Source organism: Salvia splendens, chromosome 17 (genome assembly GCF_004379255.2).
Source record: "Salvia splendens isolate huo1 chromosome 17, SspV2, whole genome shotgun sequence".
Taxonomy (NCBI): Eukaryota; Viridiplantae; Streptophyta; class Magnoliopsida; order Lamiales; family Lamiaceae; genus Salvia; species Salvia splendens.
The window spans coordinates 4,101,435-4,213,007 of NC_056048.1; the positions used below are offsets into that span (position 1 = coordinate 4,101,435).

The window sequence follows — 111,573 nt, forward strand, 5'->3', positions numbered from 1 at the left end:
AGGAATCCACGACATGATAATGTACATTTCCGTTTTCATGTCATTCATATTTGGCTTGTAGCATGAGAATCATTAACTTGAGTTTAAGAGGTTTTGCAGTTTGTTTTCAAAAAGACGGTTTGCTTGCACTCGACCACCAAGAATCAATACTTATTCTCAATCCATTTTAAGCGTTACTCCATTCATCTTATTTCAAATGAAACATTTCATATTCAGCACAAGATTTTATGCAATTTTATTTTGTGAGTTGAATAAAAAAATAAAATAGAATAAATAAAAATAAAAATAATTTTTTTATTTTTGAAATTGTGTTGATCTAAGTTTGACATCCAAAAATAAAAAAATGTGTTGATTGGTATTTATTGATCAAACATATTGTTATCTCGAGTACAATTTGTTAATGATATCATCAATATCCACAACTTACATCAAAATAGATTCCTTAATTACGGAAAAGAATTGAGTTCGCGCGATATATTTATAAGATGGCGTATATATATGTTCTATTTATGAAAATAGAAGATGAATTAATTACTACTAGTAATTAATTAATATTAGGAATATTATGTTAAAAAAAAAGTCGGTGCACAATTTTAATGAGTGGCAGTGACTTGGTAGGTGGCCTTTTGCTTTCTTAAGCTAATCTCATAAATAATCATAATTTTGTCTTAATGCATGGCAACCCAATCATGGTACGTTACACAAAGTCACTTCTTATAAGATTGCTTACGTCAATATTTATCAATCATTGTCTCCAATTTTTAAATTAAACCTAGCTAGAATCTGTATTTTAAGATTAGCAATTAATGATGAAGGGGGTAGGTTGCCCATACTAATTAATACTAATACTAGGAACAAACGATAGGTACTAGTATATAACTAGCTAGTAGTAGTAGTTAAACTTATTAGTATTTGAATAGTATATGATAGATTCGGATAAAATTTATACCGATATGATTAATTTGTCCCATTGAATTTTAATACTAATAGATAAATAATTCGGAAATAGGCTCGTGTCTATTTTATTTTAAGAAAGTAGTTTTGTAATTTACATGGGAACTTTACGAAACTACTGAAATACAAACACAAGTATTCGTATTTTAGTTAGATGGAGTATTATTTAATTTTGAGAAATGGACGGAGTTTGCAACACATCATTTTCTATTTTGGTTAATATCTATTGATTTGATAAATGATTTAAATAAAATATTTTTTTAGAGATGATCTAAACAGAGTTTGTTTAGGCTCGATATGCATACAAAGAATTGAATGGAAGTGAGAACGCAATTGGAAATAGCATAAGCAATCACACAAATTATTTGAAAAATATATTCCTGATATATAAAATTATATACTAAATGATGCAATGATGCAATAGCATAAAATGTTTTATATACTACGTTTCCAAAATGGACAAGAGAGAGAACAGCAGATAGAGACACATTGCTTTCTATAGTCAACAAAATTAAGCTAGTACAAAACAAATGTTTGACAGTTTTACCCTTATTTAATCAAGTATAGTTAGTTGGTCAATCTGTTAATTGTGAATCAAGATCGAACAAGAACTAAACTAAGGCTTTTGAGTTTGAAAAATGTACACTAGAATTATCGAAGGTAAAGAGAGAAATCTTATTGATGATCAAGAGTATTGTTACAAATCTGAACTGATTACAAAGCTACTCAAGCTAACTATATACCAAGCTAAGATAAGTGAATGGTGATTCACCTCATCGGTTGTAACCGAAAGAGAAACTGCCACAAACGGCTAGTTTCCTAACTAACATTCAAACTCTCTCTTATCCACTGCATGCATCTTCACCATACGCTTGCATGTGCTCCACGCTCGTTGCTATGCTCAGCCATGTATCCTTAAGAGCATCAGCAATGGCGTCCGTCCCGGCGGAATTTCGGCCGACTTGCCGGAATTCCGCTGCGGACTTCCCCCATTGTGCATGGTATGCACGAATATGGAATTCCACCGAGGACACCGCAGTTCCGCGGCATTACACGGAATTCCGTCGCGAGGGGCGTACAGACGTCCGTCATTGCGTTGACTCCCGCGGACGTCCGCGCGGAATTCCCGTTTATTGCATTAATTTTTTTTAATTTCTATATATACGGCTCGCTGAACTGCATTTCATTCGCACCACTTGTTTTAACAAGTTTCTCTCTCTACATTTCTTTTATATATTCGGAATGGCTGGTAGTGGTAGTGGTAGTGGTAGTGGTGGGCATTATGAACACATGATGCGTCTGATTCATGCACGTGTGCGGGAATCAGCGGAGAGGGAGGAAAGAGCGGCCTTGGCGCCGGCGGTACCTCGACCCATCCATCGTCGAACTATAATACCCCGGGACCACCTCGCTGCCCACGCTCGGTTGTATGAGGATTACTTTACGCCGGAGCCACGGTTTGGGGAGAACCTGTTCCGCAGATGGTTTAGGATGCACCGTCCGCTCTTTTTGCGTATCGTGGGCGCTTTGGAGAGTCGATACGGGTATTTCAGGTTGCGAGAGGATGCGGCTGGTAAACCCGGCCGCACGCCGATTCAGAAGTGCACTGTCGCAATCAGGCAGCTGGCATATGGAGGCGCGGCCGACATGTTCGACGAGTACTTCCACATCGGCGAGACGACTGCCCGCTATTGCCTGAAGTATTTTTGTCAGGGTGTTAGGGAGATATTCGGGGATAGGTATCTTCGGAGGCCTACCCCCGAAGATTGTCAGGCTCTGCTGGATATGCACGGGAATCAGCATGGGTTTCCGGGGATGTTAGGCAACATAGATTTTATGCACTGGAAATGGAAGAACTGCCCCGCTACCTGGAAAGGGATGTACACTACTAGTTTCAAGGCTAAGAATCCCACTATGATCCTTGAAGCGGTAGCTGACTACCGGCTGTGGATTTGGCAGGCCTATTTTGGAGTAGCCGGGTCTAACAACGACATCAACGTCCTCCAGTCGTCTCCCCTTTTCAACGACTAGTGCATGGGCGTTGGTTCGGCCGTCAACTTCATCGCCAACGGCAACCAGCACAATATGGGCTATTATTTGGCGGATGGGATATACCTTATGTGGCCCGTCTTTGTGAAGACGATCAGATGCCCAGCAGATGAAAAGAAGATATATTTTGCGGGTCGCCATGAGGCAGCGTGCCAAGATGTGAAGTGGGCATTTGGTGTGCTCCAGGCTCGATGGGCGGCAGTGAAGGGTCCAACACGGCTGTGGTATGTTGACAGCATCGCCGACATCATGTACGCATGTATTATCATGCACAACATGATTGTCGAAGATGAAGATCCAGCACTGACTGATTGGACCAATGATGATGTTGGTGCTGCGGGTCCAAGCCACGGCGTGGCCACTAGCAATGTACGCATGGAGATGCCCCATGACGATGTTGATCGAGTCCGTGCATTTGTCGACATACGCCAAAGACAAGCCCATGTTCGGCTCCAGAACGATATTATTGAAGAAGTATGGCAGCGGAGGGGTCGTCGTTGATGTAGTTTTTAATTATTGAAATGTTTTTTTAAATTTGGTGAAATGTACTTTTCTTTTTTTATTTAATGGAATTTTTTCCCTTATTTGTGTCGAAATTTTAATTCCGTAAATTGTTTAATTCCAGAAATTGTTTAATTTGTGAATTTGTGGATTTTTTAATTGTGGGAAGTCCTTCGGGAAGTCCTTGGGGATGTCCGCCACTGTGCAGTGGGAAGTCCTTATGACGTGGTAGTGCAGTTGGAAGTCCGTATGACGTGGCATGAGGTGTTTTTGAGAATTCCGCCGGGAATTCCGCGCCACTGCTGACGCTCTAACAATCTGCACCTTGTTTGATATAGCAAAGACTAGAAATCTATCACACGCAAACCCACAAGTCTGCAGCAGTACTCAAACTTTTCTTTGCTCAATGGTTTAGTGAGCATGTCAGCCGAGTTGTGTGCAGTGTCAATCTTCACTACCTTAACCCTGTCACTCTCCACCTCGTCTCTTATAAAATGTAGCCTGACATCTATGTGTTTGCTGCGTTCGTGAAACATTTGATGTCTAGCCAAACACAATGCTCCATTGTTATCATAATGGACTGTTACTGCACTTTACTCGATTCCAAACTTTGAGATCAAATCCATCAGCCACTTGCTTTCCTTCACAGCCGATGTTAGAGCAAGGTACTCTGCTTCTGTTGTTGAAAGTGCTACCTCATCATACAAATTTGACTTCCAACACACAGCTGAACCAAATAAAGTGAACGCATATCCAGTTTGAGACCTTCTTGTATCTAGATTGGCCACATAATTTGAGTCACAGAAACCAATCAGTGGTTCTTGCTTGTCTCCACCTTCATCAATGAATAAAATAGCCAGTTTATCAGCCCCTTTCAGATACCTCATGGTCCATTCCAGTGCATTGCAGTGTTGCCTTCCAAAATCTGACATATACCTACTTATTGTACTTATAGCATGAGCTATATCTGGCCTAGTACATATGATGAGGTACATTATACTCCCAACTATGTTAGAATAAGGGATTAGCTCCATCTCATTTCTTTCTGTCTCATTTTCTGCCTTCTGCTCCTTTGACAACTTAAAATGCACTGCCAATGGTGTTGATGTACTCCTCATGTTTTCAACCTTGAATTTCTTCAAAATCTTCTGAATGTAGTCAGTTTGAAATAACCACATTTTTTTCTGGCTTATGTCTCTAACTATATCCATCCCAAGTATCCTCTTTGCAACTCCAAGATTCTTCGTTTCAAAAGTTGCCATTAACTGAGCCTTCACTTTGCTGATATCAGTGGCATCTGATCCTGATATTAGCATATCATCCACATAAAGCAGTAGATATACAGGAGCTTTGTTCCCTTGCATCTTTATGAATACACAACTGTCATAAAGTGATCTGCAGAATCCCAACTTAGCTAGACTTTCACCAAATTTCAAATATCATTGCCTACTACTTTGTTTGAGGTCATAGATACTCTTCTTGAGCATACAAACTTTCTGCTCTGAACCAGGGACTTCAAAGCCTTGAGGCTGAGCCATATATATAGTTTCTTCCAAATCTCCATTCAAAAAAGCTGTCTTTACATCCAGCTACTCCAACTCCCAATCTTTCTTTGCAACCACTGCCAACAAGACTCTAATGGAATTGTGCTTCATTACTGGAGAGAAAACGTTGTTGAAATCTATTCCCTCTTCTTGGTTAAAACATTTTGCCACAAGCCTTGCTTTGAATATGATATTTTGAGCCTAAGTGGATTCAATTTTCTTCTTGAAAACCCATTTACAACCAATAATTTTTCTGGACTCATCCTTCTCCACCAGAATCCATGTTTTATTGCTAATCAGTGACTCCAATTCTTCTTTCATTGCTTGAATCCACTGTTCCCTCTTTGGACTCCTCATAGCTTCCTCACAAGACATAGGTTCAGAGAATTCCAGCTACTCAGCTATGTGCAGAGCATAAGAGAGCATGTGATAATTAGAAAACTAGGGGTGATAAATCGTGCGTGTCGGGTCGTTATCGTGTCGACACGATAACGACACAAACACGATAACAACAAATACGAACACGACCCGTTAAGGAAACCTCAAACACGAATACGAACACGACCCGCTACCCTCAGACACGAACATGACACAAACTCATTAACGACACGAACCACTTCGGGTCAACACGACACGATAACAACACGTACATGAGATGACACGATAACGACTCGATAACAACACGACCTGATAACGGTTAAACCTATTAAAAATATTAATAATATTAAAATATTATTTGTTAACGGATAACACGAACCCGACACGAACACAACACGAAATTTTCATGTCCTTAATGGGTCAACCCGATAAGTACACGAACCCAATAAGCTCTGACCCAAACCAATTAATTTCGTGCCGGTTCGTGTCGTGTCAAAAACTGGTAGCCCTACAGAAAACCTTGCTGGAGGCTGCAAATTCTGTCTCCTTGGTCTGTCTCTTGCCAACCGATAGCTTTCAGGTGTGATTGCCCTTGCTCAATGTTAATCTCTGGCTGCTGACTCTCCTAAACTCCAATAGGATCACCATCATTTTCCACCTCAAACTGAGCTTCAACGGCTCTATCTGCAGAACTGCTCCCAGCTTCAACCTCTTTATGAAGAAGAGGTATTTAATCCTCCATAAAGACTACATCTCTGCTCAGAATAATCTTTCCATTATTAGGCTCTATACACCAAGGCCTGTAACCTTTAACACCTCTGGGTAACCAAGCATTATGCACTTTACAGCTCTTGCACTGAGTTTTACCTGCTTCTCGTGTGCATATGCTTTGCACCCAAAAGGCTTCAAATTCATATACTCTGACTTCCCTCCGTACCACCTCTCATCTGGAATATCACCACCTATTCCTGAGACCGGGCATTTGTTTATCAAGTAAGCTGCAGTAGTTACAGCCTCAGCCCAGAAATGCTTCTCCACCCCAAATGAAGACAACATGCACCTAACCCTCTCCATAAGTGTCCTATTCGTTCTCTCTGCCACTCCATTCTGTTGTGGATTGGCAGGGACTGTCTTGTGCCTCTTGATTCCCTTCTCATGACAGAAATTATCAAAATCCCTTGACAAATATTCAAGGCCATTATCAGTTCTCAAAATCTTTTGAGAAATCCCTTTCTCAGTTTCCATTTCTTTGCACCAAATCTTGAAAGTATTAAATGCATCATACTTTTCTTTCAGCACAAAGACCCATACTTTTCTAGAATAGTCATCTATAATTGACATATAATACTTCCCTCCTCCCATACTCATCACTGGTGTAGGCCCCAAAGATCTGAGTATATATAATCAAGAGGTGATTTGAGGTATGTTTACCTGTAGGAAATGAGAGCTTCTTGGCTTTCCCTAGCAAGCAATCATCACATGGCTGGAGTCTTTCATCTGAACTTGCATCAATGGCCCCCTCTTTATGAGTTCCTTCAATGTTCCCTCGGCTGCATGGCCTAACCTTAGATGCCAGCTTCTGAGATCAGAGCTAACTGCAACATTTGACTCTCCAGTTATCACAGTTGCTTGAAGATAGTAGAGGCTTCCCATTCTATGAGCAAGCATCTTCACCTCTTAGCCATTACAAACTTTCATTTCCCCATTCTCTGAAGTGAACAAATAACCCTTCCTCTCAAGAGTTCCAAGTGAGATTAAATTCCTTTTCACATCTGGAATAAATCTGATCTCTGATAAAATCCTCACAGAACCATCAAACATTCTCATCTTGATGCTACCGATTCCTTTAATGTTACAAGAGATATTATTGCCAAGAAGAACCGATCCTTCGCAGCTCCTCAGATCCTGAAATCAATCTGCATTCGGGCACATATGAAAAGAGTAACCAGAATCCATAATCTAAGAAACTCCTTCCCTTTTATCCATAACATTCATCACCTCAGAGGGTTCATCACCATCACTGCTAATGACGTTGCTGCTTGGTTGACTTTCTACAGCCTGCTTTCGCTTCCACGCGAATCAATCCCTCTTCAAGTGTCCTGGCTTTTTACACCAGTGACATGAGCGTGTTTCCTTGGCTCCATTTGCATCAGGCTTCGGCTCATCAAACTTTTTCTTGAATTTTTTCTTGTTGAACTTCTTTATGCTGAGAGATTCAGCTTGTGAATCTGGGCCCCTAACAGCTCTATTCTGCAGCTCCTTAGCCATTAGAGCGGCATGAACTTCAGCCAGCGTGATGGATTTGTTTCGACCATAGAGGATTGCATCCCTCATTTGATCGTACGAACTCGGCAGAGCATTAAGAACAAGAATTGCCTTATCTTCGTCGCTGATCTTGACATCAATCGCCTCAAGATCATCAATGGATTTGCTAAAATCCTCCATCTGCTCAACAATAGACTTATCTTCGGCAAAGCAATAGGAATAAAACCTCCTTTTCATGTAGAGACGATTGACTAAAGATTTAGCCATATAAACTTCATCAAGTTTATTCAAGATCGCAGCCACAGTCTTCTCACCCTCCACTTCACGTAGCACCTTATCTCCAAGGCACAGAATCACAGCGCTGTGAGCTTTCAGTTGCATCTCCTCGAGCTTTGCCTGCGCCTTCTCATCAAGCGCAAACCCCTTCCCCTTTTCCTCTGCTTTTGTCGTAGATAGAACCGCAGCCAAACCTTGTTGCACTAGCACCGCTCCCATCTTCATCTTCCACAAGCCGTAATCATTCTTCCCCGTGAACTTCTCTGCCTCTAGACGTGCCGCCATCGCAGTAATGAGCGATCAAACACTTGATTCCCACCGGACGACGTCAATTGTTGATTGTGAATCAAGATCGAACAAGAACTAAACTAAGACTTTTGAGTTTAAAGAATGTACACTAGAATTACCAAAGGTAAGAGAGAGATATTATTGATGATCAAGAGTATTGTTACAAATCTGAATTGATTACAAAGTTACTCAAGCTAACTACATACCAAGCTAAGATGAGTGAATGATGATTCACCTCATCGATTGTAACCGAAAGAGAAACTGCCACAAACGGCTAATTTCCTAACAAACATTCAAACTCTCTCTTATCCACTGCATGCATCCTCACCATACGCTTGCATGTGCTCCACGCTCGTTGCTATGCTCAGCCATGTATCCTTAACACAATCCTACTGTTAAACATTGTTTTAATTTGAAATGAACTTTCAGTTCAAGTCTCTCAGTAGTGGGAGTATGATTTTTCCTTTTACTAAATTAACCAACCAGAATACAGCATATATTGACAACTAAACTTAGCTTAGTTGATAAAGATGTTTTTTCTCATATTACTATTTCGGGAATTTGAATTATCTTGAATAGTGATACTACTCTTACAAAAAAATAAGAACACCAACTACATTTTAGTCCATTTTAAATTATTTTATATGTAAGGGAATCATTATCCTAACCATATAGTAGTATCAGTAAAAGCTTAAAAGCCATGCCAGTCTAATTTTCGAAAGAAAAAAAAAATCAAGTTAGCAAATTACTAGTAAAATATTTTTGTGAGATAATATCATTAAGTATGCTATCATACTACCCAATTGCATGAAACACAATTCAGGGTATTTATTGTTTCTCAATTTCTTTTGAAACTGGGGTGTTTTTTTTCTACTTAATATATTGAGTCCAATGGGTATCGGTTGAGCCCATTTAACATATTTTAGCCTATAGATATTCTTACCGATTAATTGTGAATTTATTTTTTAAACATTTATGAGCCCAAACAAATCCACTTACCCACCTTGGCATTCATTTTAAATTTCAACTAGAAATTGTTTATTTGCGATTTTAAAAAGAATTAATATAAGTCCAAATTTGAGATATAATTGGTGATTAATGGGCTTAATTGAGGCCACGCATGAAGAGCACTATGGCCCAAATTTACAAATTTTCCATTTATATATCTATAAAACATAATCAAATTCACTAACCCAGAGAATTTATTTTATAAAATGTACTAATGTTTTAGTAATACATTTCACATGAGTTAAGAATTTTTTTTCCAAATCAAACCAAGTCATAGTAATGGCGACCTAACATTTGAATTTCGTTCAACTGTTGACACATTAACTTATTCAACTACTTACTAATTTTAAATTAATTAAACAATATGTTTGGATAGAGTTGTGATCAATGTCGATCACTTCTTAAAGACCGAACTAGAGACCAAATTTAGGCCATCTATTTTTCTTAATCTTGCTGTTAGGATTAATTTACAATTAATTAAATATTTTATTTAATAAATACTTTTTAATTTTAATTTTTTTAAAAAAAATTATAATTTTTTTATAATTTTTTTATTCAATAAAAACTTGCCGGAGTAAATAGTGAACTATATTCAATAAATAATGAACTAAATCAACGTTAGTAATGAAGTAAATATGATATTTTATTGAAATACAATGTTAACTGTGTTAAACATCAAGCAGTAGTAATGAACTTATTACTTCATCCAGTCATATTATTATTTCATTTAATTAGTTTATTACTTCATTTCGTTAGTTTATTACTTCATTCAGTCATGCTATTAATTCATTCCATTAGTTTATTACTTCATTTCATTAGATTAGTACTTTATAACGTGTTATGACATAATTATCTTTCAGTTGTAATAAATTCGGTATGTAATGAATGCGAAAAATTACTTCATAACATATGTTCATTTAGTTCATTATGTAGTGAATATAGTTCATTATTTACTCCATCAAGTTTTTATTGAATAAAAATTTTTAAAAAAAATTAAAAAAATAAAAATAAAAAGTTTTTATTGAATAAAATATTAAATTAATTGTAATTTAATCCTAACCACGAGATTAAGAAAAATGGATGACCCAAATTTGATCTCTAGTTCGATCTTTTAGTTCGATCTTTAAGATTGGATTTGTGGATAATGAGATTCTGTTTGGATATCCTTAAATAAAGCTATAAACATTGATAACAAATCTATTAGTCAATCACAGTTAACTTTCATCTAACGATAGTGCTTCTTAATTGATTTCGGATGTATTAGATCGATTTTTTTGGATATGTTATTAATTTTTTTTAAGATCGTGCTAATTTTCTTCTATCGCTGTTAATTGTAACTCACAATATTTCTCTGGAGTATATCATCATAATTCATACACAAAATTAAATGTGAAAATTATAAAAAAAAAATTGTTATATAATGTTTGACTACTTTTTATATCACAATGGTAAGGACATGATATTCTATTTTATTCCAAAAGGGAGCTGATATTCTCTCCGTATATTTATTTAGTTTATTTATGCTTTAGTATTATTTAGTTGTTATGATTTTATTTACTTTCCATAGTGGTTAGGATTTGATTTGCTTTTGATTTGTTTTCCTAGTTTATAGGAGATCTTTTTGTACACATATTATAAATATGTGTGGAGTCTTTTATTATTATCAAGCAGAATGGAGAATTAAATTATTAATCTCGTTCTCTCCTTCGGTTCTCCCTCTTAGAGAAACCGTTCGGTTCTTCCTCTTGGAGAAACCGCCAATCTATGCTATTTTTCTCCATTTGTGCTCTCTTTTCATATAATATATTCAATAGGAATTAATATCATATTAATTCCTATCACACAAATTATTGATTTCAGAAATGTAACTCTCCCAAGCTCAAAATTTATTACACTATGAAAAGTAAAAAAAGCAAATTAAAGTCTCATTATTGATCACTAATTATCCTAGTGAGGCCTAACCAAACTCCTAACTAATTAGGCATCACAACTTTCTACTAATATGCCAACAAAATCCAATAACATGACTTAAGTCCTAAGTTACACAGTGCTAAATTTGACCAATTCTAGCCTTGTTATCCTCAAACTTGTCACTGTTTCAGTGTTTTTTTAGAAAACAAGTGAATAATTGATAAATGTGGAAATTTAAGAAAAGAATGAGTCAAATAAGCACTGGTTGTTATCATCAAACTTGTCACTGTCTGATCCACTGAAACCGCCAAAAATGTTAGCTGCATTTCATGTTATTGGTTCAATTTTTGACTTATGTAATGAAGCTAAAGTCAAACTCCATGCTAATATATACTCCCTCCGTCCCACGTTACTTGAGGCGTTTATTTTCGGCACGTGATTTAAGAAAGTTGTGTTTAGTGAATTAAATAAAGTAGAGGAGTGAATAAAGTAAGAGAAAGAAGAGAGAGTAAAGTAAAAGAAAGAATAAAGTAAGTGTGATTAGATGTTGTGTTTTTAGCCAAAAAGAGAAATGACTCAAGTAACTTGGGACAACCCAAAAAGGAATACGACTCAAGTAACTTGGGACGGAGGGAGTATGCAGTTGAATCATTCAACACTTAATGAATATGACAATGATACCTATCGCATGACACGTGAGATCCCAGTTTTAATTTATCTATCAATTATATGATCGACTCAATAGGCTAGAATAACAGTTTTAATTTATCTATCAATTCTATGATGACTCAATAGGCTAGAATAAAATGCATTGTTTGATGAACTAATAGAAAACGGCCAAAAGCTGATAATAAAACAACTAACAGGTATACGAAATACCTAATATATCATGAAGCAGCTAACCACTAAAACTCAGCACTTGCGTCTCCAGGACAAGAACTCCTCTATGCACATGATGAATCGCTAATGAATCAAAATTGCTACTAAAACTAAATCAAAATTTCCTTCTCTATGCACATGATGAAATCGCCACCAAATCAAAATCCTGGAGTAACCCACGAACCTATGCACTATGGAACGACAATGTATTGACACTTCATACTTTCTCATAATAGTACAGACTCCGACAATACTATTACTCTCTACCTCTAACTTTCGATAGCCCAATTAATGATCTTTAGTTCAATGTCAAGTAATTGAGTATCATTATTTTTTAGAGAAACAAGTAAAAGTGATGCAATTTGATAGCTCTAGTGATACTTATCCATTTAAACTAGCATAGTCTGGTTTTGTGAGATTGGGCTTACACTTCGTGAATATGAATTAGGAGCAAAAATCTAGTATGTTTTATCATTCACAATTACAGAAAAAGAAAATATTTTTGCTATTTAGACATATCACATAGCAATATGTCCGTTATTGAATTTTTATTCATGAATTAGTGTATAAAATATTGTTTGGAAGTTAAATTTGAAGTAAAAGTATGTGTGTGCCTCAATATATAAAATATGTTAATAAAAATATGTGTAAAAGTATATACCGACGGATATTCGAATATTCAGGGGTGTTTGACGAGTTTCTCTAAATTCTCTCGACATATAAAATCCAAAAGGAAATGCATCGAGAATTATATATTAATTAAACATTTCATCTAGGTTTATAAGGTCAAGTTCCTCCCATCATGTAAATAGTTAATTATTTTACACTCCTACAAGAGATAAATATTCCACCATTTTCAAATGTATGCTTCCCGCAATTCATAAGTATTTATTTTATTCGATTTTGCTAAGTTTGTATATGATTTAAATTGCCAGCAATGTACATGCCTTTTGCAAATTGCAACCAAATATATATACGTGTGACATGTCATTAAATCAACATGATATATTCAATAATAAAATAAAATGAATTAGTACAAAAGGTCCATATTTTTTAATCCAATTTTCATTTCCAGTCAACCTTTTGCTTAGAATTTTTTACTACACATAGTCTTTTAAACTTTTTAGTCTTGTTGCTTTATTTTTCACGATAGTTACTTTCTGACCAAGATATACAAAATTTGAAGTTTGACTGAATGTCCACACTTTTTTTTTGTTCCCTTTTTGTTTAAGTTTCTAATCAGCAATGTAAGTCCATAATTGTTACATATAATCAAATGCGAACTCTAAATATTGTACAAATTCAAAACTATGATCTGAATTGTTAGAAAATGTCAACAGATGACAAAATTATATCAACAGAAAATGTCAACACAATGTCAAGTTGTCAACGGTTGATGTTATGTTGAAACTGTGTTAACATTTTATGTTGATATATTTTAATTATCTGTTGACATTTTTTAACGATCTAGATCATAGTTTAGAGTTTGTATGATATATAGGTTTGCAAAATTTCATCAACTTATCAAGCATTTTTACACAAATGTTTGTGAAGTCTTGAGGATCATATCATAAGTTTTTGTAATGTGCATGTCAATAGTCAAGCATTTGGAAATTTATCAATCGATTCCAAATCACTAATTTTACTAGACATACTTGATATTATGAAGTGGGGACCTACTAAAAGAAGTGCAATGCATTAATTCAGATATTGCATATTTCAATCATTTAATGTATCCCTCAAATGAAAATCATTTAATGCAATGTGGCATAATAACTCTATATCCCTAGCTCCATTTTGATCAATTCAATTCACTTAGAAATAGTACTACTATATATTTTATTATAGTATTTTTTAAAAAATTCATGTCATGACGAACGTAATTTGACTCGACAAGCACAAATCGAATTTGGACGGTGTAATTCTTTAGGTAAACAATCGAAGTATTACTTTGAAATGTCGAAATAAATATCATTTTTTAAGGATTGGTTGCGCATTGCGTAAACTTTCTTCTTGTTTATAATGGGAATAATAAGTCTTAGGCCACCCGCAACGATGTTAGGAATTCTTGTATTCATCTAATGAGCGCAGCGGAAATTGCAGACAAGAATAACAGATCTAGATTCACAATCATATTGCAAGTTGAGCACGTAATACACAACGAAACTAAATCTTACTTGTTATTGTGTTTTCTTGTACAATTGTGTTATGCAAGTTGAATCCACTACTATCGAGGTCCACGTGTATTCGGATCCGATGCAGGAACAATTCCTCGGTACAATCGCTCCGTAGAAGAAAGCTAGAAATTCTCTCTACAAAGCTTTACGTATTTTCTCTCTAATGTTATGCTATCTCTCATCTCCCACAATGGAGAATAAATAACCATTATATAGACAAAGAGTCATTAGGGTTTCATGATTGTTGGGCTTATGGACTAATTATAATTGTAGTCCAACTATAATTATTTAATCCATATTAATCTAATCTAGCCCATATCCTTTCAATCTCCCACTTGGACTAGCATTAGATATAATACGCAGTTCCAACTTTGTACCCTTGAGCGGATCAAAATACACTTATAGTGTGACCCTTTAGGCCCTCATTATCGACGACGATCTAATCGAAGTCTGCACAAAACTCCTAGACTGCGTTGGCAGCGTAGCTCGATATATGAAGGACGTTTACGTGAATTCGGTAAACAAGCCTTTACACAAAGTTTATAGTAATATCATTTCATTCACGAACCACCCGATTGAGCCTAAGATTTGTCATGTGTCATCCAAATAGCTCAATCACTTTATCTCATCTTTATTAAATGACCCATTCGATCATATTCAATTACTTTAATTGAATATAGAGAATTTGAGTGTTCTCTCGAAATTCTAATCGAGGAATGAATCTCATTCTTGGCTCAACTACCATTTCCATTTATCTTATGATGTACCCAACACAAGTTCGTGTCTAAATCCACCGAGGGGAGGCAAAGCGTTGTACAAGGTCAAAGCACACCACTCAACAAACAAAATGTGTAATGACCTCAGATCCAAGGACTATTACATACTTCATGTACTAATAAACTGTAGACACTCAACAAAACAGTTTAATAGTAGGGTATACCAATACTCTCCAAAGTATACCATGTGTCCATCACGAGTATCTAATATCTCATAGTTGTGAGAACAACTACATTCTCGAAGAATGTGATGCAAACCCATGCTAACCTATAACATATCATCAATATCCCATTCTTGATGATCATTGGTTAGGGCTATTTTAGAATTATACTATATCATTAATGTCTCACACCATCAACGACAGTCATAATTCAAGGGAACAAATATTTAGAATAAATGCAAACATTTTAAACAATTATTCCAATAAGTGCACAAAACCCATAGAAAATAAAATTTTCATATAATGTGATCAAGTAATATTGTCTCAACACAAAAAGTTTCTAAAACATATAAAACTGTAACTCCCACTGATTCAAAGCCATCCACCAACATGCTTAACACCTAAGCTCTTAAAGTGCTTGTTGTGTTTTGCTATACATAACGGTTTGGTGAAAGGATCAGCCAAGTTATCATCAGTGGGTACTCTTTCTAATTTTATGTCGCCTCTTTCAATTATTTTTCTGATCAGATGATATCTTCTGGGAACATGCTTGTTCCTGTTCGTAGCGCTGGGTTCTTTTGCTTGCGCAACAGCACCAGTGTTGTCACAATACAAAGGTATTGCACTATTGGCACTCGGAATGACACCCAGTTCTTTAACGAACTCTAACAAAGCAACAGCTTCTTTGGCAGCTTCAGATGCAGCAATATACTCGGCTTCGATGGTGGAATCGGCAGTTGTACCTTGTTTGGAACTATTCCAACTCACTGCTCCACCATTGAGGACAAAAACATATCCAGACCGAGACTTATAGTCGTCATGGTCTGTTTGGAAACTAGCATCAGTGTACCCAGTAACTGATAACTCTGGTTGTCCACCATAGACTAAGAAGTATTCTTTAGTCCTTCTAAGGTACTTAAGAATAGTCTTAACAGTTTTCCAATGTTCCTCACCGGGATTTTGCTGTAATCTGCCTGTCATGCTAAGCGCACAGGCCACATCTGGCCTAGTAGAAATCATGGCATACATAATGGATCCTATAGCCAAAGCATACGGGATCCTTTTCATGTTGTCTCTTTCTTTGTCATTAGAAGGACAATCCTTCTTTGACAATACAATGCCATGTCCCATAGGAAGAAAACCTTTCTTAGAATTCTCCATTGAGAAGCGCCTTAGCAACTTGTCTATGCAAGTGGATTGTGATAATCCTAACATCCTATTTGGTCTATCTCGATAGATCTTAATTCCAAGGATGTATGAAGCATCACCTAGATCCTTCATCATAAAGGAACTAGACAACCACTCTTTCACGGATTGCATCATGCAACGATCGCTTCCCATAATCAAGATGTCATCAAACTATATGATAAGGAAGACAACGTTACCATTCTCGCGTTTACTATAAACACATGGGTCCTCTTTGCTTCTGACAAAACCAAACGATTTGATTGTTCTGTCAAAACAAATATTCCAACTCCTCGAAGCTTGCTTAAGTCCATAGATGGACTTCTTTAGCTTACACACTGCATTCGGCCTTTCTTTCGATACAAAACCTTCTGGCTGTGTCATATAGACATCGCCTTCTAATTCTCCATTGAGAAATGCGGTTTTGACATCCATTTGCCAAATGTCGAAATCGTAGTATGCAGCAATTGCAAGTAATATCCTAATGGACTTGATCTTAGCAACTGGCGAAAAGGTTTCATCATAGTCAATGCCTTCGCGCTGACTATAACCCTTTGCCACTAACCTAGCCTTGTAGGTTTGTACTTTGCCATCTGCATCTCTCTTCTTTTTGAAGATCCATTTGCAACCTATGGGGTAAACCCCATCTGGCAAGTCAACTAGTTCCCATACTAAGTTGAAGTACATCGAGTCCATTTCAGATATCAAGGCTTCAAGCCACTTCTCTCGATCGGTGTCCGACACCGCCTCGGTATAGGTCTTAGGCTCATCATCATCTAAATCAACTTCATCATCTTGGTTCTCAACCATTAGATTCAGTCTCTCAGGTGCACGACGAATCCTTCTAGGCCTATTGAGTTGGTTTCCTTCTGGCTCGGGTTGTTCATTCTGATTGTGAGTAGGCCCAGGAATATCACTATGATCTTCTTGAGGTAGAGGTGATGCAACTATTGTATCATCTTGTATTTGATGCATCTCATTGTCTTGAGGAGGTTCTTCGAGAGTCCCTCTAAGGTCTCCTCTAATAGTATTTTCCCCTCCCAACAGATCATCAAAAACTCCCACTGAGTTATTGTTCAAACCATTTGACAATACATCATCCTCATTGTTAACTTGTGGTTCTTGAATTTCTTCAAGATCTACTGTATTTTGACCTTGTTCCTTGCAGACATAACTGTCTTCAAGGAACGTCACATTCCTTGATGTTATCACCTTGTGATTTTCAGGACAGTAGAAATCGTATCCCCTAGTTTGTTTAGGATATCGCACAAAGTAACACTTCTCACTTTTAGATTCCAACTTATCAGTCATTTGTTTCTTAAGAAAAGCTGGACAACCCCAGGTCCGTATATAGTTAAGACAAGGCTTCTTGCCATACCATAACTCATATGGTGTTTTCTCAACTGATTTAGATGGAACTCTATTCAGAATGTAATTAGCAGTCAATAAAGCATGACCCCAGAGAAATAAAGGAAGACTAGATAAACTCATCATGGATCGAACCATATCTAATAATGTTCGGTTTCTCCTTTCAGATACTCCATTCATTTGTGGTGTACCAGGAGGTGTCCAGTCTGACTGAATTCCATGCGATTTCAAGTAATCAAGAAATTCTCGGCTCAAGTATTCCCCTCCTCGATCAGATCGAAGAGTTTTTATACTCTTCCCAAGTTGTTTCTCAACTTCACACTTAACTCTATAAATTTCTCAAAGGCCTCAGATTTGTGTTTCATAAGATACACATATCCATACCTTGTCAAATCATCAGTGAAAGTAATGAAGTACGAATAACCACCTTTTGCTTGAGTTGGAAACGGTCCGCACACATCTGTGTGGATCAACTCTAGCACATCATTAGCACGCACCCCTTTCCCAGAAAGTGGTTTACTTGTCATCTTTCCTTTGAGACAGAATTCACAAGCACCATATGATTCAAAATCAAATGAAGTGAGATAGTCCAACTTTCTCAATCTTGCTATTCTTTTCTCATTAATATGACCAAGTCTGCAATGCCAAAGATAAGTTGCATTATTCGTATTACTTAGTTTAAGTCTTTTATTTTGCACATTGAGAATGTCCCGTTTGCATTCAAGCATATACAATCCATTCTCTAAAGAGGCATTTCCATAAAACAATCCATTATTAGAAAACGAGCATCTGCTGTTTGCAAAATGGAAGGAAAAACCTTCGATGTCAAACATCGGAATGGAAATAATATTCTTTGAAATAACTGGAACAAAATAACAATTATGTAAATCTAGTCTATGTCCTGAGGGAAGATCTAATCTATAAGTTCCTACGCGTTCGGCAGCAACCCTTGCTCCATTTCCAACACGTAGGTCTACTTCCCCAGGTCTCACTTTCCTGCTGTCAATTAAACCTTGCACATTATTACAAATGTGTGAACCACAAGCGGTATCCAATACCCAGGATTGTGAGTTATTCATAGACATATTTATCTCAATGACAAACATAGCTGAACTCCCACTCATTGCACCTTGTGCCTTGAGTTTTGGGCAGTCTCTCTGCCACTCCGTGAAATTTGACCTAGTCAATTTGTTTGTTTCCATCATACACTCATAAGATAAGTTTGACATATTATCTGAACAGAAAATAAAACGAAAAGCAAATTAGAAAAGCATACAAAGATCACATTCGCATCACTAATCAAACAAGGGTTTATTGTATTGATTAGCTCCCACTAATTTTAACATATATTATGTCCCCCAAACATAAAATACGAATTTATATCAAATATAAATTTTAGTGGTCCAAGATCCAAGTCTATATTATTGGAGCCCCTGCTTTGGCTGATCACTACAATAATATCACAAGGTGGGCCTCCAAGCCAATTGCAACAACTATTTTGCAATTCTTGGTTTATTAATCCAATTAATATGCATCCATAAACTATTTAGGTCGCTTTGGCGTCACTAAACAATTTAAGCAAGTCAACCCCATCACACGATGCCAACCATGCATCTATGAATGAGCCTAGGCCTTGTAGATTTAGAGAAAACACTTTGGCGTAAAACTCGTGGTCGAAAAGGCTAGGAACATCAAACAATTATGATGGACGATGCGTTTGTTTCAAAACAAGACTTATATTTTATGGGGAAAAGTGTGATACTTGATTTTATGTTTATTTATTTTAACTATAGTAGTTAGAGACCGTTTTATTGTCTGGGTAGGCGGCGCTCAGTATGTGTAGTCCGTATTATACTATGTCTGGGTAGGCGGCGCCCAGTATTTGTAGTCCGTGTTATACTATGTCTGGGTAGGCGGCGCCCAGTAATTGTTTGAAATTTAATATTAGATATTATATTCACTAAACTAGTATCACTAAATTTAATATCTAATATTAAATTTCAAACAATTACTGGGCGCCGCCTACCCAGGCATAGTATAACACGGACTACAAATACTGGGCGCCGCCTACCCAGACATAGTATAATACGGACTACACATACTGAGCGCCGCCTACCCAGACAATAAAACGGTCTCTAACTACTATAGTTAAAATAAATAAACATAAAATCAAATAGCATGCTTTTCACATAAGATATCAAATAATGCTCAACAAATAAAATCAAATTTTATTCTCTAACTAAATGTGGATTTAATTATTTATATTAATTCTAAATTAATATAAAATTATAAAATATTAATCCAATTAATATTTCATTACAAATTAAACGTTGACTAACTATTCATATTAATTCTAAATTAATATATTAAATATTCAATGATTTAGTCAACCATTCATATTAATTCTAAATTAATATATTAAATATTCAATGATTTCCTTCAAGATTCCCACGTATATTGAATATAGTTCCGCCTTATATTGTCGTTGATTCTGCCATGGCTGAGGCCGCCGTATTTGCATATCCTAATCAACGGAATCATCATCTCCATCGCCACCGCGTCGCGATTCTACCGGAGCCATCCGCCGGCGACTCGATCGCAGCACCTGATTTCTGTCAAAACTCATCAGCCGGCTTATTATGCGGATTACTCACCTCCACCGGAGGTCAGGGACGTGGCGGTGGTTCCGGAGGCGTACGAGAGAGAAGATGCGGTTATGTACTTGAAACCGGTGATGGTGAATGGTTTGGAAGTCGGCGCCGATGCGGAAGAAGATGAAGGCGAGGACAACGCATAGGACGGCAGTGAAAGAATTTTGAAATCCAATTTCAGAATTTTGATTTCCAAAATCATCCACAAATTAATTAGGAAACAAAATTAATTATGAATCAAGCCCCGGGCTCTGATACCACTGTTAGGAATTCTTGTATTCATCTAATGAGCGCAGCGAAAATTGCAGACAAGAATAACAGATCTAGATTCATAATCATATTGCAAGTTGAGCACGTAATATACAACAGAACTAAATCTTACTTGTTGTGTTGTTTTCTTCTTCGATTGTGTCCTGCAAGTTGAATCCACTACTATCGAGGTCCACGTGTATTCTGATCCGATGCAGGAACAATTCCTCGGTACAATCACTCCGTAGAAGAAAGCTAGGAATTACAAAGCTTCACGTATTTTCTCTCTAATGTTATGCTATTTCTCATCTCCCCACAATGGAGAATAAATAACCATATATATAGACAAAGAATCATTAGGGTTTCATGATTGTTGGGCTTATGGACTAATTATAATTGTAGTCCAACTATAATTATTTAATCCATATTAATCTAATCTAGCCCATATCCTTTCAAACGAGTCTCGCGAGTGACTCGTATCTCGTCCCGCCGAGACGAGACAGCGGCGAGACGCGTTGCAGCGCCCCGTCTCGTCCCGGTCTCGCCGAGACGCCCGTCCCACCGAGACACCTCACTGGCTGTCTCGCCACGCGCTTGCGCGACGTGGCGCGCTCCGGCGCCATGCGTGACGCCCACTCGCCGGCCCGCGAGTGCGCTTCGTCACGTTGACGCAATAAATTATTTTTTAATTCGAATTTAATTAAAAAATAAATAAATAAAAAATTGAAAACGGTAATATTACTGTTTTCCTTTTTATTTATTTATTTTTATTTTTTACTCTATAAATACTCTTATTTCATCCTCATTTTACAAACAAATACACATCAAATCCTTCAAATCATCTCCATTCCCTCTCCAATTTTCATCTAACCTCTCATCAAAAAATGTCCGGCGACGGAAACTCTGGCGGTGGCGGCTCCGGCGGGTTTAACATCAATGCGTTTGGCGACTGGGGGCATGTACAACGTGTTGGGTGGTTCCGGTTCCGGTTCGTCTACGCTGGGCACCCAGGGCTCGTCGACGCCGAGGGGGTATCAACCACCCCATTTTGATGTGGATGCATACGCTCGTCCCTCCGCACCGAGGTATTCGCAGGGATTATCCCAAATTCGAGGGGATTATCCGGATGAACCCCATCCGGAAGGAGGACGAGGTGGTGGAAGCTCCAGGGCATTCGGCGCCGTGGAGGAAGAGGCGGAGGCGGCCGAGGAGGATGAGGATGTAGGCCGGCATCCATACAACCGCAAGGACACGATGGTGGTGTACAACGCCTGGATCAGCGTCTCGTACGATCCCATTGTCGGGAATCAACAATCCCGGAAGTGCTTCTGAGAAAAGGTCACCGAGGCCTACAACGAGATCAAGCCAAGAGGGTCCCGCCGCCGCACATTGAAGATGACCCGCGCTTACTTTGACCGAGTCGACAGGAAGGTCAAAAAATTCTGTGGCATCTACAAGAACGAAGCGGCTCATTACCAAAGCGGAGCCACGGGAGCCGACATTCTGAGATCGGCTTTGCGAGTCTACTTCGACGACACCGACAAAGAATTCAGACATGTCGATGTTTGGGAGGCCGTCAAAGAAGAGGAAAGGTGGGCCGGCAGTATCCGGTCCAGCTCGGGCTCGACCTCGAAGCGCACGAAGCACACGGCGGGTGGCCAATACTCGTCTAGTGGGGGCGGTTTGGGCAGCGCCGCACAAGAGGCTGCCTCGCAGGAGGTTGATGGCACGACAGACGATGTCGGGGGTCCTCCCATGGGCACCGTCGGCCGCAAGGGACCAAGGAGGCGAAGGCGGCTAGAGGGAGGAAGGGCCGAGGCGAATCAAGCCAGGCGGGCTCGGACACGGTCTCGGGCTCGAACACCCTATTGTCCATGTACTTGACCGCCACGATGACGAACACTTCCCGCATGACGCCTCCACAATACCAAGCTCATTTTGCCGGAATTGAGTATATGTCAAGACAAATTGGTATTCCGTCTCCAGGTAGCTTGAGTGCACCGCCACCGCCTTCGGGAGGCGATTCGCCGGCGGAGTAATTTTTTTAATTTCTATAAAATTGTATTTTAAATTATGTTTTTTTATTTATTTTGCCACGAATTTAATTATGTATTTTTTTAAAGGATTTTAAGTTGTATTTTTATTTTATTTAATGAAGTGTGTTTTTTATTAATTGAATTTGTTGGAAAAAAATTAAAAAATGAAATTTAATGAATAGTAAGTTAAGAGATGATTAAGAGACGGATAAGATATGGAGGGTTGCAGTCTGTCTCTTAGTTAAGAGATGAAGTTAAAAGTACAGTGGGGCCCATGAATAGTTAAGGGATGAGACGGTTTAAGAGACGGATAAGAAATAGCGTTGCGGATGGCCTTATGGAGTTATATTTAGAAATAGAATATTAAATTATCAAATGTTAACATTTTTTAAATGTCTCATTCTAAATTTTAATAGCGATGATAAATTGATAATCTACAAATCACATAAAATAACTAAATCATAGAAAAATAATACTAATATATGTTGACCCACAGAGATATTGTATATTACAAGTTCAAACTTATATTATTATTTTATATATCTTCATCCCAAAAAACAATCTTAGTTGTGATTTTTAATGCAAAAAATTAATAAAATAAGAGAAATAAAGTGCGAGAAAATAATTGAAATATTGTAATTGGGAATGAGACTCGTAAAGAACAAACATACCATAGATAAATAAAATAAAGGTTAATTTTAATAGATAGTGCAAATGGAAAAGCATAACTAGTAGTAGTAGTACTTCTTTTTATGGAAGAAGATATTATGATTGAAAAACATTCTAATATTCTATTATAAAAAAGGAACACATTATTTCGAATCAGATTCATATTTGAGATATACTTGCACCTCTTCAGATTTACTTACTCTCTCCGCCCCAATTTAATTGTCACTCTTGAAATAAGCACTGAATTTTAAAAAAGTAAAGAAAAGTTAGTAGAATGTGGGATCAACTATTTTATACTGATTTTATAATAAAATGTGTATGAAGTGATTTAGTGAAACGTGAGACCTACTTACCATTTATAGTAAAAACAAAGTGTGACAATTAAGTTGAAACAGACCGAAATAGAAAATAGTGACAATTAAATTTGGACGGAGGGAGTATTAGATAACGATCAAATTGAAAGCTTCTTTTTAATTTTGAAAACTTAACATTAAAAAAATTGACACTAGGCAATGCACGTAGGCAACTTCAATTGAATTGTTCGAACGTGAGACTAGTTATACTGGATATTAACAGAGATTGTAGTATGGACATATACTCCCTCCGTTCCACAAGAATATGCACTTTAGTCCGTCTCATAAGAATATGCATTTTCTAATTTAGGAAAATCTTTTTTCTCTAATGAGATGGGACTTATTCTCCACTAATAATATTTTAATTACTTATTCTATCTACATCTCTATTACTTTATCAATTTTACATTAAAACTCGTGCCGAACCCAAAGTGCATATTCATTGGGGACGGGGGAGTATTATGTTTCATTTCTTTATGAAAAACAAAACAATGAAAAGATTATAAAGAATCAACTGCTTAACTTTCTAATCAAGAAAATAATAATTAGATTAGATCTAGTCAAATAACCATAATCTTTTGGAGAGGAGAGTATATTAACATTTTAGTAGTACCATCTCAATTAGTAAGCATAACAAAATAAAAATAAAAATTACTCCATATAGTAGTAATGCACTACAAAATATAGTAGTTCCAAAAGCATTTATATAGAGCTGCAAAATTTGATGCATGAAATTAAAAATAATCTATATAGTAGTAATGCACTAAAGAATATTATGCCTTCAATAGGATTTATGTAGTATTACTACATAATTTGATAGGTTTCACTTACTTTTTGGTCTTAATTTCTAAACAATATACTTAATATCTGTGATAGAAATAAATGCCAGAGGTGGATTAGAGGGAGTATTTTAATGTAAAGGGAACATTTTTAGAGTCGGTAAACTTTGTCAAGGTTTCAATTTTGGTTCGTAACATTTGAAAATACCTTCTGAGATCCATTAATTTCGATGTAATATCGCTTGGGCTACTTTTTACACAGTTTTAAAAATTTTATGAACGAAAATACTCTCAAGCCCGTGAAGGGATTTCAGGCATCCTAGAAGGCCGTTTTAAATTAGTTACATATTCATTTACTTCTACTTCAGATAAAGAGGGAAGGAGGAAATATAAGAAGAGAGAATGAAAAAATGGAAAAGAAGAGAGAAAAACTAAGGATGAAAGGGGAAACAAGAATTAGAGATATAAATCAAATATTTTAACGAAGAAGAGAGTAAATAAACTGAAATGTCCTTCATGCTTGAGGATATTTTCACTCATAAAAAATTTAAAATAATAAAAAAATAGCTCAAACAATATTATATCGAAATTAACAAATCTCGAAAAATATTTTCAAATATTACATATCAAAATTGATAACTTGATTGAAGAAAAGTTCCATCTTTAATGTAAGAGTAAAGGCCAAAATTGGTCATGAACATATGCCAATTTTATCATTTTGGTCCTAAACATTATCTTTTGAATTTTTTGGTCCTGGACATTTCAAATCGGATCACAATTGGTCATTCGTTAACAATTCCGTTAATATTTAACGGTCAACGATTTTAATCACAATTTTGACCAACTTAAACAATTTTTAATTATTTAATCATAAAAAATATTTTTTAAATAAAATCATAAATAATTTGATTATTTAAAAATTGTTTAAGTTGTAATAAATAATTTATGATTTTTTTATGATAAACACAATTTTGACCAACTTAAACAAATTTTAAGTATTTAATCATCAAAATTATTATTTTTAAATAAAATCATAAATAATTTAATTATTTAAAAATTGTTTAAGTTGTAATAAATAATTTATGATTTTTTTATGATAAACACAATTTTGACTAACTTAAATAATTTTTAATTATTTAATCATCAAAATTATTTTTTTAAATAAAATCATATATAATTTTGTTATTTAAAAATTGTTTAAGTTGGAATAAATAATTTAATTATTTAAAAAATATTTAATTATTTCTAATAAATAATTTATGATTTTATTTAAAAAATAATTTTGATGATTAAATAATTAAAATTGTTTAAGTTGGTCAAAATTGTGATTAAAATCGTTGACTGTTAAATATTAACGGAATTGTTGACGGATGACCAATTGTGATCCGATTTGAAATGTCCAGGACCAAAAAATTCAAAAAATTAAGTTTATGACCAAAATAATAAAATGGGCATATATTCGGGACTAATTTTGACCTTTAATCTTAATGTAATCTCAAGTATTATCTAAATAATCTTATATATTAGTAGGAACACTAAAGAAAAGACAACCTTTTGCTTTACTGCGTAGCCCTAGCAATAGGCTGAAAGCATGACAACCTTTTGCTTTACTGCGTAGCCCTAGATGTCTTGTCGTTGCTTTCATCGAAACAAACAAAGCAAAATATACCATTTCCCACCACCAAATTCACCCTCCGTTCATCCCATAAAAAATGACTCCATTTCCTTTTTGATTTGTTCCAAATGAGATATCCATTACTTAAAATTAAAAATACTTTTATCTATATTTTATTCTCTCCTACCTTCCTCTCTTCACTTAACATATAAAATAAAAATGCATAAAATCTCATACCGCTTAAGAAATGGGTCGTCTTCCTTGAAATTTCATAATCCTGTACAAAGTACAATGGTACAAAGTGGAAAATTTCTAGTTTTTCCCCTCTGATTTTGAATCAATTACTCTTGTAAAGTTATGCACATTTTTGGCAGCATTTTCCATTTTTGCAACCCTGCCACAAAACAAGGATCCCTTTTCCCCAAATTCAGCTATAATATGATTAACGTAATTAAGTGCTTGTTCCCAAGTTCCCAATATACTTGAGTTGTAGTAGTATTTCTCTTCAGATTGTCCATTATTTCATTTTTTTTTTCAAAAACTCAATCAGCAGAAGCAATATTTTTTTGGCTATTTTGGAGAATAAAAAGATTAGAGAAAGAAACGAAGAAAGGGATATTCAGAGGTGACTGAAAAGGAACAAATAATGGAGGGGAGAAAACAAAGATGATAGCAAGAAACAAACTAGAAATGCCACTCAACTTGATAATAAGTCCAACCCTTTTTTATCAACCCCCCAAAAATATACAGACCACCATAATTCCAACCCAACCAATCACACCTCAGCAATGAATAGCATAAAATTCATTTCCTTAATCTGAACATTGATTAAAGAGGCATAATTTGCAGTATTTAAGATAAAGCTGATTGATCATATAGTAAATTACTGGATATAATTTACATTGCAGATTAAAACAGAATTGATTGCTACAAAAATTAAATTACTTTTTTGGAATTGAAATTTTCAACCCCAAACGCCCCATGCCCAACTCACAAACCTCCTCACCGAGGAGCCCTTGTCAAATTCCTCCGCCGTGGCAACAACCTCCTCCTCCTCGCCGCGGCCATCCGCCGCCGCGTTTGACTCAAATTCAACGGCGGTCAAACTCGGCTCGGAAATTTTCGGCTCAATTGAAACACCGGATTTGACCGTTTTGCCCTTCCGCCGTTCCTTTTTGCTCTTCTCTTTTTTGCTCTCTTTTTCTTCGAAGGCGTCGATAACCTCGTGTATGAGCTGGCGGTTGGGCGACGCATCCCACTTTGCCCAATAGCTCGTGTAGCAGCGGAAGCAGCTGCAGTTGAAGCACGGATTGTGGCAATCGCCGCCGCCGCCTTTCGCCGGAGCGGCGGTGGCCCTGCCCTGGCTGCCGGAGGAGCAGGAGATGAGGTAGGCGAGGACTTCCTTGTCCGCCGGAGATAGAGCGGCGGTGAGAGCTAAAATCGCCGCCGGTAGAAATGAGAGGAGGTGCTCTGACACAGCCGACGGCGTCGGATGCACCGTGCTCTTTTTGTAGAGCTTCTTCATCGAGAGAGAGAGAGTGATTATGGTAAGCAGTGTTGGTTTGGGTTTTTACAGAGAGGGGGGTATTTGATGGAGTTGTTGTTTGAGCTTAGAAATTGGTGACGTATTATTAGGGGTGGGGAGGGATCGGGTGCGACGCGAGAGTTTATGAGGGTGTGAAGGGTGAGGTTTATTGGTTTAGAGTGGCGTCGTAGGGAAAATGTTATAGGGGGTCCCGCAGCGAATCTGTTGGTCACGTCTACTTTATTCAGAGATTATCAATCTATGTCTGTTTCAGCGCAACATTTGTGCTAATTTCTAGGTGTCCTCGGATTTTGGGCCTCATTGGGCCCAACCCAAACCAATATCGGGCTTTGTTTAAGTCTGTTTAATGCTTATAATAGGCTTAGTAGAAACTAAATAGAGCTACTAAGGCCACCAACAACGCGTTACGCAGGTGGCCCGTGTCCCGTTACGCCGTGACAGCACCGGGGCGGGATGCGTTGCAGCGTCTCGTCCCGTCCCTAGCCCGCCGGATCGCCCGTCCCGCCGTGACCAATCGCGTGACGTCTCCCCACGCGCCGAGGCGACGTGGCGAGCTCCCAGGCGATGCGTGAAGCTCACTCGCCGGGCCGCGAGTGAGATTCGTCACACTGACGCAATAATACTTTTTTTAAAAAAAATCGAAATAAAAAAAATTAATTGTGAAACGGTAATGTTACCGTTTTTTATAGCTGTTTCCAATTTTTTTTTACTCTATAAATACTCATAATTCATCCTTATTTCACACACAACTACACATCTATTCTTCCCAAATCATCTCCATTTCCTCTCCAATTTTCATCTCAAATCACCTCTCTTTTATTTTTCCCCAAATTTAATCGATCTCATGGATCCGTATGAGCAAATGCGTTGAATAATGGAAGAATCACTTGAAGAAGATCGATGCCGGAAGACGGAGGAAGTCGCGCCGCCCCAAAGACGCTCCCGGACTTACATCCATCGTAACCGGGAGGAAGCCGCCGCAAGGTTAGTCCGCGACTACTTCTGCGATAACCCGGTGTGGGGAGATACCTACTTCCGTCGCCGTTTCCGCATGCGGCGACCGCTATTTCTCCACATCGCAAATACATTGGCAGCCCGGGAAGAGTTCTTCCAAGAAAGGTTTCCACGCCGTCGGCCGTCCCAGCCACACGACGCTGCAGAAATGTACTACAGCAATCCGCCAGCTTGCGACTGGACAAACGGCGGATGTGTTCGACGAATACCTCCACATTGGAGACAGCACTGGGAGAATGTGCTTGCTCCAATTCTGCAAAGGCATCCGGGCATCCTTCACCGACGAATTTCTCCGTAATCCAAGCACGGCAGATTGCTAGTTCCTACTCCGCCTTCACGAACAAGTGGAGGAAATTAAATTTTGTATTTTTAATTTTTTTAGGATTTTTTATTATGTTTTTTTAAATTTTTTACTAATTTTATATTGTAATGTTATTTTATTTTTAATGAAGTGTGTTTTTATTAATTGAATTTGATGGAAAAAATTTAAAAAAAATAAAATTGAATGAATAGTAATTTAAGGGACGGTTAAGGGACAGAGGGTTGCAGGTTCCGTCCCTTAGTTAAGGTATGTAGTAAAAAGGTACAGTGGGGCCGCAAATAGTGTTTTAAGGGACGGTATAGTGACAGCGTTGTAGATACCGTAATATTTATCAAATATGTGAAAATATCAAGCGTAACCATTTTAACTAACGTATAGTATTAATGAATCACTAATTTAGCACAAGAAGTTTATTTGATGTTTTTACATAATACATTGACATGAGTGATGAGCCTTTTAAGGTTTCCAAATGTTGTAGTAGTCTTACATCTATAATTAATTGTCATGAATTGATTCGCTTAGATTTTAAGAAATATAGTGAAAAATGGATTAAAAAAATCTATAGCATATGAGTCATTTTATTTAGTTTTATAATAAAAATGTGAGCGGGATGAGTTAATGGAAGATAGAATTCATTAACTAAGTATTCTAATTAATCGTGGAAGAACAAAAAATGAAAGTTATGTCAGTTAATCGTGGACGAAGAGAGAGTACTTTGTTAAGATTGTATTAGGAGTATAAATCAAGGGCAATGTGATGAAATTATACAATGATTAACTCATGTGAGATTTCCTTCAAATAAGGTCAAGCAATCATGGGTTATAATTGATCATCATCCCCTGATGAAGCTTTATCTTTTGCGCCATGATAACAACTACTAGTAGTAAAATTAATGTTAGTTAATTCCAAATATGATTCTTGAAAACTATGATTTCATTGACGCAATTTTGCAATCATAATCCACTTTGGTATAGTTTTTAAGAGCCCACTCTATGTTCAAGGGTACATTACGAAATGTCAATAAATGTACCAATTTTTTATTCACAAGGCTGGTGTTTCCTTTCATTCATTGCTTTTCAATATGATTCAATCTTGTTTCTTCGTAAACACATAAATTCACCTGCAATATCGAAGTATGCATGCGCAAACCAGTGGAACGAGGCGTGTGACGGATCTTTTAGATGGCAAAAGTAGTGACTTCATGACGAACTGTGGACACGAGATTTGATCCAAGATTCAAGATTACGGAACTCCTCGTTGTTTAAGGAGTGGCCGAGACCGGGGTAGGCCTGAAGCAAACACCAATTAGGCACGCAAGCGTTTGTGATAGTACATAGTACTATCCAATTAATGGGAGTGATGATTGAGAGAGCAAGGACAGAATGCAAAAACAAGAAGAATCATGATTATGCAACTGGTAGCATACTATATATGGAATGGAGAATGGCAATACCTTGAATTCACAGCTTACGCCAGCTTTTTCGAGAAATGGAGGACCAGCTTGTCCAGCTTCGAAGAGTACAGTTCTATCAGCTATGCCATGGGACCACAGGATAGGTGTCTGTTTGCATTTTCACATTATTTAAGATGATGATTCTTTATATCAAAATTACTTCAATCTAGGTAAGGGGCTTCTATAGTCTATGTTTGAAATGAATGGAAAAAAACATTATACCAGGTATAAATGAAATGGCAGGTAACAAGACACTCTGTGTGTGTGATCACGTAATTCAGCATGATATAATCGATCTAGGCATGATGCCGAGTTACAACTTCGTAACGTTTAGTAGAGTTAATGTTAGTCTAAAATTTTCTAGTGTTTTAAGCCTTCTGAAAATCAAATACAGCCTTCACAATCCATATAACATAGTATCAAAAGTTACGTTTAGACACCAAAAATAACAACTTTTAGATCGTCTAAAGTCCAACCTTTTGGCATCTCTTCAATGGTTCAGATTAAAAAGGCAATTCAAGGTTTTCGATGATTATAAAACATGAATTAGCAAAAGCATTAGCATTCAGATCAGAGAGGTTCAACAAATGAGAAAAGAAATGCTAGTAAGGAGAGGTGGACACACCTTTTTTGCATCTTCTGAAACCCTTTGTAAAATTGAAGAGTTAAATGGAACCCAACCACTAAACACAGCACCTCCACCCAGAGTTTTTGGGTAAAGCAGAACGCTTGCCAACGTTAAAGCACCTAGAAGATTGTATTTGTTTAATTACCCAAGCTTTAAACACAAATTAGATGCACAACTTTAAGAGAGAGGACAGACACACCTCCTTGACTGAACCCGCATATAAAGATATTGTTAGGATTGGTGCCTGCTGCTATCTCCGTGTCTATCATTGCATGGACATTTTGAACTGCTTTGAGCACGCCGGCTTCATCTTGTGGAGAATCCTGTTGGGCGATCTTAACTCATATCAGATCAAGTAAAATATAGAATAGTGGTAACTGATCACCTAGTTATAAACAAGTACTGTGTAAATCTTGTTTCAGAGCAATGACCGAGTTCACTAAATGGCGACCATTAGTATACAAAAGAAGAAACAATGACTCCCATGTTGAGATAAGAACAAGGTTCTCACAGATCAATGGAAATACTGTAATGTTTCATGTAGACAGTTCTACACATTTAACTGCATAGAAACGGAAGTATATTGTTGCATTGTTGTGTGTAAAGAACATCTCGTTAATCTCAGTTACAATACACATCGAATATACAGTGAGAAGAAAAATATGTAAACTTGAAATTAATCAGAATAAGTTGAGGCAGGCAGAACTCACAGCTGTCATCGGTAATTCGTGAATGTCAAACCATGAAGGCATCACTGAACCATCTACAAGAAAAAGGTTAAGTTAACACAAGGTAAAATATGCATCAAAGGAACTAATTCAATTGTATCTGGATTCTGGAAATATAAGACAACAGAAATCAAGCGATCTGCACTTGAACAATGTTCGCTTCCACAAAATGCTTCTCAATCAACTTCACCATCCAAAATTAGTATAGTAGAAATCTAAAAGAGTTAGAGAATCGAATTAGAACGTAAAGATCCTAAGTGGATAATACCTCCGGCAACTTGAAGACCACAAAATTAAGAAAAATGCTCAAATGTATGCCAGAAGGTATGAAATTTACTAGCTATCCAAATTAACTTGAAGACCCATTCCAGAGTCGCAAAAAAATGATGTTTTCACTCCCGAACTAAATGTAACGAAAGAGCTAATTCTTTTCCAGTTGCCTATTTACTCACAATCAACCAGGCGAAGACCCATAATTTTGAAAGATCAACTAGATATATAATAGCAAGAAGCATATAATTCAAATCACATACATTGAGCTGCCCAGTTTCCCAATGAACATTGAAAAATTAAACCTTTGCAATTATTCAGCAAATAACTGAAAAATATTTTCCCGAAAGCTACTCCTATGTTAGCAATCTTAAGGAAGCAATTGCGTGAGTTGGAAAAGAAAATTCAGTAAAGATAACCACAAGACTAATCGATTATGAAGATAATACATATGAAAGCCAATTCATTATATACACTCTAACCAAAATACAGCAAAAACCCTAATTTTCGGAAACCCCAAAATTAAGAATCAAATAGGTAACACTAACACCACATCACTCCCGTATCCAACCAATCGCCACGCATTTGAACAAATTCACAATATCGGAGCAAAATCCGGATTCACGGATCAGCAAAGCGATGCAAAATAAGATAAGACTTACAATTACAGGTGACGGGATTGTTTGGGGCGGAAGGGAAGGACCACTTGGTGTTGGCGAAGACGGGAGAAGTGAAGAGGTTCTTGATAGGTTCGTTGGCGGGGCCCGAATCGCCGAGCCCATGCAGCCACAATATGAAGGTACGGGCCATGGGGTCGGGCTTGGTCGGAAGCGGGCTTTGGTGATTGAGAAGAACGAAGGAAAGGGTGATTCCGAAAGTGAGTGTGAAGAGCGCAAATGACTTGGCCAGTGTTAGCTTCATTTCTGCTCGCTCATGCCTGCGCCGTCTACTACGTTCCGTTTTCTGCGGTCAGGTAAAAACGTTGCAGCTAATCTACGTTTTCTCTTACCAGAAAAAGAAAATGAACAAAAAAGGTTTACGACTGAAAATTCGTCCTTTATTTTTCTGCTTTAAGGAAGAATTACATTATTATTAAAAATAGATAATGGAAATATTTGAACGAAAAATATAGTACTTCATACTCCGTATATGATTTATACTAGGTCAATTTGCCAAATAAATCATGATAAATGGTCAAATAGTCAACACTCACCACATAAACAAATATCACCTTTAAAAAGTGAGTTAAAATAGTCATAAGTCATAACACTTCCACATGTTTAAAACTGACCAACCACCACATCATTGCTATTTCACTAGAAATGAAGCGATGTGTAAATTGCGAATTTTTTTATCTTCCGTGATTTATTTTTTAGATTGTGATAAAATGGGACGAATCCTATTTATTTAGCAATATGTCATTTGGATATATGAAAATGTATAAATAGTGATTGAAACGGAATTAGCAAACAACACTACATGCTCTAATTTCGTTACATCGTCGCTTGTTGGATTCCCTTAGTCCCAAAAATTCATTTGCTTTTATAATAAATAATTATACATTATGTCCCAAAATTTCATTTGTTTTTATAATAAATCATCATACATGATCAACGTGATTAAGGGGTCATATCAACGAAATTAAGGCCCTTTTAGTATATAAATATTTGCATATACATAGCCAAATATTTTTCGGAGCCCTCGTTTTTCTTTTGATAATTGGTGGTTAATTGTTTGTCAGTATTTTTAGTTAAAGTACAATTTTTCAATGCACTCTGTAAATTCTACTACGCTTGATAGATTTTACAGTATATACTGTAAGATTATCGTTTACAACTAAAGACTGCATAGTTTGTGGAATGAACACTTTTAAGATATCAAAAGAAAAGAGAAGATAGACAGAAAAAAGAGAAAATATGGGCTTAAACTAGAATCAAATAATTTAAAGTATCTGTGTTTAAACTAGAAAAACGTATCCACGAATTAATTTAAAGCAACACGATTTTCATTTCATTCTTCACCAACTATAATCAACAATCAGCCCATTTCCCTACTACAAAAGCATGAAAGACTTCCTTTTAACTCTGAACTAATCCTTCTAAGGTGAATAAGAGAGACACTTCAAAGGTGAATAGAATTATAGGACAGACAAAAACCAGAAAAAAAAATCCTCAGCATAATACTGGAAACTACAAAAGGCATCACAAAGAAAGAGAGCAACAGCAAACATAAAGACCTAAGGTGAATTTACATAGTAGTATTGATTGCATCCCTCATTTTACACAGCAGGCTGAGTCACCGACCCACCAACGGAATTGAATCATAATCATATCTCCGATTCTCCATAAATGCAACTGAGATTGAAAGAGTGGAAGATGGTGAGACAGTTTTGAGAATATCAAATTTAAGAGCACTAATCCCCTAATATAATCAGAAACAATTCTGGATACATTTTCCTTGGGCAATGCATTCAAGCTCTATATTGTAAGCTTAAAGCCTCTCAAAAATGATAAAATCATAAAACTAACAGTTTTAGAAATCAATGCAGCCAACTCTATACAACAATCACCATCTTGAAAGTCAGTTAAAAAATCCTCAGCAGAGTTGAAAACTACAAAAGACATCACAAAGAAAGAGAACAACCAAGGTGAATTTACATTGATAGCATCCCTCATTTTACACAGCACGCCGACCTAATAAGAGGAATTGAATCATGTGTATCTCCACTAATGCAAATGAGATTCAAAGGGTGAAAGAGGACGAGATAAAATCAAATTTAAGAGCAACTTATCATCCAATACAATTAGAAGCAATTCTTGACACATTTCCAAAGCAGGTTAAAAAATTACCAGGTTCTGCATTCTCAAGCTTCATTAAATTCATCAATTGTTCGCCTCATCTCATCTACCTGTGCAATCAGATATTCCAATTTCTTGCAACAGATCTCGTTCGATATTCTTGGAACATAATCACACTTCTCAAAAGGCCGATACTCACACGCGCTCTTGATTTCCTCTCGGAGCGTCATCTGAATATCCTACCAACCCAATCAAACACAAACCCCAACAACAATCCTTCTTAGCCCCTCCAAAAACTAAAAATTCCTAAAAAGTAGACACTATCGCTTCAAATCAAACCAAATTAGGGCAATACCTTGACTGATTGCATGAATTCGCTGCAATGGCTGTTCACGAGCTCCTTCCTAGGACCACTAGGGTTTGCCATTTCGTCCATTACTCCACCTGCTAGCTCTAGCACCCTGACTATTCTCTGCACACAAAAAAAATCGATTTATCCAAATCAAGTGTTTGCATTTATTATCACTAAGATTGGAAGAATATACCTTTTCGACGTTTTGTAGTCGCTGCAGTGAAGTAGTCTGGCTCTGTGGATCCATGGTGGCAAAGATTAGGGCTCGCGATTTGGGGGAGGAGTTGCAGTGGTTACTTATGTAATGGTATCAAATACGCGACTCAATCTTGCTATCACAACAAGATCGATTCCGGAACAAGAAGAACAAACACTCGATATGAAAATGAATAAAGCTAAGAACAACTCTCGGAGAATTAATGGAAATCTTGTATTCAATTTCTTGTGGAAGATTACAAACTGATGGATGAAAAATCTTTTTCTCTCACTCCGCTTGCACAGCTCGGTTATTCACTCTATATAACACTAATCTAACAACCAAAACAAATCCAACGGCTGTCATTTAAGCTAACTAACTAATCGCATCCGACGGCTCACGTTTGTCTATGCATCAGTTAATAACAACGGCCAACACCGAACTCGACTAAGTTCGGCTAATACCGAGCACCAGCAAGCTCGGCTAATCACCGAGCACGATTAAGCTCGGCTAACACCGAGCTTGACTGATTGTGCAGTTTTGCCCCAATCCTCATAACAAATCTCCACCTTGGGACACAACTGGACAATCCACAGAGCATATCCATCTTCCACAATCACTCCAGCTGAATCAGATTCACCAAATCCATGCAATACTTCAACTTAAGTCCGGGTAACACCTTTGTTAGCATATCAGCAGCATTGTGCTCAGTAGCTACTTTCTCAATCTTTACTAGCCCTTTTCAACTTCATCCCTCACAAAATGAAGCTTAACATCCACATGCCTGCTCCTCTCATGGAATGTCTGATGTTTTGATAGACATATGGCACTATTTGAATCACATAATACAGTCACAGCTTCTTGATCGACTCCAAAATCCGAGCAGATTCCTTTCAGCCACATGCTCTCCTTTACAGCCTCAGCCATGGAAATATATTCTGCCTCAGTTGTTGAGAGTGCCACCACAGATTGCAAACTCGATCTCCAACTTACAGCAGCTCCATACATGCAGAAAACATAGCCGGATTGGGACTTCCTTGTGTCAATGTTAGTTGCAAAATCAGAATCACAATATCCCAATAGAGGCTGTGTATCAAAATTCTTACTTCCATCAAACAGTATGCCATAATCCCGAGTGCCATTGAGATACCTTAATATCCATTTTAAAGCTTGCCAATGCTGTATACCCGGATCAGCCATGTACCTGCTCACAACACTTATTGCCTGGCTGATATCTGGCCTTGTACACACCATGGTGTACATGATACTCCCCACTATGTTTGCATATGGGACCTTATCCATTTCTCTTCTCTGTTCATCATCTTTAGGGCTTTGATTGCTGCTGAGCTTGAACTGTGAACTCAGGGGCATGCTCACTGGTTTGCTATGATCCATCTGGAATTTCTTGATCACACTACTGATATAATCCCTTTGAGTCAGCCATATCTGCTTGTGATCTCTATCTCTGATAATTTCCATCCCAAGAATCTTCTTGGCATCACCAAGATCTTTCATATCGAATTCAGATTTCAGATCAGCCTTCACTAACTCCACCTCTTCCTTATGCTCTGCAGAGATCAGCATATCATCTACATATAACAGTAGATATGCTACAGCAACTCCACCTCTTCTCTTGATGAACACACAGTGATCATACAAAGATTTTTCAAACCCAATCTTCTGCATGAACACATTGAACCTCATGTACCACTGCCTTGAGCTTTGTTTGAGACCATAGAGACTTCTTTTTAGCAAACACACTTTCTTTTCATCTCCTGGCTTCACAAAACCAGGTGGTTGCTCCATGTATATTTTTTCTTCAAGTTCACCATGGAGAAAAACAGTTTTAACATCAAGTTGTTGCAATTCCCAATCTCTTTGAGCAACTATAGCAAGTAATAGCCTGATGGAGCTGTGTTTGACAACAGGTGAAAAAATTTCATTGTAATCCACACCCTCTTTCTGTGTGAACCCCTTAGCCACCAACCTTGCTTTGAACCTGATATGGTTGTTGTTGAAGGCCTCAACCTTCTTTTTGTAAATCCATTTGCACCCTACTGTTTTCTGATCAGTAGGCCTCAGTACCAAGATCCATGTGTGGTTTTTATACAAGCTATCAATCTCCTCTTGCATAGCTAACAACCACTGATCCTTTTCAGGGCTTCTGATTGCTTCTTTATAAGATGAAGGTTCATGGTAATCCATCTGTTCAGCCACTGCCAGTGCATAGTGCATCATGTCATAATCATTAAATCTAGAAGGGAGCTTAATATTCCTCTTTGCTCTGTTTCTAGCAATCACTCTCTCTGGTGTTCTGATTTCAGCTTGCATTCCAGAAGCTCCACCACCACTGACATCAGATGTAGCATTTAGATCAGTCTGAGTTACATCTGTAGTTACTCTCTGGTTCTCCACCTCAAAATGAACTTTCTGATTATCCTTGTTGAGGAAAGGCATTTCAGATTCTTTGAAGATCACATCTCTGCTAACCACCACTTTCTTGTTTCCTTCCTCACAGCACCACAGCCTGTACCCACTGACTCCCATCTGATACCCAATCATTACACACCTGAGAGCTCTAGGTTCCAATTTACCTTGCTTTATGTGAGCATAAGCTCTACACCCAAATGGCCTCAGTTTTGAATAATCCCCATAAGATCCATACCATTTGCTGTCTGGGGTCTGATTTTCAATGGCAGCTGAAGGACATTTATTGATCAAAACAACAGCAGTAGAGGCTGCTTCACCCCAAAATGGTTTAGACATTCCAGACGCTATTAACATGCACCTCACCCTTTCAAGAATGGTTCTATTGATCCTCTCAGCAACCCCATTTTGTTGTGGGTTGTGAGGGACTGTTCTGTGCCTCTTTATCCCCTTATCTTTACAGAATCCATCAAATTCATGGGACAAGAACTCAAGCCCGTTGTCAGTCCTAAGACACCTCAATGGCTTTCCTTTCTCCAACTCAACACCTACACACCATTCTTGAAACCTCTGGAATGTTTCTGACTTGTCTTTCATTATTACTATCCAAACCTTCCTTGAAAAATCATCAACAAAGGATAAGAAATACCTGCCTCCTCCAAGGCTATTCACTGGTGCAGGTCCCCATATGTCACTGTGAACATATTGGAGAGGCTCTTTCGATGTGTGCTTGCCCACTCCATATGGCAGTTTTTTGCTCTTACCAAGTATGCACTCCTCACAAGATCCAATGTGTCTTTGTACATCAGACTCAGACATCTGAATTATGCCTTGTTTCACCAACTGCATCATCCCAGCAACTCCTACATGCCCGAGCCTTGTATGCCAATTGATGGTTTGTTGAGTTGAATTTGCAGAACCATCAATAGGCTCAGCTTGTAGATAATAGAGTACATTACTTCTGATAGCTCTCATAATCATCTGGCCATCCTTTGTAACAAGCATTTCTCCACCATAAAGGGTCAATCTATAACCTATCTTCTCAAGAAGTCCCAATGAGATCAAATTTCTCTTGATGGATGGGATGTACCTTACATCAGTAAGCTTTCGCAGTGATCCATCTTCCATCCTCAAGCATATGTTCCCAACACCCCTTACATCACACACATGATCATCTCCTAGCAACACCGAGCCTTCAGATTCCTTTAAATCTTGGAACCAGTCAAGGTTGGAGGACATATGGAAACTGCAACCTGAATCCATGATCCACAGCCTTGATAATGGACTATCCTCCACCACATTGAGAGCTCTTGCCTCTTCAATTTCCTCAGTGATAGCTGCTGTACCATCTTCTTTGTGATTTTCAGCTTGTCTTTTCTTCCAAGCAAAGCAATTTTGCTTGATGTGTCCTGGTTTCTTACACCAAAAACAACTTCTTGACTCCTTCTGATCACCTTCCTTCGCACCCCGTGGTCTCCATTTATCAGATGAGGGTTTCTTGAATTTGAATTGTTTCTTTGATGCAGTCTTCACATTAAGGCTTTCAGCAGCTTGATCGATTTGCTTGCTGACAGATTTCTGCATTCCCTTCAGCTTTAATGCAGAATATACCTCCTCTAAAGTCACCTTCGAATCCCTTCCAAGAAGTATTGAGTCTTTGAATTGCTCAAAACTCTGAGGCAGAGCATTCAATAACATCAAAGCTTTATCCTCATCTTTCATGGCATCATCCACACTCTCAAGATCATCTATGCACTTGCGAAAATCTTCTAATTGATCTGCTAAGTTCTTGGAGTCAGAAAACTTGAAATTGAATAACCTTTGTTTGAGATGCAATCTATTTGAGATCGACTTCTCCATATAGATTTTCTCTAACTTCTCCCAAACTCCTGCGGCATCATCTTCCTTTTGAACCTCCCTCAAGACTCTATCGCTGAGGCACAAGACAATCGAGCTATACGCCTTGTATTCCAGTTCTTGAGATTTCGCCGCATCCATTCCTTGAATCTCCTCCTCATCCGCCTTGGATTTGACATAATCCCAGACTCCTTGCTGCATAAGAACAGCTTTCATTTTCAATCTCCACAGGCCGAAATCATTTTCGCCGGTGAACCGCTCAACGTCGAACTTCGTGGTAGACATTGTTGAATGCGTCGTCCTTCTTCGTTTTCCCACAGACGGCGCCAATTTGTAATGGTATCAAATACGCGACTCAATCTTGCTATCACAACAAGATCGATTCCGAAACAAGAAGAACAAACACTCGATATGAAAATGAATAAAGCTAAGAACAACTCTCGGAGAATTAATGGAAATCTTGTATTCAATTTCTTGTGGAAGATTACAAACTGATGGATGAAAAATCTTTTTCTCTCACTCCGCTTGCACAGCTCGGTTATTCACTCTATTTGACTAACACTAATCTAACAACCAAAACAAATCCAACGGCTGTCATTTAAGCTAACTAACTAATCGCATCCGACGGCTCACGTTTGTCTATGCATCAGTTAATAACAACGGCCAACACCGAACTCGACTAAGTTCGGCTAATACCGAGCACCAGCAAGCTCGGCTAATCACCGAGCACGATTAAGCTCGGCTAACACCGAGCTTGACTGATTGTGCAGTTTTGCCCCAATCCTCATAACAACTTATTCGTTGATTTTATTAAAATAATAATTTGAATAAAAAAAGGGGAAGCGAAGAATAATATCGAAATGGTGGGCCAATAAAGTGATTATATACCCACCCTAAATAGAAACATTGAAAGGCCGTATTTGTTGAACCAAAACAGCCCATTTCAATTCTTCATCCAATCGGCGCAGAGACAGAGAGAGCAAGCTCCAATGGCGTCAAAATTTCAAGCTCTATGGAATCATCCAGCTGGTCCTAAAACCAGTGAGTCCAATCTCATTGCCATCTCCCTTTTTTTGCCTTTCCACATCGTTTCGCATAAACGTTTCTCTATATTCTTCTTTCTTTCTTCGGTCAAGCACTAGTTTCGCGTTTAATCGATTGTGAAATCCCCTAAGGTAAAAAAAATCCTTTTTGGGGATTACTGATTTTATTTCGTGCGAGTCGTGTTTCAGTAATTGGAGCACGATTGCAATTAAGTTTGGTGTATTTGCGAAAAATGGGGTTTCAATCTTGATTGCTGCCAATGTATGAAATCAGTTGCTGGAAATTATCATCACTCACCTGCCGTTCAATTCTCGTATTTCAAATGCAGATTTTCACTATTTGGGAATATGTTTTGTTTGATAATCTGAGCGAGGATGATTCCGTTAGAAAGCTTTCTATCTAAAAGTGCCAAACATACTTACCTTATTTATCAAGCTCTTTGATTCACAAGCCCTTCTATGTAATTGGACTGTCGAGATTGAGACTGAGTTTGATGTATGTTACTTTTCAGAGCTTTTTCAATCATGTTGCTATGTATAAATAGACTTGTGTTGTACTATGTTCTACGCCGCAGTTCATTTCTGGGCCCCGACCTTCAAATGGGGAATTAGCATAGCCAATCTTGCTGATTCTAGTAAGCCCCCAGAGAAAGTTTCATATCCCCAGCAAATCGGTAAGTGATGATTGGTGAAGTTTGATTTGTGGGCTTGCAGACATGGTAAATTGGTAATGTGAACCTATAATTGCCTCTGTGATGCAGCTGAGACTATTCTTCTTCGACCTTCGTGTTGTTTACTCATATGAAATTTGTTTGCAGCTGTCACAGCTACTGGAGTTATTTGGTCGCGTTACAGCACTGTTATCACTCCTGTAAGTTGATATGTTGATCGGTTATGATTGTAGCGGCATTCTTTTCCTACATGTTTTGTATGATGCTAATTCTTTGTTCATAATTTTGGATAACTTGTGTTCGATGCCAAAGTTTTATCTGCGAGGCTTATCCCGATTTCCGTTTCTTATGTTGTCGTGCATAATCTAAACATTACAAAAAGTTCCCCTAACGATAAAATAAAGTTCTCTGGTTCAGAGTTGTATTGGCTCTTTTCTATTTCATGGCTTTGTGAATTGTGTTAATCTCTTCAAACCTAGAATAACATTGTTGGACGAGAATTTACCTAAACTATAATAGTCCAATCTAATAACATACTGCTGCTTATTCTCATATTTAAGGAAGATTACCTCTTTTATATTTTCTTCATTTCTTGTATTGACTTTGTTTAGTGATAATATAAGTGCCTCCCTTTCCCCTCAATCATCATTTCTCATTTTTGTTTGCTGAAAGCTCCATATGTACATCATTATGAGTAGTAGAAAAAGAATGAAACTAGCTAGTCATTGCAATATGCCCATCTTTTATTTCATGAGTTGAGAAGCAAAATTGCTTGAATTGGCCCAAATATCAAATGTGTTACCTATTTTAGGCAAATAAGCGAGCGTTTAAAGAGGTGTATGGAAAAAAAGAGGTCCACATGGCTGATAGCATGAATGTGGAGATTGGGCATGTAAATAGAAATCTGTCTGAACAATCTGAGTTCTAATGTTTGTACTATGACGTTTCACCTGTCTAGGTCCTTGCTTTCACAATGATAAATTGTCTAACAACAATTGATCTTTTCCTATGAACCAACTGCAGAAGAACTGGAATCTTTTTAGTGTGAACATTGTAATGGCAGGTACAGGCATTTACCAGCTAACGCGAAAAATTCGGTAAGTTAGTCTGTACACATGTCGTCGTTATATTTATGAAGCATACATGCCAATATTGACCACCTTAGCTATTTCATACACACAGGCACGATTATTTCAATGACAACCAAGCTGCTGTGGCCAAAGAATGAGCACAACTGGGGCCAAATTCACCCCCTCCGTTTCCGTTTCATAATAATCCCGGGCTCTGATCCTATCTTGTACTTATATAATATGTTCCTGATACTAACATATATTTACAAGAATATTTCGAAAGCTTATTCCGAAAATATGATGCTTAGAATGTCAACATTGTCATTTGTCATCTTAATTGGAAATAGTGACTGTTTCCCCTGAGATGGGCATTGGTAACAATAGTAGTAGGAGATTAGAAGCTCTCAAAAATGTGAAGAACGAAGCGGATTTCATACTGTTTCAACAAGAAAATAATTACAAATATTAGTAAAGATAATTATTTGTAAATCTGCATTATCAATTTGAGAAAAGTAGCCTCTGTTTGAAATCAGACAACAATGTTTTTTAAATATAAATCAAAGCTTTGCCTAAACCCTATTTTCAAAGAATAAACATCCCCTGTTTCAACTGTAGACACTGTTTCGGCGTCTTTTGATTTTAATGGAAGCCCAAAATGTAATTCCTTGCGGTTTTAATCATGGAGCCGTCTCTTCCGTTTGCCCCCGCAAAAGTCCTGCATTCAAAAAAATTCCCAAATCATATTCGTCTGAAACCGTCTCTTAAAACAAATATCAGTTCTGTGCTTTCTTAATCTCAAGCTCATTCCATCTGAACTGATTTAAGCTTATCCAAAGGCCATACAGAATATACATTCGTCGCTTCTTCCACCAGCATTTGGTGGGAAAGGGTATTATGGTAATGAAGGTGCATAGAGCGGTAATCGCTTCTGGAGCAAGGTATCGAAATTACTGTCTAACCTTCTCCTTTTCAATTTCAATAAATGGTGTAATTTCTGTTTTAACAAGTACTACTAGTTTTAACAGGTATCGATAATTATACGTTGGTTTGTTATTAGGAGCACAAATTATACGTGGAGTTATGCGCAGCATTATGTGAAGAGAGGATCACGTGGCGAGAAGATGGCGTCACACTGATCCGGAGCAAAGAAAACCTCAACGATCATCACTAGCGTATCAACATTATCTACGATTCTGCATCTCAACTACCAAACTTGTTAAAACTCTGAAATCTTGTGTCACATCGACTTGGTAATAATTCTAGCTTGTCTATATAAGTATGGATAACCCTCCCCCTTATAAGATCTTTTAAGGGGTGAGTGTCCCATTTTTAATTAGACTTGAGATGATATATGGTTTTCTTGTTTCTTAGTGAAACAAGATTCTTACAAATTAAGCGTCTATGAACACTGAGTGTAATATGACATGAGTCTACTTTTTTTTGGTAAGATTGATTTCTAAATCGAGTATCATATGTTCATATCATCATATGGGTTGAAATCAGACATTTGATTTGCATTCATGAATACAAACATATATATGAAGAGAGTGTATCGTATCAAAACAACGGTTGCATCTAATTTCGGCATAGCATTTCCAACAAATTATCATCAAGTGTCAACGAAAATACTGAATTTTACTCATGAAAATTACATACAATCAGAATCTTTTTAATTTTGAGAATTTTTGAAATAAACGTTCAAAATACGTGTACAAAAAAAAAAAAAAACTCACGCCTCAATTTCAATACTATAGAATATAGTGTGCATTACACACACACACACATAATCTATGCACTTACTTGCTATTTTGCACAACTCGTTTATGATTACAATTTTTATAATAATATTATTAAAAATTGTTTGTTACTACTCCCAACTTCCCTCTGTAGCTGAGTCGTATTCCTTTTTGAGTTATCTCACTATAGTTGAATTATTTACTTTTTTGGCAAAAAGTACCTTACTCTTCTTAATCTCTCTACTTTTTCCTTTATACTTTATTCTCCTACTACTACAAAGGGACGGAGGGAGTAGTATTTTTCAACTAATTAAAGATTAGATATGCAACCTATTTTTATTGTGATACTCCATGTTATAATAATAATATTTTTGTTCAGTATATACAAAACGAGTACTAATATCAATATATTTTTTGCTCAGAAATTACATAACTCTTAGGCCCATTGAATTTTAATTAGACTTAAATATTCTTTAATAAATAATTATACTCCATAAATTGAAATCAAAATATTGTTCGGGTAGAAAGAAAATTAAGGCAATGTGTTATAGACCAGCCCAAACCCAATCCAATATCCTCTCTTCTTCTGAAAAAATGGTTTATCTTTTCTATTTATTTTTTGAGTTTTGTCAATTGATCTCCTTTTTTTTTTATCGATTATATTATTTTTCAAACCAATCTTAGAGAAAGCTACATGTACTCCAAGTAAGGGTGGAACAATACCCTTAAATCTTGATTAGCCGGAATCCGGCTGTAGCTATATTAATCGGAGAAGTTATCTGGCCGGTTGTTGTTCTTTGTCGACATATCTGCTTACCGAATTTCTCACATTTTCTCTCTAATGTCTCCAATTTTATTTATACTACTATTTAATTTTTCAATTGTTTTTAACAATTTGCTCTTGTTATATAGCAACATCCTTTTTTTTATCTTAGGGATACGATTTGCATCATTTTTATTATTTATAAATATTTTTATTAAGACTGATTAGCTTGGCGCTTTTGGGTTTTACGGTTAATCTGTAACTTACATTTACGAATCACGGAAATCGAAACACTTGTGAAGGTACCAAGTAAATAGAATTGAAAAATCTACCAAAGATGAAGTTCTATATCATGGTCTGTCATCAAATGTTGTCAATTGATTAGAGAAAATCAACATAAACTCTATCTACAATTTCATTAAAAACAGCAAATAACAATCTGTAATCAAATTGTAATTACTCTCATTAAGGTTTTAAACTATCAATTTAATATTAGTAACAATTACCACAGTACATCAAATTTTATAACCTGACTGATTTGTGAACGTTTGACTACTGATTCATGGTTAAATAGTAATGGTATAGCTGAAGTTGAGATGAGATGGATAATAGGAGTAATGGCATATACTTCAAGATGTCATAGTACCTTCCTCCACTAAGATCGACAATATTTTAAAAAATCGAATGATGAAAGGTTCTAAGATTCACAGATATCCCATGATATATTGTTAAGAGGTAGTGGTTCCAATTTACCCTCGTTTGACCTATCGATTAAAGGAGAAACGTCTTACTAACCGAACTACACTTTATAATTGTCCAGTTTCCCCTCACAAACAACGAATAATGAAAGACTCTTAAATTCTCCCCACCTATACTATCCATGACTGACCACGAGATATGCTCGCCTTGCATATACAATACGATAGGATATTCAGATTCGCAAATCACAATACATGATACAATTCTCGTGCCTCTTAGGAAGAACTCTCAATGTCAATAATGTTCATTAATAACTGTTAAATGTCAATAATTCTTAAATGTACATAATAATTCTTAGATGTACATAATAATATCCTAAATCACATTTACACATAACGTTTATAAAAACATTAAAAGAGTTGTATTTTGCAAAGAGAAAAAAAGATGAGAATGCTTATCGTGCTATCTTCTAAAAAACAGTCTAAACTCATAGATATGGAGGAGAAACATGTTCCAAGAGTTGTAGGAAGAAGATAAGGATTTGTAGAGGAGAAAATGAGTCCTAGTGTGCAGAATAACAAAAGAAATTTGTGGGGTTGAGTAGTATCCCACATCGGTGAGAGAGAAGAAGAAAGGAGAGAAAGTGGGGATATAAAAGAGAGGCGATTGGGACTGAGAAAAATACTTACCTGGACGGGGTCAATGGGTGACCCATAAGGCCCATGGCCTAGTTTGGCGACCTCCATTGCACTGAGGAGGGGCGCCCGACTAAGGTCGGCCCAAGTGGTCGAGCCTACGTCATAATTTGTGTTAGAGTGGGCCTGCGTTCGCGCGGCCCCTTCCCATTCAGTCCAATCTTCTTCTTGTCTGGTTCTTCTTTTAGTACTGTTTTATCTCTTTATACATGGCTAAATCCTATCTTCTTGATGAGGAGTTTGGGCTGGCTAGTGTTGCTCGATTTGGTTAGTCTATGTAGCATACATACATACATACACGATCTGAACTTGCTCCCACCAACTGCACATCATGTCGTTCTCAAGAAATTTCAATCAGTCTCAGGGTTGGTTTGCTTTGTTTTGAAATATGTTTTCCTCATTGCTGGTGTGATGGAAGTACTGAAACATGCAGTCAATGTGGAGTAAAACCATGTTATCTCCATTGATTTTAGCAGTCCCAGAAATAAGGACAAAAAACAGCCTTGGAAGCTTGGATCGATGAATAAGTTCTGTGATGATCATGCGTGAACCATAAATCGAACGAGGTCCATGAAATTTAAGATGGTCCAGATCAATACTCTATCAGATGCATTGTCTCATAAAATGGCAGTGGAAAGATCATTTTGTTTGAGGTTAGGTATGTGATGGCAGTAGAAACTTATTGAATCCATGTAAAGAGTCTTAAATATACGTTTGCTAACAAACTCTTGTAGCATTGCAAATGATGATTTGCAAAAGGAAATTGTGGTGTTGAGTATCCCACATCGTTGAGAGAGAAGAAGAAGGGAGATAGAGTGGGGATATAAAAGAGAGGCGATTGGAACTGAGAAACATACTTACCTGGACGGGGTCGATGGGTGATCCATAAGGCCCATGGCCTAGGTTGGCGACTTCCATTGCACTTCGGAGGGGCGCCCGCCTAAGGTCGGCCCAAGTGGTCGAGCCTACGTCATAATTTGTGCCAGAGGGGGCCTGCGTTCGCGCGGCCCCTGCCCATTTTAGTTCTAATTTTAAGAAGCCCTTTTATTATATTCCAACTATGAAGTCTTAAGCCTATTTTTTTTGTAGGCTTGGCCCAATGAATGACTCTCTTTATAGTTTATGCTGTGGCATCTTTTCCTACAGAGCTCGTATTTATGTTCTCATTACTGTATTCATGCGCATTCCGAAATTCAAATAAATGAACGAAAACGTTTGTGACTTGCATACTGGAAAGTTAATATAGTGATTTAAGCTATTTTTTATACTAATTGATATCAAATATTGTTATATATATATTTTTTCATTTGCCAAAAGAAACTGTATCTCAAAATTTCATAATCTTATTTTGAAAGAATTCCCTGTTATATATATTTTTTTCATTTGCCAAAAGTAGCCGTATCTCAAAATATCATAATCTCATAGAAGCCTGTTTGAAAGAATTCCCCATTAATACATCTATTAATAGTATTTTATAATTATGGGACGATACCAGGAAAAAAATTGACGAAATCCTCTATTACACAATCGTTTTAGTCATGATATTACTCTGTTTAAATTTGACACCATAATGGAGACAATTCAAATCGAAAAAGAGGCCATACATCGAATAACCTTTTGAGAAAAAAATGAAAACCAAGAATAAGGCTGATTCCTTTAATTTAGGAGTACTAACATTTTTACATTTACTGCAACTTGATTGGTTATACGTTTTTCGTCCGATCAATAATCGAAAGTTTGACTTATACAATAAAATGAGGAATCATTATTAATCTTTTTTTAAGAATAAAAAAAATACAATCTGATATTTTCCATAATGCAAGAACCAAAAATCGGGAGGCTTAACTGTTCTTGATTCAATCTAACTAGATCAGCATTTGAAAGCCGCAGCCAAATTACCAACTCTAACGCCGTGGTTGGCCGCAAAATCCTCTCTGCAGACAAATAAAACCGGCTCCGTCGCCGCAAAACCAACTGATTTATTCCCTCCCAAACCGTTGAACGCCTCCGCTCTCGGAATTTCATTAGTGGTTCGTTTATAAGAGCTAAACCACTTGGCCTGCATGTACCTCACGCGCCGCCACGGCGGCACGTTTAGGCCGACGCTCTTCATCGACTTTCTAATCGCCTTAGACATTTGCTTCACCACTTCCTTCATCTCCTCTGGTCTGCCCACGAAGATCGCCGGAAATTCATTTAGCAACGATGCGTAGGCAGCGGTCGGACGCGCGATTGTGAACTTTCCGGCCAAGGAAACTTCAACTATGTAGCGGCCGCCGCCTGCGTTCACGTCTATGTACTCATAACTCCCCGACGGTTGACCGCCGCTCCTCTCCCACTTTGATTTGCAAATGCCCGCAAAAATTTTCGCCAGTTCCATAAAATTTTAAAACAAACAATATTTTACTAGGACTTTTTTTTATAATTGTATTGTCCTTGCACAAAAGGACTGCTTTAGTAATACTCAAAACAATATCATTTTATTATTAAGAAAATTTGAAATTCAGTTTATAATTTGAAAAATCAATTCGAATCACATAGTTTTATCACGTTTTTATAGAATGATTTTGTTTAGCGGTACTCAAAAATTGAGAAAATTTGAAATTTGGCCTATAATTTGATATGGTAGAATCATACAGTAGTATATTGTTTTTCAATTTTTATAGATTGAAGTAAGATTAATGAAAAAACTCACCTGCATCAAAGCCACTACTTCGCAATAGCGCCATTAGCCGCCGATTAAATTCCGGCGACGAATCCTCGCCACCGACGACTTCCAACGCCTTCTCCACAGCAGTAGAAATGCTTCTCCCTACACTGTCGTCACGATCAAACAATTTACTCAAACAATCATGAAATCCGGAATCCTGCGAATTACTCTCAAATTCATCATCGTCGATCTCAACTTGATTTCCGTTTCGATCACCATCTCCGCCGATTCTCTGCTCCCTAATTTCTCTCTCGAAGAAGGAATTGACGAGATCGGACAAATCGGCGGAGTGCTCGCTGCCGCTGCTCTCGAACGACCTATCTCTCGACATCTCGTCGAAGGCCGCCGCCATCCTTCCGAACCTCGCCGGAATATTCACCATTTCCGCGATTCCGATTTCCCACCGAATTCAAAATTGTGTCCGTCTCTAATTTTTTTACTGATTCTAGTTGAAATTTTGAGAGAGAGAGAAAGAGTGATGGAATAGAAGAAGGCTGTTGAAGCTTTTATAGAGAGAGAAAGATGTAAATATGGAGTTAAAGCGAATGATGAAGATGTCGCGATTATGTTACGATAATGTTTACACCTACCCAATTTACAAGAATATAGTCACTTCCACAAAATAGGAATTTAATTTGGATTAATTGAAAGTGGGAATTGTGACTAAAATATAGACCAAAATAGAAATTGAGTTTTTTTATAATCATACAAAATACATAAAATAAACAATAATTCGAATATTCTTACTAATATAGATTAAATAATGATTAATTAATTACTAGTACAACTTTGGAGTAATAGGATAATTATTAAATTTAGTGATAATTAAGATTATATGCATATCTTACGTGTGTAGAGGTTATGAGTAAAAGCAAATGTATTGAAGTGGGAAACATGACCAGATTCACTACGTAAGCTTATGATAATAGCATCCGTAAATCAGACCAGGTTCGGCTCGATAAACTCTCACCCAGCCATATGAGATCATATCCTATGTCACATTAACTTTCATAATTTTTCTTGAATATTTCATTTTTTTTAATATTACATTAATTACTTCAAGAATATACATACTCCTAGTAACTAATTCTAGTTTCAAACCTGTCGTCGTATCACAAGCAAGAATTCTGAAGTCCTTAATTATCTAAAACTTCCATCCAATTTCTAAGTTTAAAATACATACGAAATTAGCATTAATTATATGATAAAAGGCGTCCCAATTATAACAAATAAAATCACATATCGAAGATGAGAATTGAAGCTAAACAAATCCTTAATTCATAAACACAAACCATAATTCGATCCCTACATCATGTCAAGAGCAACATGAAAACTAGCAAAATATTAATATAAATTGCACCAACAGATGAAACCATAATAAAACTCATGGTGATCTTTACTTGTTCAACATCGTTCGTCTATGAGGAGATGGAGTTGTTTGATGGACACCTCCCTACTTTTCCTTAGTGTTTTTCTCTATTTTTAAGTGATGAGAATAGCAAAAACCGCACACAATTTTCTCATTATAAGGTGGTTTTCATGCAACTACAACACGTTATCCGGTCGAATAAGAATAATGTGTTAAATAAATCCGGCCGACTGGAGGTCGTTGGACCAGGCAGCGTGTCTCACCCGACTGCGAGAGATGTGGAGATAATTTCACCGGCAGCGTGAGACTCATTGCCCATCAAAAACTCATTTTCTTACTCCAAATTTTGTCCCAACTCTATTTTCATTTAAACTAAATATTAGTCCAAAAACATACTAAACCTAAGGATAAACAATTGACCTTTTGCTCCAAATCATGTACCAATATAAAATATACAATTATTCGTTAGTATTAGGCCACCCGCAACGCGTCACGCGGGTTGCCCGGAACCCATCTCGTCACGAAACCCGTTCCGCCGGGACGTAACGTGGGACAGCTCGCCATGCGCCGCGCTCCCAGGCCATGCGTGACGCCCACTTGCCGGCCCGCGAGTGGGCGTCGTCATGCTGTCGCAATAATTAATTTTTAAAAAAAAATCGAATTAAATAAAAAAAATTAAAAAAGTGAAACGGTAATGTTACCGTTTAAAAGAGCTGTTTTCAATTTTTTATTTTATTTTTTTACTCTATAAATACTCCTAATTCATCCTCATTTCACACACAACTACATATCTATTCTTCCAAATTCATCTCCATTTCCTCTCCAATTTTCATCTAACATCTAATCACAAAATGTCCGGCGACGGAAACTCCGGAGGTGGCGGCTCCGGCGCGTGGGATCTTAACGCTTTCGGCGACTGGGGGAGCATGTACAACACATTGGGTGGTTCCGGTTCGTCGACACCGGGCACCCAGGGTTTGGGCATGCCGGGGGGTACCGACCACCCAATTTTGATGTTAATGCATACGCCCGTCCCTCCACCCCACGGTATTCGCAGGGATTTCCCAGATTCGGGAGGATTATCCAGTTCAACCCACTCCGGGAGAAGGCCGAGGCGGGGGAGGAGACCGAGGCGGAGGCGGAGGAGAAGGAGGAGGATCTAGGTCGGCATCCGTACGGCCCCAAAGAAACGCTGGCAGTGTACAACGCCTAGATCAGCGTCTCGTACGATCCCATCGTCGGGAATCAAAACCCCCGAAGTGCTTCTGGGAAAAGGTCACCGAGGCCTACCACAAGATTAAGCCGAAAAAGACCCGCCGCCGCACATATAAGATGCTCCGCGCTCACTTTGACCGAGTCGACAAAGAGGTCAAAAGATTCTGCGACATCTACAAGAATGAAGTGGCTCAGTACCAAAGCGGAGCCACGGGAGCCGACATTCTGAGGTCGGTTTTGCGGGTCTACTACGAAGACACCGACAAACAATTCAAATATGCCGATGTTTGGGAGGTCGTCAGGGACGAGGAAAGGTGGGCCGGTGGTGTGCGGTCCAGCTCGGGCTCGACCTCGAAGCGCACGAAGCATACGGCGAGTGACCAATACTCGTCTGGTGAGGGCGGTTCGGGCATCGGGCCACAAGAGTTTGCCTCGCAGGAGGAGGAGACCCCGGCAGACGATGCCAGGGGGTCCTCCCGTGGGCGCCGTCGGCCGAAGGGAGAAATGCGGCGAACGCGGCTAGAGGGAGGAGGGGTCGAGCCGAATCAAGCCAAGCGGGCTCGGGCTCGGAGGGACCCTCGAACTCCCTTATGTCCATGTACATGAGCGCCACAATGGCGGACACTTCCGGCTTTACTCCCACCCAATACGAAGCCTGGCTTAATGGAGTCCTATTTATGGCGGCACAACTTGGTATCCCGCCTCCAAGTGGCCTCAGGGCACCTCCACCGCCTTCGGGGGATGATTCACCGGCGGAGTAGTTTTTTTTTATTTTCTATAAAATTATATTTTAAAATATGTCATTTTTATTTTTTTAGGATTTTAATTATGTCTTTTTTTATTTTTTTTTAAATTTTAAGTTGTATTTTTATTTTATGTTGTAATGTATTTATTTTTAATGAAGTGTGGTTTTTATTAATTGAATTTGGTGGAAAAAAAATAAAAAAATGAAATTGAATGAATAGTAATTTAAGGGACGGTTTAAGGGACGGTTAAGGGACGGAGGGTTGCAGGTTCCGTCCCTTAGTTAAGGGATGGAGTAAAAAAGTACAGTGGGGCCCGCAAATAGTATTTTAAGGGACGATTAAGGGACGGTATAGTGACAGCGTTGTGGATGACCTTAGTTTAATTTCCGTTTCTTAGTTAATGATTAATTTTTAGGAATTGAAATTCCAGAGTGTATACGGAGTACAATTTGGCTATGATTCGTATATTGGTAATAATGCAAATTATAGTTTATTGAATAACTTATATGATACGAGCATTATTAGTTAGAAAAATTAGAATTTGCATATCTTTGGCTAAGATTCGTATATTGGTAATAATGCAAATTATAGTTTATTGAATAACTTATATGATACGAGCATTATTAGTTAGAAAAATTAGGATTTACATATCTTTTTCATATCTTTGTTTTCTTGTTTATTAAGTTAGTTATTAGTATTATAAATAGAATTTATTGTAATCATTTGAGAAATTAATCAAGAATAACAATATTATTTTATCGTTCATTCTCTTCTCCAAAGTGAGAAAACCTCTTGCTCGATGGGCGAGTCGGGTACTCGCCCGCAACAGATATTTATCGATCGCCGATCTACGGACGCCGATCAGCCCGATAGGAGGTTTATCTTATCAAATTGGTGTTTTCATCGCGATCACACCCTCCAGAACACCGATCGAATCACAGCTACGTCGTTGTCCGATGAGAATCCACCGCGCACAGCAACTAGCCACACCGATCGAATCATAGCTACGGTGCTGCTCGACGGGAATCCACCCGCGCACAACAACTAGTTATGCCTTCCCACCATCTCGAACCAAAGTTGCGCCGCTGCCCGACGGAAGACGTTCCGCGCACAACATCAGATTTGGTTGCCGAGTTCCCACCTTGGGGACAAGGTGGATTTCAACTGTGGGAGAGTTGATACGAGCATTATTAGTTAGATAAATTAGGATTTGCATACCTTTTCCATATCTTTGTTTTCTTGTTCATTAAGTTAGTTATTAGCATTATAAATATGAGTTATTGTAGTCATTTGAGAAATCAATCAAGAATATCAATATTATTTTATCGTTCATTCTCTTCTCCAAAGTGAGAAAACCGTCTTGCTCGACGGACGAGTCGGGCACTCGCCCGCAACATAAATTTATCGATCGCCGATCAGCCCGATAGGAGGTTCATCCTATCATTATACTACTACAATTAGTTACTCATTAATATTCACAAAAGGTATATTATTATTTTTAGATACGATCTCGTGGTCCACTTTATTATTCACTAAAAACAAATCCTCAACTATTTAATTATAATGGCATAATGGTGTATATTTTTTGTGGTGAGTAATCACTAAAAACAAATCCACCAACTATTTATTTTTTCTTCTTTTTAGTTGCATGCCGAATAAATAATCCAATCATGAGCCCAGCGCACATACTATTAAGAATTTCAAACAACGCATAAGCTAACTTTAATCCATAAACAATTTTGAACTATCACATTCATAATAATTATACGTCCACTTATTAATATAGTACTATTATTACTTTAGATGAATGGCGGATCCAGGAACAAATTATTGTGGAGTCGAACAAGATAGTAAATATTTATTTAAAATAATTGTTTAAATTAATTATTTTTATAAATATATATTTTAATATAAATAATTCATGCGAGTATCGATATTCTTAAAACAACATACTCCACTTTCTTCGTCCCGTTATAAGCGAGACGCTTTTTTTGGATACAGAATTTAAGAAAAAGACGTTTATGGAGCTAACTGAAGAAAGAATAAAATATGATCTTAGATAAAACAAAGATGCAAATAAATAATAAAGTAAGAGAGAACAATTATTTTATATTACATATTTTGACAAAAAAATGACATACACATAGCATAATTTTTCTGTAACATACCAAATTTTTAAAGATTTAAAAAATTGAATATGAATAATAAGGTTGAAATTTAAATTATAAAACTAAGAGTAGAAGAAATTAAGAAATATTTACTTTATATAAGTAGGTGGTTAATTTAGATAAATTGATTTTTATATACTGTAAAAAAAATATTACTACTACTACTATTTAACATTAATTGATAAGATAGAGAAAATATTTTTAATGGACTTCTAAGAATTAATTCAAATAAAGAAAATATTTCAAAGCCCATTTTAAAATTAGATAACATATTTAAGATATTTAATCTTTTAAACTTAGTTAAATTTATTGATGCCGGTTTATTCTATTTCACGAGTGAATATAGGGATGAGAAAACAATAATGACATCTCCAATACCATTCCTCTTTCTCTTCGAAAACAAAAACCGCGGAAGGACTCTTCCCCTCCGACTCCTTCATTCTCGACAACAGTCTACCCATCCGGCTGCCTCACTTCCTTCCTTTCTCTCTGATCAGTCTCCTCATCATCTCACACAGCGTGAGGACGTGAGGTGGGGGCGGAGACGTGAACGCCGTAGGGTCGGAGGCCGAAGAAAGTAGCTCTTCGGTGCACTCCGTGGCAGGTGGTGGGGTCGGCCGACCCCGCCCGACCCCACCTGGATCCGCCAGTGCTTTAGATTGTTAGATATCATAAAAAGAAAATGCTTAGATGGTTAGACAAGTCATAACTTATTGTACAATTGATATCTTAGATATCGTTTATAAAAAATTACTAGTCATAAATTTTTTTTAGAGCTATCCATTAAAATTAGTCTTTATATATTCATAGTAAAATTTTCTAAGTTACGAGATAAGTCTTATTTTCTACTAAAATTACTTCAATGATTATATTTTACGGACGAAAGTATTACATATACGTATTTGTCTTTGTTTTTGGATCACGAGGATTAAAAGCTTTACTTGGATTTAAAAAGTACCTGAAAATGATTTATTCGCCTTTTTTATGATTTGAAAAGTAGCTGAAAATGATCACGTGAATGATTTTGAAAGTGTTTGGATTCGCATTAGTCCCCATTTACGGGTCAGATACATTATAATAGGATTTTAATGTATAAATAAGCAACAATATTGGCATATCTAGAAATAGAAGTAAATGCAAGGATATGAACGTGGACGGTTTCTTGTCTGTATACAATTGTCCATACTATATATGGCTACTAGTAGCCGCCAAACTACGAAAAAGACAAAAAAGAAGATTTTGTGTACCAGTTCAATTACATACTATACTAATTTTTTTCATTTTTTTATATATATATATATATATATATATATATATAGTCAGCTCTTTTATTGCCAGATAAATGAAACTGAAAACAGTAAATGCTGATAACTTGAAAGAATAATTTAATTGATGCAATCTTCTCACGAACTTGTCGCAAAATCAGTCATAAACATTGTTAAAGCTCAAAATCTTCTCGTGAACTTGAGTCAAAATCAGCAAATTTTACTCAAAATCATGAGGAGATACTTGCAAAATCAGTCATAAACAGAAAAATGATTTTGAGTAAAATTTTGCCACTATATGAATCAATATGTTGAAAAGTAAAATGCGAAAAATAAAAAAACACTAAAAGCTCTATCGACTACATTATATTAGGCTTGAGTGAATTCTCTTCATGGTTACACCACCTTTTATAGGCTCTAATTCTAGCTAAACATGAAAAATATATTCTAATTATACTAATATCTTCTTGATTTGATTTTCCATAATCTTTAATTGATTTCCTTCATTATTCTTGCCATAACTTAATCTCTTGCTTTCTTGTTCTCCAATTAATTGATTTCTCCATTGCAACACAATAACGTATAAGATACACGAACAAAATTGCAAGTTACAACACCCCATCCCACTATAGTTGAGCCGTATACCTAAAATTGCAAATTACTCTATAGTTGATTTGTATTTTTTTGGTTTGTATCATTATAATTGAGTTATATCCTTTTATAGCACTTAATCTCTCTGACTTTTTTTTATCTCTCATGGAATTTTATTCCATATTCAATTATTTATTTTATTCTCTTTTTATTTATTTACATAAATTTCCTCTCCTACTTTATTCTTATCTCCCTTCTTTCCTTAATTTTTGTGATTAAAAGAAACGTTTCAACTATAATGAGACGGATGAGGTATTTGTCAATATTAACTGTGATTTGTGTAGTGGGCCATGTTGACCTATTTATTCACAAACCCATTAAATCTCGAGCAATAGTGAGTTTGACACGAATAAGCCCGAAACTTGTTATTGGGCCTAACATTCCGAGCCCAAGGACCTATCATTTATTTTTTCCCGAAGGAACCGGCGATATCTTTTATTCTTTTGAAGCCACCCAACGATAATCTTGAATCTTGAATTAATTCTTACAACATTGTTAAAGCTCATAAATAGGTAACAACATGATGCGCTCAGATAAAATCGCCTCATGTTGTCTGATTCAAATCTGAGTTTATACAACTCATTTTCGTTATTGATTGGCTAAATGATGAAAGAAAACAACATTACATAAGTGACTTCATCTTGATTATATTATTAAATAATTTAAACATAATCACTTGAAAGTTACAAAGAATCCTGTCTTGCTCAAAGATAAAAGATTCAAGGCAGACAGCAACATTAATTAGTTTATTAAGCCGAATATACTAAGACAAATGACGACACTAGTATTATGTTTTTCCATGGATTCCATCGTCCAATTTTTTTGCTTTATAACCACCAACATTTCTAAGCTTGTTTGTGCCAACATTGATCTCCTGTTTTAGAAGATGGGACTATCCTTGTGTTGCTTTAGGCCCTCCAAAACAAAACAACAGAATGTGTCGAAGAATCGAAGAGAGGATAAGAGAAAGTTGTTGAAGGTGGATGAATCTACGAAGAAGACACTCGAGGAGTGTTTGAAGAATTCACCAGCAGTGAATCCGCGGGTGCAGCCAAGAAAGAGGGTTTACCCGTCTTTGTTGTCGCCCGATTCGTTTCACACGCCCATGATGAGTTTTTCGTCGTCGTTGAAGGTCGATGATGAGGCGCAGCGTTGTGGGAAGGGCAAGAAGAAGGTTACTTTTAGGTTGCCGGAGGAAGATGAAATGATCTTATTCTATTCTCCCGCCTTTGATTGCATTAATCAATCTTGATTACTGATCAGTAATCACGAATAAAAATTTAGTGGTCTAGATATACTGCACAAGCCACAAGGTATATCCAATCGACTAAAATCGTAGAATATTCCATCATTCCTCTACTACTACAATTCTACTAATTAAATTATCTATTGGTATTGTTTTTGAATATTCTTGTTTGTTTGTATTTGACGTTTTACAATATGGAATATATGAAGTGCTGTCTCATGGCACGATAAATTATTGTAAATTATTATAATCTCGTTAATAGTAGAAGACTGGCCAAACACTGCCTTACCCAGAAACGTTGAAAATCATAAACCAAACAAAACTTTATACTAGTAATTAATAACTTAAATCATCCACTACAAGTCTGCATCACAAATCACAATCTTTTTACTACTCCTCACACTGGGCTGATGGTCTAAGTCCAGCCCAATCGGCCCATTTAATACCTCTATCGTCATCTTCTGATTACAGCAATATAAGAGCTGATTTTTTTGGCTTGATTCTGAGGTGTCAAAATGATCAGATTTTTTTATTTCTTGTTTGTTTGAGTTTTTATCCAATAAAAATAATAAGAATAATAAAAATAAAGAAATTAGTAGTACAAATTTCCAGTATCTTTAGTTTCTAGTTTTTCTTTATATTTTGTTTTCAAGTTTTAAGATTTTTTACATATTTAAATATTTAGTTATTATTATTATTATTATTATTATAATTATCAAGCAGATCCTAATGTAATTTTTAAAATTATTGATAGAACTTTATGTTGTTGTATTTCATTATTATTATTATTATTATTATTATTATTATTTAATTAAATATAAATAATTGGTATACATTCAATATTCTAACAATTTTCTACTACTCCTATTTCCTAGCATATTTAATAATTTGGTAAGAATTATTCTTAACAACAATATTCATCAACAAAAATTTTTCCTTGACAAACAAGCTGAGTGAGGGTAAAACTCCGTGACCATCACATTATTGCAAAAACTTGAATATTGTGTGAAATTGAAATAAAGCCTTTACTTTTGGAAATAAATCACTAGAATTTATTTGGTTGCAGTGTCATAATTAGAGCATCCCAAACGCGCACAGGCCGGGCCGCGACTGGGGTCCGGCTCGGGCTTGGCGAGTTAAACGGCAAAGATTTGCGGCCTGGGACGGTCCCGGTGAAGCAGTTGCGTCCCGGGGCCGTGCCCGGAGTCCGGCTCGGCTCGGCTCGGCTCACCGTTAAGTGCGACGGGACGTGATGCGATGCGGGCCGGCCCGGCATTATATGGGGTTTGGGCCGGACCGGGCCGAAAATTCAAAATAATATTTTTTTTTAATTTTTTTGAAAATCTATCTATAAATACCACTCCATCCATTTTCATTTTTATTCAACTTCATTTCTCTCCCTCTCACACTATAAAATTTGAAAAATGCCTCATTGCCGTGAAGGTCAAAGAGCCATCGAAGCTCAAATTGCCCGAATGTTAGAGACGGTGTTGCCCGCAATCCAAGAAGAAATCAACAACGAGGTGGAACGCTACCAAGCTGCTATTCAAGCGTGGAACGAACAACACGTCCGGGTACCACGTACTCGGATGCATATCCACCGAGACTGTGAACAAGCCAGTTTGCGGCTGTTCACGGATTATTTCTCTAGAGATCCCCGATGGAGTGATCAGATGTTCTGTCATCGGTTCCGGATGCGGAGGCCTTTGTTCCTGCGCATCGTCAACGCAGTTGTAGCTTGTGACTCGTATTTCATGCAAAGCATCGATGTTGTCGGGCGGCAAAGTATATCGACTTTGCAGAAATGCACATCCTCCCTACTCCAACTCGCTTACGGAACGACTGCAGATATGTTTGATGAGTACCTCCATGTGAGCGAGCAAACTGGACGCGATTGCCTAGCTAGATTCTGCCGGGCAACATCTACTGTATGCACTAGCAGTGGAAGAATTGTCCAATGGCTTGGAGATGACAATACACTAGCGGGCACAAGGGCACACATCCAACGATTGTGTTGGAGGTCGTTGCCGACCAACGATTGTGGATCTGACATGCCTACTTTGGTGTTGCTGGGTCGAACAACGACCTCAATGTGTTGAACGAGTCTCCATTGTTCAACAACTTGTGTGCCGGGCGAGCGCCGAAGGTAGGGTTCACGGCCAACCACCGTTGGTACATTATGGGGTACTATCTGGCAGATGGGAGCTACCCTCGATGGCCCGTGTTCGTGAAGACCATCACATGTCCGACAACGGAGAGGAGGACATTGTTTGCCCAAAAGCAAGAGGTGGCTCGGAAAGATGTTGAGCGTGCATTCGGAGTCCTCCAAGCACGGTGGGCTATGGTGAAGGGAGCGGCCCGTGGTTGGCACCATCCACTAATCGCCGACATCATGTATGCATGTATCATAATGCATAACATGATCGTTGAGGACGAGGAAGAAAATGTCACTTTGTGGAGCGACGATCCGCTCTCCAGTACCACCAGTAGCTACACTGTCACCGCCCTGCCCGTGCAGGGTGTTACTCCCGACATGCGGAATGTCATGGCCTGTTCAGCAGCGATGCGCCAAGAAGAACTACACACCCGCCTCCAAGCGGATCTAATTGAAGAAATTTGGACACGCACCAACGTTTTCCAGCATTGACTTTATGTTTTAATGTTTTTTTGTATTTTTAAATTTCTATGTTGTAATTTTCAATTTCCGAATGAAGAACATCTTTTCCGTGTTTGAATATGTTCAGCATTTTTTATTTCACGCGTAAAATATGTTGTAAATTGTGAATAATGCAATTTAATAGTTGTTGCCCGGGTTGAGGCCTACATGGTTAGAGGAGTTGTGGCCTGGGATTTAAATTTAGGGGAATGATAATGTGGAGGGGACTTGGGATTTGAATCGGGGATGCTCTTCTATTCTTATTTTACTCTGGATTGATATTGGGATAGAAAACTATTGGTCGGAAACTAAAATTTTTTATCAAGAACTGTCTCCACTCAAAGAGGAATGGTTTTGAGTTACATTTCCTTTCTTTTTGAGTTAATTAATGATGGATTTATACTTTACAAACTCATCCTTCAATATTTAACCCTCAATAGTACGATATACTCTGGCTTGCTATTAATTGACTAGTCATGAATAATAGTATATGGAGTAGTTGAATTTTAGTCTAGTTAATTAAAGAGTAATGAGAAAAAGGCTTGCTATTAATTGACTAGTCATGAATAATAGTATATGGAGTAGTTGAATTTTAGTCTAGTTGATTAAAGAGTAATGAGAAAAAAAATGCAACCCTAAATGTACCTGCTTCATTTGCAGCTTAATTACTCCTTTTCAGATAATTTATTTAACTTAAGATCTGTTGATGTGTGTAAATACTGCATTAAAGTAGTACTATATCCAATCAAATTAGAAAAGAGAAAAAATATATATGTGATTATTATTTCATGTGTTTTAGTACTCCATGAGACAAACAGAAGTGTCGCTTCTATCGCTGAGAAATTCTCAACACGTATCTAGAGAGAGTGATGCTTACACCTAGGAAATATCAACATGCAATTAAGCACTCATGCACGTGTCTTCGATATTCATTTTATCATAGTTGATAAATACAACATTATAGTAGTAATATTTTTTGTCTCAGTGTATGTAAAATTTTACATGTATTTTTTTAATGAAAATACTAAAATAATTTATATTAATACAATAATCACCTATATAAAACTAGTACAATACAAAACTTAATCTTTTAAGAACACAAAAATAGAGATACAACTATTTGTGTTAGAAATTTTTTAAAAATTAATCGCAATTTAAAATATAAAAGAAAGTGTTCCTAAATTGATAAAAAATTATCTTAATTTTTTATTTTGTTAAAACGCTTTTCTTTATGTCTCGCAATTTCAATTGAAACACTAAGAATTAGGACATTTTTTAAGCAATGCATCTTTATTTATATTAAAAAGTATCCTTAACTATTTTTTTATTATATATTCCCTCCGTCCCCAAAGAATATGCACTTTGGGGACGACACGGGTTTTAATGCAAAATTGGTAAAGTAAGAGATATGTATAGATTAAAAGTAATTAAAGTATTGTCAGTGGAGAATGAGTCTCACCTCATTAGAAAGAAAAGAGTTTCCAAAATTGGAAAGTGCATATTCTTGTAGGACCGACTAAAAAGGAAAGAATGCATATTCTCGTAGAACGGAGAGAGTACAAGATTAAATTAGGGTTAGCGATTGATGAGGTTAGCATTATAAAAAAGTATGGCCGGAGAGAGAGGAAAATACATGTAATTAAACAGCCATCAAAATTTGAAGCTGATTGTTGTATTCATGAATGTAAAAGTTGGGCTATATATGAATTGGACATAGGGAGAGGTCGAAATAAATTTGAGTTCCGAAGAAAAAGGTAAGCTAACAAGGGGGGTTGAATGAGGAACTGCCACGTTGAACGGAACCAAATATAGACGATCATCCAATTTCACTATAATATTTAGTGATGAAGAGTTCAATCGGAAACATATTCGATTTAGAATTAGACCGAAATCCGAACCTTCTCAAGTTAACCAGTTCGGTTACAAACCGCGAATCAACCATTCCATTTAATTTTGGTTAGAAATCCAAAATATTTCAGAAAATCCTCACTATCATCATAAAATTCGAAAAATTAAACGGGATAAATTGTCAAATTTTATTCCAAATTTTAACCAGATGCCATTTTTAGTGCAAAACCCAAATTTGCCGATTTCAGTGGGCATGTTATCCTTCGGTTCGACTTTTTTTTACAACCAGAATGGATAGTTTTTAGGCGGACAACAACGCTACACTAATTTCCTTCATTCCGCATTAACGGAGTCTTTTTCATTTTGGGACATTTCATAGTATTTTTAGATGTTTCAACTTTGGCCAAAAATTATTACTCCTTCCATTCTTCATTAATTATCTATTTTTATCATTTTCGTCCATCCCTCATTAATTGTTTACTTTCACTTTTTAACATAAATGGTAAGTATGCTTCATATTCCACTAACTCCTCGCACTCACAATTTATTATAAAACTAATATATAAAAATGAGACTCATATTCTACTAACTTTTTCAATATCTTTTTTAAAACCCGTGTCGGAACCAAAATGGATAATTATTGGGGGACAAAAGGAGTATATTTTCACTTTCATAATTTATTCTTTCTGGTACTTTATTAACTCTTCAATCTTCGAAAAAAAGTCTCTATTACTCATTCCATTCCAACTAAATTAAATTGTATTTCTTTTTGGGACGTTCCAACTAAGCTGGGTCATTTTTTTTTTACAAAAAAGAAATATCTCGTCACTTTTACTTTATTTCATCACATACTTTATTTTTTTTAATTAGCTATTCTACTTTATTTTATTTTCTATTTTTTTACTTTTATTTAATTTATTCAATGAGTATAATTTTTTGATCACTGTGTCAAAAAAATTGTACCCCGCCGCCCCTATGTAGCTGAGTCGTATTCCTTTTTTGGTTGTCTCATTGTAGTTGAGTCATTTCCTATTTTGGTAAAAAGCACCAACTTTTTTTCTCTCTTACTTTACGCTCTGTTACTTTATTCTCTCTTCATCTCTCTACCTTTTTTTTCTTTTCTACTTTATTCTTCCTTTACTTAACTCATTTTTAACACAATTTCTTAAATCTCGTGATGAAAGAAATGCCTCTACTATATAGGGACGGAGGGAGTAACAAATTAGTTGGGACCAAGGGAAGGGAGTAAGCTTGAAAGTTGAAACGAAGGCAGGAAATAGGCACGTGTCTAGGCGTGAGAGCGAGAGGTGGAAGCATGATACGAGATCAATGGTGGCAGCCGAGTTAGAAGAGTCACCGTCGGCAGAGCTAGAGCCGGTGGCGTCATTCGACACGGTGGAGAGGTCGGCTCCAGAGAAATCAAGGGAGGCAAGGCGTTCAAGACTCCAACGAGCTAGGAAGAGGCCAAAGCATCTAGAAGACTTTATTTAATTAATTTCCTTAATCTATTTTTGTTAATTATTTTATGCATGGATTGTTTCCTTTGAATTAAAGGCTATTCTTTGTTGATTCTTTCCCGAATCGTAGGTCGAATCAATCCTAGGGTCCTTAGTATTTATAGGCCTTGTTATTTCTCTCTTTGTTTTTATGAAATAACAAATTTACCTAATTTTATATCTTGTTTTTTTCGCTGCAATCTCGATTGATCGTCGAGGTTCTACGTCCTCGCAACTCCTTTTTATCGTTCGTATCCATGTTGAGGGATTAAAGTTCTTAACAAAGCATCTCGACCCTTATTTGTACCAAAATTAAATTTCACATATCCCTAGGGTACATGTGGGTGAAGTCAAAAAACAATCACGCATTTAGCATCAGTAAAATTAGAAATAAAAAGAAAAAGAAAAAGAAAAAGAAAAAGAAAGCTCGCCTTATTTATGAGACGAGAAAATCCACCACCTAAGTTTGAACTTTCAACCGCAAAGCCCTTGTGTTTTAGCGTTTCTTTTCTTCATGACTAAACTACGCATGGCTGCTGCTTTGCTGGCGATTGTGGCTGCCCTCGCTCTCGGTGTCTCCGCCGAGACGCACCACATCGTCGGCGGCTGGGGACCTGATTTCAACGCCACCGCTTGGTTGGTCGGCCGCTTCTTCACCGTTGGTGACAAATTACGTACGTGCCCCTTGCATTGCCATGTTTTTGTTTATTTACTCAAATTGCACAGTATTTAAAAATTTAGAAAATAGCCCCAAAAAGTTATGAAGTTGGCTCAAATTTGAAGCGTCAATTTAACAATTACTTGTTTCAAAAAGCATTACTTTTGATTTTGTTCTTAATTATTTTATAATGGAATATTTATATGAAATTGTAGCTGATGTATAGCAAGAAAAAATTATATATGGGCATTATATTCAGTAATTTAAATACTGTTAATAAATAAAATAAATTATACTACTACTAATATTTGGTTGAACAAAATATAGTTTCATTTTTTATTCATCCATAAAAAAAATGGTCTCGTTCAAAAATGGAAAGTTTCATCAAATTTGTATTCTTTTTGCCGTTAGATAATTAAGAACAAATTGTAATTTTATAATTTGTCAGCTAATTTTAAAATTTGACCAAACTTCATTTTTAAATTTAACCAAACTTCATAATTTTCGACCATTTGCCTCAAGAAATTTGGTGGTTACTGGTTACGAAGTTGGCTTGTTTCGGAGCAGGGTTCGAGCACGGCGGCGCCGACGAGAAGATGGTGGAGGTGGATGGCGCGGACTTCGCGACATGCAACCTGAAGAACCCGATCCGGATGCTGAAGGATCCCGTGAGCCACGTGGCACTCGAGGAGGAAGGCGTCCGCTACTTCACCAGCGGAGACCCCGAGAGCTGCCGCAAGGGCCTCAAGCTTCCTGTCACCATCAACCGCCCCCACGACCATGACTTTGACCCGTGGAAGCCCGATGAGCCGTGGGAGCCTGATGTGCCGTCTCCTCCGCACAAGGTCCCGCCGCCTCCCTACGAGCCCTACAAGCCTCCTCCGACGCCCACGCCTTCGCCCGCTGCCGTGCTTCTCCACGCCGGCTTCGGTTTGTTCTTGGCTGCTGCCTTCTGGATTTCTATCTAGAGGAGTATAAACTGCTTTTTCATTATTAGCTAAATTAGTGGGATAATTGATAATATTATCTCACGATAACATCATCATGTGCTATCTTTCTTAACCCCGTTTGCATTTAGATTTCTATGTTTCACTACTACCTACTTCGGTTGTTTCAATTTCGTAGTTGAATCAGTTTTTTTTTTTAATTGGAATAGGTGAATTTCTATTGCGATGGATACACCATAAATTAATTTGTGAATTTCATGAACCGAGGTAAACAAATATTTACCTCTATAGAATATATAATTGCGTCGGAGCATGACACGTTAGTGTAGGTTCAAAATATACGTGTCTATCAATGATGTACTAGTACTACATAATTATCACGAGGATTAATTTCAACCACCATTTGCGCGAGCTTAATCAAATTTTTGTAGTGTTTTTTTTATATAAATCGAAAAAGGCTCGAGCCGGCAAGCAGTGAGCAAAAGTTCAAGACAAATGGTCAAATGTCAAGCAGCAAAAACTGAAAACAGATGAGTATAATGACATTTCAGTCAAACATGCACCAACAGACAGCCGACAGGCTAAACGCTAAACACCCAAATAGCCAAAGAAACATCAACAACAACAACACAAACCTGGTATCAATCTTCACTCCAATACTTGAAGTCGTGCACTTGATCATTCGACATCTGTATTGTGGAGGTGGTTTGGATAGCCACTTGTATTCCATAACTTAAGTTGCCAAAATGGCCCTTTCTTTTCGGCCTTGTTTGCCTCAAACTTTTTAGAAAATCATTTTATTTCGTATCTTCCAGATCAACTAAGATATGATATAAAACATAGAGATCCACGTCTTCTTATCACCCTTTTGGAGAGGGGTGCCCAACCAAGAGAGGAAACACGTTACCGGGTCCTTAGGGAGGCATATGTACATGTTTTTTACATCTATCACAACAATAGTACCACAATTGGCTTGAAATTCTGCAGCTTAAAATAATATACTCCAAAGATTCCGGCTCCTCATTGCAAAAGATGCATCGATCACCTTGAATTCCTGCTATGCAATGTCTGAACAGTCTCTCCTTAGTGTTGAGTTTTCATTGCAATACAAACCAAACATGTACTCCCCCTCCCGGCTAAGATGACATATTTCTTAGCCAGCACATGATTTTAGGAGCTAATGGTTAATGCGTTTAATTGGAGAAAGAAAAAGTGATTGTAAATATTAAATTAGAGAAAGAAAGAAAGATAAATATTTTAATAAGAGTGGGAAAAAGTGGTTGAGCGTATTAATTGGAGAGAGAAAGTTTCCAAAAAAAAATGTGACATCTTATTTGGGACAAACTAAAAAGAAAATGTGTCATCTTAAGTGAAACGGAGGGAGTAGTTGAACTTTTGGTGGCACGAGATTTCTCCAAGCGAGGCGTCCTTGAGAAGCTCTAGGGTCCGTTCTTCAAATTCTGATTGACCTGCAAGACATAGTTAGAAACAGAGAAAACCAAAGAATTGTGAAATTGCACTCTCCCGTCTCTCATGTTTTCCCTGCTTGATTCGATTCACGGCAAGATATAGGTTCCCAAGAAGCTCATCTTCCCGGATAAAAAGTTTTCTTCTCCACTTCTAAGTGTCATTCCCATTTTCTTTCTTCCCATATGTTCCCACAATAAACTTATCCTTTTAGTTAGACAATGACAAGAGCCTTGAAAAGATGTTCTCTTACCAACCAATAAACAAGTTTTAATAAGAAACAAACAACGTCGTTTTGAATTTCATATAACATACAATGTAAAATTACTACTCAAATTACTTCTTAATAACATACAATGCAAAATTACTACTCAATTTACTCCTCATTGGAGTAAAATAGTCTTTATCTTTCTCAATTCCCCATCTTTATGGTTAAGAGCGATTCCGTATGTTTTCAAATATCAAAAAGAAATTGTACTTATATAAATGAAAATACTATAGTAGCCATGTTTTACTATCACGCCTCTACACTAAAAATTCCGAATTATTGTGTATTTGCAACTTACAATGTCATACGAATTTACAATTTTCTATAATGCTAGTAAAATTACACTGTTATACATAAATTTTCGTGTAAAAGTATTAAATTCATAAATGATTACTCTTTTCAATTTTTGATATAATCATTTTACGTACATGATTAAAAATTTTCTGTTAATTATATTGCATTGCTTTTGAAATGAGCAATACACATCGAGCCCGCATTTATGCAGGTGTTTTTTTCGCCAGCCCGATGGTTGAAAAGTCTGTATTACAGAATACAGGCTACATTGTTTTTTTGGTTTTTTTTAATTATATTTTGTTTATTTTTACTACTCCTATTTTTATCTATCTATAAATATTAGTAGTTTCATTCTTCTCATCATTTATCATCTATATTTTTATTGCTGATTTCATGATAATATGAAATCAAGAATAATGATGAAGTAGCAACTAATTGGTGGGCTGAAGCTGGGTCTAGCTCCAGAGTAACCCAAGACACCCAACATCATGGTGCACCAACCGAATTGTAATGTTTGTTTTATATTATATTGATATTTTAATCTTATTATGTTATAATTTAAACTTTATAAGAAAATAATATGAAAAACTATAAAAATTAAGTTGTGGTTGGAAATGAGATCTTCCTTATTATTGCAGATGTTGGCTGAAATGGAAAATGTTGATATACGAAAAAATGGATTGCAGTTGAAATTTAGGCTAATTTTCAGCCTAATGTTGATTGCAGTAGGAGGTAACAAGATTCTAAAAATATTTTTCTACTTATAATTTAATGTTGGATATTTTTCCTCACGAGAGCTCACTTATCACTCGCTCTTCCAGAATCTTCACAGCTTCAGTGAACAATACTTCAGGGGGCAATGCTCCCGTGGATTCAATTGTAACTGCGGAAGTAGGAAATAATAAGAATCATAAGGTAGGTTCTGCGGACAAAAACACTACAAATATGAAATGATCTTTTCAAATATATACTTACAAATGAAATGATCTTTTGAAATATATATTTTAGAAGTAGTATCTCTAGTGGGATATAGAAAATTCTTATACCTCAGGCAGCATCCTGTACCAAGCAGTGGCTACAGGCGACCACTTAGCATGTGTCTTGCCCATTCCTTTCACAGCATGTGCTTCCAGCTCAATTTCCTGCACAGGTGGGATATTATTCTTAGAAACTGAAGTACGTGGGCTGCTTAGTGTTGCTTGTACAAAATGAGCTCCAAACCAACTCCTCAGTTTGAGTTTGAATGTAATGAAACCAATACCAAACTATAATGATGAAAGTGAAACAAATGATTGTGTTGGTTTGGTCTAGTAATTATATATGTACGGAGGAGAGGGGCAGTGGGGGTGGAGGGAGGTGGGGGGGGGGAGTGGCAGCGGGGGTAGAGGAGGGTGGTGGTTGTTGAGGTGGTAGATGGACGGTGAAGAAATAAAAGGATATGGAGGAATCTAGATCCCAAGTAAGGAGTGGGGAATCAAAATATGAAATTGGGGAAAGGGAATCAATTAAAAATGGAAACCAAACACCAATATGGGAATAACGTCTCTTGTTTAATGGCAATACCCTCAACCAAAAGCCACCGCCAATATGAAGGTGGCATGCAAGAATGCAATGAAAGCATTACAAAACCATACAAGAAACAGACAGTCGCTAATATAAGAACCTTTGAGTAGAGTCTTTATGCTCTTTGTATTACAGTCTAACCATGGTATCAGGATTCTAATAGTCATGCGCAGGAATTGCCTGAGCTATTTCAGATAATAACTAAGATAAGTTATTTGTCATGAGTTTACACTAGTACTAATTACACTACAATACCTGTTTGGGTCCAAGTTTAGCAAGAATTATACCCCATGCTTGGTGGCAATTGGGTTGTTTGCAAATTCTGGCATGGAATCCTGACTACAACCGAAAGAAGTGTAAGTTTTTGGCTTTGATGTCGAATCTTGATTTGATTTCTCTGTACTTAGTTTGAACTCACTGCCATTGGGCAACCACTTTAGTTCATTGGACTTCACTATAATTTTTGTACACAAAAGGAAAAACATTAAGATTGCATTCTCGGAAATGATTTTAGATAGAAAAAACGTGTAACCTAAGACGAGAAATATTTTTCAGTGATTGGGCATTGAGTAGTACCTTTAATACGTGCCCCCCTTTCTCACAACGTGCATGGAGTTTAAATACAATGGTATTTTTCTCATTGGGTTCATCCTTTTCTGGAGAAGACCTAAAAGCATCAGACACCAACTGACAAATGAAATCAACTAAAGAATAAGAAGAAATTTTAACCTGACATATAATTGAAGTGTCTTGGATCAACTTTAAGTGGGACAAGACCCAATCTGTGGGAGAGCACCTCATCTTGAATCACTGAGGTGTTATTTGCAATAAAAACCTTTTCAATAGCCATGGTTGGGAGATAGACCAGAGAGAGATCAGCCATCAGCACAACCAAAACTTTTAACAGTATATATTTATCCCATTGGACGAAGTTTATATAAGAAACAATGATCAAGAAGCGTGCATTATCACAAGAGTTGAAAGAAAACTAGTACTGGATACAACACGTTCAGCTTTACACCCAAAACAAATAAAATATTTGGAACCAGACAATTATATCTAGCACTTTAAACATAATTAATTTTAACAATATTCACAAAATTTCCCACCCTACATATTTCACACTCTTCATTTAAAAACAGGGTCTTGAATAAGTAAGCTCATATTACACCTTCAAATTCAGTATTTTTCTCTGCAGGAACAAGATAACTAGCACAGAATCTCAGAGGGTGAACGTTGCATAAATCCCAGTAACCAATTCAATTATTTTTAATGATAAAACTTAAGATTTTTTTAAGTAAAGATTACAGAAATTCCTCTTTTCACACATTATTTACACTACATATCAGCAAGCCAAAACAATGATATCCAAGTGCAATACATAGCTTAGTAGATAAACTAACTAGCAAGCTCCAGATTATAACAGAAAAGGAACAACAAATAATTTCTTCAATTAAAAGAAAACAAAGGGCTCAATCACGAAAAGAGCATAATCAACTCGCACCTCAGCTATGAGGATTCTTCGAAAAGCATTGGCAATAGAAGCATCAATACCAATCATATCGAACTCCATGTCATCCTCCGAGAGACTTATCACTTCAACCTTAAAATTGGTGCGAAACTCCGGCAGTCTCAAACTGTTATCCACTCCCATCGCCGCATAAGCACCTGAGTATTGTATATTCTCGGTCTTTGATGCCAAAATAAAAAAAAAAGTTACATGAATCAAATTAACTATTGAAAAGAAATTTAACAAGCAATAGTATGAAAATTAGGGAAGAAACAGGTGAGTAGGTGAATACATGAGTTGGGGCATCGAAAGTGCAAGAGACGCGGGTCCTCCTTTGGGAACATCAGACAAATCGGCTAAATTCCAAGAAACTACCTCCGGGGAGGTAGTATCCGCCATTTGTTCCCGCAAAAAAAAAGTTTCCAGAGAGGGGAAAGACGCGAGAGCTTGTCGCGTGTTTACTTATAGACGCGTCTTCCTCTCGCGTCTCTAAAATGAAACACGCATGACGCATTAGCGTCTCTAAACATACACGCATCAGGCTGATGCGTGTCTCAACAAGATCAAGGCAAGCATTATTTTCTCCATTCAAGGATGTATGTGAAGCTGGCGGCTGTGCAACTTCCAAGCGAGAGAGAGGGCCGGTTCCAATAAATGTGTTATTTCCCAAGAAATTGGAATTATCTTCATCCATTAATTCGGCTGAGCATTTTATGAAGCCCACCGCCTCATTCCCATGCGCATTCACTACATGACTGTCATTCCCACAATTTTCAAACCTTTCCAAAGCATTGGAATCAGCATGATCATTAAATTCCAGCCCACAATTCATAGAACAAGACTTGATATTCTCGGCGTCATCATTAAATTCCAGCATGATCATTAAATTCCACCCCCTTCATCTGTATCAACCTCTTCAATCTCCTCCATCATTCTCTGCAAAAAAGCTTTCTTCATCTCCTCCACTTCCTCTAAGGTATGTATATCCATTTCCTTCGACGCAGCAGACCCGTTTTCCATACCAGAACTTTCATCTTCATCGAACATAGCAGTATCTTCATCACCCTGTCTACACTCGACGGCCAGAGGGTTTGCCGTAGGATCTGGCAGACGTCTTCGCGACGGGTCCGCCATTGACGGAAGAGGGCAGAAGCTTCGAAATTTCATTCATTCAAACACGCATGAGCAAATCGCGTGTTTCATTGAATACACGCGTAGCCTTCTCGCGTCTTTCCCCTCTCTGGAAACTTTTTTTTTGCGGGAACAAATGGCGGATACTACCTCCCCGGAGGTAGTTTCTTGGAATTTAGCCCAGTCCCACACAGGAATTTTCTGTGGTTTTTTCCCAGAAACCATATTGAGGAATGTTTTAGGGTTCAGGGTTTTGCAGAGAATATTGATTTTATTTAATAGTATGTTTTAGGGAAGGAAGGAGATGCGAATAAATATATATGAATATTTATTTCGAATTTTCAAACTTAGAATATGGAATATGGGGAGAATATTTATAGTAATGAAGATTATTTGATTTGATTTTCATATTAGTCAAAATATAAATTGTAGTCATTCTGAAAAAAAAAACAATAAGAAACCCATTATTTTTATCATTTTAAATAATTTTTATCGGTATATAAAATAGTTTAAGTCCTCGAAAACTACTATTAAGGGTTGTCAAATCTGGTAATACATGCATATACCTGATCCCGAAATTCGCAACATGATACTCGATCTGAAGCTATAATCGGTATCCAATTACAGTAGCAGTAATAGTTTTGTTTTGATCTCTTTAACATATTTAACCCAAAAATTGTACTTAAAATTTAGGTATTTTATACCAATGTTGCAAATAGCGGGCTATAGCGCCGATATAGCGCCGCTATAGCTGCTGAAGCAAGCCACCGCGAAGATATCCTCTGTATTGGATATACGGGCGCTAAAATCGCTAAAGCGAGCTATAGCGCCGCTAATGTACGATAGCGTAGCGGTGTCGATAGCTGCGCTATGCTTTTTTTTGTTGCAACAGGCCAAACGTCAAGCCGGATTAAAAAATTGGCCCAAAAGTAGCCCACTACGTGCATGTAACCCTATTTCTTTTGGTTCCCTACTCCCGTATCTCTTTGACTGATCGTATACGGCGGCGGCAACGATTACGACGAGGGCGACTGCGGCAGCGACCGGTTGGCTACGAACGGCTTGGCCCGTGCCATCGACGCTAGATTCTGCACTAGGACGACGGCGGCGAACACTGCAGTGCCTCGACGAACGTCCGACGATCACGGCAGCGGTAGCAAATGGCTGACGAACATCAATCTCAGAGTGCGCCAGGCACCCAAATGTCCCAAAGCCAAGGCAAGTTTCATTCGCATCTCTATCTGCCTCTAGTAATTGGAATTCTGTAGAAGAGTTGAAGTAAATTAAATAGCTAATTCAAGTAGTGTCAACTGTAGGCTTTTCAAGCTCCGGGTCAACAGCTCAAAGAGTTGCACAAGCAAATGATTCAACCGACCCAGCATGGAAGTATTGCACAATGCCAGATGTGACAAAAAAGAATTCTCTGAAGTGTAACTTTTGTGGTAAACTTTGCCATGGTGGTATAACTAGGATCAAGTACCACCTTGGAAATGTTCCTAAGTCTAATGTTGCAAAGTGCACTCTTGTTCCATCTGATGTTAAGGAGGAAATGCTTCAATTACTTGGCCAAAAAACTACTGTCAAGCAAAGGAAGACTAAGGAGAAAGAGGAAGATAGAGCTGTTGTGGATTTGAGCCATTCAGAGGGAGAAGGAAGTGATGACGGTAGAAATTCTGTTGTTGCACTGAAGAGAGTGAGAGGCGGATCGTCTGGTGGACCTATAGAGAAATTACTCATGTTTTGGCTAAAATTTTGCTTTTTTTTTTTTGTAAAACGCTATTAGCAATAGCTGCCGCTATAGCTGCACTATAGCCGCTATAGCTTTTTCGGGAGGACTCCGCTAAAATTGATAGCCCGCTATTTGCAACATTGGGTACTATACCAATAGAGCTGGGTCGTCTTGTTAATTTATGGGAGCTCCAGTTGAAAGAAAACTTTCTAATTACTGGATCGATACCAAAGGAAATTGGAAACATGACATCTCTTTCCTACTTATTGCTTTACAATAATGAACTAAGCGGTATGATATTCTCTTTCATTGTTACATGCAAAAATAGAACTGTTATGATATTCTCTTTCATTGTTACATGCAAAAATAGAACTGTTAGGAGTATCAAAACAGGTAGTGGATATCAGATAATTTCTGACTAGACCTGATACTCTGCTACCCCCGCAGGTAGCGGGTACCTGATACCCGACATAAATTTTCCCGTGAGCATGCGTGTAACATGTTTTACTGCATATACAGATAGTGGGTACATGTTTTATTAAATTTAGTAGAGTATTTACTCCCTGCGTCCGCCAATAAATGTCTCAATTTTGACCATTGCGAGTTTTAAGAAATTGTTTGCCTTTATGAAAGAAAGTGGAGAAGAAAGAAAGAGGAGAAAAAAGTTAGTAGAAGGTGGTCCTACCTTTGTATATTGATTTTATAATAAAATGAAAGTGAAATGCGTTAGTGGAATGTGGGGTCCACTTAGCAAAGAGAGTAAAAAAGAAATGATATATTTATTGATGGACGGACAAAAAAGAAAAAAAAAATGAGAGATTTAATAGGGAACCGAGGGAGTAATATTATTTAGTAACACACATTGATCATCTGTGTGTAAAATAGTCGATGTTACAAAATTTTATTTCAGATTATTTTTTTATTAATACTTGTTAAGAATTATTCAATTAGAGTACCATCACTATTCCAATTAGATTATCAAAATTTCATATTCATGCAGTAATGCAGGTCCTATTCCAAAAGAGATTGGAAACTTACCCCTCCTTCGCCATATATGGCTCAACAACAATAATTTCAGCGGTATAATTTCATGTCTCTTTCTATATTATTGGATTACAAAGTTACATTAACTAACTTATGTGATCTTATGTGTTTCCCCTTTTTTTAAATTAGCATGTCACTATTTTATAGGTACTATTCCAAAAGAAATTGGCCGTCTTAGTAACTTGGATGTACTCAATATTATTGCCCATGGAAATTGGAAACCTGACAACCCTTAATCAAATGTGACTTTTCGACAACAATTTAAATGGTATCATATTCTCACTTTCTTTGTGTCTCAATATCTACTACTATATGTTATTCTTGATCCCTATTCAAACCAATTTTTAGGACCATTACCTTTTACCATGGGGAATTTGTGGAAGCAGAGTTAGTTAGTACTCTCTCCAATTAAATTAACTGAAGAGATCCCTTCATCCATTTGCAACCTGGGATCGCTTTTAGTTCTCCAAATAGGAAACAATCATTTTGAAGGGCCAATTCCAAAATGTGTGGGGAACTTGAGCACATCTCTATTACTCCTCCATTTAAATGCAAATAAACTTTCTGGCCTCATCCCATCAACATTCACAAAGGGTTGCAGTCTGGAGTCAATCAATTTGAATGGAAACAAATTGGAAGGAACACTACCTTAAACCCTAGGCAATTGCACGGGTCTCCGGGGCATCGACATTGGTGATAATGAAATACGAGGTGCATTTCCCTTTTAGATGGAAACACTCCCTCAACTTTGCACCCACATCTTGACGTCAAATAAGTTCAATGGTATGATGTTGGTGGCTTCAAACACTGAGCAATCATTTCCAAAGTTGCAAGTCTTGGATGTATCACAAAACGCATTCGTTGATTTTATGCCTGATAGATATTTCAAGAATTTTCTAGGTATGATAGATGCTAAGGAAAATCGGACCGATGATGAAGCGTATTGGTTTCTAAGATTTATGGAATTGAAGCTCACGGTGAAAGGATTGGAGCAATTGTTGACAACGTTTACAACTATCGATTTGTCCTGCAATAGATTCTCTGGGAGCATCCCACCTTCTCTAGGGAATCTAAACTCGCTTAGATACTTGAATTTGTCCCACAATACCCTCATGGGACACATACCGCCATCTCTTGGAGGTATGAGTTTGCTCGAGTCATTGGACTTGTCTTCAAACAAACTGAATGGAGAAATTTTGAGTCAATTGCAAGATTGACATTTATTGCGAAGTTAAACCTTTCGATGAATAATCTTGAAGGACAAAGACCACATTCTACTCAACTTTCCACATTTGGTAATGAATTATATGTGGGAAATGTAGGATTGTGTGGATTTCCATTGACGAAAACATGTGAGGGGAGTGACGAAAAACCATTGTTTCCTCAAGAAGAAGATGGTGAGGAGGATGGATTTATTGATGGATTTGGTTGGCGAAGTGTGGTGATGGGGTATGGTTGTGGATTTGTAGTTGGAATTGGAATTGGTTACATAATTATAAGATATGGAAGGCCAAAATGGTTAGTGAATTATTTTCTTGGCGTTGGATATGATACTAAGGAGATGAAGAGAAGAAATAGAACAACACCACAAAGGAGGAGGTGATTCAAGATACACATTGTGGTTTTCCTGAGCTTGATTTGTCATGTTAGGAGCAATTAATGTATGATGTTTTTGTAAATAATGCATTTTGAAAATTTGCAAAGTGTTATTTCTATGTTGGGCTCATTTTAGATAGAGTCTTAATAGAGACTGTATTTACATCAATAACACATATCATGTGAATCGCAAATTTGCAATTATTATTTTTATTCTCTATATATTTCTATATGAGTATTTTCTATTTTCGAAATATGAAATGATTAGGGGTAAGTTGAAAAAATGATGAATTCACACACTTTGTATCTCCCCAACTTTTCCTACTTATTCGTCTAGTATAAACTACAGAAATTTGATACAAAATACTAATACTATATGGCCATGTGGTTGCCAGGATTCTGCTGGGAAAATAATCTGATACCTTAAATTTTAAATTCTTGTGTTTGTTTCTGTTTTTAATCAAACTTTGAAAGTAATCAAAATCCTGAAACAAGGAAAGTTAGTACAATTTTTGAGGATTCTGAATCCTAACTTTTCTTAGGTAATCTTTTTCCTAGTTTTAGGATTCTTACATATTTAATGCAATATAATACAATTTATTATTATTATTATTATTATCATCATCATCATCATCATCATTATTATTGTTATTATTTATTACAATATTTTAAAAATAATTTAAAATTATAAATCATACTTAATTTCAGGATAATAAATAACTATAATTCAAATTATCATAATTATAACTATATTATTAATATTTATTTTTATTTTATTATCATAATAATAATAATAAATTATTAAATAATTAAATATATTTATAATTATATAATAATATAATTATTAATTTATAAATTAGTAATTAACAATAAAATTGTAGTGAAATTTTAAATTATAAAATTTATTCAATTAAAAATTAAGTAAATATAATGATAATAATAATAATCTTATTTATTATTATATTATTATATTATTATATATTATGATGTATAATCCATATTTAAACTATCCATCGTAATAATAAATAAAATAATATAATTATTATCATTTGTAATTAATAATTTATTAAATAATATGTATTATTATTTTTTATAAATAAAAAATGATAATTATATTTTTAGTTTAGTGTTTAAATCAAATATATACTTTCAAATCATGATATTTTCCAAACACGGGAAAGTAAAGTTATTAGAAATCATATTCCCGGGATTCATTTTCCCAGGAATCATTTTCCTTGCCAACTTTACTTTCCCGCCAACCAAACATGGCCTAAAAGTATTATAATAAAGCAGGACTGAAATAGAAAATATTCATATAGAAATATTTAGTTTGTCATTTACCCAATGGTTAGGTAGCACACAAATCAACCTACAGAAAATAAGGACTCTCAAACATTGCATGACTTGTTTTACATGTACTCTATTTAGATCACAAATAGCTCCTTTTTTTTTTACTTCATTTTGCTTCTTAAAAACCTAGATATATCAAAGAGAGATGGAGATAGATATGAAGGAAGAGATAAACAATTTCATCATGGTATGTTTCACAATTGTTATATCATCATGCTACTGCTATGTCACAACTAAATTGGTTAGAAAAAGTATAATCAGATTCTTGTTGTTTTTTCCTGTGCTATACATTCTCTACATTCTTCCTCTCTATTTAAAAGCTCTCATTTTTAATGTTCCAATTGCTTTTTTGTAACATGGCTAACCCCATTCAAGCTTCTACAATTGGTCTTTGACACTGGCCCACTCTCCAACCCATCTCTCTCTTTCCTACACTTTCTCATCATTTCCTGTTTTCCCATCAAGATCCACCAAAAGCCCACCGGCCCAACCAAGCCCAATCGGCCCAATGACCTCACACACTATGCTATTAAAGGGTTTCTTTTCTTGTTCTTAACAATATTGGGGTATTTCAAGCACATGGTTCCCCAAATGCTAAAGTCATTCTTGATATGCATCTATTGTTATCTAGCATTAGAAATATCACTAGTGATGTTCGCGGTCATCCCTCGAATCTTACTAGGGATCGACACCGACCACCCTTTCGATCATCCTTACCTCTCGACGTCATTCCAAAACTTTTGGGGCCGTAGGTGGAACCGTGTGGCCTCGAGTTGTTTAAAATCCACTATATTTTCTCATTTCCTGAACGGCACGAGCCGGATATTAGGCCGAAAATGGGCTGCAATCTCAGCCTCGGTGGTCACATTTATTGTGTCGGAAACAGGAAACGATTCTCTAGTTAAGACGTTACGACAAATTATCTCTTAGAACTACGTAGTTTGTTGCACCATTGGTCTTTTGGATCTTTGATATCCTTTTCATTATACCTGAAAACGCATCCTTTTCCTGCACCCATACAAACTTGGTCAGAGTTAATATTTTCAAACAAATGCTGAAAAACATAGGGTGATCATAGCCAAGGCTGCATCACATCAGTAGTATAGAAATGAGGCGATAAGAGCTACGTTTCTGACGCTTCTATGAAAGAAGCGTCAAACATATGTAACTATATGGCTTGTCTTAAGTCAAACACCTCTTTGTTCAGACTCCCTATAACTTGCACGTCTGGTCAGGGATTTAAATTTAATGAAAAACCACAATACAGTAATAAAAATTTCCCATGCTAAAAACACGATAGGCCGCATGAATGGGTAGTAGCAATGACTATAACATAAGGGCGAGATGGAAGTAAATACTTAGAACCAATGAATTCACAGCCCATGAGAGAGCTCAGGGAGGCATATCATCGAAGGTAGGACATTATTTAATGCTAATTTTGAATATGTAGTTGACAAGGCCTCTCTCCGTCTAAGCAGAAAATCAGGAGTTTACCATACCATCATAGGGCTTTCTATCTATAGATTGAGCCATTACCAAGTTTGAACTGAAGAATGAATTCTCTATTCACAAGGGATTAAAGGGGCCTATATTCAATTAGGGACCTGCAACCTTATATATTCATAGGTGGTAGGCCATGAGAGAAAGAAAAGCAGCTTCGTTTCTCTCAAAACAACAAACCCTTGCATTTCAAAATATAACTCCCCAGTTACATTTCCCAGTAAATTAATCAATAGTATATGGAACTCTTCTGTTTACTTTGACTGAATTCAAACAAAGTTTTCTTTAACAAAGAAAGCAAAAGATACTCAATTCAAATTTTATCTTCCACTTTCGTTTTTTTCCCATCAACCTATTTGTACAGTTGTACTGAGTAAGTACTATTTAATACTTTTCGTACAACTATCTTTCTTTTGAATGGTAATTTGTTCTGGTTATGCATGGAGAAGCATGAACAGAACTAAGATAGACATGAGTTTTATTTGAATTGATGATAAGCTGGAAATCTACATAACCCAGTGATGGGGGGAAATGGCAGATTCTTGCATAACATTTAAGCCAACGCCTTCCAACAATTTATCTTTTCAAAGTGATGAAAGAAAGTAGGAACTGCAAAAACAAACATAAAACGAGATGAATGACCTCTTTCGTCTTCAGTCTGGATCTGAATTTAGCCAGAAGATCCTTAGTGGTCACTGGCGTCTTAGGCAGTAGAACAGCCCTAATTTCATCTTCAGTAACTGGTCCAGTCGCTGGTGCTGGCACACTTTTTGATGATGCAGGTGGCGTTGCACCTTTAGGATGAGCAACGCCTTTTGAGGATGAAACATTCTCGTCTTTTATAACTTTTGTTTCCTGTGTTCCAACAAAAGTTTTCACTGAATAAACTAACCACAAGGAAAAACCTAAATACCAAAATAAGAGTATAGGTGCTGCTACGCCAATTCAATCTCACATTTTCTGGTTTAACTTTCTTTAAAGGTGAACTATTAGGTGTTTTTAAGTCCTCATTGCTAACTTTTCTTTTCCCCTTGGACGATTTTGAAGTAGGTGGTGTCCCACGACCAGCTGTAGAATTTGTTGCTTTAAGGGGAGTGTTGTTATGAACCGGCTCTTCTTTTGGAGCTTCCTTTTTTGGGGTGAGACCAGGAGATATATCATCGTCCGCCTAACATAGGAGGAAAAATGAATCTTCCATATCAGCTGGGTTCAGAACCTTGATTTCAACAAATAACAATTTAAACTTCCTAAAATCTTTCATATTCCAAACAATGTAGTGTGCTAGTTTCCTAGAAACCATGTGCCGGACACTGGATGTTTATCAGGTAACAGAGCATCGGAAATTAATGATCACTGCACCATTAATTCAATAAAGACTTTTGAAAAAATATTGCAAACACCACACCACACAGTGTGTGTGAACTCCTCCAGATGAAATGAACAAACTGTCATGTCGCATCGAAGAACATACATCATCATCGTCGTCGTCGTCATCCTCTGAATCAGAATCATTCAGCCCATTTGCTCGTCCAAGAAGCTTCTTCAGCTCTTTTCCAGATTTACTGAGCCCTCCCTCCTTATCTTCTTCATCAGCTTCATCCTCATCCTCATCATCCTGAGATAAACAAAATAAGACCAGAATAATACCATCATACAACCGAGGCTTCAATCACAACACATGCAATGGCACTAATGGAAGACAAAACATGTCATAAGCATTTAGTGGTTGCTTCTATTGGGAGATTGTTGCTGACAATTGTTACTCTTGGGGTGTCAAGAGTGAAGGTACTATATATTTAAATATGAATCCTCCTTGATGATGTTCAACCACCACCTACTCCATGTCTGCTATAAAACACACTAAACTAACATCACCGTGAAATTTCCAACAATAACAGGTAGGCACTCCAGAAATTAAATGACTGATTGATGGAACATCGGTTCATGCAAGAACATGGATCACTTAAACTTGCAACGTTGAGAAAGAATACAATTATTTACCACCGGAAGATGAGGTGTGAGGCGTTACAAAACCTCCTTTATGCATGCTCCAGGAAAATGGATGATTCTATCGAGCATTAGACATAAGAGGTCCCTTATTCCAGTGGGACAGATATATGACACCCAACTTAGTTCTAAAGGTAGTAGAAATGTAAATTATGACCTGCTTAATTTCTGGAGGTGCAGGGATCTCGGGGGCCAAATCTTCCCTTTCCTCAGGATCAATTCCAACTGCTTCATCGTCGTCTGTGAAAATTTCTTCATGCTCCCAATCATCACCTGGTGACGGTCAAATAACCACACCATTTGTGTCACTATTATGAATTTAGTTTACAACTGTAAGAAATGAGTCCACATTCAGCTCTAAGCATGAAGAATTAAAGAAAGAAAGAAGGAATAAAAAACTAGCCGTTAGAGTTAGTTAGTTTGTTAGAGTATGAGTTGTCATTGCTCAAGTTCTTGATTCTTGGCTCCAATTCGGTTAGGAGCAGTTACCTTTTAGTTTCTACTACTTAAATAGTAGTTTTGATTGTATCTAGAGTTAGTGAGTCAATCAATAAAAGAGAATTCCTTTTCTCCAAGAAACCTCTCTTTCTTCATCAAGATTAGTGTGTGTCTCTGTGTGCTCTGTGTGTGTGAGTTCATAACTGAGTGTGTGTGAATTCCAAAGAGTGTGTGAGCTTTGTGTGCTGTGTTAACAACAACAAATGGAGATTTAGTGAGTTAAAAATGTACGTCTTATATATCTAATAATATTCCCTTCAAAGGAAGTAAGGTGAGAATTGGAAGGCGTAAACTTTATTGGAAAACATATTGTTGAAAGATGCGTTTTAATGGTAAAGGAACACAGAAACAGAGAACTATTATGCTTGAACTTACAAGGTCTATATCAGAAATCTGGCATAGATAAATTAAAATCGAGGAACCAAGATATGTCTGTGGGATGACATCACCTGCAATTGTTAACTGACAATATGATATAACCATACCTAGTTTTTAATTTTCATACCAAGTACCAACTCAAACTACCACATGCACGTGGAGAATTCAGTAATACAGAGTCATGAGCGAAGAGAAAAAAGATCAACTCTTACCCTTCTCAATATCGTCATCATCAAAGTCAAGGTCACCACCTCTTAGACCTTCATCATCATCCCCACTTTTCTTGTTGAGACCCAACCTGCTTCTTCTTGCCGACTCTTCATCTTCATCTTCTTCTCCTCTATCAGAAGCATTGGCTTCATCATCATCCCCTGTAGTTTTTTTGCGCCCCCTCCCACCACCAGCTGCACCTTCCCGATTGTCAAACTTCTCGACCTCACCAAAGGCTGTAGCTCCATTGTTTGCTGCTTTCATCATCCATCTCTGGTAACCATCAGCTGTTTTCCTTCTATTGTTCATCTTTTCCTCAGCTTCCTCCAAAGTGAGTTGCTTATATTGTGCCACTTTGTTAAAGTTGTACCTATAATAAAGAAGTATGGAGTGAATATTCAAACGAGCAATAGTATAGGTGAAAAGCGATATTTCTTACCAGGAACCAGCAGGAATAGCAACAAATTCCTTTCCTTGAAGCATTAGAAGATAATATGTGGCTGTCTGTGTGCCCTCAAGGTGACCATGGAACTGAAACTGGCCAGTTTCATCTTCCAGTAGCCAAGGTTTATTCTTAAACTTCTCCTACAAAGCAATATTTATGATGATTGGAATCAGTTATAGAATGACGAAAAACAAGATCTATGGAGAAATGTCGGCAGTAATCCTATTCTAAAGACACGAGTTCATTATAAGTACGAATAGCAAAGTTGAGAAAATTTGAAAATAATGGATTATTACCAAACAACAAGGCTACCGGAATAACATCGCAGTTGTATATCGTCACTGCTCATAAGAAAATGTAGGACACTGAACAATAAAAGGTACACATTCATGACCCAACTCTTTCACAAGTAAACTGAAAAACATAATTGTTTTAGCCCATTTTAATAAGTGAGAACTAGAAATCGATAGAGTAAAAGAAGTACCCTCAAACTATCAGTCACTTGGCGCCCCTGCAAACCTTCTCTCTGCAACAACCATTTATTCTCATCCTCGTAGGTGGAACCGTGTGGCCTCGAGTTGTTTAAGGCCATCCGCATCCTCGTCTCTTAACCGTCTCATCTCTTCACTATTCATGGGCCCCACTGTACTTTTCACCCCATCTCTTAACTAAAGAGACAACACTTACATCCCTCCATCTCTTAACCATCTCATCCCTTAACTATTCATTCAATTTCATTTTTTATTTTTATTTCCAACAAGTTCAATTAATATATTTTTATTTCCAACAAATTCAATTAATAAAAACACACTTCATTAAATAAAAAAAAATTACAACTTAAAATTCTAAAAAAAATAAAAAACCACATAATTAAAATCCTAAAAAAATAAAAAATAAATAATTTAAAATCTTCCGCTCACTCTCTCTAAATTCAAAATCTCAAAACTCAAAGAAGCAGAAGAAAGAGTTGTCTAATGACGATCATGTGCGTCTACCGGTTGCCAAAATTTGTCCAAATGTGCTCCATTAGATCCTCCTGGAGTTGGGCGTGGGCGGTAGAATCACGTGTCCTTGCCCAAACACACAGCCGCTCTTGCAAAGACGGATGCACTCCACTGCGAGGCGGACTACTTGCGGTAGAGCTTCCTGGGTTTCAAGGTAGTAACCAATTTCCCGCCTCAGGTCCTTCGTCGGCGACAATCATGTTGTGCAAGATTATGCACGTATACATGATGTTGACCATATTCTCCATAAACCACGTACGAGCCGGGGCTTTGATAATGTTGAATCGAGCTTGGAGAACCCCGAACGCTCTATCCACATCCTTGCAAGCAGCCTCTTGCTTCTGAGCAAAAAGAGCATGTTTTTCGTTCATCGGCCTGTTGAATGTCTTCACGAAAGTTGGCCACTTCGGATAGATGTCGTCGGCAAGATAGTACCCCATTTTATACTGGCGGTTGTTAGCGATGAAGTTGATGGCCAGCGCTTTACCATTCAAAACGTCGCTGAAGAGGTCAGATTGGTTGAGCACGTTGACGTCGTTGTTCGATCCGGGGACCCCGAAATGTGCATGCCAAATCCATAGTCGGCAACGACCTCGAGTATAACAGTGGGGTGGGTGCCTTTGTGGCCGCTCGTGTATGACCCCCTCCACGCCACAAGGCAATTCTTCCGTTGCCAATGCACGCAATCGACGCTGCCAAGCATCCCGGGGAATCCGTGCACTTGTTCGTGAAGTCGGAGCAGAAACTGACAATCTGCGGTGCTTGGCTTCCGGAGAAATTCGTCGGTGAAGGCTGCCCGGACGCCTTTGCAGAAGTTCATCAAACAAAGTCTCCCAGTGCTTTCCCCAATGTGCAGGTATTCGTCGAACAAATCCGCCGTTTGTCCAGTAGCAAGATGACGGATTGCTGCAGTACATTTCTAGAGCGTCGTGTGACTGGGACGGCCAATAGCGTCGAAGCCTTCTTGGAAGTATTCTTCCCGGGCTGCCAATGTATTTGCGATATGCATAAATAGTCGTTTCCGCATGCGGAAACGACGACAGAAGTAGGTCTCTCCCCATATTGGGTTCTCACAGAAGTAATCGCCTTTGAGGCGCCGCGGCTTCCTCCTCCTCCCTACGTCGATCTTCTTCTAGCGATTCTTCCATTATTCGACGCATTTGCTCAAATGGATCTGTGAATGGATTAAATTTGGGAGAATAATAATTTTTTGAGATGAAGGATGTAGAGTGTTTGAGTGAGAATAGAGAGTTTTTTTATGGTGGATTAATTTGTGGGAATAATTTAATATTTATAGAAGTGATTGGGGGCTTTAAAAAATTACAAAAAATTAAAAATGTGAAAAAACAGCTATAAACGGCTAGTATATTTTTGGGATTTTTTTTATTTTCGAATTCTTCCTGAATTTATAAAAAAACAAAAAAAAAACATTTTCAACGGAAATAAACAACGCCCACTCGCGGGCCGGCGAGTGGGCTTCACGGACGAACGGGAGCTCGCCACGTGGCGAGCTGGCGCGCGAGCTTCCTCTCCACGGCGAGACAAGGGACGGGTTGGGGACGAGACGGGAGCCCGCATCGCTGTCTCGATCCGGTCTCGTCTCGGAGAGACGAGATAGAGCCCGCATCGAGACGCTATGCGGGTGCTCTAAAATCAACAGTATTTTATCCCATTCTTGACAGTGCAAGCCGGATATTGGGCCGAAAGTGGGCCGCAGTTGTAGCCTCGGTGGTGACATTTGTTGTGTCGGACGTCATGCATGAGATCATTTTTTTCTATATGGACCGTGTGAGGTTTGGATGGGGCTTGCCAACTTTCTTCATTTTCCAAGGAATTTGTGTTGTGATAGAGAGCACAATAAAGAATAAAATAAAAGCTAAATGGAGATTGCCCCAAAGGGTAATTGGGCCTTTAATATATGTATGTAATGTGATTGCATTTATGTGGTTGATCCTGCCAGAGTTGTTGGAGCATAGAGTTGATGATAGAGTTCGTGGGGAATATGTAGCTTTGGCAGAGTATATAAGGATTTGGGCCTACTGGGCTTGTAATGGACCGACCTTATGTAAATATACATGCCCACACATGTGATTATGTGGAAGATAATTCTCAGAGTGCAAATTCAAAATATTAAATAAATAAAACAAAATCAGTGGTCATTTAGTCAATGAGAAATGTTGCAGAAATTAATGTGAATAATTAGCAATAAATATAGTCAATGAGAAATGTTGTAGAAACGAATGTGAATAATTAATAAAGAAAGGTCTTCGGCTTTCTACTTTTCTTGTCCAGTATTCAGATTCTACAGTACATCCACATTAAACAATAGTCTACAAAATCTTGACAATCTATTAAAAAAATGTAAGATTAATATATGGAGTACTATAATTTGATAATTTAGATCTTTATAACAAAAATAAATCATATCACTAGAATATCCATTCAACTAATTATTTAGTTATTCATTTAATCATATAAAAATGCGGTGTAAAATGAATTTTATACTCCTAACAATTATTCAATTCTTATTAAGGCAAATGTAAAATGAAACTTATTAGTTTACATACTCCAAGTCGATTAATTCGGGTTCTTTTTACAAAACCAAGTTTTATTCACCTAAAAATTAAACCGGTATTGGTTCTGATTTTGATGATAATTAAATTGCAGAAAATTATTATAGATTCATCTAATTTGAATTTAGCCCGGATCATTGTGTACGTATTTTTTTTCTAAAGCACATTTAACATTGTAAGCATCGAAAATCTTATTGTTCGACTTTGAGTAGCACCAAAACAAAATAAAATTTTAGAAAACACCTATATTTCAGATTAAACACTACACAACAATAAAAACTCTTTTTGAAAAAAGTAAAAAAGATAAGCCCCCCTCTTTATGGGATGGGACCTCTTTTTTGGACTAACAACATGATTGGCTGCACGTTAGGGGCCGTAATATAAAAAAGAATCGAGACCTCAATTATATAAGTAACAAATCTATAAACCACCACCACATTACTTCACACGTTACTCTTAGCCGACACTATTATGAGGCCAAAACTCCAACACTCGTACTTCCTCCATTCTATAACAGTGAAAGCATTATTTTTCGGTATTGAGATTTGTGTTAAGAGAGTTAAGTAAATGAAAAATAAAATAGAAAATAAAAAATGGTAAAAGATGAAGAAAGAATAAAGTACCAAAACAAAATAACTCCAACTATGGAACGGAGGTGTACATATTCTCCATGTAAATTCACATTTCATTAAATCTTTCCACTCGTTTTCCATTACATTTTTTGAATTTTGAATTAGGCCAATTAGTGACAACTGACAACTAATAGAACACGGAAGGAGTGCTATACCTTTTGGTCACAAAACCAGTCTGAAATTTTATAAAGTCAGAATCTATTCTTTATTATATCATACAAAAGAAATTTGGTGAAATTATGACTGATATAGTAGCCGATGAATCATCCATGAACATCACAGATTATGAGTTAACTCTATCAACTATTCACAAAGAAAAGAAATAACGTTTTCGATTAAAAAACATAACTAATCTGTTACAAGTAAGTGACCCAATTCTTTCATCATGAAATAATTAAGAAAAAGGCCAAAACTTCTTTTTTCAACTGATTTTAAAAATGCGAGACGATCTAAATTTGACTAAAATAGTAAAATTTATATTTTCGTCAATTAACTCTTTATTCTTTATCCATGACACAATCTATAAAACAATCTTCAAACCAGAAGAATTACAGCCGCGAGTTTAGCTACAAATTAGTTACAAATTAAAGAAACGGACAGTTGAGATCAGCCGGGCTGACCAGCCGCCGAGTCTTCAGAAACTCCACAAACGCTAACGACTCGGTGCAGCCCTTGACATCCGCCCCTGCCCGAAGAAACGGAGGAAAAAACAGCCAAAAACTGCTCCATACCACATACGCCACCGTCGCCGGCCCGGACACCGCTCTGCCCACCCAAAACCTCTCCGGCACCACCCTCTTCACCACGATCTCCGCCGACAGCGACACCCCGTGCAGCAAGAAGAACCCCAGCATCTCGCCCGTGGGCACCACCCTCCCGAAGTTGTACACCACCAGCTCGTGCATGACGCCCGAGACCAGGAAGGTGGCCAGGACCGCGGGGATTGCGGCCCACCTCCAGCCAGTGAGGCGGGCCGCGGCCCGCCTCACTGGCAGGTACACCGTTGGGTGCAGGGTCTTGGGGACCATGAGGTTCCACCGCCTCCCCCAGAAATCCTGCAGCGACGTGGCCAGGTAAGGCTCGTTGAACTGCGGCTCGATCTCGATTCTCGTGAAGGCTCTGGCGACGGATCCAGCGAGGGAGAGGAGGATCTCGAGCATGAAGTAAATATGAATGCAATAGCAGCACCAGATGAGTTTGGGGTGGAGGTGGTGTTTGTAGGTGTAGACTTGGATTAGGAGGGCTAAAATGGTGATTTTGGTGGGAAGGTTGATGTGGGATTGTTGTGGGGAGGGTTTGGTGTAAGGGTGTTGGGGTTTGATTGGGAAGCAGGCTAAGGGGAGGAAGAGGGAGAGGGGGAGGGGTGGGGTGGAGTGGAGGGGGCCGGAGGCGGAGGCGAAGAGGATGAGCTTGAAGCTGGCGAGCCAGGCGATGAAGAAGGAGGTGACGGCGCCGAGGTGGATGGAGGTGAGGTTGAGGGGGAGGAGCCAGAAGAGGGGGGCGATCGGGAGGATGGCGAGGCGGCGGAGGTTGGTGGCGGTTGAGGGGAGGTGTTTGGATACGGCGTGGCAGTAGCAGAGGGATGCGACTACTGTGGTCCATACCAGAATGAAGTTCTTGATTTCTCCTTCCATTGTTTGTGTGGGTGTTGGTGTGGTGGTTGTATTGTATTTATGAGGTTTGATTATGTAGTGTATGGCGACTTACTAGTTACTTATAAAGTATCTAAAGTTCAATTCCATGACTAACCTGCATCATACTTAATTTCATCGGCCAACTATGATACCCACGTTGTCTACCATTAGGAGTTTAATTTCATCGGCCAACTATTATACATATAATTACATAAATAATTTTTTTTCTTTTTCAAAGAAATTTTGAAAATTAAAGATATACTATACCTTATTAAAAATTATATATTGGAAAGTAAAGATACGTGTAACTTATAACAATTTGTAAAGTAAATATGTATAGTTAACTTTCCAAAATCAATACTCCCCTTGTAATAAATTAGCCGTTTTATACAAGTAGGGGTATTAAGGTATATTTACAAAATGCAAATTAAATTATAAATAGAATATAATAAAAAAATTACTATTTCAACCCCATTATGGCATTGCCATTATATCTCTAAAACATTTCTCTTTTCATAATTCACATCTAAAACACTAGCTTGGTTTTGATTGCGTGATTTTCACTTATATTCACAACCTACACCTTGTGATTTCATAGCGAATTTAAACTTGGTTGTGCATTTAATGAGAGGGGCGGAGGAGAAGTAAAATTAATTGGCCAAAAAATGAACAAAGTCAATTAATAATTTTACTAAAAATAAGAAAAGTTAAAACTTTATAAAAGAGTATGAATTTTAATGCAGAATTAGTAAAGAAAGATACGTAGAGAAAAATGGTTAAAAAGTGAATAAGAGAAAAAAATACGTAGAATTAGTGTAATTAGAGCATCCACAACCGTGCTCTTGCCAGCGGCACGGTTGTGGGTCCGACCCCACTTTTTCTGCATGCTCTCTGGCAAGAACACAACACCCACAGCTGTGCTCTTCCGCAAGGACGAGCACAATTAATTTAAAATTCAATTACACAAAAACATTTCCATAATACTAAAATTCATTAAAAAACCACAATAAATATTATAAATTACAAATAAAATTAAAAAGACATAATTAAAATCCTAAAAATTAAAAATTACATAATTAAAATCCTAAAAATTAAAAATTACATAATTAAACTCCTAAAAATAAAAAATTACATGATTATTGGCTAATATTACCCGAGGAAGACTACGCATCCGGCGGCACCAACCCTAATTATTTTTTGAGACCCAATATCATGTCCTCGTGCGTTTGAAGTTGCGTGGGGGTCATAGTTGACCTATCGGCCATATTGAGTTCGGCCAAAAGGGCCCACAACGAGTTGTTAGGGGGTGGAGGTGGAACATAGGGTGCGGGTTCGGGGGCGGGGGCCGATGGAGTCGCGGAGCGCCGACGGTCGGCCGCCGCCGCCTTCTTCCTTCCTTGCGGTCGGCGTTGGGAACCGCTTGGTCCGGCGTCGGGGCTACCCAAGTTAGCTCCGGCGAGTTGGCTAGCCACTTCTTCGGAGCCGGAGTCGGATAGGGATACCGACCTTGACCGTTTGGAGGAGCCGCTCGAGGAGGATGTTACGCCTCCCATATACCTCGGGTGGAACCGCGTTTCCTGCCAAACGTTGAGGTACTTGAACGACTTACCGTTCAAGGATTGGTAGGTGCTCAGCGCGGCAGTGATGATGTCGACCTCGCTCCGGCCGCTCCCAGCATTCCGCGACTCCTGGAGGAAATAGCCATTGAACTTGCCAATTTCTTCGTTGGCTCGGCCGATGCAGTTGCGCACCATACTCTCGTTGCGCTCGATTGTTCCCCGCGGCCGGTTTGCATTGTACCGGCGAGAGACGCGCCACCAAAAGTGATCGCCGGATTGGTTCGTGCCAACCGCCGCATCTTCGGAGATTTCGAAGTACGCCTTGAACAATTTATCCATCTCCGCCGGAGTGTACGGTGTGCGGACACCGGCGCGAGTAGGAGGAGTCGGAGTTTGGGAAGGGGCGGTCGACCTAGGCTCCGGTGTCCACCCGTATCGCCCTTCGGAGGCACATTGGTCGTCGATTGGGTATGGCCGGTAGCCACCCGGAACGGCCGAATCTTGGGTGAGAGGATGGGCTGAATATTCCGTTTCCGGACTAGGAAACGGTTGTCCCCCGAACCATTGGGGGTTCCAACCGTGAGAGGGCGGGTTGTCATCGCCTTGGCCGGACATTGTTAGGGTATGAGAGAATGAAGATGGATATGGGAGAATGAAGATGAGAATGGATATTGGAGAATGAAGATGAGAATTGTGTAGTTTGATGTGAATTTTTGGGTGTGAAAGTGGGGGTATTTATAGATGAAAGTGTGTATTTTTGGGGGGAAAAATTATAAAAAAAATAAAAAAGTGTAAAAAACGGTAATAAACGGTTATAATTTTTTTGGGAAGTGAATTTTTTTTTTTACTTTTTTATCGGTTTTTTTAATTAAAAACCGATTTTAAATAAAAAAAATAAAATTTTTTTGAAGGCATCGGCTATGCCGTTGCCCAATCCCGTGCCGCCACGTCAGCTGCTCGCTGGCGCGGCGCTGCTCGATGCATCGAGCAGCGCCGTGCCAGCGGCGCGAGCGCAACGGCGGCGGTGCTTCGCCTTGCCAGCGGCGCGGACGGCGGTGGCGACCGTCGCCACCGTTGCGGATGCTCTTAGTGGATTAGGGGATCCATTTCCTGAAATGGAAAGTTTCTAATTTTTACCAAAAAGAAAAGAATTTCTACTTTTAAAAAATATAGAAAGTTTTTTTTTTTGCTAGGATATTTTTTGTGCGAAAATGAATAGTTTTATGCATTAACTCAAATATCAACGCATATATTTTTGGCGGAAGAAATAACAGTCAATATGACATTAATAGTTTCTGGTTGGTGGGATTATAATTAATGTTACATGTTGGTTGTTTGCGGTTGAGGTAGGCTTCTATAATTGTAACACTAAAATTTTTTTTGTACTTTAGATTGAGCATCTACGATAGCGGACTAGTCGACGTCCTAGCCATCGGCGTGCGGCTAGGGCACTCAGCTAGTCCGCTATTGCGGTAGGTTAGCCATGTGGACGAAAAACTAACGCCCTAGAGCTAGGCGCGGACTCGCACAGTTAGCCGATTTTTAAGTTTTTTTAAAAATTTTCTAAAATATCATGTTCCCATTTCATTTTTTTTCTAAGTTTTTTTTCTCCAATTCATTTCGTTGTTGTTGTTTTTGGTGTGTTTTTTCTCGGGAGGGCTAGGACAATGGCTAGACTGTTACTTGGCTAGGGCATGGCTAGGCTGTGGAAAAGACATGATGATATGGCAGGAGGAGATTTTGGCTAAGTTATTGCTAGTCCGTCTCCATTGTGGATGCTCTTGTGTGGGTATAAAGAACAATACCAGCAAGGAAGACTAGGAACAACCATAGGCGAACACAGTAAAGGGCCGAGGAGGGAAGAACTCCAAACGGGCCCTTATTAATAAGTTACTCTTATTTACAGTTTAATAGGGGTTGCAACAATTGTAGCCCATATTTACAGTTTAACAGGGGTTGCTACAAGTTACAATTGTTGTCCAAGGAAACATGACATGTAGTAATTCCGACATTTTCATCTATGTACTTACTCTCTCCATCCGTCATTAAATTTTTTATTTTTCTATTTTGTTCGTTCATCAATAAATGTCTCATTTCTCTTTTACTATTTTTGTCAGGTGGGCCCTGCATTCCACTAACTCACTTCACTCATATTTTATATAAAATCAATATACTCCCTCCGTCCATGATTAAATGTCTCATATCTGACTGACACGGATTTTAAAAAATCGTTTGACTTTATAAAGTAAAGTGGGTAGAAAAAGTTAGTTGAATGTAGGACCTACTTTTATATATTTGGTTTTATAAAAAAATGTGTGTGGAATAAGTTAGTAGAATGTGGGACCTACTTTTATATATATGGTTTATAAAAAAATGTGAGTGGAATAAGTTAGTGGAATGTATGGTCCACTTACTAAATATAGTAAAAGTGAAATGAGACATTTATTGGCGGACGGACGACAAAGGAAAAATGGGACATTTAATGGCGGACGGGAGTATAAAAGTGAGACTCACATTTTACTAAATTTTCTACCACTTTCTTGTATTACAAAGTCAAACAATTTCTTAAAGCTCGAGTAGTAAAAAATAGGAAATCTACTAGTAAACGTAGGGAGTACAAACTATGAGAAATTCTATTTTTTGAACAACCACCTAAATCCACATATTTTCACCCTGTCCCAAAGCTACACCCTGAATGCTCCTGAGTGAAAATACTAAGATAATCACGCATTACATCAATGGTAGGGTACGCACGAAAACTCAACTGGTAAAAGCATGTATGAGACGAAGGAAGCCTTGCACAGGATTCAGAAGTCTCGGAGATGCATAGCTGAGAGGCTAAACCACTGAAACCTTCAACTGGTAAGTGTTTGATCGAGGTCCAGAAGAAGAGTAAAATCTTTTTTTGCTCCTCGATCATATCTCCAACAATCTATGGGTTGCGACAAAATACCATAAGATGGATGTGTCAAGAAGAGATTAAACATGGATAGTCAAGCTTGTTCACATGGACTGAGATCGGATGCTAATATTTGTGTGCATATTTGTATTATCACATGTCACATACCTCTTTAACTACTTGCTAATGAATATAAATATTGATAATAAGAGAGGCTTCATAACTATCTTAAAATGAGAATTCGATAATTTATAAATTGAAAGGACAAAACATATCAGTTGGTAAATGGTGTTGCACAAAAATACTACCCGCGTCTCATTTAAGATGTTCACCTTTATTTTTTAGTTTGTTCCACCCAAGACGTCCATTTTCTATATTTGAAAATAAACTTTTCTCTCATTTTACCATTTCCGTCCGTCCCACAAAGTTTGTCTCAAATGAAATCTTTCAGAAAATAGACCTTAAATACACCACTCAATCTCCTCAATGTGGGACCCTTATTCCACTATAAACCTTCATTTAATACAAAATCAAACAATTTCTTACAACTCACGGATCAAACTGAAGCAAACTTTGTGGGACAAAGAGAATACATCAATCCATAACATAAGCAATTTTAAGCAGCATAAAGTATGAGTTATACGGTATACCCACTGATGATTGTAGTAAAATAAAACTAAATACAGTACGATAAAATATACTCCCACAGTCCAATTAAATATGCAACATTTAAAAATCAGCACAGGTTTTTATGTAGCGTTGCTATGTGAGTTAATGAAGAGGGAGTAAAATAAAAGATATGAAAAAGTAAAGATAGAAATATTTCCATTTTAGAAAACGTTTCATTTTTAATGGGACAATTCAAAAATAAAAACGTTTCATTTTTAATGGGACAACGCGAATAAATAACTTTAAAATCACTTTTAACAAAAGATAGGTCAAATATAATCTAATGTAAACATAACAAGAATATAAGTCCTGACCATAATATTCGTATCCAAAGAAAACGAAAAGAAAAAGATCAAAATAAAATCTCCAAAAGCATACTATAACAAGACAAGCATTTTACTTCTCAGTATCTAAAATCTTCTACTGCTGCTGCTCATAAATCTGCATGTAGGCCTCGGAGAGGGCGACCATTTGTGGCAACGTCTCCGACACATGAAGATCCTGCATCTCGTACCTAGTAAACAAGAAGATCGATTAAGGTTAAGGGGATGGATCAAAATGGCTTCTACTAAGAGACCCCAAAAGCCTTCCAAGTAATTACCATAGTTCTTCCGACTTTCGCTGCACAAATACTCTATATGATCCTCCACCCGGTTTACCGTCGTGAACAATATTAGCTATCAAGTCGTACTTTGAACGCAACTTCTCATTATCCCTCGGTACAGGAAGGGGAATGTAATCTTTCAGTTCCAGATTCTTCACAGGGAAATTAACTGCACATAAAAATAATGTCCGGATAAAAAGACAGACGGTCAAATAATAACACGGATTCACAAAGCAGAAGACAAACAAACATGTTGTTGTAGCTAATTTGGTTCAATCACATTTCAGTCAATATATAATTTCCTCAATCCTGGAGCTACGGGATCAATCCCAGAGCTGCACAGGATTCAAACAGGTCACTACCTACATAACATGTGCCCTAATTTGGGTGCACTTGATTTATCCCTCTTACTTTTTGGTCAAATATAGCCTCAGTAAAAGTTATCTTCTCTGTCCTCTTTTGTAATAAACCACCTATTTTTTAACATCTGGGCCGAACCTTAAGCCCTGTTGAAATGAGACAAAGGGAGTAATATCTACTTACCGAGTGTAGGATTTTTCTCGACAAAAAAGTTGTTTCTTGTAAACCGAAGCATGTGGAGAATAAGATACTTTGGCAATTTCGTGACACGATATCTCATCCTTGCTGTGTGAGGCCGAACCACTTCAGTCACAGTTTCGCCATCAAACTTCTTGAGTATGTTGAAAAGTGGAACCTAGACATTCACAAATTAGAGTGTCATAAGACGGTCATGCTGAGTAAAAATGATTTATATGTAGATCAATCCAGAATATGGCCAAATATGAAAGGCTAAAGCCTGGTATAATCCTTATAATCACAAAAGGCTAATCGCAGAAGTATTCAGGCCCTAAAAATTAGTGATCGTTGTGAAGGGAACAGAAAGCAATATCAATAATTGACAATGAAGGAAATATTTCATGTCTACCAATTTTTGAGGATACTGGAAGAATAACAAGATTGAAGAAAATATTGTCCTAGGCTATGCACCCAAAACATGAACAGGTCTCTCCATATCAGAAACATGTAAATTAAATCAACAAGTTTGTCTAGGAACAGCTAGTACAATTCTAAGTTTAAGAATATAAACACACCTGAGGAATAATGTTCTTCTCCATAATGTCCTTAAAAAGTGGAGGTGGTGGCAAGTCCAACCCAAGCATTAGGAATGGCATTTTGCTTGTCTCCATGATGACATTACCCACTTCATTTCCACAATCATCTCCATTATCTTTTTTCTCTCCTATATGCTTGTTGTGGATCTCCTTGACAACCTCCAGCTCACCCTATACACTATTTATTTAGTAAAAGAACAAGAGGAAAAGAACATATACATATGAAAAGGAGAGGGTGGGGGGGAACCTGAAAGCACTGGTGAATGATGCTGCTTCCCTTTTTAGATCTTCTAAGATCTCGATGCAAAGTTTGTAGAAGCCATGAGATAAATCTAACTGGATCTGATTGAGCACCTATTCGGTATGTTTTCCCACTAGCCTTCATAACTGCCTGGAGAAATTCATGCGGACTGACCTGCAAAACTTTCAGCATCAGAATATAAAGGTCAAGAACCAGTAGAGAATAAATGATTATGTTTAAGGTTCAACCTGTCCCTTAAAGTTCCTTGCATGCCAGATCTTTCGAGTGAGCTCTCCAAATCGATGAACGAGTTGGGATTTGCAATGGGAGTAGTTCTCTGGAATAAGAAAGAAGTTCCTCAAGGGAGTAACACGCATCAAAGATTGAATGGTGACATTGACAAAATCAGTCTCTTTGATATTATTCAATCCCACCTACAAACATTTCAAACAGAAAAGATTAACATAATTAGTATGTTTCAGCGAGATGGCTGTAACACCCAAAAAAAGACTCAATCAAAAACCATTCCGGGGAGATAATCAGAACCATCAAGCGCCCTGGACCACTGACGATTCTGGTCAATCTGAATAACATTTTCTCTCGTAAACCTGTACAATTTACAAAATATCAGGAGATAATATGAAAATAACTTGGCAGGGTGAAGCAAGACACTAAAACAATAAGGTGACAGCATAAAATGAACAAAAATGCAAATGTGAACAATATCCACCCTGGAGACAAAATATATTCCCTCGTCTAATGAATCACACAGAAGGAAAGGTGCAAGAGCTAAAAACTGATAATCGAGCACAGAAACAATACACATGCCTTGGGTTTAGTACATGGCGGATGTCATCCAATGACGGGTCAATGACTTCATATCCATCAGGAAGACAGTAAACTTTTTCTGTACAGAGATTAATGTAGACATGGTGTCCAGCTTCAAGACTATGGGTATATGCGTGAGATTTTGGTCCTCTTCCCTGGAAATACTTCCCACACACCAAACATGCATAGACATTCAAGTTGGAAAGGGATACTGAGCAAAATTTCTCGAAATCAAAATCTAAAACCTGAAAGACAAATGCAACATTTATTAAGAAATCAAATCACAAACAAGGAAAGTTGTAGCTGTTAGATAATTGTATCAGCAAGAATGGTGAATATGATATCAATGAAACAAATTAAAATATTATATTTTGATAAGAACACCAAATGATGGCATATCAACCATTAAGATGCCAGAGAGCACAACATCAACATTAATGGTTTTAATTAGAAACTATAAAATACTAATTTGTTGGAAAATACCAATGGGCAATGGTTTTGGTTCACGAACCAAGAACCTTCTTAGGGCTTTAGATAGCATCAATTGGTCTTAGACTCAGAAACAGAAACTAGCAAAGCAAGAGTTCTAATTGTCTATTTCTGTATGTTTTATAAGAAGATAGATTTTTTTGGGTCAAAAAGTGACTGAAAATACAAGCTGAAAAACAGAAAACAAAACAAAGACTCAGGCATACTGGGTGGGATTAGATAATAACAACATTTATGGTTTCAACCTTATTTATACATTTCTTATCCACTTAAGCATATAGCAAATAACAAGGCCATCATGAACAGTCACTTAAAGCTGATAATACATTAGGGGCATGTATTATTCAAGATAGATGATATCCGTGATTGAGTTTATTTATCTTCGTTGCTACGATTTCTCCAGTACCGCACCTTCAATAGGATATGACTCATGCCATTTAGCCCAAAATGTAGAAATTATCAAGACCTTCGATATCTAAAATTTTCAATTCATCTTAGTAAACAATGAATTAGTTACTATTTATATTTTCCAATCTAATCAGTGATCCCTAAAAGTAAAGGCTCCCTAACAAAAATACATTCAAATCAGAATCAGAACCACCATCAATTACACTAGCATATAATCAAAAATCATCATCGCATAAAAGTGAAACAGTGAAAAATTAATGAACAATTAACTCGAGTTTTAACTAGAGAAATACCTGTCTATTAACAGTATCGAGATAGGGGCAGTCCCTTCTTACTTCAATCGACCGATGGCGTCGTCCCTGCCCTGCTTTAGTATCTTCATCGTCTTCATCATCTTCATCTTCAATATGCCCGTTTTGACCTTCCCTTTTGCCATGATTCATATCTCTAACCCTACCGCCATCTCTCCGCTCTTCCACTTCCTCCTCAACATCTTCGTACGAAGCCAGCGGAAGGAGCGGGTTTTCGAAAGCAAGCTGCGGCGAAGATTGATCTAGCTTCTGCCTCTTCGCCTCGCCCTCTTCGATTGTTGCATTCACGGATTCTTCTCGTGCTGTTTTCATGGCTCTTTAGGGTTCAAACTTCAGAGACAAAGGAAAACTCTCCTCTATACAGCGTTGTTGTTTATAAAGGTGAGTTTCATCTACTTGATTTAGAGTATCTCCAATGGCTGCGTCGGCACCGGCACGCCGATTTTTCGCGGACGCCGGTGCTGATGCCGAACCATTGCAGCCGGCGTCGGCGAAATCGGCGTGCCCACGCCGATTCTTGGGCTGACGCCGATCCTCACGGCGCCATTGTAGGCCCCGGATCGGCGTCAGACTGGCGTCAGATTTTTATTTTTTTAAAAAAAAATTTCGAAACACTATATATACACGCTTTGGGCATCATTTTCATTCGCAAGATCAACAACGAGAAATGAAGAACAACTACGAAGGTACTCCAGTGACGACCGGGTCTCAGACTCCCTTGACTCCCGGGGGAGGGTCTCAGACCGGGTACTCTCTATCTTAATTAATTTTCTTTCCTCTATTTGCTGCAAGTTTCCTTTCGATTGTAATAGTTAGAGTACCGCCTGTACACGGCTTGGGAATTTCTTCCCATTATTTCTGACAGATTATCAGAAATAATGGGAAGAAATTCCCAAGCCGTGTACAGGCGGTACTCTAACTATTACAATCGAAAGGAAACTTGCAGCAAATAGAGGAAAGAAAATTACAACGGAAATAAAGCAAACCAAATTTATAAGTCGAGTCGAGGAAAGCCCTCTTTCCGCAAGACAAATTACGCCTCGGCTAGTGCTCACGGAATGACGTATTGCCTCCAAAGATAAAACGACTTCCTCCTAGCGTGTAGAAGCACCTCAAACCCGCTAGGCACCGACGAACTTGATTGAGTTCCGAGAATCGAGCTAGACAATGCTCCTATATGTGACCTAGGATGTAGAGAGCTAGAGAAGAGAGAAGGCTTATTGTGGTGTTTGTGGTATATTCTACTCTCCCAAGCTCCACCTATTTATAGGATGGGGAAGGCCACCTCAAAGGTCTTGGCATTAAGGGACACCATAAACCAAAATGAGGTGAAAGACCAAAGGACTTGGAAATGAAAGGCTAAAAGTCATTCCATTTCACACGTTTCCAACAAAATATACTTATAAAATTTTTGGATTTTTTGGATCGAATTTCATAGTTTGAATTTTGGATTTTTGGGCAATTCGTACCGAATATTCATTTTTATGAAATTTTGAATTTTCGAAATCAGATTGAGCAAAAATTTAATCTGAGCAAAAATTCACCCAAACCCCTTCCATGCTCTTCGCATGGATATACCACAATAAATTTTATTTCATTACTTGCACTTTATAAAATTAAATAACAACAAAAATAATAAAATTACTTTAAGATTATAAAAATAATCCGACTCGAGGAATTGAAATCATAAAATCATAATATGCCTTCATTAAAAATTACTACTAATATAAAAATTGAAATGTTTTTCTACAAATTAAGCAAGCTTTGAGTAATTCTATTCTCAATTATGGGCAGCTATAATTCTGAATCAATTAAATAAATTAAATGTGTATCCCCATCCACCCCATAGGTCCGGCCCTCTCCTCCGCAATGTGCACCCCTCCCTCTCAGTGCCGAACCAAGCCCAGTCTCCCACCCTTCTTCCGACATCAACTGCGCTTAGTGTCGGACTGCTTGACCCGCAACGAACCGGGCTACTAGTTTCGAGGAATTTTGCGTTTAGTGTCCGCCGGTTCCCAGAGTACTCTACTGGAGACTCAGTTCACCGGCATTGAGACTTTCTCTTTTGAGGAGTTGGAGATATCTCCGATCAGGGAGTCTCCCACTGAGATACCACCGGCGGTAGGGGACGGGTTGCTTCGGTAGGGAAGTCGAAAAAGAAGGGCAAGGGCACTAGTGAGTCCTCGCGTGCGAGGGACGAGGGGGAGGCAAGGGGCGAGGGGGAGGAGGGACAAAGGACCGTCTGGAGTGAGGAGGAGTGCGGCTCTGTCCAAGGCTTGGATCAATGTTTGCGATAATGCCATTTAGTCGAATAATCAGAAAATTGACAATATATGGTCTCGCATCGCCGACGCCTACAAGGTGTTTAAGCCAGCAGATGGGAAGATTCACACGTCTGAGGAGTGCTGGAAGCAATGAGAGCGAATAAGGACCGCGGTCTCCCGATTTTCCGGCATCTACGAAAACAACAGCCACATGATAGCCAGCGGACAGACCATGGAGGATGTGAAGAGGTTGTCAATGCAGCAGTTCCCCGAGCTCGAGAAGTTTGCCGTGTTTAAATGATGGGAGGCCTATGTGGTGATGATGGATTCCGCCAAGTTTCGTGCGGGTCTTGCCGCTAGCTGGCCGAAGCGGCAGAGGATCAACAACGCCGGCGAGTACAGCAGCAGTGCCGGTTCCCACGACCTCCCCGACGATGCCGTAGAGGCCCCGATCCCTCCCTCGTTTTCCCGCCGCCGTCGCCCGGTTGGGCAAAAGACGAAAATGCGATGTCTAGGGAATGCGTCGACAGGTCCCAGGAGGTCCAATCGGCAGCTCCTAGTATCCAGCCTAGTCCCGAGCTCACCCACCTCATACGAGATTGGAGTACGACGACTGACCCCTTACACAAGGAGATACTGAAGGGGGTCATCGACGGTATGCGGTGCGATTTGGGGCTCCCACCCCTCGGAGGGAGTGCCGCCGGGGGGAGCCTCTGGGGACTCCGATGCCGTCGGGACTAGCCAAGGGGACGACGCGGAGTGAGAGGGGGGCCGCGTGTGTCGAAACTGTGAGATGATTTTTTTTATTCGTGAACTATGTTTTTTTAATTATGTATGTTTTTTATTTATATAAAATGGTTGCATTTTCCCCGTATTCGTGTCGAAATTTTAATTCCGTATTTGTGAATTTGTTTGTTAGGATGTCCTAATGCTTGTCCACTATTGTGCAGTGGGATGTCCTAGTGACGTGGCATGAGGTGTTTTTGGGATGTCCTAGTGCTTGTCCGCCGGGATATCCACCCCATTGTGGATGCTCTTAAAAATAGAAACTCTAGAATCTTTCTATTTTATGACATGGACCTACAATTCACTAACTCTACTTTCACTACTTTTTCTCTTCCTCTCTCTTATTTTACTCATTTTTCTTTTCATCGCTCTTACTTTACCAATTATTCTCACTTACTTTACCAATTGTGTATTAAAACTCGTGTCGTTTCAAATGTTTCTATTTTTTGAATACGGAGGGAGTAAATACTTATAAAATTTGGGATTTTTAGATCGAATTTCATAGTTCGGATTTTGGACTTTTGGGGAATTCATACCAAATCATATTCATTTTTATGAAATTTTGAATTTTCGAATCAAATCTGATTGAGCAAAAATTTAATTTGAAAGCGGAATGTTCACCCCTTCCATGCTCTTCGCATGCATATACTACAACAAATTTTATTTCATTTATTATTTTTAATTACTTTCACTTTATAAAATAAAATAACAATATCAATAATAAAATTACTTCAAGATCATAAAAATAATCCGACTCGAGGAATTGAAATCATAAAATCATAATGTGCCTTCATTAAAAATTACTACTACTATAAAAATTGAAATGTTTTTCTATAAATTAAGCAAGATTTGAGTAATTCTATTCTCAATTATGGGCAGCTATAATTCTGAATCAATTAAATAAATTAAATGTGTATCCCCATCCACCCCATAGGTACGGCCCTCTCCTCCGCAATGTGCACCCCTCTCAGTGCCGAACCAGCCCAGTCTCCCACCCTTCTTCCGGCATCAACTGCGCTTAGTGTCGGACTGCTTGACCCGCAACGCACCGGGCTACTAGTTTCGAGTAATCATGGGCTATTTTTTATCGTTTATGCACTCACATTCTTTGTAGCAGGGGAGGAGTTCAAATTGAACAAGTCTAAATAGACCTCTTCATACACACATAAACAGTATTCAAAAGAAAAGAGTATACTTCTATCACTATTTGGTCTTGAAATCAATTTTTGCAGCAAAGCTCAATAATACTCCTATATTTACTACACACACTAAACACAATATATAACGACAGGGGCCACTGTAACTACTGCAGATAGCAAATGCTCAAGAAAACAAAATTTTATCAAATTTCACCCATAAACAAGCTTATTGCATGTTCAAGTGTACAAAGGCCAATCAGTCCACGCTCCGGAAACAAGCCCGTTTTCGCAAACATAAGCTCAGGATGATTGGCTCCCCGTCGTTATGGAAGCCAAAGTATCGCCTCAAACAAAAGGATGTCTTAGTGCATGAACACGGTTTATCCTTGAACGACATGAGAGTTATATGATTCTCGACTCTCCCCATATTCGACATTATTCATATCTTAAACACCACAAAAATGCTAAAGCAGCAGCAATGGAAGATCCAACACCCTGGTATCATACAAGAAACTCGATAAAAAAGGGCGGAAAGAGAGAGAGGAAACACAAGTGACTTGTTGGAGGTCAAGCACAAGTTTATTGCATGACAATCAACAAATCAATGAGATATAATGCTAAAATGTACCATCCACTTTGTCATCTCAACAACCAATCTCACCTCGTTCTATCATCTCATCACATAACATACCAACAAATCGGCAAAAAAATGCTTTAAAAAACACTGAAACAAGGTACATTCTCAGGGCACAGGAAATGTGGTTCTAACTTGGGACCTTTAGTTTATGTCTGCGGCCACTCTTTCTTGATCTCGAAACTATAATTAAGCTCCAGGTAGCATCTTTTGTCATCATCCAGGAACTGAAGTAGTAGTGAAAACACAGGGTTAAATGATGGTGGTGGTGACAGTTGAAGCATACATGTTTCCTAAATTTTCAACGAACTCCTCGTCCAATTTCACACAGTTAAGATAGTCTATCTAATAAGTCTGCATCATTGATGTCAAAAGATCAAGAAACATTCAGTTATGGTTCATTATCTGGGGTCATAAAGAGGTGGTCCTTCTCTACCTGCTTCTGCAGATATTTAATGGAAAGTCGAGTACATATAATTTGAAAATTTATTTATTAGTTCTCAAAATTCTGATATGTAAGCGTCAAATAGCTAACACAGCAAACAAGATAATACTTTATACGATAACGGCATACTCTTTTTGCATTTCAGCAAAACATGTATTCCACTAAAAAAGTAATGGTTCTATTACCTGAGTTTTTGCTGAATATGAACCTCTAGCGAAAATTCCAGAAGGTGTAGTCTCTTCCGGCATTACATGTGTATAAGGTTCCGGCTGAGGGCTGAAGGTTCCGATCATCTCTTTCGTGTTGTCCACTGATAAACAAAGTTTGGAAAACAACCAACTTTAGCAATGTTGTTTGTCTAAATGGCAAAATGTTGCAGGGACTGAGAGACAATAGGAACCAACCTTTAATGCCAGTTTTCCAGACATTGTTTTTGTACTTGAAGCCGGCTACAATATTGTTGCTAACCTGGAACGTGAATACCAGGTTGTACTTGCTTCCCTCTTTCAGTACGAACCACGGGCTTTTCGGGTTCCCATCCTCGGGGATCGGAAGAACAATATCATCCCTACCAGCAGTTTTAATCGTCAAGCTCACGATTTTCACTTCTGGATCAAGTGTTTCTACAATGCAGAATCAGAAGGGAAGAGTAGGTTAATAATCTACAAAAATTATCCCTCCATAGATTACAACGACTACCAAACATCTTTGAGAAATATATGGCCATAAGTGTAACACTTGCAAGATATACAGAAACACACATTATATGCAAGACCTAATTCTACTGGCATTCAAAGGCTTCGAAAAGATCATTGGATATAATTTATTGCGAGAACCGACAATTCAACCAGACTAAGCATATGAATTATGATAGATCTCACACACAAGTGTCAAGTATGAGTCCCCAAATTCAGAGTAAAGAAGGGAGCAAAGCAGTGAGGAAGGCCAAGAAAGTGTTCAAACTTGAAACTATTTTTAAGCATAAATGACTACATTTGTTGCGATATCCAACAATACAACCAGACGAGCATATGATAGATCTTACATAGAGTCCCCAAATTCAGAGTAAAGAAGAGAGCAAAACAGTGAATAAGGCAAAGAAAGTGGTCAAATTTGAAACTTTTTTAAGCACAAAATCACTACATTTGGCACTGTGACTATTGTGACCACAGATTGAAGCAATGAGGCAAAAAATCTCAAACTTTTTTGTTTTGTTTCAACACTTAAGAACCACACAAGCCTGTCTAGTTTCATCCACTCTCTGCATCTTGACAACTAAACTAAGATCTACAAGTATTTTGAGTTCAATAGCACCAATCATTATAATTTGAATGTGCAATGAAAATTACTAAAATTCATCAAAACCAGAAAACCATCACCTCCAACAGAATTGATATCCACACTTCCAAGAAGCTGTTCCTTCCATCTTCTCAAACTCTCATCATCCTAAATATTCAGAGCAAAACAGCACAAAATCGCAGGGTGAGTGCAAGATCCTTGAAAACTAAACAAAAAGAGAGGATCTTTGTCCTACTTAAGGTAGAAGAGACAAACCTTGTCCTTTTCAGACAACTCCTTGAGAGTGCACTGAGGCCCCAACTGAATTTTGGCTTCGGCATCATCCTCGTCTTCATCCTCGGTTTCGGGTTCCGGGTTATGAACCGGGTTGCCCTCTTCACCATCACCCTTGTTGTTATCATCAAACCCCATCTCTTTTGAACTCGTAGCAACTCCAACAGCCAAAGACATCAATTTCACACAATTTTCAAGAATCCCAAAAGGCGAAACTGTGATTCTACTACTTCTTCTTCTTCTTCTTCAATGTGGTGGGAATAAACGACAACTGGGAAAAGAATGAGTTTTTATAGAGATTGAGGTTAAATTTTATTAACTGAGATTTCCGCAATTAAATTATTGAAAGGGGCAGAATCCGATAAAGGGTAAAGAAGAAACAAAAGGTAAAAACACGCCCCACAATGGATAACGCCTGCGAAGAACTAACAAGAAAACGACATCAAGAACGGAACAAAGGAACAAAAATTGTGCATGATGACTTGATGAGAGAGAAAATGAAAGACAGATTCTTGGGATGCTTGAAATTGGATTGAGAAATAGGTCTGTGGTGATCCAGGATTGCAAATTAATGAGCCAATGGCAACAAATATCCGTTTCAAAAAAAAAAAGAATAGGATAATTAATTAACGAGGTGGGGAGATCGTGAAGGTCATTACGCTTGCACTTGTTTTGAATTTCATGGAAACATTAAAAAATGTATGATAAGAGACAGCCTAGGAATGATGTGTGAGGTGTACGTGCACCCAATTACACTCTGTAAAAACTCGTCGTCTTCTATCACTAGTGTTTTTACTGTTTCAGCGACCGTGTTTATACGGTAAATCATTTTTGCTCAGTCAAAAAGGTTTGATAAATAAAGTGATGTTTTGTAGTATGCCGAAAGTCCATGTCGGATTTCGTACGATTTATTATTACATTTAAAATCTTTTTCTTTTTGCCGTCAATCAATCCGCAATATGATTATCTATATAAAAATTTAATGAGCTTCGATATTATATGTAACGTAGAATATTAACGAAGTTATTTTAATTTGTTATGGATAGATTGCATATGAAATAAACACAGTATACTGATACAAAGATCATTTATTTATCATTCATGGTATGATGGGTACCACCAAATATGAAGGTGTTTTAATTGGTATAGTATTTGGTAAAGTCGTGGTTAGGAATAAAATAGTCAAATTAAGAATTAACATAGCTAATAGCAATTATTGCATTGAATAAAGAGGCCATATAATTCCAACCCATGATTTTATGGGGAGAGGATCCCCTGCGGTGCACAAATCACAGCAGGGCCCTACTGCCCCTCACAAACAATTTTAAAATATATTAAATTTTTATTTTTTTTTATAAAAAAAAATAATAAAAAATGGTGGTGTATGGGGCAGCAGGGCCCTGCTGTGATTTGTGCACAGCAGGGGATCCTCTCCCGATTTTATGTAGGAGTAATGGGGCATTATTTCTCCATTTTGTGGCCAGCATATTCTCACATGGAGGTCTTATGTCGCAACAAAACTACAGACCTATGACAAAAGCAAAACTTCAATATGAACTTAAGTATCGTCACATAATAGAAATCAAAACTATGACCTTGCACAATCCAGACTGATTCGCCCCGTGTTTGTTCGTCTTCTTCATAATCACATTCTATAGCACGATTGATGTGGCCGTGCAGGCTTGTGTTCTGAAGAAAGATCTTCACCGGCAGCTCCTGTAATCGTGGACTGGGTTAGGATACATCATACTCCCACGAGCAAAACGAGTGACATAAATGATGAATTTTGCAAAACAAACTTGCCATAAGGAGTAGAGGTTGTGCCTAGCCCTGTATGGTGTTTTTGTGCAATGTGCCAATATCTAATCAAGAAACCGTCTGATTTAGATCCACTTCTAGGAATCATTAATAAGAGAAGATTGCAAAAATAGTACTAGTAGTATATGCTGAGAAAGGTAGAAATTGCTAAAATCTACTATTTAGAATCAAATTGATTCATTGGTGTGATTGCAGGATCATAAAACATATCCTTTTTCAATAATTCTGATATTCTTGATTAGATAAGATATCACTGGAGATTCCCTCTTATCTTAAGAGTGATTATCTTGACTTGGTGTTCATAAATCATAATCACCTTACATCATGATTAATAAAATTCAACAATAATACATGATAATTCATGAATCATGCTCAATGCATCATGATACAGTATATTCCAAGAAACATACTCAGAAATAATACCCTTTTAACCATAGTACAAAATAAATATATTTGGCTGTGTACAAATTCCAGTAAACATTTAAATAACTGTGAAGGGGCAAAAGCATAACAGGATTATCCATACGGACCATACCAAAGCATTGAAAAAGACCAAACAAACTTGGTGTGATATAAAATGATGACACCAAATCAGAGAATCCAAGTATTTCCAGAATGCCAGGCCTCTATTACAATTCACATGCTATGTTAAACTGATACTCTTGCTAAGGGTAAGAAATAGCTCCTTTATCTAGTTCTATTGTTGCTATTATAATTATGTTACAAATTTTGATACACCTATGATAACCTCACTTGTCTTAATGCATAAGGTTACTTTAGTAAATTAATGTTTATATAAAACATTTAGGCATTATTTATTTGATACAAGATACTTATATAAGAATCCTTATGAACCAAGGTTCTTAAAAATTGTAATTTTTTTTAGATATGTATAAAAATTCATTTTATTCAAATCAATAACTTTTATGTTGTTGCACATACCATTTTGCTATTGTTATGAAGAAGATGATATTATTTGTACTGTGATGTATGTTTTACCTGGAATAAAATCAATTGCTTCCCCATTTTCCCACTACTCGCTCTTTTGCAGAAACATGAACAACCACTTCCTCATGTGTAGTGCCAAAGTTTTGCCCATTTTGATTTGTAATCTTTGATGTCAAGAAGGCAAATACAGACCGTGTCCCTCGCAAAGCAAACAACAGAGGATTGAAAATGACAGCAAGCAGCACATCTCCTTTTGCCACGATCAGATACTGTATCAGCACAAATATAAAGTTTCAGGAGAAAGAGAAGAATAAAGACAGACACAGCCCAAAAGAAGAGGATTTGGAATGATATTGAGAAGGATGTTACAATGACAAGAATGCCCAAAATTGTAAGGCTTGCTTGCTGTGCTTCCTGCCAGAAATGACCATCATCGGATCCACCAAACCACCTACGCCATCCAAACCAACCACCTCCCCCAGAATTTCCTCCTCCACCTGCTTCTTCTCTCCTTTTAATTTCTTTATCCCATTGCTCCAACTCTGCTTTCTTGCCTCCAAGGGCACTTTCTAAGGCTTTTCGAGCCTGGTCCTGTAGTTAACATATGTGATAGATGAATAGCATGCCATCAAGAGTGCATCAGAAATTTATGCACAGCTCTGGAATATAGAAGTATCATTCGAATTCCCCTATTCCTCAAATATGGATACATACTTCCCAACCAATTTCAAAATCTAAACCTATGTTTATTATGTCATCCATAAGGGCCAACAAACATATTATCTATATCATTCATTCTTCAGTAGAAAGTCAGTCTATTCAATTATTCTTTTCAAATGGATGCATTCACCGAAAATTAAACTATAGAAACAAAACCAAACACTCAGTTCTAATGATTTGTTAATAATCATATCCTCAAAATTCTTCAATTAAGATGAAATCTTTGGTTTTTAAAGAGATCCAAATTTTAAGTGTGCATTATCAGGTACTAAGGGGCCATTTGGTTCAACCTGATGGCCAGGAGACTGGTCGTGGTGGCGGTGACTGCAGCTTAGGAGGGTGGCGTGGTGGTTGTGAGTGGACTATTTTTACATATATTTTAGCTATTGCAAATTTCTCGCAAATTAATCTACTTTTACTTAATTTCACTGGAGAATGAGCCTGGACTAACCACATACTAGTATTTATGGTTTTAGCATGAATATTGATACTGCACTAAAATATCTACTGGTTGGAAGTTCCCTTATAATATTACATTTTCTTGAAAAAAGAATAACTTATCAGACTTACCTCTTTCTGGCACACAATTTAAAACCAACTCACTTCGTTAGATAGGTAAGCCATCTACCTACTCCCAGAATATCACCATTCCATTTACAATCTAAGTAAGCTCTCTCACTTTCCTCTTTTCCCCATTGTTTTCTCTTTATTTTTCATCAATTCCAATTCCAGAATAGTCTCATTTGGCTTCTTAAGTGTTTGCATGTTCCTCCACTTCATACAATATGAAAAAGAAAAATCTACTGGAGGTGTAACGGTGCTAGGAGCCAGTTAAGGTTGTAGAAGAGGTGCGCTTTTTAGTCTTCATTGGCTTATTTTGTACCTCTTTCCTCTCCCATGCTCCTAGTTCTCTCCCTCAGCTCCTACAGAATATTCGAGATACGGTTTTTTAGCGAAGCAATGCTGGCACACCTCATTCCCCTGTTTCTATTGGATTCCTGCTTACACCCTCCCTCACTTATGTTCAAATATCTGCTACTTTGGACCCGGATTTAGCAATTTAGGCATATGTACATAAAGTGAGATTGAACATAAAGCTGTTGGCTTCCATTTGAAACTGAAGACACTTGTGTTAATATTTAAGGACTTTCATGGCTAAAAAAACTGAACTGTGTTTCCATGATTTAGCTCAGATTATCGACACAACATAGCTTTTACTCTATCAAATGATGCTACCTTTGGCTTAAAATTCAGCATGAACTATTAAGTTAAGTTGCAAATAAGTCTCCCCTTATATACGAACCTTTAATCATTATACACACCTACTTAGCAACCAAACTAATGAACCAAAAAACGACTATCACCCAAACAGAATGCTGTTGCATTAGCCGCCTATAATCATACCTCGGGGCAATATCTTTTTCATATTCAATTACAAATAACAAGTCAAAGCTCTGTGTTACGGGTTATCCAATAATTTCACCCCAATTAAGGGGGAAAACGCATATCGATTCTATATATGTACCAAACTAACTACTCCAATTCCACCTTTGCGAATTAATAGCTAGTTAGTTCGAAAAAAATATCGAAAGTGGAGACGAACCTGTTTACGATTATCGGAGAAGAGGCAAGAAAACCTGCCGTTGCAATTGAGAGAATGCGAAAGAGAGTTCCAGCTGTGGGTTGAACTGGTCGAAGTGGCTGTTTTGAGCAGAGCTGGATTTCGATTTCTGCAAGCTGGGAGTAGTGGAGGAAGAAGACTCAGTATTTGCGCCATTGTTCACAACTCTCCACTTCTTCCTTCTCACTTCTATGCCTACATCTCCTTCTCGGGCCATATAATTAATCATGGGCCGGGTTGGGCTTTCCACATTCCTATGTTACCATTGGATTTGCTTTAATATTCATATGAAATATTTTCACCGTATATCATATATAGAAAAATTTATTCGTCTTTTATTTTGATACATACCATCACACTGAGGAAGGCGGGTTTAACTTGGGAAAAATGCGCCAGGCGAGTTTAACTTGGGAAAAATGCGGCAGATTGAAACACGCCAGTGGTGAAGGCGTTTTTATCCAAAAAACGCCAACCAACTTGGCGTGTTTTACCAAATACTGCATTTCAATACAATACGACGACATACGGTTCTAAATTGTAAAACGCCAATGTGGGTGGCGTCTTCACTTATAAACACGCCATTGTGGGTGGCGTTTTTCCCATATATGGAAGAGATATCAAAATGGGTACATTTACGTTATTTTAAATGTAAACTACCCTATAAACCCGATTTTCTCGAAGTATATCTGCATATGTCAATAAGCATTTAGGCTTGGGGAGTTTGAGATGTCAAGGGATTTTAAACCTGTGATTACATAAATGATGAGCCACCCGCAACTTGCAATAATCTACCGTGTAGTGCTGTTAATGTGCTGTTCTGTTGAAAAGTGCTTAGTTTTTTCGTATATGAAGCAAGAAAATGAGTAGTAGTTGTCTAATATTCAACATGCAAAGATGATTTTCAGCCATCAATCGTTTCCCTGCTTTGGAAGGAATCTTACTAGGCTCTTCCATTTCTAGAAACTTAATGTTGACATCTAGCTTGTATAAGACTCAGTGATCATCTTTTGAATGTAATATGAGTAATATACTTTGTTTGCAGAGCTCCAGCAGGAGCCAAAAGAAGGGGTGGTCCGGGAGGCCTAAACAAACTATGTGGTGTTTCACCTAAACTACAGGCGACTGTTGGGCAGCCGGAATTGCCAAGGACGGAGGTTCTGATCCCATGAGCTGCAAGCTTAACTTGTTCTAATCTATGCATAAGGCATTACAAAGTGCTTTGTTATTGATACAGATAGTGAAGCAGCTGTGGGCGTATATTAGGAAGCACAACCTTCAGGATCCAGAGAACAAGAGAAAGATTATCTGTGATGATGCTCTGCGATTGGTTTTTGAGACAGACTGCACTGACATGTTCAAGATGAATAAGCTGTTGGCAAAGCACATTTTGCGACTTGATCCAGCGAGTATGGGAAAGGAACTTTGGGCCACCTCACTTATACATTATTTTAACAAATATCTTTTTTCACAGTATTCCTGAACTGCTTGCAGAAGAACCAGTTCAAGTCAAGAAATCAAAAGTTGAAGATGATTCTACTAAGCAAAGTTCCGATCCCAGTCTTCTTCCTGTGGCAATATCAGATGAACTAGCTAAATTTTTTGGAACTGGGGAGAAAGAGATGCTTCGGTCGGAGGCCTTGGGTCGTGTCTGGGAGTACATAAAAGCTAACCAACTAGAGGTACTGTTACCATATCTGTATGACATGCATGCGGGTTTATCCAGTGTGATATGCCTGGTTTATCTTACTATTATATTTTCTCTCCACCCAATTTATTGCCTAAATGTTAGGCACTAAATGTTATACACTGATCTTTGTTATGCATATTTTCCATGTTGTGTTTTTTCTGGTATGGAAGCAATATTGATTTGTGGACCACTGCCTAAATTATTGCACATTGTGTCTGTTACTATTATTACTAACATATTACCAATTACCATTACAAGTTTTTCTTTACCCCATCTCGATCCACTGAGTTCTATGGTTATTCACTGCGATGGGAAGCTTCAAGAGCTTTTAGGGTGTGAAAGCATTTCTGCTTTGGGAATTCAGGAGATGCTTTTACGCCATCATTTGCCGAAGCAGTGTTAATGTTTTCTTTTATGTGAATGGTAAGCAGTAAGTTGCCTTGAGTGTGCATATCACACATATAAACTTGGTACCTACATACTTATTAGTCTACCTGCTCATTTTTTTTTTATGAATAAATAAATTAAGTAAAAATGAAACCATTGTTTACATCATACACTCGGGCAAACCAAGGAAAATACAAGTGAAAAGCCACAATTCGGCTAGAATGAAAAAACATGGTAGAGACCAAGAAACAAAAACCAAAGAG

The 111,573-nt window shown here is 37.6% G+C and overlaps 15 protein-coding genes and 3 non-coding genes across 23 annotated transcripts; 7 read left to right on the forward strand and 11 right to left on the reverse strand.

Moving 5' to 3' along the window:
• Positions 1–27,036: 27,036 nt before the first annotated feature.
• LOC121775484 lies at positions 27,037–27,597 on the reverse strand. Its single transcript, XM_042172564.1, has one exon. It carries the CDS (start codon positions 27,595–27,597, stop codon positions 27,037–27,039), a length of 561 nt encoding a protein of 186 aa, XP_042028498.1.
• A 2,269-nt stretch (positions 27,598–29,866) lies between these two features.
• On the reverse strand, positions 29,867–33,090 carry LOC121773299 (probable carboxylesterase SOBER1-like). Its single transcript, XM_042170130.1, has 6 exons — positions 32,696–33,090; positions 31,746–31,798; positions 31,235–31,358; positions 31,033–31,154; positions 30,408–30,515; positions 29,867–30,243 (listed from the first exon to the last, which is right to left on the reverse strand). Exons 1-6 carry the CDS (start codon positions 32,952–32,954, stop codon positions 30,154–30,156), a joined length of 756 nt encoding a protein of 251 aa, XP_042026064.1. The 5' UTR covers positions 32,955–33,090; the 3' UTR covers positions 29,867–30,153.
• A 926-nt stretch (positions 33,091–34,016) lies between these two features.
• On the reverse strand, positions 34,017–35,535 carry LOC121773623 (mediator of RNA polymerase II transcription subunit 11-like). Of its 2 annotated transcripts, none has more exons than XM_042170517.1 (4): positions 35,377–35,535; positions 35,187–35,303; positions 34,883–35,061; positions 34,017–34,387 (listed from the first exon to the last, which is right to left on the reverse strand). In XM_042170517.1, exons 1-3 carry the CDS (start codon positions 35,428–35,430, stop codon positions 34,897–34,899), a joined length of 336 nt encoding a protein of 111 aa, XP_042026451.1. In that variant the 5' UTR covers positions 35,431–35,535; the 3' UTR covers positions 34,017–34,387; positions 34,883–34,896. The 2 variants fall into 2 exon arrangements, with proteins under 2 accessions (XP_042026451.1, XP_042026450.1); XM_042170516.1 differs by having other exon boundaries at positions 34,883–35,070.
• Positions 35,536–40,569: 5,034 nt separating this feature from the next.
• Positions 40,570–42,743, forward strand: LOC121775334 (mitochondrial pyruvate carrier 4-like). Its single transcript, XM_042172410.1, has 5 exons — positions 40,570–40,704; positions 41,282–41,380; positions 41,525–41,577; positions 42,401–42,474; positions 42,560–42,743. The coding sequence occupies exons 1-5, from the start codon at positions 40,653–40,655 to the stop codon at positions 42,603–42,605; spliced, it is 324 nt and encodes a 107-aa protein (XP_042028344.1). The 5' UTR covers positions 40,570–40,652; the 3' UTR covers positions 42,606–42,743.
• Positions 42,744–44,931: 2,188 nt separating this feature from the next.
• Positions 44,932–45,016, forward strand: LOC121775638. Its single transcript, XR_006045183.1, has one exon. It is a non-coding gene; the product is annotated as a small nucleolar RNA snoR109 (small nucleolar RNA).
• A 1,310-nt stretch (positions 45,017–46,326) lies between these two features.
• On the forward strand, positions 46,327–46,487 carry LOC121775644. Its single transcript, XR_006045189.1, has one exon. It is a non-coding gene; the product is annotated as a U1 spliceosomal RNA (small nuclear RNA).
• Positions 46,488–47,193: 706 nt separating this feature from the next.
• Positions 47,194–47,354, forward strand: LOC121775641. Its single transcript, XR_006045186.1, has one exon. It is a non-coding gene; the product is annotated as a U1 spliceosomal RNA (small nuclear RNA).
• A 741-nt stretch (positions 47,355–48,095) lies between these two features.
• Positions 48,096–48,720, reverse strand: LOC121774045. Its single transcript, XM_042170961.1, has one exon. It carries the CDS (start codon positions 48,718–48,720, stop codon positions 48,211–48,213), a length of 510 nt encoding a protein of 169 aa, XP_042026895.1. The 3' UTR covers positions 48,096–48,210.
• Positions 48,721–48,921: 201 nt separating this feature from the next.
• On the reverse strand, positions 48,922–49,432 carry LOC121775485. The gene is made up of 2 exons (XM_042172565.1): positions 49,036–49,432; positions 48,922–48,950 (listed from the first exon to the last, which is right to left on the reverse strand). Exons 1-2 carry the CDS (start codon positions 49,430–49,432, stop codon positions 48,922–48,924), a joined length of 426 nt encoding a protein of 141 aa, XP_042028499.1.
• Positions 49,433–64,194: 14,762 nt separating this feature from the next.
• LOC121774047 (uclacyanin 1-like) lies at positions 64,195–65,453 on the forward strand. The gene is made up of 2 exons (XM_042170963.1): positions 64,195–64,384; positions 64,936–65,453. Exons 1-2 carry the CDS (start codon positions 64,225–64,227, stop codon positions 65,334–65,336), a joined length of 561 nt encoding a protein of 186 aa, XP_042026897.1. The 5' UTR covers positions 64,195–64,224; the 3' UTR covers positions 65,337–65,453.
• Positions 65,454–68,117: 2,664 nt separating this feature from the next.
• On the reverse strand, positions 68,118–71,809 carry LOC121773533 (DNA-directed RNA polymerases I and III subunit RPAC1-like). 2 transcript variants are annotated; one of them, XM_042170409.1, is made up of 8 exons: positions 71,735–71,809; positions 70,710–70,771; positions 70,412–70,597; positions 69,637–69,742; positions 69,484–69,563; positions 69,163–69,246; positions 68,391–68,486; positions 68,118–68,227 (listed from the first exon to the last, which is right to left on the reverse strand). In XM_042170409.1, exons 3-8 carry the CDS (start codon positions 70,559–70,561, stop codon positions 68,171–68,173), a joined length of 573 nt encoding a protein of 190 aa, XP_042026343.1. In that variant the 5' UTR covers positions 70,562–70,597; positions 70,710–70,771; positions 71,735–71,809; the 3' UTR covers positions 68,118–68,170. The 2 variants fall into 2 exon arrangements, 1 of the variants encoding a protein (XP_042026343.1); XR_006044765.1 differs by lacking the exons at positions 68,118–68,227; positions 70,710–70,771; positions 71,735–71,809 and having other exon boundaries at positions 68,422–68,486; positions 69,163–69,361; positions 69,637–70,546.
• Positions 71,810–72,708: 899 nt separating this feature from the next.
• On the forward strand, positions 72,709–75,538 carry LOC121775487 (receptor-like protein 18). Its single transcript, XM_042172567.1, has 3 exons — positions 72,709–72,766; positions 72,865–73,241; positions 75,050–75,538. Exons 1-3 carry the CDS (start codon positions 72,709–72,711, stop codon positions 75,536–75,538), a joined length of 924 nt encoding a protein of 307 aa, XP_042028501.1.
• A 2,510-nt stretch (positions 75,539–78,048) lies between these two features.
• On the reverse strand, positions 78,049–82,936 carry LOC121774673 (transcription initiation factor IIF subunit alpha-like). Of its 2 annotated transcripts, XM_042171528.1 has the most exons (9): positions 82,790–82,826; positions 82,602–82,670; positions 82,300–82,445; positions 81,863–82,230; positions 80,932–81,047; positions 80,239–80,382; positions 79,723–79,935; positions 79,410–79,622; positions 78,049–78,275 (listed from the first exon to the last, which is right to left on the reverse strand). In XM_042171528.1, exons 3-9 carry the CDS (start codon positions 82,341–82,343, stop codon positions 78,177–78,179), a joined length of 1,197 nt encoding a protein of 398 aa, XP_042027462.1. In that variant the 5' UTR covers positions 82,344–82,445; positions 82,602–82,670; positions 82,790–82,826; the 3' UTR covers positions 78,049–78,176. The 2 variants fall into 2 exon arrangements, with proteins under 2 accessions (XP_042027462.1, XP_042027461.1); XM_042171527.1 differs by lacking the exon at positions 82,602–82,670 and having other exon boundaries at positions 82,790–82,936.
• A 4,057-nt stretch (positions 82,937–86,993) lies between these two features.
• Positions 86,994–88,222, reverse strand: LOC121773629 (probable long-chain-alcohol O-fatty-acyltransferase 5). The gene has a single exon (XM_042170524.1). The coding sequence runs from the start codon at positions 88,146–88,148 to the stop codon at positions 87,099–87,101; it is 1,050 nt and encodes a 349-aa protein (XP_042026458.1). The 5' UTR covers positions 88,149–88,222; the 3' UTR covers positions 86,994–87,098.
• Positions 88,223–93,512: 5,290 nt separating this feature from the next.
• Positions 93,513–97,667, reverse strand: LOC121774727 (U4/U6.U5 tri-snRNP-associated protein 2-like). The gene is made up of 9 exons (XM_042171599.1): positions 97,272–97,667; positions 96,082–96,326; positions 95,777–95,861; positions 95,502–95,687; positions 95,260–95,427; positions 94,992–95,183; positions 94,423–94,594; positions 93,877–94,048; positions 93,513–93,789 (listed from the first exon to the last, which is right to left on the reverse strand). The coding sequence occupies exons 1-9, from the start codon at positions 97,599–97,601 to the stop codon at positions 93,696–93,698; spliced, it is 1,644 nt and encodes a 547-aa protein (XP_042027533.1). The 5' UTR covers positions 97,602–97,667; the 3' UTR covers positions 93,513–93,695.
• A 3,845-nt stretch (positions 97,668–101,512) lies between these two features.
• On the reverse strand, positions 101,513–104,788 carry LOC121774729 (rho GDP-dissociation inhibitor 1-like). 2 transcript variants are annotated; one of them, XM_042171602.1, is made up of 5 exons: positions 104,112–104,788; positions 103,937–104,003; positions 102,962–103,180; positions 102,743–102,867; positions 101,513–101,973 (listed from the first exon to the last, which is right to left on the reverse strand). In XM_042171602.1, exons 1-5 carry the CDS (start codon positions 104,304–104,306, stop codon positions 101,914–101,916), a joined length of 666 nt encoding a protein of 221 aa, XP_042027536.1. In that variant the 5' UTR covers positions 104,307–104,788; the 3' UTR covers positions 101,513–101,913. The 2 variants fall into 2 exon arrangements, with proteins under 2 accessions (XP_042027536.1, XP_042027535.1); XM_042171601.1 differs by lacking the exon at positions 101,513–101,973 and adding an exon at positions 102,022–102,339 and having other exon boundaries at positions 104,112–104,784.
• A 786-nt stretch (positions 104,789–105,574) lies between these two features.
• On the reverse strand, positions 105,575–109,434 carry LOC121774731. Of its 2 annotated transcripts, none has more exons than XM_042171603.1 (4): positions 109,219–109,434; positions 107,265–107,486; positions 106,947–107,164; positions 105,575–105,845 (listed from the first exon to the last, which is right to left on the reverse strand). In XM_042171603.1, exons 1-3 carry the CDS (start codon positions 109,390–109,392, stop codon positions 106,958–106,960), a joined length of 603 nt encoding a protein of 200 aa, XP_042027537.1. In that variant the 5' UTR covers positions 109,393–109,434; the 3' UTR covers positions 105,575–105,845; positions 106,947–106,957. The 2 variants fall into 2 exon arrangements, with proteins under 2 accessions (XP_042027537.1, XP_042027538.1); XM_042171604.1 differs by lacking the exon at positions 105,575–105,845 and adding an exon at positions 105,959–105,991.
• A 189-nt stretch (positions 109,435–109,623) lies between these two features.
• On the forward strand, positions 109,624–111,025 carry LOC121775488 (SWI/SNF-related matrix-associated actin-dependent regulator of chromatin subfamily D member 1-like). Its single transcript, XM_042172568.1, has 5 exons — positions 109,624–109,678; positions 110,260–110,390; positions 110,471–110,642; positions 110,728–110,915; positions 110,960–111,025. Exons 1-5 carry the CDS (start codon positions 109,624–109,626, stop codon positions 111,023–111,025), a joined length of 612 nt encoding a protein of 203 aa, XP_042028502.1.
• The last annotated feature ends 548 nt before the right edge of the window (positions 111,026–111,573 follow it).

What these genes read in the sequence shown, in the direction of transcription:
- LOC121774727 (XM_042171599.1), bottom strand. Translation starts at nt 97,601, where the DNA reads ATGAAAACAGCACGAGAAGAATCCGTGAATGCAACAATCGAAGAGGGC. An exon ending in TCGATACTGTTAATAGACAG is followed by an intron (nt 96,327 to 97,271) that starts GTATTTCTCTAG and finishes TTTGTCTTTCAG; the next exon opens with GTTTTAGATTTTGATTTCGA. An exon ending in CGAAAGTCGGAAGAACTATG is followed by an intron (nt 93,790 to 93,876) that starts GTAATTACTTGG and finishes CTTGTTTACTAG; the next exon opens with GTACGAGATGCAGGATCTTC.
- LOC121773533 (XM_042170409.1), bottom strand. Translation starts at nt 70,561, where the DNA reads ATGGGAGTGGATAACAGTTTGAGACTGCCGGAGTTTCGCACCAATTTT. An exon ending in CTAAACTTGGACCCAAACAG is followed by an intron (nt 68,487 to 69,162) that starts GTATTGTAGTGT and finishes CCACCTGTGCAG; the next exon opens with GAAATTGAGCTGGAAGCACA. An exon ending in GGTACAGGATGCTGCCTGAG is followed by an intron (nt 68,228 to 68,390) that starts GTATAAGAATTT and finishes CTACTTCCGCAG; the next exon opens with TTACAATTGAATCCACGGGA.
- LOC121773299 (XM_042170130.1), bottom strand. Translation starts at nt 32,954, where the DNA reads ATGAAGCTAACACTGGCCAAGTCATTTGCGCTCTTCACACTCACTTTC. An exon ending in CAATCCCGTCACCTGTAATT is followed by an intron (nt 31,799 to 32,695) that starts GTAAGTCTTATC and finishes TTTTTCTTGTAG; the next exon opens with ATGGTTCAGTGATGCCTTCA. An exon ending in ATGCGGGTTCAGTCAAGGAG is followed by an intron (nt 31,155 to 31,234) that starts GTGTGTCTGTCC and finishes ACAATCTTCTAG; the next exon opens with GTGCTTTAACGTTGGCAAGC.
- LOC121775487 (XM_042172567.1), top strand. Translation starts at nt 72,709, where the DNA reads ATGGCTGACGAACATCAATCTCAGAGTGCGCCAGGCACCCAAATGTCC. An exon ending in CCAAATGTCCCAAAGCCAAG is followed by an intron (nt 72,767 to 72,864) that starts GCAAGTTTCATT and finishes TGTCAACTGTAG; the next exon opens with GCTTTTCAAGCTCCGGGTCA. An exon ending in CTGTTGTTGCACTGAAGAGA is followed by an intron (nt 73,242 to 75,049) that starts GTGAGAGGCGGA and finishes TTTCCCTTTTAG; the next exon opens with ATGGAAACACTCCCTCAACT.
- LOC121774729 (XM_042171601.1), bottom strand. Translation starts at nt 104,306, where the DNA reads ATGTCTTTGGCTGTTGGAGTTGCTACGAGTTCAAAAGAGATGGGGTTT. An exon ending in CTGGAAAACTGGCATTAAAG is followed by an intron (nt 102,868 to 102,961) that starts GTTGGTTCCTAT and finishes TTTGTTTATCAG; the next exon opens with TGGACAACACGAAAGAGATG. An exon ending in CATATTCAGCAAAAACTCAG is followed by an intron (nt 102,340 to 102,742) that starts GTAATAGAACCA and finishes CTACTACTTCAG; the next exon opens with TTCCTGGATGATGACAAAAG.
- LOC121774045 (XM_042170961.1), bottom strand. Translation starts at nt 48,720, where the DNA reads ATGGAACTGGCGAAAATTTTTGCGGGCATTTGCAAATCAAAGTGGGAG.
- LOC121775485 (XM_042172565.1), bottom strand. Translation starts at nt 49,432, where the DNA reads ATGGTGAATATTCCGGCGAGGTTCGGAAGGATGGCGGCGGCCTTCGAC. An exon ending in AAGTAGTGGCTTTGATGCAG is followed by an intron (nt 48,951 to 49,035) that starts GTGAGTTTTTTC and finishes ATCAAATTATAG; the next exon opens with GCCAAATTTCAAATTTTCTC.
- LOC121773629 (XM_042170524.1), bottom strand. Translation starts at nt 88,148, where the DNA reads ATGGAAGGAGAAATCAAGAACTTCATTCTGGTATGGACCACAGTAGTC.
- LOC121774047 (XM_042170963.1), top strand. Translation starts at nt 64,225, where the DNA reads ATGACTAAACTACGCATGGCTGCTGCTTTGCTGGCGATTGTGGCTGCC. An exon ending in CACCGTTGGTGACAAATTAC is followed by an intron (nt 64,385 to 64,935) that starts GTACGTGCCCCT and finishes GTTTCGGAGCAG; the next exon opens with GGTTCGAGCACGGCGGCGCC.
- LOC121774731 (XM_042171603.1), bottom strand. Translation starts at nt 109,392, where the DNA reads ATGGCGCAAATACTGAGTCTTCTTCCTCCACTACTCCCAGCTTGCAGA. An exon ending in TCTCCGATAATCGTAAACAG is followed by an intron (nt 107,487 to 109,218) that starts GTTCGTCTCCAC and finishes TGTTAACTACAG; the next exon opens with GACCAGGCTCGAAAAGCCTT. An exon ending in TTTTGGGCATTCTTGTCATT is followed by an intron (nt 107,165 to 107,264) that starts GTAACATCCTTC and finishes GTGCTGATACAG; the next exon opens with TATCTGATCGTGGCAAAAGG.
- LOC121775488 (XM_042172568.1), top strand. Translation starts at nt 109,624, where the DNA reads ATGCGCCAGGCGAGTTTAACTTGGGAAAAATGCGGCAGATTGAAACAC. An exon ending in CAGATTGAAACACGCCAGTG is followed by an intron (nt 109,679 to 110,259) that starts GTGAAGGCGTTT and finishes ATGTAATATGAG; the next exon opens with TAATATACTTTGTTTGCAGA. An exon ending in TTTGCGACTTGATCCAGCGA is followed by an intron (nt 110,643 to 110,727) that starts GTATGGGAAAGG and finishes AACTGCTTGCAG; the next exon opens with AAGAACCAGTTCAAGTCAAG.
- LOC121774673 (XM_042171527.1), bottom strand. Translation starts at nt 82,903, where the DNA reads ATGCGGATGGCCTTAAACAACTCGAGGCCACACGGTTCCACCTACGAG. An exon ending in AAGTGACTGATAGTTTGAGG is followed by an intron (nt 82,446 to 82,789) that starts GTACTTCTTTTA and finishes ATTGCTTTGTAG; the next exon opens with GAGAAGTTTAAGAATAAACC. An exon ending in ACGACGACGACGATGATGAT is followed by an intron (nt 79,936 to 80,238) that starts GTATGTTCTTCG and finishes CTCCTATGTTAG; the next exon opens with GCGGACGATGATATATCTCC.
- LOC121773623 (XM_042170516.1), bottom strand. Translation starts at nt 35,430, where the DNA reads ATGGATCCACAGAGCCAGACTACTTCACTGCAGCGACTACAAAACGTC. An exon ending in GACTACAAAACGTCGAAAAG is followed by an intron (nt 35,304 to 35,376) that starts GTATATTCTTCC and finishes TTTTGTGTGCAG; the next exon opens with AGAATAGTCAGGGTGCTAGA. An exon ending in AATTCATGCAATCAGTCAAG is followed by an intron (nt 35,071 to 35,186) that starts GTATTGCCCTAA and finishes TTGGGTTGGTAG; the next exon opens with GATATTCAGATGACGCTCCG.
- LOC121775334 (XM_042172410.1), top strand. Translation starts at nt 40,653, where the DNA reads ATGGCGTCAAAATTTCAAGCTCTATGGAATCATCCAGCTGGTCCTAAA. An exon ending in ACAGCACTGTTATCACTCCT is followed by an intron (nt 41,578 to 42,400) that starts GTAAGTTGATAT and finishes AACCAACTGCAG; the next exon opens with AAGAACTGGAATCTTTTTAG. An exon ending in CAGCTAACGCGAAAAATTCG is followed by an intron (nt 42,475 to 42,559) that starts GTAAGTTAGTCT and finishes TCATACACACAG; the next exon opens with GCACGATTATTTCAATGACA.
- LOC121775484 (XM_042172564.1), bottom strand. Translation starts at nt 27,597, where the DNA reads ATGAAGAAGCTCTACAAAAAGAGCACGGTGCATCCGACGCCGTCGGCT.